This window comes from Pongo abelii, chromosome 3 (genome assembly GCF_028885655.2).
Source record: "Pongo abelii isolate AG06213 chromosome 3, NHGRI_mPonAbe1-v2.0_pri, whole genome shotgun sequence".
In the NCBI taxonomy this organism is placed as follows: domain Eukaryota; kingdom Metazoa; phylum Chordata; class Mammalia; order Primates; family Hominidae; genus Pongo; species Pongo abelii.
Window position 1 is genome coordinate 44094117 of NC_071988.2, and position 144179 is coordinate 44238295.

Below are 144179 nucleotides of genomic sequence, written 5' to 3' on the forward strand. Positions count from 1 at the left end.
TTTCCTTATTTTCCTTGGCATTGTGCACTTAGAAATGTACTCTTCGGGGTTGCTTAAGAATCCTTTAATCCTTGTAATGGACATTTATTGCTACTCAATATCCAATCCACCTTCTCATTTCCTGTCAGCCCCAGTTTTCCTTTTGGGGAACACGCTGCTGACATTGTGTAAGAGCCCCGGGGCTCACATCAGAATTTCTTCCATAGTGCTACTAGTAGATCCAGATCAACACCTCAAAAAAAGATTATTTCACTAATTGTGAAAACTGATGCTCTCTCCCCGTATTTGAATAAGAAAAAAACAGTGTTTCAATTGCTTCTGACACTCATTTTTTAAGGATGTGAGACAAAAATAAACCAAATATGGAGGAAGGCAGAACCAATGGACTATCAGAGAAACAGACCTGTGATCCTGATAAATCCAAGGCTTAAAGAGACTTGGCAGTGATATAAGCCAATAGAACTTCTTGTTTAGACCAAGTTAAGCTGTATAATTGTAACTTAAAGTTTATAATACACCTTCCTGTAAAAACATAGCTGACAACCAAAGCATCTCCCCCCACCAAGAGATAGAGTGACTCACTCCATTGCCTAGGCTAGAGTGCAGTGGCACAATCAGAGCCCACTGCAGCTCTGAACTCCTGGTCTCAAGTGATCCTCTTGCCTCTGCCTTCCAAATCACTGGGATTACAGGCATGAGCCACTGCACCCCCCAGCCTCCAATGTGTCTTCAATTGATGCCTTTTATTTAGCTATTGTTGTATATGTTGGGTCAGGATATTTTTCAATTTAAACACTTCTAATCTTATCCTTCCTAGTATTTTATGGGGATAAAAATCACACATTAATACTACAATATTTTATTTTTAATAGTGAAATCTATCAAAACTCTTAATGCCATGACATAGCTTTCTGAAGAAGACATACCGTTGAAAGATGTATGAGTGAATATGTGTGTTCCCAAATATACGACAGTACAAAGGCCACGGCCATTGCCTGGGCATTGCCTTGGGGTTTATGAAAGTTACCTGACTGGTGGAAAAATAGCCAAGCCTTTCCTGTGTGATATACTTTGGTGCATGAGTAGCATATCCTTTCTCCAGTTCAAAGACTTTAAGCTAAGGCATCAAACAAGTTTCTGTACATGCCAAAGAGCAAAAGGAAGGACGCCAGAGACAAGTCATTTTCAGTTATTACTAACTTCCTGAATCAATAAGATTCACTGAAGAATTAGAGAACAATAAACTTTGCTTTGAGATTTTTGTTTTAGAATAATATAACAACAATCTTAGAAAGTAGCTGAATTGGTCTTCATCTGACAAGAATGACACAAGTCTCCACAGTGCAAAACTAAACAAAATATTCCCTCTCCTCTGCCCTGTTTAATTTTTTTAACCAATAGATGATGATGGAGGCATAATGGAAACCAGGAATCAGCTGATACATTTCAAGTGTGAAATGCTAAAATTTTCTTTACTCTGGGTTTGTAATATGCAATTGCTTCTTTCATATTCTATATTAAGGCAGGATAAATTTACCGTCCAGTCAAATTCATTTCTTCTGCAGACACAGTATCACTGTCCCCATGTAAGTTGCCATCATTGAAACTAATTTATTCCCTGCCTCCAAACAGCTGTCAAAATGATCCAAATGAGACACAAAATTGCCACACTACTCCCCTGTGTAAAATCTTTCTAACCTTGCAGTGGCTACAATTACCAGGAACATGAAATCCAAGCTCCTCCTTCCCTGGTCTGGTTCCTAATTTCTTTTTCAATTTCACTTCTTGCCAAACTCTAAATTCCTGCAACCTAAAAGTGCTGGCTGTTTGCTGCATATATCATGCCTCTGTTCACGTAAGATCTTCCATCTAGAACGTCACACCTTACTTTCACCTCAGCCTGGTTGAATCTGACTTATCCTTTGGCCCCCAAGTTAGGGGCACAACTCTGGGCTCAAGGGAATAGTTTCCAAATATGCCAGAGTGGTGTTTAAATGCTCCTTCACTACGTACGACCTGCATGAACTCAGTCAAGTTATTCAACCAGCCCAAGCTCAACTGCCCTATCTGTAAAACAGGGGCAATAATACCTATTTATAACGTTGTTTTGAGGATTAATTGAGATATTTACAAAGTGCTTAGAAGAGCACCTGGCACATAGCAAGTTCTTTATTACTGTGTATAACTATTATTGTCACCTGCCATGCAAAGACTTTCCTGATACCTCCACTCTCTGGCTGTAGAAGAGGCCTCTTCTCTGTTCCTTTATAATACTTTATTGAAAATTCTACCATAAAAATTATAACATTGTAATATTATTATCTTTTATAAAATGGCTTTTTAAATTTATCATAAATTCTCTCAGTACTACAACCATACCTATTTCATTTTTGCATTCCCATGGCTTAATACAGTGTCTGACATGTAGTAAACATCCAGCTAATATTTACTGAATGACTAATAAATGATATTCTGTCCCCAGGCAAATCTCATCTTGACGTATAATCACCATAATCCCCATCTGTAAAGGGAGAGACCAGGTGGCGGTGATTGAATCATGGAGGCAGTTTCCCCCGTGCCATTCTCTTGAGAGTGAGTGAGATCTTACGGTTTTATAAGGGGCTCTTCCCTTTTCACTCTTTCACTCAGTACTTCTCCTTCTTGACGCCTTGTGAAGAAGGTGCCTTGCTTTCCCTTTGCCTTCTTCCATGACTGTAAGTTGTCTGAGGTCTCTTCAGCCATGCTGAACTGTGAGTCAATTAAATTTCTTTCCTTTATAAATTACCTAATCTCAGCAGTTCTTTATAACAGTATGAAAATGGACTCATACACTAATCAATGAATGCAGATTTCTCAGAATAAAATAAATACGTGTACATAAGTTGTTACAGTAGTCATTGCTACACACATACACAAAAACACATCAAAATTTACTGAATTTAAACAAGGAGACATTTATCTTTTTCAGAAATCTGCAATTTGGGCTGTGCTGATGGGGAGAGCTCTTCCCTGCTCTGCTTGGCAAAATCTGTGGTAGCTCAGAAACTAAATGCTGGAATCATGTGAAGGCTTGCTGAGTCCATATGTCTGGTGGTTGCTGCTGGGTGTCACCTTAGCAAAAGGCATATAATTAAGGTCACTTGTTAGTTGACTTTAAAATAGGGAGATGATCTGAGTGCCTTAATCTAATCACACGAATCTTTTTAAAACAGAACATTTTCTCTGGCTGGTGGCTGGCAGCAGCAGCAGAAGTGAGATATTTGAAGCTCAGTGGGGATTTGATGTACCATGGCTAGTTTTAAGATGGAGAGGGCCACATGCCAAAGAATGTGAGTAGTGCTAGGAGATGAGAGCTGCCCCCTGATGACAGTCAACCAGGAAATGTGTATCTCAGTGCTACATGGAATTGAGTTCTGCCAGCAGCCTGAATGAACTCAGAAGTAGATACTACCCTAGAGGTTCCACGTAAAAGTCCAGCCTGACTAGATCCCAGATTTCAGCCTTGTGAAATACTAAGCAGAGAATCCAAATGAACCATGCTGTACTTATGCCCTACATAACTGTGAACTAATAAATCTGTATTGTTTGAGGTGCTACATTTGTGGCAATTAGTTACATAGCAATAGAAAACTAAAACAACGGAGTTTCTGGGGACAGCATTCAGACAAGAAATATTGCTATGACCATTTAAGAACTACCAATAAGTATCTATTCAGAGTATTTGGGTTTGTGATGTTTTTGCTTGAACATAAATACTTTAAAAGTGATTATCATTAAAAGAGTCTTCGGATTTAAGGCTAATTTTAAGGTAATTTTTACAAATTACCATAAATTATGATACAAAGTGTCAGTCTGATTCATTTCTGAGGCTCTGAAAGAGGAGGTTCATCCAGATTCTTAACCAGGATCAAGATTTAGACAGAAGGCTACTGACCTTGGGCCTGCCTGGAGGTCAACTCTTAGATGCTGCTGTGGTTAAACTCTGTCCCCACCAGAAAGATATGTTGAAGTCTTAATGCCCAGTACCTCAGAATGTGACCTTATATGAAAATGGGGTCTTTACAGAGATAACCATGTTAAAATGAGGTCATTAGGTTGGGCCCTAATTTAATATTACTGGTATTTTATAAAAACGGAAATTTTGAACACAGAGAGAGACATGCACAGACAGAAGACTATGTTAAGAGACACAGGGAGAACACCATATGGCAGAGACTGGATTGATGCAGCTACAAGCCAAGAAATGCCATAGACTGCCAGGAAACAAGCAGAAGCTAGTAGGGGGCAATGGAACAGATTCTCTATCCTGGTTCCCAGTAAAAACCAACCTTGCCAAATGAACTTCTAGCCTCCAGAACTATAAAATAATGATTTCCGTTGTTTAAGCCACTCAGTTTGTGGAAGCCCTAGAAAACTAATACAGATGGCAAAAGGAAGTGGGCTGCTTCAGCAAGATATATCTTAAAAAGTATAAATTGTTTTGAACTTAAGAAATGGGCAAAGACTCAGTTTTGAGGAAAATGGCAGAAAAAGCCTAAATTGCCTTGAAGAGATTGTTGGTAAAAAATATGGATATTAAAGGAGAGTCTGTGGAGAGCTCATAAAGAGGAAAGCTGGAGAGAAAGCTTCTATCATCTTAGATCATACATCATCACGAACAATGTTGCTAGAAATATAAATGTTAAAGGTGGTGGGGTATCAGACAAAAATGAGGATCATTTTATTGGAAACTGGAGAATAGGTGATCCATGTTAACGGAAACTGAAGAAAAGGTGACAGAGAATTTGGTTGAGTTGTGTTCTATAGAGTGGAAAGAACTTACTCATGATGAATTTGAATATTTAGCTGAGGAGAATTTTAAGCAAAGTATTGAAGGTGCAGCCTGGTTTCTCCTTGTTGTTTACAGTAAAACAAGAGAGGTAAAAGATAAACTGAAGAAGGAATCCTGCCTGAGTTTTCCTGTAGATTTTGAATTCCCTGCAGATTTTGGACTCAAGAGTGCAACATCAACTGTTATCTGAATTTTTAGGCTGCCATCCTGGTCTACAAATTTCTTGCTTGCTAGCTTCCAGAATCGTGTGAGTCAATTATTTAAAATCTCAAATGTGATCCCTTTCTCTCTGTCTCCATGTACATGTCGTGCATGGCTATATATATATGTGTGTGTGTGTGTGTGTGTGTAAATATTTATATACACACACATTTTATATATATATATATATACATATTTTGTGTGTATGTCTGTGTGAACAGCCAGTATATATACCTAGCATGTCAGACAGTGTGTGAAGCACCTTGAATAAGTAATGTGAGAAGCCATTGTAACCAGTATTTCTAGCTTAGGTAGATTGGAGAATAACATTGCTGTTAGGATGTTTTTAATATTCAATATCTCATAGGTAGTTATAAATCGAGTTTAGGGAAAATAATTCAGGGTTAGAGTTCTGGAAACCATCTGTAAACAATTTTTTTAAAAACTGTGGTACGAGATAACTTTTTGAAATCAGAGGGTAGGAAATAAAGTTGTTGAGAAAAGAAGAGAGAAGAACTCAACACACTTGAGGGTACCCTTTTGTGAAACATGCCTTGAGGAAACAGAATAGCCTATATGGATTTGTACTTGCATTTTTCAAAAATTATCTCTAAGCATCTATATTAGTCCATGTTCTCCAGGAAAACAGATGATGACTCCAGCCTCCTTGAGTTTCAGTCTGGGAAAGCTCAAAGCTGCCAAAAGAATCTGTTTGTTCCAGCCAAAACCTTATTTTAGTGCTAATATTTTACGATTCTTCTCCAATGTTGACTAATCTCCCTTTTTAATCAAAAGAAATCAAACTCTAAATGAATCACATTTTTTATTCATTACGCTGATACTGTTAAACAGGTCATTATGCTGTTTCGATTTATATTAATCATATAAAGTTTTCTATTTAAAAATTCATTTACATACAAAAGGTAAGTTAATTTAAAAAATATTAAGTATATAAGAGAAATAGGAAGATTGACAAAATACTTTTCCTGACTGACTATAGCCAGGTTCCTCTGAGCCCGTTTACCGGCAAAGCCTCCACCTTTGCCTATAAAAACTATGGACTCTCAGCACAACTGATTTCATCCACATCCTCCCCCCTCCCACCCCTATACACATATCAAAAGACTTGAACAAACACTAATATAGTTTCTAACAGCTCAAGGTTGCATTCTTAAGATGAAATTTGGAGTTATCCTGGACTTCTCCCTCTCTCTACATCAAATTAGTCTTGTTAATTTTGTCTCCAAAATGCCACTAAGCATCTCTTCATTCTCTGCCACTGATTCACCCAGGACTCTACTGTGTCTTACCTAGATGATTATTATTATTATTACTATTATTTGAGACGGAGTCTAGCTCTGTTGCCCGGGCTGGAGTGCAGTGGCGCAATCTCGGCTCCCTGCAAGCTCCGCCTCCTGGGTTCACGCCATTCTCCTGCCTCAGCCTCCCGAGTAGCTGGGACTACAGGCGCCCGCCACGACGCCTGGCTAATTTTTTGTATTTCTAGTAGAGACGGAGTTTCACCGTGTTAGCCAGGAAGGTCTCGATCTCCTGACCTCGTGATCCACCCGCCTCGACCTCCCAAAGTGCTGGGATTACAGGTGTGAGCCACCGCGCCCAGCCTGTCTTACCTAGATTATTAAAATAAAAAACTCTCTTTTCCTTTTCATTCTCATCACCTCATTTGATTTCTTTTCATTTTAGACATTATTGTTAGAGAAAACCTCCTAGAGCAAAAAATTCTGTTATTTCCTTCCTTACGATGGTTTCTGCATAGATTAATGGTGAAATGCTAACTAGTAAGTCCCTGTTCAAAGCCCTTCACAAAGTGATACAAACTCTTCTTTCTATGATGCCTCCTCTACCCCATACACTTTCTATTTTGTGATATGAAAATATTTCTAAAGATCAAATTTTTATGCTCAAAATTTGAAAAAATATAAAAGTCTAAAAAACTTAGAATAATTTAAAAATGGGCCTCAAAAGTGAATTGAAAGACGTATTTTATACTGTAGACACACGGTGGCACCATTTTAGCAGCCTAACAGCAATACTAGAGAACCTTTGTTAATATTGCGTGATTATGCTCTAAAATTGTGCAAGTGCTTTAAATGGCTAATGTGATACTACTTTAATCATTTATTAGTGGTATTTTTAGTGCTAAAAATGCTCCACAATATCAATAACTTTGAAACAGAATTTAGAGGTGATAGTTATTTATAGATTGTTTTTATTACTCTTTTGTTATGGGCTAAATTGTGTCAACACTTCCATGTTCATATGTTGATGTTCAAACCCCCAATATCTCAGAATGTGACTGTATTTAGAGATAGGGTCTTTAATGAAATAATTAATTTAAAATTATTAGGATTGCCCCAAATCGAATATGACTAGAGTCTTGATAAGAAAATTAGGACACAGACATGTATAGAGAGAAGACCCTGTAAGAACACAGAAGGTACTGATCTGCAAGCCAAACAGAGAGGTCTCAGAAGAAACTAGCTGTGCTGATAGATTGATCTCAAACTCTTAGCCTCCAGAATTGTGAGAATATAAATATCTGTTGTTTAAGCCACCAAGTCAGTCTGTGGTATTTTGTTATGGAAGCCCTAGCAAACTCATATTCCCTTCAGTGTATTTACAAATATAGAAACCATACAATAGTTGTGGATTAATGTACTATATGAGTGCAATCTCCATATTATATATTTATTCTTACAGAAAAACTGAGTCTTGATTTATGAGTTTGTAAATTATTTGAGCTCTTCAGAAGTCCTCGCCTCAAATAAAATGCTACTGTCCTGAATGTTGGCCCTGTTCTCTACTGACTATTAACCCAATTTATTGTGTGTTTTTCCTCATTTGTATCCTTGCTCAGCTGAGCTGAGTTTCCTGGAGTGGTTAAAGGCGCAGGCTCTACAGCCAGACTGTGTGGACTCACAGCCCTAGTTCATCAAAGTTCCATTTATTTCCTTGGGTAAAAACAAAGAACTGCCTATCCTTCGAAGCACATGAAAGATACCTCCTCTTTGAAGTTCAGTCACTATACCTCCTGCTTCTTCTCAAGTTGAATAAGAAACTTGTGCCGTCAAAGATATTGCAAGAGATGAGCTTTAGTTTCCAAAAATTTGGATTCAAATAATTTTTTGCATTTATCTATCATGTAATTTTAGACATTTTGCTTAATTTGTTTGAGTTTCCACAGCTAGTATATAACCTGACACAGTGGAGCTCAGTATTTTTCTAACAAATATGTTTTTCCATTTGTAGGTTGGGTAATATAATGTCAGCCTTATAAGATACTGCGGTTTTCTAAAGTGTGGGACAAATACCTGTGGAGGCACCAAGATAGATACAGACATGGTATCAAGGACACTGTGTCATTCAGATAAAGTTTTTCTTTCAACCCTATTTAAATGCTTCTTGTTAGGTCAAAGAGAAAAATCTCAGTTTGAGGCTAATGTTTTTAAATTCTTTTCTAATATTTGCTAATCTCTCTTTTGTAATCCAGACAGACCAAACCTACAATTGAATCACATTTTTTATTCACTACAGTTATATTTACTGTTACTCTTATGACAGCTCATCATGCTTTCTCCATTAATGGTAATCTACTACGTTTTCTTTTAAAACGAATTCATTTACATATAAAGGTAAGATAAAGAAAAATATAAAGTACATAATATCGGTATGAGGATTGACAAAGATTCTTGACCAAACTCTAGCCAGACTCCTCTAAGCCCTCTTATCAGCAAAGCCTCAAACTTGCCTATGAAAACTACAGACCCTCAGCACAAATGATTTCATCCACATCCTTCCCCTACCGGCTTGCCCACACACATTAAAAGACTTAAACAAACTCATATAGTTTCTAACGGCTCAAGGCTGCATCTCTAAGATGAAGCCCCCTTAAATTTCTGTCTGAGAAAGCTCAAGACTGACAAAATAATTTATTTGTTCCAGCCAACATGTGAAGGTAGAACTCATTTCCTAGTGTGTGCGGGAAGGGTAGAAGCCTTATTTCCATAAGCAACAGTTAACAACCCAGATGGATTTCAAATGGACCATTCTTCTGCCCTTGCTTTTTGTAAATTTCCATTTCCCTGACTTTGATCAAGCCCAGTTGTTCTCTTTCCCTACTCCCGCATTCTCCTTTTCTTAACCACTTTAACTGGTGTCTGCCTTTGTTTATCTTTGACAGGGTATGGTGAAAATTAATGAGGGTAATGTGCAAATTATGGAAGTCTGGGCAACATTGAATATAAATTATTGTGTTTACTTCAAGATAGTTAAATTCATTCTCTTACAAGTGTGACAGAATTAGTCGTGTATCAAGTACTGTTTTAATTCATAAAAGTTCCAAGAAAGGGCCAGGTGCGGTGGCTCATGCCTGTAATCGCAACACTTTGGGAGGCCGAGGTGGGCGGATCACGAGGTCAGGAGTTCGAGATCAGCGTGACCAACATGATGAAACCCTGTCTCTACTAAAAATACAAAAATTAGCCGTGATTGCTGGCGCGCGCCTGTAAACCCAGCTACTCAGGAGGCTGAGGCAGGAGAATCGCTTGAGCCCAGGAGGCGGAGGTTGCAGTGAGCCGAGACAGTGCTACTGTACTCTAGCCTGGGCGACAGAGCGAGACACCATCTCAGGGGGGGGAAAAATCCAAGAAAGAACTGAGTCTGGTACAGAATTCTTGATCCTAAGAAATCCTCCAAATAAAGAAACTTTCAAAGGCTGTGGAAACAATACGAATGATTCTGTCTTCAGTCACAATGATGAACTGAACACAGCTGTCATCTCCCTCCTTCGACCCAAACTCTGGATATTCCAGAAAAACGCAAGAGAAATAGTAGGAGACAAACACTGGATGCAATCCACGTATCATCATCTCTGTTTTATCCCCCATTCTTACTTCGTCAGAGCTCATTCGATGAAGTGGTAACTTGATGACGATGGAAGCATTGGGGGTCCAGCATGGAACTTTTTCCCACCTTTACTTCTTGCCAAAACCTTCCTGGATTCAGTATTGCAATCAATGTTATGGCCCGTTTCCTTTCAGATGCACTTCAAGATTAGCTCAGTCACTGACATGGGGAATACATTTCGACCTCTAGATTTTAAAAGTGCCATTATTATTTTGCCATTAGGTAGAAGGCTAAGTCTCAACGTTGTGCTAATAATAGCATCTTTAAGTCCCTGGACTAAGACCTCGGCTCCTGGTTATCAGACTGCCTGGGTGGCACTCCAGGCTCCACAGCTCCCCACCTGTGAGCTCCTGGGTAAGTCACTCGGTCCGGATTTCCAGAGGTAGTTTGGGGGAACTGACAGTACACACACCACAGGGCAGTAGTGAGAAAGGAAGAGACAATGCAAAGGAATTGGCACAGCACTCAGCAGACAATATAAGCTAATATGTACTCTGTCTACACCCTGCGTTTTACGGAGTTAATCGAAAGCCTGCACTCACGTGACCACTCCACTACCCGTCGCCAAGACGCGCTGATGTCACGACGGCGTGCGGCGTGCGGCGTGCCGACGTCGGCAAGCTGCGCCGCGCCTTCGGGGTGCTTCCGGATCTGGTACTTGGGCAGAGCTCCCCGGGGTTCATTGTCTTCGCTTCACAGGGTCTGTTTGAGTCCTGTCCACCGGACCCTAGTGGGGGTACCTTCGAAAAAAAACGGGCTATGCTCCTGTTGCGTGTCGGTACCCTCTCCTGACGCCTCCGCTGCCCGGGTCATGTGGACCCTCGTGGGTCGGGGCTGGGGGTGCGCACGCGCTCTCGCGCCACGAGCCACTGGGGCCGCGCTTCTGGGGGCCCCAAACGCGGCCCAGGGGCCCCGGCCCGCGCCGAGTTTGGGGGCTGCTCCAGAGTCCTGGGCTACCGACAGGCTCTACAGCTCCGCAGAATTCAAGGTGACTGCCCCCTGGAATCTGATTTAGCCACGTTTTAAAACGTTGGAGTGCCCCATGCGATCTTGGAAATGTATAGGGCTTTCTGGGACTAGCTCTGAACCCTGCTTGCGACTTGGTACAGGGAGGCAGAGCAGAGAGTGTGAGCACTGCTCAGGTTCCCAACCCTCCACCCCTCACTAGTGTGACCTTGGGCAAGTCACTAACTTCGTGGGTTTTCTCATTTCCAATGTCAAGTGTTGATTTGTTTACGCGAGCCACTGGTCGAAGTGCTCTGCGTGTATTCATCTATTTAATTCTCCTAAAAAGACTACTGAAAAAGTTGCTAGTAAATATTAATATAACGTCCATTTTCCTACAAATTAACTAGGTATGTGGCCTGGGCAAGTTACTTCTTTGTCACTGTCTTGCTTCATTTGTTGAATGCAGAACTAATCAAACATCCAGTGGCTAATTTGTGAGATTTGTGTGATGTGAGAAGTGGACTTTTTTAGACTAATACCTAGAATGCTGGAAGTGCTTGGTCTGTCTTTGTAGTTTTATTTCATTCTACCTCAGCCAGAGGCAAACCTGTGTAATTTTGACTCTGATGGGAGAGGGTGGGAGGGTCAACAACTCTGATAATTGTGAATGGATAGAGTTTAGGCAGAAAAGTGAAGTGACTGAAGGCAAGCTGTAAGTAGGCAGAAAGACAAAACCTTGTCTTTAATCAGCTTTGGCTCTAATATGCCTGTGGTTTTAAAAATGGATTTATATTGCAATTCGAAGTTTTAAGTTTTAAGACGGTGCAATTCTCTACCTTTTGAACTGAAGGGACAGAAAATCTACAGGGCAAACATCAGAATTAGTTTTGTGGTTTTTTTTAAATTTTTTTGGCAGACTTTCAGCTATAATTGCTTTTATCTGTCTTGTATGGGGCTATTAACAAACTTAAAAGGTCACGTGAATTTTATATTTCATTGTAATTTCATGGTTTTGCTGATTGTGAAATATACAGTTGATTGGAAAAAAATGTTTGGAGTACAAAAAACTGGTATATTTTGCTTGATAACAATTTCTAGCAGTTTGTGATGTGTTTCAGTAAAACGTTAAAGATGTGTACACGAAAAACCAGGAGTTCCATTTTAAAATATTTTTAAGTTTTAAGTGATAAGTCTTTTGTTGGATGTCATCTTTTTTTCTTTCTCACCAGAGAAGCTGCAAAGTAGCAGCATTGTATCTAAAATAAAATTTTGAGACTCAGAGACACAGATTTTTAAATAAATCTGATTCCTGATTAAATGTGTGATAGGAGCAGAAAATTTCTCTTCTTTCAGCTTTTCTGTAGCTCCATTGCCTCAAAAGTTTTACTGGACAGGGTATTCTCAGGCCTTTAGAAGTACTAGGTGTCTTATATTCTCCATTCACGATAATAAATTCAGTTCCTGATTGGCCCTAAAAATGGTGTAGAAATGTTAAGGGATTATTATTTAGCTGTATAGTTACGTTTGACTATTAAACTGATATTCCTTGTAATATGAACTTAGCCATACATGTCTTTATTCTTAGAAGAATAATATAAACAATACAAATGCTAGAAATGATTCAACGATTAAAAGAATATTCTTTGAATTGGTGTACTTGTTTGATAGTATGCAAAATTTATACACTTAAATGTGGTATTTCCCCTTTCTAGGAAAAACCTGACATGTCTAGGTTTCCTGTTGAAAATATTAGAAATTTCAGTATCGTTGCACACGTGGATCATGGCAAAAGTACTTTAGCTGACAGGCTCCTAGAACTTACAGGTATTTCATTTATATTACATAATTAACTGATGGCTGCGAGTTATTGGGAATTACTTTTACTCTTAAATTTTAATTTTATAAGTAATATTCTCTTTTTTTAAAGCCCAGAGAAATATCAATAAGTGTTTCTGTTTATAGGGACAATTGATAAAACAAAGAATAATAAGCAGGTTCTTGATAAATTGCAAGTGGAACGAGAAAGAGGAATCACTGTTAAAGCACAGACAGCATCTCTCTTTTACAATTGTGAAGGAAAGCAGTACCTTTTAAATCTCATTGATACACCCGTAAGTTTAATATTAATTTTGCACGTATTGTTAATAAAGTCAACATTGTGTCAGTAGTGCAAACAGATCCTTGTTTAATTTTTGAACTGAATATTAAACGTCTGCCTTTGCTTTTTATTTTCTGTGTTCTTGTGTTAGTGTCAGTTTCAAAAGTGCAGGCTACAGAAAAGAAACGAGTATTTAACAACTTTTATCAAGTAAAGTCAATAAATTTGCCATAATGCCCTTTCCTAAAAAATTAACTCATATTTACAGGTATCAATATTTTTGTTTCTCAGGGCCATGTTGATTTTAGTTATGAAGTATCCAGGTCACTTTCTGCTTGCCAGGGTGTTTTACTTGTGGTTGATGCAAATGAGGTAGGTACTTTTCATTTTGTATGATGTGACATGTGATATGACATGACTATTTGGTTGTTTCAAGAGTTTTTCTTTAAAATGTGTTTTGGAACTAGAATTTTTGTGTTTGAAAAATAGATTTAATCTATTACTTATTGAAAATCATATGGTTTCGTCCTGTTAACTTGAAATATTATTACACTGAAGCATTCTCTGGAATTGACTAGTTTTTAAATTGGAATTGTTCAAAAGATTGTTGTATTTTTTTGAAGTATGACATCATATTATCAATGCATCTTACCAAAACCCACCAACTTTAGCAGTTCTTAATCTGAGGTTTCTATATCCATTTTTAGCAGATCTTGAGAATAAATCATTAGTTTTCAGATCATTTTAGGTGATTTAAAGGCAATAATTTGGGAAGTATTAGGTTTTTAAAAAATCAGTAACATTACTAAGCTCTTTTGTGTGTAAACCATAAAGACATTAAGCAGATGACCATATAAGAGCTGTGAATATAAGCTTTTGATACATGTTTCTCACAAACTCTTCATTCAAAACCCAACTTTTTTTTAGTGGTTGTGGTGACGGTGTTGTGTTAAGCCTTTCCTGATCCCATCAAGGAAAGTCAATCTCTACCTCATATAGGCAGTATTGGGCTTTATAAACAGCCTTGATGACTGTGTTCAAGCTTTGAGATCCTTGAGAGTCCATGTTACATCTTTTGTTTCTCCAGTGCCTGATGTAGTTCCTGGCACAGAAAAGGCCCTCCAATAAATGCTTTCTGAACTGAAAGGAATTATTACAGAGAATGATTCAGATGCATGGAAAAATAGGTATCATAGTTGAGCTGCCGTGTACCTTTCCTTAAAGGCTTCCTATCTCAAACTTAGTAGACTGTCTGTTGGCTCACTCTACTTGATGTGATTATTGCTTTACCATCAGCGATTTTCATTTTGACCCCAAAGACGTAAGTTGGAGAGAAAAGTATGAAGGGTAGCTACATGGCATTTTGTTTAATTTTATTATTAGCATGATGCAAAATCTCTTGATGAAGATGTGTGGAATGGTCTTAAATTACAAGTTTTGTGATAGATAATAGAATGGTCATCTCAGTATCTTGTGTCTTGATATTTTCAGGGAATTCAAGCCCAAACTGTAGCAAACTTCTTTCTTGCCTTCGAAGCACAGCTATCGGTAATTCCAGTTATAAATAAGGTAATTACAGTGAGACAACAGTGTTGTTATTTCACTTCCTAAGAATACAATTAGTGTTTAAATGTCAGTTGTACTATTTATTATATGAGGGATCTCCAGCTGTTTATTAAATATATTGGTGGGATTTATCTCTTTGAATTGTATATAACAGAAGGTGCAACTGAAAGTCACCCTTGCACAGAGTTGAGAAGATAGTTCCCCTGAATTATCTTGCGGTAACTGAGGGCCATTTCTGTAGGGAAGGGATGCAGGGCAGATGAAACATGTTTGTCAGATCAAACCATACATAGGAAAAGAAGAGAAGTTTATAATCTAGGAAGAAACAATACAACATAGGAAGCATGACAGTTTAGTGCTAAACTGAGCTCTGTCTATAAACTTGCATTTCATATTTTAAAATTAATTTAGCATCTTATTTTTAAAATCTGCGTTGCTTTAAATTATATTTCTTGATAATGGAGTTAAGTTTAAAAGAAGGCCATAGGTAAGACAGCTTGTTGTCAGACTTAATGTTGTATTTAACTTAACTTTTAAAATCAGTTCACATGCTGCTTAATTGATAAATTACTACTGATCTCTTCTGCTGCCCTGGGTAGCTAACTGCTTAAGTTTTTTTTGCATGCTCTGCTACCTAACTTCTCTTTTTCAATCATGGTTCTTAAATTGTACTGCTAATATATAGATTATTTTACTGCTTTTGAAAAAATATCATAGAGGGGTCAGTTAGGTTAAAGTGGGTAACCGTTTAACTACCTCCGAATACTGGTAATACATAATACATCTTATCTTTATTATACTAACACATAACGGATTTTTTTTAAAGATAGATCTGAAGAATGCTGATCCTGAAAGAGTTGAAAACCAAATTGAGAAAGTGTTTGATATTCCAAGTGATGAATGTATTAAGGTAAAATACTTTCCTAAAAAGACTATACTTTGAAAAAAGTCTCAAGTAATTGGGCTAAGTGAAATTTCATGGTATTTGATAACCTGGCATTATATGCTGTTTTTTTATAGTTTTACAAACTTATTTTACTATTATTTCCTTTGATCCTTACCAAAAGCCCTTTTTATATTTTTAGGACATACAGAAATTATTGCGATGCTGTAGTTAAAGGAACTGAGGCTCAAAGGTTTTATCACTTTCCAAAGATCACACGTTTAGTTAGCCAGTGTTCCAGGACTAAAACACAGGCCTTCTGAAACTCCCTGCAGTATTTCTTGTGTGTCATTTTGCCCAGTGGAAATACTGTCTTTGAAGAGCAGGTTCAAACTAATGTCAAGGGATTTGTATGTATCATTCTTGGAACTGACAAAAACCTATTTTATAAAAAGCTAGTTACAGTAGTGCTAGGAAACAATAGATTTTATTTATATCAAAGTTGCTACCATTTTAAATTTGAATTTTTATTTACCTTTCAAATGATGATCTGCTTGTTAAACAGCCACAGCCAAACTGCTATACTACATGGTAGTGTAAAGTATGTCAGCGCAGCAATGTAATGTTTTTCTTTCAATCTCATTTAATTTTTGAAAGAGCAAGTTATACATGGTTTTATATTTTGGATTGTGTTATATTAAAATACAGTTAACTATTCTGATTTTAATCTTAATAAAATTCATTCAGATTCTTATTTGGTATATGCCAGCTAAGAGTATGGCAGTGAACAAGACAGACAAGACCCCTTCCTCTCTGCAGACAGTCAATAAATAAGTAAACAAAGAAGTAAGCATAGGAATTATTGACTAGGATAGAGATTGTTGAGGAAATTCATTCAACAAATTGTATTATTCTGGGTGAAATACCATCATTAAAGTGAAAAGTCTTTTTTCTTAGAGAGATGTTATGACATGGAATAACTTAGCAAAAGCGTCTCATAAACTGAAATGTGGAGGAATGAATAATTTTCAGAAAAGCATTCCAGGAAGAGAAAAGAGCATGTGTAAAGGACTTAAATTAGGAAAAGATTTGGCATGTTTACTGATCAGAAAGGTAGATTGGATGAGAAGGCTTTGTAGGGGTATGCAGGAATCAAGTCATGCTGGGACTCTTGCTGTGCTGAAGAGCTTGAAAATTATTCTAAGACGACAATGGAAGGATTTTAAAGCAAGAGAAACAAATTAACCAGTCATTCAGGTAGCCTTACAGAGAATGGATCAAAGAGGTGTAAGAAGAGATACAGCGAATCCAGCTATTAGTAGTAACCCAGATGTGAAATTATTATGGCTCAGTATTAACTATCCATATGAAAAGAAAAGGAGATTATGATCCAGGAGGAAACAACATAACACATAAAACATAACGGTTCATTGCTAAACTGAGCACTGTCTGCAAACCTCCATTTCATACTTTAAAATTAATAACCTTAATTTTTAAATCTGCATTGCATTAAATGATGTTTCTTGATTTGGAGTTAAGTATGTAAGAAGCACGGCTGCCCATAGGCAAGATAGCTTGTTGTCAGATACAAGAAATGAACCAGACCATTTATTTGATTTCTTTTTTCCAGTAATGTTAAGCTGCTCTGTATATGGGCATAGAAAAAACACATAATTGGATTCAGTCAAGGTTTAGGTTTTGCCAGCTGCCTCTAATAAGAAGAAAACAGAAAGTGGTTGAACCAGAGTGATTGTTAATGATGGATCTTGGAGTCCCATCTGGGGAAGGATAGAAACAGAGTGGAGGGTGGAGCTGATGGACAGCATCAAGTAGTATATTCAATAGTTACAAGTTAAGGACTGTTGTAAAGAAAGTCCTACAGTCTAGAGCAATAGTTGTCAGTGGTGGGTGGTTTTGCCTCTGGGCAAATATTTGGAGATATTTTTGGTTTTCACATCTTGGGAGGGATGCTACCGGCATCGTGTGGGTAAATGGGGTGCCCTGGTTGCTGCTGAACATCCTATAATGCACAGGACAGCCTCCCAAAACAAAGAATTATCTGGCCCAAAATGTCAGTAGCGCTGAAACTGAAAAATCTTGGTCTAGAGTGAATGTGAAGAGTAAGAAGTTTGAAGTCAGGATTTCAGAGATAGTCCATTTATTACTAGTGATAAAGGTCAGTCATACCGTGTGGTTTGAGTGTTGGCTTACTTTTCTGGTGTGAGAACACTAAAGTAGTAGTAAGATGCCTTATGGTTTTATGCCATTCACATACATTGTTTATCCACACAACAACCTTGAGATTTAGGCAGAATATGAATAATCACTTCATCTTTTAGATGATGAAATTTATGCTCAAAGAGATAGATACTGGTGAAATACATGCATTCAATGCAGAGACATGATTGTTACCCAGATTTTGAACTCTTAGTCTATTCCTCTTTCAATACCATGATCAGGACTCTCGTAATTCCATTCTAGAACCGTAGAACTACCTAACTATAATAGAAAAAGAGGTATTTGTCAATATACTGTTTGCTTTGTTCTTTTCCTTTTGCTGTATTTCTCAAATTGGTAACTATTGGATTTTTTTTTCCTTCTGATCATAAGTCACAGGTCATCAAGATAGAAAAGTATAGTCTTAACTTTAAATGCTTATATTTTTCACATATATCTTTTTAGATTTCTGCTAAACTTGGGACAAATGTTGAGAGTGTTCTTCAGGCAATTATTGAAAGAATCCCCCCGTGAGTATTTGGTGATTTTTGTACCAGTTGTCTCTATTTAATAGTTCAAAAACTGTCCGTGTTTAATAGTTCAAAGACTGTCAGCTTCAACTGTTATTTTAGCTTAATGGATGTGGCAAATATTCTTGCAGGGAGCGAGAATAAATTTATTTGCTTTTAGTAATACATAGAAGGCAAGTACAGTAAAGTAAAAGAAAAAGTAAAGATGATTGATAGAGGTCTTTTCATGACAATCATTATAAAATATACCTCAGTACATTGGCAGTTATTTTCCTTTGCTTTAAGCTGAACAAATATATTCATAAATAATTTGTTAAAACTAGAGGTTATTAAATCTAATATATTTTATAAAAAGGTCTTTATTTAGACTGTTGTGTATCAAACTTTCTCAAGAACTCAAATTAAGTACAATATCTAAGTTGAAAATAGGAATTTTATTAAGATTTTAATTTAGTATATATATATTTACTTTTTACTTATATTTACTAGTCCCAAAGTGCATCGCAAAAATCCCCTGAGAGCTTTGGTATTTGACTCCACCTTTGACCAGTATAGAGGTGTGATAGCCAATGTAGCATTATTTGATGGAGTGGTTTCCAAAGGAGATAAAATTGTATCTGCACATACTCAAAAGACATACGAAGTTAATGAAGTAGGAGTTTTGAATCCTAATGAGCAGCCAACTCATAAATTGTAAGTAATCTGCATTAGTAATTAAAATGCATTTATTTGTATGTGGTTCTATTTCTGCATTTTTCTCAACTTGGTATGCTTAGAATGATCCTCATTGGGTAACTTAAAAAAAAAAACTAATGCAACTATACAGTAAATGCTCTGTCAAAAGGAATCTCATGTGTGAAGGACAATAGAAATGTCAGTTGATACTTTTTTTATTCTAAATGACTAGTTATAACTAGATTTATGATTAAGGGTAGATTGGATCCTATATTGATGTATTTGATGAGACAATGAAAGAGTTAGTTCCCTCCACCCATATCCATATTGGGTATCATTTTTGACATTTCTTCATAACTAGATTTTCCAATGTAAAGGTGGTATAATAGAAACCTTAATACATCTTTAGCGTGGAATTCATGGTAAAACCTTGATTAAAATTCTTGGGGAGTAGGATTAGCAAGGGTAGTGTGCATTAGAAAAACATCTGAATTGACTTGTAAAAGAACTATTTATTGAGTGCCTACTCCATATCAGGTACTGATGAGACATGACCTTGGGTACATAATTTGAGCTTTGTAAGGTCCTGTTCCTCATCTGTAGAAATTATTGAACCAGATGACTGTCAGATCACATTTGAGTGTTTAGTGTTGTATGTCTAAAAACAGCACTATATTGAGTCAGAAAGTCTATTTTTATTTTACTGAAATATTTTAATATCTATTTATATTCTGCCATATATACTGAATATTATCACATCTTCATTTAAGGTTCTTAAAGCTCATTCTAAGTGTAAATCATTTTAATTTTGTAGGGATTTTTTTTTTTAACTAAACTTAAACCGAACTCATAGGATTTGCTCTTTTGCTACAGGAGGAACATCAAATGTCCAGTTTGTTGAGAGTTAACATTTTTCTTGGATAAAAATTTACCTTTTTTTCCTTTGTTAAAGAACATTTTCAACACAACTCATTAATAAAAGACATCACAAGTGTACTTACAATGCTTTTTTACTTACTAGTTTCACTGTATTTACATATATTTTAGAAACTGCTGTTTAAATTGCAAAGGTTGGCAGAATCATGAAAAAGGCATTAGGTTTATAAGTAGAGAGGTCTAATGGATTGTAAGACCTGGTGTGTTCATTTGCTGACAAGCTTCAGAGTTTGATAATTGATATATAGCACTTATTTTCAAAATGTATGTTAAGTTTGGAAAGTGTATGATAGTTTCCTGGGAAGGTAGAACTAGTTGTGAGTTATGTGCTTGAAACATTAAAGCAGTAAATATTTGCATATAATAATTTTATTTAGATATGCAGGACAGGTGGGCTATCTGATTGCTGGGATGAAAGATGTCACTGAAGCGCAAATAGGAGATACGTTATATTTACATAAGCAACCAGTGGAGCCCTTGCCTGGGTTTAAATCAGCGAAACCAATGGTATTTGCAGGTGAGGAGTTCACAAATTCAAAGGTTGAGGGCCATGATATTTTTAAACTAAAAGTCTGTCTCAGTGGTTAAGGAAAAAATACACATTCTGGTTATTTTAAATAACCACTAATTCCAGCATATTGTTTCACTTAATTCTTTGTGCTGTTTATCAGTTTATAATTTCATATGTATGATGAAATTATATGTGGGAGATCATTTAGGATGTGTTAAGAAATAAGCTCTTAAGGAAGAAGCTGTGATATATAGGATACAGTAATATAAATTTCTTATTTTTCTAGGGAGTTCATTATTATATTTGAAACATTTTTCTAATTAGGATGTTCTTATTAGTAATTATCAGTAGACACTGACTGAGTGCCTTCATCTTCGATAGACTTTCTTTAATATTGTATTGTACTAATGTAGACATGACAGAGAATGGTGTTGCCTCAAGTACGCATAATTTCAGAATCTTTTACTTCGTTTACTTTGGAAAAAGGAAGACCTGATTGAAGGTCATCAAGTTACTCTGTGCTGAGTATCTAGCCCTTAATTTTTGCCCTACAGTCTCTCTCACTGGGAATTAGGAACTTTGTTTACCCCTACCTTTAGGCAAAGTCAGTCATCTGGATTTTAGAGGACTTCAGAGGTGTCAGATGAAAGAGAATCAGTAGTGATTCCCATAGTTTTTGTCAGTAAATACCAAAAAGCAAAATTTAACTATGGTTTTAAGTAGATAATCTGCCTTAGAGAATTGAGAGTGCAGTATAGTTTTCATTTCTACTCCTATTTTTACCCAATAATAAAGTTTCATTTGGGTTGTGGAATGTCTTGTGCTTTTGTTTTTGAAATTACACTGTGTTTCTTAATAGGCCTAATTCCCATATTTTTTTTTTCTTTTCCCTGTATTTTTTCAAAAACATTAAAAACATTATTTGGAGTGCAAGTCTGGTTGTATATTCTTTCAGACTAATGACTTGTAAGATAGTTTGAAACCAAATAATCATACATTTTTAGCAAACCAATATTTTGGTCAATAAAATACAAGAAAGTAATTTAAAAGGTAAATGACTAATTTGGAACTTGGCAGCACTACACATGTGGTTTGACAGGTCTGTAGGCAGCTTATCACGTGATAATTAGAAATCATTGTATCCCCAGGAATGTATCCTCTAGACCAATCTGAATATAACAATCTGAAGAGTGCTATAGAAAAACTGACTTTAAATGATTCCAGTGTGACAGTTCATCGGGATAGCAGCCTTGCTCTGGGTGCTGGCTGGAGGTAAGATTCATTCACATTTGTTTTATAGGAAAGGGAGGTGTAAATGATGTATTTTTAAAATATTTTTATAGGAAAGGGAGGTTTTTTCAAAATATCTTTATAAGTAAGGGAGGTATAAAATGGTGCATTGTTCTGGAACATTTACTGAAAATAAGTTTATATTAGTGTAAAGTGAACGAAAACAATTTTTATCTGCCTGTTTCACGTTGTGGATTGACATTTTATGGGTAAGTTTTATGGTGATTTAAAATAGATTCCCAATGGAAGATTTTAATCTTATTTAATGAAATTATGCTAGCATTTAATTATATTGTGAATTGTTTGAATGACTCTTAATTCCATCCCTCCCTTAAAGTAACAATATGTTCATTAAAAAAAAAAAAAAAAAAAATGAGGCCCATGGGGACATAAACATTTTGGAATTTGTCTTTTCCTCCCCCAGGCTAGGATTTCTTGGACTTTTGCACATGGAAGTTTTCAACCAGCGACTGGAGCAAGAATATAATGCTTCTGTTATTTTAACAACTCCTACTGTTCCATATAAAGCTGTACTGTCATCATCAAAATTGATAAAGGTACTTGGTATTTAGTACTGTTTTGCATTAGTCTCTTGGAAAAAATAAATGTGTGTATATACAATGCAGGATAAGCTTTTTACTATACCAGTAGCTGATTAAGTATTAAACGAAATATTTATTGATTAGTAGTAATAAACATTGAATTACCCTATGGCTAATGATGAAGAACTTTTTTGAAAACTAATTTATGCAATATTTTTCTTAACCTGATATAATCTCCACATTATCAAAACTAGTTTTGAAGTTTTACTTTAATTTTAAAGTAAAAGGTAAAATTAGTAGTGAAAATAATGTTCTGATTCTAGCACAAAGATGAAAAATGTAATTTTGGTCATAAGTAATTTATCTCGTAAAAAGTGAAGCATTCATTCTGGTGACTGGGAAATTTTAAATTTCAAATCAGTGATGAAAACAACATTGTATTCCATGTAAGTGGCAATCTGTTCATTTTAAACAAATACTGATTTTGGCAATCTAAATATTTTCCAACAAAATTAACTTATTAAACTATAATGTTTTATAAGTGTCAGGTTAAAGTGTATTCTTTTGTCATACTTTTTCTAAATGGTCCATGAAATATGTTTAGTAAATATCAATAATTGGAATATATTGTTTACTAATACTTGTTATTATTAAATGATTGCAGCTGGAGGGATTTTAAAATATAAGGCAAACAAGAAAAATGATAATCATTATATTAAGATTTTAAGTATTGCTGCTTTTTCTAATTTTTAGGAACATAGAGAAAAAGAAATTACAATTATCAATCCTGCACAATTCCCCGATAAATCAAAAGTAACAGAATATTTGGAGCCAGTTGTTTTGGGCACTATTATCACACCAGATGAATACACTGGAAAAATAATGATGCTTTGCGAGGTATAACTATAATACAATTTAATACAAAATTAGGTAACTATAGTACAATTTAATACAAAATTAGGTTTTAGTCCTCTGAAATTATGATTTCCAACTCAGGTTTTAAAAGATTTCTTTCTGCTGAGCATACTGAATTTAATGAGATTTTCATATATATATCTGTCTATATCTATACACATAGATATGTATACTTTTTAAATTATTTTGATTTTAAATAAAAATATTTCTGATAATTTGTGTAATTTACTGATTTGATATTTTAGCCCAAAGGAAAGAAATTTGATAATTAGCTAAATGTATAATTTCTTTTCACCTTTTTGAGTAGTTTGAAAGATAATTATAGCACTTCAGGGACCATAAATTTGAAGGTACTCCCATTTTGCTTTAGTTCTCACCACATTGTAATAAATGATTTAATCCACAAATGGTATGTAATTATATTCCTTAAAAATATCTATGTGAAATACTCTGACACATATTGGAAAGTGTGTCAAATGGTGACTTGAGTTTTGATTAGGTTAAAAACTAGATTGTAATCTTGGTCTTACACTTTTAATTTCTCTGGACCTAATTATTTGTAAAACAAGAAATTAGGACTTTTGACTTTTTATGTAGTTACATTTGATTTACTGTTAAATGAAATAGTGTTTATTTTAAAAGATAAAATTGTTAGGTAAAGATTAAAAGCTTTGGTAGCAAGCCTAATGTAATTGAAATATAAAATGTTTCTCTCTGGATTATAAATACTGCCTATAGTTTTTACTAGACCTTTAGAGAAATACATTATTCCTCAGTATTTGAGTAGGTTATCATTAAACCCATTTTCTTCCTTCCCTTTTTAGGCTCGAAGAGCAGTTCAGAAGAATATGATATTTATTGATCAAAATAGAGTTATGCTTAAATATCTCTTTCCTTTGAATGAAATTGTGGTAGATTTTTATGACTCTTTGAAATCCCTATCTTCTGGATATGCTAGGTAAAAAAATAATGAGAACCTAAGATGTCTGACCAACTTTTTTGAAATATTGATGAGCAAGGGTATACTAATTCTTCATTTATTTAGTAATTTCAGCTTTCTTGAAGATAGTTGAGAATCATACTCTAAGGTTAGAATGACTTGAAACAACTTTATAGGTGTTACAGACTACTTGTGATTTGCTTATAGGAGAAAAGTTTCCTTAGATTATGTAACTTTTATTTCTCTTTTAACAAAAAAAATTAGTCCCCTTTTCATGAAGAGTTGTATTCCTTGTCTGTTAAGAATTAGACCTAATTTCAAAAATTTACCATAACCTCAGTGGCGCTTTTAAAATGTATTTGTATGTTATGCAATCTCAAGAGCATCTATTTACATTTGAAAAATAAAAGTGCATATTCAGTCTGTAAAAAATGTTAAATGTGCCTCTCCATTAGTGAACACTTTAATAACTTAGTCTTTCCAGGAACAGGTTGTCCTCGTCATGAAAACCATTGTGTATCTCATAGGAGTACATGGAGAAAAGCCAGATAAAAGTGAAAGGAGAGTTACTATTAAATAACAAGGAACTCAGGACATAGCATTCTGAGAGGCTGTTTTGTTGTTGTTGTTGTTGTTGTTGTTGTTGGGGCATATAATTCTAGATACCCTCACTATGCCCTAAAATCTTAAGTTACAGGATAGTATATAGTAGAACACAGATGTGAAACATGAGGAAGCAGAAGGGGAAAAATGAACATTGACATCTATAAAACTCCCACACAGTGCATGAATGTTAATGTTAACATGCAGAGACAAATTCCAGTGTTTAACGAATATGCTACAGTGACTTGGAAGTTTAACTTTATTTAATCATCTTGTCAGTGAAGAGAGTTAGCATATATAATTCTTCTTACCAAGGAATCTTCATGTTCCTTTGTATTGAGGATTTTCTTCTACTTTGTCACCCAGTTTTTTCTTCTTCTATGTCTTCTTTCAGACAAGACCTTGAGCAAGTAAGTGGCAATGAAATTTAAAGTAAAATGAATTGAGGGGGCATATTAAAATTACTAGAGTTGAAAGGAAGATTACTAGGTTTAATGTTTATAAATATTTTTAACAGAAGTCTGTCAATTTTAGTTTGCATTTAAAAAGCCTTTTCGTTTGGAAACTTACATTTTGAATTTAATGAGAGAACATGATTTATTTTTGAACTACATAAAAATAAAATACTCCAGCTTCCAGCATTAAGGTAATTGTTATGTTCAAGATGGATGTTTTACATAGGCAGTCAGTTCCACACTTAACAACAGAAAGTCATCATAGGCTATGAATTAAGATCAGGAAAAAATTTATTTCATACCAAGAGGCAAGAATCAACAGCAACTAGTAGCTTTTTGGAATTACAAATGTGTTTCCTGCATTCTAAGGAAACACTAGCATACCTATGTTTTCAATAGAGGTTAGGTATCGATTGGGCTGCTTGGAAACAGAAACACAATTTTTATAATGATTTCTTTTGAAAAAATGAGTTAAGAAATTTTTAAGATTTTTAATATTTTGGACCACAACATAGCTGGAGCTGTAACAACTTCAAAGTTAAGGACCATGTCTGTTTTATTCTCTATTTGCTTTGTATTCTGTATGATACTTAACATGGTATCTTTCATACAGTAAATGTATAATAAGTGATGCTTCCTGAAGAAAGGATTTTAACAGTACTTCTGAAAATAATCTGTTAATAGAGTGTATTATTGTCATTTTATGACCTTCCTGCTGAAAATCTTTAGAAACCAAACATAATTTTGCAAGTCCAGGCACCAGTTTTTTAAAATTAAGACAATAGGAGTATACATATTCTTGTCTGTGATTGGGACAACTTGTAAGCCTAATTGAAATTTTCTTGTTAGACTTCAGTTTTATAAGTTAAACATTTAAATGTCTGTTTTGACTAACATTGCAAGCTTTGACCACATTGTTAAAAGTAATAGCTGAAACTAAGTGCTTGTGTGTGCTAAGCTAGGCTCTGTTTAAACGCTTATTATGTACTAGGCATTGCTCTAAGTGGTTTACATGTATTAACTCATTTAATCCTCACAAAAGCCCTGTGAAGGGAGGTGCAAGCTGAAGAGCCAAATAGGAAATCCAAAGGTCTCATTTATTAATGGTATTTTATGAGTGTCATAGCATTTATTTAAACATAGAGTTGTCATTGGTAATATAAAGTTAAACAGAAACCCAACTCATGAATCTGAAAATGATCCATTTATATAGTATTGTCTGAAGCCTCCCAGCTGCTGGGAACATTGGGAAGGCATGATATTTGTCTTCAATAAACCATTTTCTTTGTCAGGTTCACCAACTTACTTTCCTTTCCCTTATAAACATATTCCCCTTGCTTTTGCCCTTGATTTAATAAACATAAAAAGATAACATTTAGATCTATTCACAAGAAACTGTTTATGTAATATTTTGATGGAAACTTATATCTCTTTGGGGAGTGTAATGCGGTAGAAAGTAGACATTTAGTAAAGAGTAAAGAGTAATAAAGGTAATCTCTCGGGAAGTGTAATATTTATCACTTGGACTTTTTTCCTTTTAGTTTTGATTACGAAGATGCAGGCTACCAGACTGCAGAACTTGTAAAAATGGATATTCTACTGAATGGAAATACTGTAGAGGAGCTAGTAACTGTTGTACACAAGTAAGTTGAATAGAAACTAATCATGGGATGTGAAAATACTTTTGATATGTTTTTCATTTATTTTTGTTTGAGCAGCTGCATTTAAAAAACTTTTAAAGGTAATTAAAATAGAGTTCACCCTACTAACTTTGCTTTCTCTTTTTTTTCCACACTTCTCTCTAGACTGCTAAAAATAGAACAGAGCTATAATAGTCAAAAAGAATAGTGTCATAGAAATGTTTCCCTTTACCTTACCATGTTAAAAAAAAAAAAGTTTTAAACATTTTATAATGATGGATTTAGAATTGGGAACAAGTTTTTTTGTTTTGTTTTGTTTGTTTTTTTTGTTTTTGTTTTTGTTTTCAGATGGGAGTCTCATTCTGTCGCCAGGCTGGAGTGCAGTGGCGCAATTTCTGCTCACTGCAACGTCCGCCTCCCGGATTCAAGCAATTCTCCTGCCTCAGCCTCCTGAGTAGCTGGGACTACAAGCACGTGCCACCATGCTCGGCTAATTTTTGTATTTTTAGTATAGACAGGGTTTCACCTAATTGGCCAGGATGGTCTCGATCTCTTGACCTCTGATCTGCCCGCCTCGGCCTCCCAAAGTGCTGGATTTACAGGCGTAAGCCACCACGCCCTTTTATATTTGTAAAAAAATTATAAAAAGGAAAAAGCCCACGTGTTCAAGAAACAGCAGATTGGTTAAAATGAATTACAAAGCACCCATATTTTTACTTTCAGCCATTAAAACTTGTGGAGTAATATTTAGTGACATAAAAATGTCTGTTAAATAAGAGGGTAGAATATATCATAAACACTGATCATACAAAAAAATGCAAAAAAAATGACTAGAAAGATATCTGTTTAAAATAATCATTCCAAAATGTTTAACCGTTTTCAGCGGGTAAGGAAAGAGAATCAAGAATGGTTTCTATTCTCTAATGTATTTCTAAATTTTCTGTAATCATACATTACTTTTTTAAATCAGAGTTGATGATGATTCAGACAGTAAGAGATATTTATAAGTAAGTTCCATTTGAACCTTCTTAAGAGATCACCTTTACATTGATTATGCAACTGACCTAGAAAAATACTTGAAATATTCTTATTTAGGATATATAAACAGTTGTATTTTTCTGTCTCAGAGACAAAGCGCATTCAATTGGCAAAGCCATATGTGAACGGCTGAAGGATTCTCTTCCTAGGCAACTGTTTGAGATAGCAATTCAAGCTGCTATTGGAAGTAAAGTCATTGCAAGAGAAACGTGAGTTGAAATTCATTTTTGTTCTTGAGCCAGTTTCAGAAATGATATACCTAAAAAGTGAAAGAATATTGAACATTTTAATTTAACATTGGCCTATGCTTTATTCTTACTTGTAGAAACAGTATGATAGTGCTCTCCAGTTTTCTGATTTAAGTAATGACTGTTACTTTGAATTACTTATATAACACCATTGGGTGGTGTGATTTGCAGTTAGTATAATGTATACGGGTTTGAGGAACTGTTTTAATTTCCACTCATATCAATGTCTATACTGAATTTCCTGGGTAAGGAATTTCTTTTATGGTTTTATCCCTTTAGGTAGATTATAAATTAATAGAAACTGAAACTAAAAGGTTTTGTCTTCCAAATGACAAAATTACAATTTTTTTTTAACCCAAAGCATTTAATATTGCTTCCCCACTTCCGCAGAGCTAGGGAGGTTATAAATCAAGGAATGCCAATACCATGTTAGGATTTGCATTCTAGATTAGGGACCTCACATGAATTATAGTAGATATGGAAGACAGGCTAATTTCTGTAGGACACTAGTCTTTCATGAAATATAATACATAAATCAGAACACTGGCTGGGTGTGGTGGCTCACAGTCTGTGATCCCAACTACTTGGGAGGCTGGGGCAGGAGGACTGCTGTGAGACTAGTCTGGGAAACATAGTGAGACCCAGTTTCTTAACAAAAACCCAAAAATAACAATGAAGAACACTGAATAAGCTGCTCTGCTTGTAACAGCAGGGGCAGGATGTATCTTGTAGCACTTCCCATTTCCTTTCCTTAATGATCCTAAGACTTCTGGGAAACAGGAAGTGTTTTGAAAAGCTGGAAATTGCTATTAAATTCTACCTTAACCCAAACCTAATGAGGAAATACAACCATCATGTTAATATAGACTTGACGTTAATTTTAGGCCCACTGTTTGAAATACATTTCATTTCCTAACACTGTTTTGCTTCGGTTAGTTATTCTGTGTTTCGTAAATACTGAGATCAGGCAGAGTAGAGATGATAACCAGGGAACATCCTGGAAAGTGCAATTTAAGACAGTTAGTAATTGCTTATTCTAACATAAGTGTGTTGAGAGAATACCTTAAAAAAATAGGTTTTTCTGTCTTAAGGAATACATAAAGATGGAGCTATTTTCAAAATTAGAGTGATCTAGAAATTTCTCAAACATTATAGAAATAGATTAGTTTATAACTGCTGGGGTGGATATATCAATCTTCCTAGACTCCATCCACATTCAGTAGAGGCAGTAATAAGATAATAAACATACTTTGTTTTTCTGAAGTAGTAGTGTTAATTTTTAGATTGAGTGGTAATTTTTAGATTGAGTAAAAAATAACCTAATATATTTCTTGTAATCAAGGTCACATCGTGCTTGAATTTGGCCTAATCAAGCCTACCACAAGGCCTTGACCTTTTTTTCTTAATGTGTGTTGATAAACATGTTGAATTTATTTGTTCTTTTATGCCAAGTACATGAAAATAAATACAAGAGCATTTGAAGTATCTAATTAATACGCTTATGGCAATTTTACATAGGCAATGATACTATCATTAAAATTTTCTAGTAAAGGGGAGATTGTTTTTGGTAAGAAAGTGCTTTTAAGCAGTATAATGGAATTATGTACTTAAACGAATTTTTCTCTTTTACAGTGTGAAAGCCTATAGGAAAAACGTTTTGGCAAAATGTGTATGTATCTGGTTGTATTTATTCTACTTTATAATATAACTCTTATGGGTTTTAAATCAAAGGGGGCATAAACTTATTGATTTCCATTGTTGGTTTTTACACATTCTTTGTTTCCAAGTTCTCTTTTTGAATAGGTAAATTTCAGCTTGACCATGGCAACCTGTTCATTTTGCCCATATCTTTAAATATTTTTTCATCTTACTTATAAAATAAAAATTTACAAAAATATTATTTATGAAAATTGTTCTTATATGTAATACTAAGGAAGATTTTTACAACAGTTATTTCTATGATCTGGGTAACATGTTTTCTTGATCTAACATATAATGAAAGATTTTGAAAACAATGGCTTTATCTTACAGATGAAGTCTACTTCTCTTGACATTGTTTTGCCAGTTTGCTGTTATTCAGCTGTTAAAAAATTATTCTTGCCTGGGCTCGGTGGCTCACACCTGTAATCCCAGCACTTTGGGAGGCCAAGATGGGCAGATCATTTGAGGCTAGGAGTTCCGAGACCAGCCTGGCCAACATGGCGAAACCCCATCTTTACTAAAAATACAAAAATTAGCCAGGCATGGTGGTGCATGCCTGTGATCTCAGTTACTCGGGAGGGTGCAGCATGAGAATTGCTTGAGCTCAGGAGGCGGAGGTTGCAGTGAGCAGAGATCCTGCCATTGTACTCCAGCCTGTGTGAGAGGGAAACTCTATCTCAAAAAAAGAAAAATTATTCTTAAATATCGTGAGACTTGAATGATCAATTCTTTCTCCAAAGGCACATTTATTCCTATGTGATTAAGAGTTACCTATATTAGACTGTGGCTTTATAGTCAAAATTCCAAGCCTAGAATCAGTAAGGAGATTGATAATTCTTCCTTGACATGCATATTATTATACTAGGTTTCCTTGGGAATCTTCACCTCCATCCAGATTAAAGCCTTTATCATTCTTTGAGAAGACAGTAAAATTAGATCTGCTAGGAAAATTAGAGAGATGTCTGCCTTATGGATAATTGGTATGGTTGTTAAGGTTGTACTGATGCCTCTGTAATCATATGATTGTTTCTCTTTAGAGTGACTTAGACTTCCAATGTTTTAAAATATTTTTCAGTATGGTGGTGATATTACCCGAAAAATGAAGCTTTTGAAGAGACAAGCAGAAGGGAAAAAAAAGCTGAGGAAAATTGGCAACGTTGAAGTTCCAAAAGATGCTTTTATAAAAGTTCTGAAAACACAATCTTCTAAGTAATTGGTGGGAAAACAAAGAATTTTCATTGCAATTTGTAATATGCTGACAACAGAAAGAAAATTATAAAATTTGCTTGTTACTTTCAGGGTATTCAGGTTCAAATAACCTACTAGTCTTTCGTTGAAAGGGAGTAATGAGCGGGTAGGCAAGAGCTTAGATTTTGAAGCCATGTTGCCTGTTCTCAAATATCTGTTCCAACCACTCACTAGTAAGGTGACCTTGGCCAAATTAACCTTGGTTTTCTCTTCAGTAAAATCGAGATTATACTACTACCTACGTAAGTTGTTGTTGTGAAGATTAAATGAGGTATTACGTTAAATATTCAGAGGTGCAAGACACGTAGTAAGCACTCAATTGTAACTACAGTTAAGTCCTTAAATGCCATCGAAAGGTTCTTAGAAACTGACTTTAAGTAAAATGACACGTAGCACAATGTCCTTGAATGATGTCATTTCCTTAAGTGGTTTGTAACATTGATGAGGAAAAAAAATTGGTTTATGCGTCATTTCATTTTTATTTATTTTTTGAGATGGAGTCTTGCCCTGTTGCCCAGGCTGGAGTGCAATGGCGCAATCTCGACTCACTGCAACCTCCGCCTCCCGGGTTTAAGAGATTCTCCTGCCTCAGCCTCCATTACAGGCGTGCGCCACCATGCTCGGCTAATTTTTTGTATCTTTAGTAGAGTCGGGGTTTCACCACGTTGGCCAGGCTGATCTTGAACTCCTGACCTCGTGATCCACCTGCCGTGGCCTCCCAAAGTGCTGAGATTACAGGCGTGAGCCACCATGCCCGGCCGTATCATTTCATTTAAAGTCACAATTTCCATGAATCTCAACAAGTGAGGACCTGCTATATTTTGTTGCATGCAGTTTTTCTTTACTGACACTAAAAGGCCCCATACTTAAGATTCCATCTACTTTAAGTTTAAAGGATTTTCAGAATCACCTTAAGTGTCAAATTTGTTAGCAGGATTAATTGATATGAATTCATTTATTAAACAGTAAACTCAAATAACATAGACATCAGATAACATAGACATCTGCTCTAGTTCATGATAAAATGTTTATAGATTTTATCAGGTGGTTAGTTTGAAACTAAATGGTTTACATCTAAATTAAGGGCAGGAGCTGTCTTTCAGACATTCAGAACGCATTTGTGTAAAATGACAGGTGTTTGGTATTACCAGGAACTCATAATGACATTTTAATAATTATTGTCTAAATTTCATAATCGAACAGATTTTAGAGTAGTTAACTTGAGATTTCACAGCCAGTAAATGGCTATATTTCTCCGAAGCTCTCAGCTGCCATGTTTATTCAGCCAACAAACAAACCAGACTGCAGACTGTATTACAGCAAGATAACATCATTTAGCCATTGATTTTTATCTTCTACCTTGAATGAATTGAATGAAGAAAATGTCTTTTAGGGATAAACACTATCAAGGATGAATACTAAGGTTATATGAAAGAAAAAGAAATCTCAAAACCACTAAGCCAAAGGGAAGTCAAGCTGGGAACTGATTGAGGCAAACCTGCCTCCCGTTTTATTCCTAAATAAGACAGCCACAAAGATAAAATTTGCTCACAAGGAAATTCCTTATGGACAAAGAACTCAAAGTCTTCCTTCTGCTCACATGAAACAAATGCATAAATGATTGCTTTCTCTGCTTCATGTCACTAAGCCAGATTAAGGTATAACTGACCATTCCTCTACCCTCCTCTCACATGTAAATTGTATATTCAGTGAAAGGCTAATCAGAAACTCAAAAAATGCAATCCTTTCTCTCTTACCTGCCTATGCTTGAAGTCCCCGCCCCTCTTCTAAGTTGTCCTGCCTTTCAAGACCAATGTACACCTTACACATACTGATGTCTCATGTCTCTCTAAAATGTGTAAAACCAAGCTGTGCCCCAACCACCTTGGGCATATGTGGTGAGGACCTCCTGAGGCTGTGTCATGGGCACATCCTTAACCCTGGGAAAATAAACTTTCTAAACTGACTTGAGAGCTGCCTCAGATATTTTGAGCTCACAGTTATTGTGAAATCATTTTAATTATAAATTAAGTGGAGATTTACTTAAAATCATGTATAGAAGTAGCCTGTGATGTAGTCCTAGATACATACATTATCATCTTATGTATCTTCCCTCCCCCTTCCAGGTTCTGATAAAACAGATGAAATCTGAAAGACCACGACGGTAGTATTTTGAAAATGACAGTATTTGAAATTAAAAAATTGTAAAACAAAGTGTTCTGTTCTATCACTGCCAAAGGATAAGTTACAAATTGGTTCTTGAAACGTAATATGTACTATGTGCTTGCTATTTAATAATTTACCAGTATTAGTCTTTTTTATTCAGACTAATTTCACCTTTTTTTAACCTATGACTCTTCAGTTATAATAGTATAAAAAAGTAGTTTTAGTTATAGTAGTTTTAGTTGTAGTACAAAAAAGCATTTTCTGTAAGCTTAATTTCTTTCCCCTTCCCACTTTCCCAGTCAGATGACTTTAGTGATTTGGAGTTGTGTGCTTTATAAGTGTATTCCTCAGAGGACTTAATATTACTAAGATTTTAGCAAACACTGAAATATGTTTAAACACTGTCAATATTAAAATAGCACCGTTTATTGAACTTCATATGTGACAACCACTGTGCTGAGCTATGTATGCTTCCCTCATTCTATGTAAAAATTTTGGGGAAGAAGCTGAGACTTTATTTCCCAAAGTCACCATTGTTGACAGAGCTGGGATTCAATGGTTGGTTTCTTCAAAAAGCTAAGTTTTTTTGCCTAACAAACAGCAGCTTAGCTCCTCAGTTTAGGGAATGAAAGCAGGAACGAAAATGGCCAGAGTTTTTGCTCCTCAGCTTGTGGAGGAGCTTGAGTACATGAACCTCAACTAAGCCCCTAACATCAAGGGCAGGAAAATGGAAAGGAGAATTTTTAGACCTTTAAAGCACGGAAATAACTGGTGAATCATGTAGCACAACAGGTACCTTTAGCTTTTTCACTGTGATGCTGTATGACTTTCTAAGGTAGTCAGCATAGTTTGTAGTAAATGATTCTTATTACTGGAAGTGTAAGTGGAATGTTACCCCCTAGTTATTTAAAAAACATTTATAAGGCTATTAAAATATCTGGAATTAAAATAAAGCAGCATAATTTACCCCATCCCCCACTTTTAACCATAAAACCCTATTACCAATTTATTTCATTAATTTATTTGCTATTTTAATATTTTAAGAAACTACATTTTAATCACATAGACAAGCAGATAAGGCTTCTTCTACCAGGTGGGCTTATGAAATGCAAAATAAGCAAAAGGAGCATTTTTTTGCTCCCCACAGAGGCAGAGACATCTTTTAACCTAACTCTCCTAATGCATGATGGTAACAAACCCAAAATAAATGCAGGTTCACATGTACTATAATTGTTGGGAGTCGAATGCATGTATTCTTCAGGTTCACTTCTGGAAATAAAATTTAGATAACTTATTTATTACACGCTTTATTTGAGTTAAAGATAGAAAACAATATACTTTTATGTAAATTGCTATGGCAATGTAGTTTACAGTAATTCCTTTTATATATACTTCGTATTATTCTTTTAGACATTTTATAAGGAATAAAGCTAATCGTATATTAAGTTTAACAATAATCAGAAAATATTCTCCAAAAGAATTTCCTGAAGTGGATTGCTAGGTATAAAGCTCATAATTGTCAAGATACTTATATTAGGGACATGAACCCAAGTCGTTAAATAAAAATAAGATATTTGTAAAAAAGTGCTATAGAAGAAGGTGCACAAAAAACATGCACTTACACATACTTTCCAAAAGGATGTAAACTGTACTTTTAGGCACTGTCATCTCTTCAAATTTCCTTTACCAACGATATATAGCACAATTTTTGATGTCTAGATGGTGCTGTAGGAAGATGACTAAGGCAACCACGTGCAGAAAAGCATGTGTGTGATGCACAGAAAATATAAAGATTGCATTCCAAAAGTGAAGGTCTGCAATGATAGTTTGTTATCTGAAAGGTTTGGAGTGTCTTGTCATTAAAAAATGAAATATATGCCACTGGAGTCGTATCACAAATGGTGCCTGATGTGTACACTCTACCTTTAAAATGACTTTTTAAACAGGCAGACATTTCTATGCTGTTTTATAGGTGGCTATGTGACTTCAGTACTTTATAATAAATAGCCAGTCAATCTTGAGAGCCAGCTACTTCTCTTAAACCCAAGTACAAGATACAAATATTCAAAATATGGAATGTTGAACATAGAGACTCGAATGAAAAAATGACAGTCTTCAAAATTCCCCATGTTTTGTCATATTGCATAGCTGAAAATTCATCTACTACTTAGTAAAAAGTGCTCTGTTCATTCAAGCAGAATTTTGCTCCAGTCTCCTTCAATTTCCATCTTTCATACTGAATAGTGGATCCACAAGTTTATTGTGCACATGCATTAGACCTTAAAGAAAAAAAGCACAGTTCTAGTTGTTTTTGTTAATTTCGAACTATCTCATTTACTTTAGACAACAAAGTATTTTTTATAAGACACAGTAAGCCTGTTTAGTTCCCATCTTGATATAGTCAAGTTTATTGAAAAAGTACAAATAGAAATGTTTCAGAATGTCTTAAGTTTTATCTACCTAGCAAATACCAATTTATAATTATGTAACAGTGCAGATCTAGAATGTGTACAGGTACTTTGGGAGTAACCAGAAGAGCATTTCTTGTCTTCAAAGAGATTCAGCATGACAAATTTGAACACTGACTTAGATAATATGTTTTAATTATATCTAAAAGTCTATGTTGATCTTGAGCCTCTGGCAGTTCCTCTACTAGACTCCAGCCAGGGGCTCAGAACTGCTGTCTCACTCTTAATACATTACCCTATCCATTCATCTGGCAAATTATTTTCCAATAGTTTGGCATGTGTATTTATGACAAAGGTTGATTACAAATTCTACACTGAGGGAGGGTTACTAAAACAATACAGAAAACAACCTGTATTAAATCATTTAATTCAGAATAGAAATTTAGATTTTTAAATCAGGTAGATTATAACTTTCATTTTGTAATTGGTACATATACTTGCAGACTGTTGTTAGCTATGGAAGCTGCTTGGGAAATAGCTGATCTTCCAGTTACTCCTGTTTTAATGCCTCAGTACTATATTTCTTTGGGGAGAAAAAAGTTCTAAAAAGACTGTCTTTGACCCAGTTAATGAACCAGAGATTTTATATTTTGGAGGGTAAAGAAATGAGTTAAATTTTCCCGGTATTGAGAACATGGGAGGGTGGGGAAAGGCACTTAATGCGGTTTTGCAGGAAATGGGATTACTGGATTGGAGAGAGAGGTTGCTTGTTAGTAAACAGATGTTCCTTGTCAGAAAGGCTGCAAAAAGGACTCTAAAATCCCAACTTTGAGAAAGACCCACTTTTAAGGGACAAGCAAAGAGTACTGGGAAGTGTTTGTGTAGCAGGAGAAATTCTAACCATAAGAATCGGACTCTAAAGGAGGGAAGGGGGAAGCATTCCATTCACTAGTGCTGCAACTGAAAGTAAGAGAATGCTTCTCAACAGCCTACTTGAAGGTCACCTGAAACTTCACGTCCAGTAGGAGAGGGGACAACAAAGATACGGGTAATATCAGCTGTATGATTTAGAAGATGCAACATTTTCCAGAGTATCACTTTGTAGAGGATCATTTTTCTACTTAAATAGTATTCATCTGTCATTTGCTAACAACTTTAAGGAAAGAATACACAGAGCTTTAAAATACATGCAACTTAAAATACCAGTAAAAATATTAAAAATTCAACTCCTTTATAAAATTTTTTTCCTTACTATACATTGGATATATCTTTTATACATCAAATAGGACTGCTTCCAAACTAGAAATAATTGTTTTGAAAATTCTACTAATTGCTTTTTAGATATTAAGTCAAATATTTACTGTGACTTTAGGTAAAAACTGACAACTTTCTACATATGAATTTTATATAAATAAATAATTGCTACTTAAGTCAAACAAATAATTCTGATAAAAATGCACCAGACTTCCTGAAACGTTACCAGAAGGGTAAATGTCACAGATTCTAACCCATGTCTATACAAAGTAACTTTTATGGTTTTGACTCAAAATGAACTCATTCTACCTTTGTCAAACTACTGAGGTGAAGCCTAAATACAAAGTAAGAGAAAATTTACTCATGATGATGATGTCATGAAAATATACTAAAAATCAAAGATAAAGCTGTTCTATTTAAAAAGCAAAAATGAAAAGCGAGAATGAATAAAACAAATCCCCAGGTAGTAAACTTGTTGTCTTGTGATTAACTTCTATCTTTCAAAAGGTACATACTGTTATATAGGTATATATTGAAATAAACTTGCATTTACTGACAATTTTTATTGTTTTGGTTCTAGTTAACCTAGATCTTATCTAGGCACTAAATAAAACCCTTTAAGATTCTGGTCGGCACTTTTTAGTGATGACAGAAGAAAGGGTAGTGATGTGAATGGAATTTGAAGAGTTATGGATGACAATTATAGGAATTTACATCCTCCAGTATTTTGATATACTAGTAACTCAATGGAGGTATGAAAAGTATACAAACTACATTTGAAATATGTTTATTTAAGAATATTCAATTTCTCTACCCTTTACTAAAATACTGTAAAATGAGGCCCATATGTAGCCTAGAATATCTAAATTCTGTCTTCATATTGAAGGAGGTATCCTAACAGAGGCTGATACCCTGAAACCTCTTCAGAAATACAGCTCCAAAGTGGAAAATACTGTGTCCTCTTGATGCAGTGCAGCTATCCTCTCATGAATGGTCTGTTTCAAAATTTTTCGGAAGAGCTTACAATTAGATAGATGAACTAAAAGAACTAAATACATATAAACATCTACCACCCTTCTATTTTAAATTATCTAACATATGTCTATATACCTTTTATGGAAGCAGTGATTATGATATGGGAAAAAGGCAGATGGAAATATGGTTTTGATGTAGATGGTATCATACCTAGAGTTTATTCTGGGAGGCAGTATAACAGAATAGACAAAAGCCTACATACTCCAGAGATCAGCCTGATTTTGATTTCTATTACCCAGCTCTGCCCAAATATGTGCTGTATGACTTTGGGTAAGTAGCTTAATGTCTCTGTTAAGCCTATTAATTTAAAAATGGGACTATGAATACCCATTTCATAACATTTTTGTGATAAGTAAATCAATAAGTAAAATGCATTTAGAATAGTGCCTGGTCATAGAGATATTGGCTATTATTAAATATCTTATTAAATATTCACCAATATATAAAAATCTGATAAAAACCAAATTGTGACAAAATTAGATTAATACAGGGATTTATCTGGGACTTAATGAGGACTAGAAAATGGCCATGTTAAATGAATCTCCTTAAAACTGGAATTAAAATTTGTGGATCGTGACGATTCCTTGTAGTCAAGGAATCTATTATTTGGGATGAAATCTGAAGGATTACATGGGAAAATAGAGTTAAAACTCCATCAAATGCTCTGTTTTATTCACAAATCAGAAGTTTTTCAGTTTTTCAATTTTTCAGTTTAATCTGATATATTTGTGGCTTGGTAAATTAGTAATTTAAATGGTAAAAATATAAATGACTAGAAATAATCTTTAAGTGTTAAACAATAAGGAAATGTTTAAATAAATTACCATTTATGTGCTTAACTGTCCATTAAAATGCTTCCAAATATTTACTAAAACAGGAAAATGCTCATGAAACCTAAGTACAAATACAAAACTACATACAAAGCATGATCAGCATTTTGTTTAAAAATAGACTATTTTCAATGCTTGCCAAATGTCAGTTATTTGTATAACACCTTTAAGATATTTGCCATATTCACACATATACATGAAATATGAGTTGGTTTTCTTAGCATTGAATTAAAAATTTCAGATTATATACTTTATTTCTGAATATGAGATGCTATAGATTGTAAGACACATCATTTTATATACCACTGAGAAAAAAATGCTACCCAGTAAACTATGATCTGACACCAGTTTTAAGACACAGTCCAACATCAGCAAGATCAATGTGTATTAGAGCCAAATATGGTAGCTTTTTTGGACCTTGTCTTAAGCAATAATATCCAAAAAATATAGCTTTGATTTATTCAATGTATTTTCCAATAGGCATTAAAATAAATACCTAGTTACTAGAGTAAAAAAGATTAAAAGGTATAATCATGTAGCAAAAGTAGCATACATACTACATACTTAGTCACTGACCTATCTATATGATCAACTATGTAACTTTTAATATCAGCTATGTAAATACAGGTGCTTTATGAAAATCACCTGTTTGTACAGTTTGCTTACATATGTGTAATATGTGGAGCTGACTCTTAAATCAGAGAATGGGTTCTACATTGGGTATAGGCAAAATGTCCCTTGAAATCTCTTAAAACCATTACATCAAGCATATGTGTTTTGTATTACACAGCCTGGTACAGTAAGGTTTCTGACTTACTGAACTAGACTACAGGAAAAAGCAAAAAGGAAAATCAACATGAAGTCTGGGCAATCAAACTCCTGCTTACTTGCAGAGTTTATTCCATACTATTTTAACATTTAGACATTATAACTTTAATATACGGGAATAAATTGGCTTAAAATTGTAAAGATTAAATTAGATAGTGGGAGATCTCTATTATCCACTGATTAGGTTCTGAATTTAGGTTAGAGGGGAGTGAGGAAGAGGGATTGAGGTGGGACTAGTAAACATGAAAAGAAATCCAGAATGGACAAAGATACATTTTCTTTTGGGTTATTTGGTCTTGTATATTCAATATGAAAGCAAATTATTAAACCTTGGATTTCAAGAAAAATTGTTTACTGAAAATAGAGACTGAAGAGATTCTCTTCATGAAAGAAAAAATAGGTACTACTTTGAAGATACTATTATCTGAGATGAGAACTTTCCATTCCTTGAAAGAACCAGCTGTGTGTTGCCACTTTTCAGTAGGTCACCGTGTGGGATTTAACTCCACAGTCACAGTAAGTTTTAATTGTCATCCACAACAGATTATCTCAGTGGACCTTTGAAATTCAGTGCTCACCTTTAAAGTATTTCACAGTTTTAACTCTTAATTCTAAAGTAGCATCTTCATCGCATACAAAAATAGTCCGGGGATGCTGCTGGAAAGCGGAAACAGTCCACATGTGATTGACTCCTTCTTCTATTGCTTTGTACAGGGCAAATGCCTTGTGTGCCCCTGTTATAAGGATCATTACCTGAAAAATTATGAACATCAATTGTTAAAACTTGTTCCAAATGAGTAAGAAGCTCTATTTTTTTTAAACGAGAACTTCAGCACCAATATTTTTTCTGAGAGTAAGAAAAATACATAGCTCCACATAATAGTTCAAGGTATTTATTTCTACTTTTTAAGGTTAACAAGCACAAAATGTTGCTTCTAGTTTAACAAAGCAACACAATATCTTGTTACGGGGTATTAATACAAACACTATGATACCTGTAATTTTTAACAGAGTAAATGATGATGTGTAAAAGAAACGTGGGACAATGAAGAAAAAGAAACAAAAGGACTGTCTTGCAAAAGCAGAGTTACAAATCTATAAATAATTTATACAATCTAGAATGATACACCAAGTTGCTGTAGTCTAGATAAGCAAAAGATATTATGTCAGAAAAGCAAAGACTCTAAAACAACAGGTAATTTGAAGAGTTATCAACAAAAGCCTGAAGAGCATTTCACTGAACATGTGCTATTCAAAGTTGACTCAGAATAAAAACTGGATTTAAAGAAGGATTAGGGATCTACTTAAACATAGGAACTGTCTTATAAGCACATAGGAACTGTCTTATAATCACATATGACTGATATTACCCTTATAAGCTACAGAAAATCCAAGCTCTTGGTCCCCAGTCCCTAAATGCCAATGAAATAATGCAATGACATGTTGCAAATGTGAATGTATATGTGTCAGAATCTTTTCTTTATCATGTTTAAGCTGGAAATTGATCCCATTTAACACCTCATCTACACACATATTTTTGCAATATAATCTTTAAACATTTTTTCCTCATTACAATTGTTTTAAAAAACAATGTTAAAATTGCTGTAGTTCTAAAATATTTATAACAAATTTTGTATTACATATTTTATAACTAGACCTAAAATGGGAGGAAATACTCTGCACTCTCCTTGAATTACATCAACTTCTCAAAACACCATCATGAGAGAAATACTATTCTTACTCATATTTTAAAGATAAGGAAACTGAGGCATATTCTGTAACTTGCCCAATGTTTTGGTAAGATACAAACAAGTAGTTTTTTTCTACAGTGCATATTCTTAGCGATTAACAATTACATTACATTGCCTCTTGTAAAAGTTCTAACAATTAGACAATATGAGCTAAGACTCTTTTCATTATTGATGCACACTCTATAAAAAGGTAATGGGACAGGTGGCAAGAAATCTCAACATCAAGTATATATACTGAGAAAAAAAAGGCAACCAAACTTTTATTGGTGAGAAAAGGTAAGTACATACCTGGCATTAACATTATGAAGGGAATGGAGAGAAAGGAGGCTGCTGGAAGCTTAGTATAGGATGAAGAATTCATTATTGGTGTTTATCTATGGCTAAGGCATAGATAAAACAAATTGGTCTTTAAATAGACTTGATCTGATATGTGATTAGTTATATCATACCTGTTCTACTCTCAAGGAGATTATTTCTCATATCATGGGAAAGGACAAACTATATGGAATAATTTGTTGTTTGTTCAAACTGCAGAATCCCTAAATTTAAAGAAGCAAGCTAGATGTGGATACCAGGTGATTCTTATGTACACTAATGTTTGAGAACCAGTGCTCAGGCAGATGTTGCACTGATACAGCTTTTTGCTACTTAAGTGTAGCAATAACACTATTTTAAAAGGTTATGAAAGCTCATTTTAAAGAATAATCAACATTTAATCATCTCATAGACTGATACAAATGATTTATGAAAATCTATAAGCTCATATTAAATCCTCCACATCCCTTCTTGGTTGGAATTTTTAAGTCGAATGTAATTTTTAATAAATGAGGAAATTAGCCTGGGCAACACAGTGAGACCTTGTCACTTCCAAAAAAAACAAAACAAAACAAAAAAAACTGAAAAACTGAAAAATCAGCCAGGTATGGTGGTGTGTGCCTGAAGTCCCAGCTACTTAGGAGGCTGGGGTGGGAAGATCTCTTGAGCCCAGGAGGTTGAGGCTGCAGTAAGCTGTAATCACACACTGCACTCCTGTCTGGGCAAAAAAAGACCCAAAGAAAAAACTCAATATTTGAGTAATTGTTTGTTCTAAAAATCAGCATAAAAACTGTATTAAAACTTACATCTTGTTAAATGTAATAAATCTATTACATAACTCAGTTTCACATTTTAGAAATAAGATTGCTCTAAAATCCTTTTTTCAACTTATTGACTATGAAATTTCAGTCCTTGAAAGGTCTTTTTTCATATACATATGATTTCTAGGTTTCTCATATATTTTGATGGGCAGTTCTATTAGTATGTTCAAGTTTAAATATAATTATATCAAGATAAGTTACTTTTTCATCATACCTTGTCTATATTTTTTTCCTCTGAACCTGTCCCATCTGGCTACCAGAAAGGAACAGAGTTCTGGGTTTCCATGTAATTTAACCACATATAACCATGAACTGACTACAATTTGTTCTGTATTCTCAAGGAAGAAAATGACAGTCCAATTTAAAAAAACTTAAAAATTACACAGAGTCTGCTGTTCAGAGCTCTTCCATGCTTAAATATACCAAATGTAAAACAGTTGCAGCCCTAGCTGAGTTCCTTTTCTGCTGGAAACCAACAGGGCTCTATCATCCTACATAACATACAGTCAAAAAGCATTTAAATCATCCTGTGAGCTCCAAAAAAGATGTAGTGTAACTAGCATTGCATCACTGTCCCAACGGTCCTGTCATGAGACACTTTCAATAAAAAACAAATCATGTGATCAGTAAGATTTTAGGACCTCAAACTGGAGCAGGAATAAGCAAGTGAAGTAGTACCTCAAAAGTGGTGGTGCTTAATTCTTAGTTTACAGCTCCAAAAGACTTAATTGATCCCTAAACATGTCAATGAGACTGACAAAAGTTGGTTACTGAAAACTAGAAAACAATTTATACTGCAAATAGAATGCAATCAAAATATCACTTATTCAGCATCATAACCCCTCCAAAATATTAATATATTAACATCAAAAGAAAAACAGCAAAGAACATTTAATGCTTACTTCTCTAGCATCCATCACTGTCCCCACACCAACAGTTAGAGCCATAGTTGGCACTTTTGTTAAATCTCCATCAAAATATTTGGCATTTGCCAAGATAGTATCCATTGCTAGAGTCTTTAATCTTGTCCTTGATACTAAACTGGATCCAGGCTCATTGAAAGCGATATGACCATCTGGACCAATTCCTTTCAAAAGAAATATACATACATATACACATGAAGTAAATAGGTTTCACAAAGTTCAATGTGCGTTAAAGAACAAAAAAAAATCACTTACCTTGTTTTATTTTATACTTGAATTCCTATTACTGCATTAAAATATTTGTTTCTTTATTGATTCAACAAACGTTTCCATGTTTTCTACATGTTTAGCAATGAGCTGGCATGATTCTAATAGTAAAATTAAGTATCACCTTATATTAATATAACATTTGATAATTTATAAAGCCCTTTCACATGCATCATCACAACAGATTATCAAATATTATTTAATAATCTTATGAGATGGTCAGATTAGCCACATCTATTTCCCTCATTTCCTCCACCTTTTTTAAACACAAAAGGAAATTTTGATGCTCAAGAAAAATAAGTGACTTGTTCAACGTCACAGCTGGGTAAATACTGAGACAGGACTCGGATCCGTCTTCTGATTCCTAACTTGGACATCTTTATAGTCACACTTTAATTTACTTGGTTGTAGTCCAGATAGGGCAATTAACTAGTAGACCTTTCTGTAGGAGAGTTTCCTCACTTATAAAAATGTGTGGATTGGACAAGATAATGTCTAGGGCAACAGTTTTTTTTTTTCAAACTTCTGACTGTAACCCTTGTAAGAAATAACATTTGATATTGCAATCTAGTATATATAGATATACACATATACAACACAAACATAAAATATAATTAAGATTTCCATGAAATCATACTTACCCTTACTAGGAACCATACAAGCTGTTTTCTATGACATTGCATTTCATTAACAAACGGAAAATGTTGCATGTGACTGGCTATATTGATTTTATGATATAATAATGGGTGACAACCAGTTTTAAAAACACTACTTTAAAGAGACCTAGTGCCAACTCTAATATTCTAGGATTACCTCTAAAATATAGACAGGAATATGACATTCTTATTTGAAGGAAATGGAAGGTAATGCTTTTCACAAACTTAAGAATCTTTCCATGACATAAATAAATCGAGTTTTATTTATAAGTACCCTAGTAGCTAGTCACATTTCTGGTAACCTCAGCCAAAAAATAAATCCACCAATTCCTTGAGTCGTTAAAATATCTTTTACATTTACATTCTGCATATTTACTTTAATGATATCTCTATTTTACTGACACTTAGCACACAAGTTTAACAAAATTTTCCCAAGCCACAACAAGATAAAATATGACAAAGAGTAACCCAATTTTGAAAAATGAAGAAATGAATACTCTATTGAAGCAAGTACAGAATGCCAAAGTACAACAATTTATGAATTTTAATATGGAGACATGAGGCCAGACCTACATATGGTTAATATGCATTGACTATTTCTACTATTAAGTATGTATCTGCTTATAAATATATATTAATTATAGACATTAAATTCTCTAGATTTGTAAAAGTGTTCTGTTTCTCCTCTTAGGTATGCATGTCCCTAACATTTATATTTCTCTATATGTGTGTAAAGAGGGAAGGATGGGATCAGGAAAATACAAGCTTCAGGAAAAAATATGAAGTCTGCTAAGATCTACTACTAGTGACCTCACTGATGATTTGGGCCTCATAGAAGTGTACAGCTCAGCTGAAATTATGAGCAAAGGTTAATAACAGAGATGGGTCAAGATATTTGCTTGTTGGCTATGAATAACTGAGGTTCCTGATATAAAATTATTTTTTTAAATGTGGCTAATTCTTATTCAGCCTTTAAGTCTAAATTAAGATATCAGCACCTCTATGAAACATCTCTAAAACTCATTGTCTGGAGTAAATGTCACTCCTGTGTTCCTACAGTTCTAAGGGTAGAATGTACATGTACTCTTCATGAAAGTAAGGGCTTTATCTTCATTACTATATTCTTAGCATTTAGAACAACAAGTGACACACAGGACGCACTTATTAAATAATGGCTGGATAAGTGAATGTATGGTTGCTATTCTTTGGTCAGCTCGGTATAGTTTATTCCACCTCCCACCTTGTTCTCTTCTGCCTTGCTCCCCTCACCAGAGGGGCTGGAACAATTTTAATTTCCTATATCCCTCTTAGGTAAAGTGACTGTGGTCTAGACATAAGCACTTGTCTCAGGCTGAGCCAATCAGAATCTCTGTCTGAATCTGAATCTTGACCAGGGATACAGTAAGGAAGACGACATGGTGAACTGAAGCACTGGATGACAGCACTGCAGGGAGAAGATTGATGAGTTTCTACTTCTGAGATCTGAGGTTCTCTGGTTGTTTTTCCAAAGATTTGGTTGTTTTAACTTTTCCTTCAGTTTGTGAGTTACCCTAGAATCATTCCAGTTAATTTACTTTTGATCCCATTAGTTATTTCCTTTTTCTACCAAAGCAAAGAATCCAAGCATGCAACCAAATCAGAAGGTTAACATTTTCCCCACTGTCTTCTTTTATTTTTACTTTTTAAAAACACTATTAGGCCAGGCACAGTGGCTCACACCTGTAATCCTAGCACTTTGGGAGGCCAAGGCAGGTGGATCACCAGAGGTCAGGAGTTCGAGACCAGCCTGGCCAACGTGGCAAAACCCCATCTCCACTAAAGATACAAGAATTAGCCGGGCATGGCGGCAAGTACCTGTAGTCCCAGCTACTCGGGAGGCTGAGGCAGGAGGATCGCTTGAACCTGGGAGATGGAGGTTGCAGTGAGCCAAGATCAAGCCACTGTACTCCAGCCCGGGCAACAGAGCGAGACTCTGTCTCAACAACAACAACAAAAAACTCAAGACACTACTGCCTTAAGATATTTTAAAAGTTTATATATTTAGATTTTATTGTAAAACTAGATTTTTAAAATTATTTATTTATTCATTTTGAGACGGAGTTTCACTCTTGTTGCCCAGGCTGGAGTGCAATGGCACGCTATCAGCTCATCACAACCTCCGCCTCCCAGGTTCAAGTGATTCTCCCGCCTCAGCCTCCCGAGTAGCTGGGATTACAGGCATGCGCCACCACGCCCAGCTAATTTTGTATTTTTTTTAGTAAAGACGGGGTTTCTCCATGTTGGTCAGGCTGGTGTCGAACTCCCAACCTCAGGTGATCTGCCCACCTCAGCCTCCCAAAGTGCTGGGATTATAGGTGTGAGCCACCGGATCCCAGCCCTAGATTTTATTTTTAAAAATCCGTGTTTGTGTATCTTATTGCTGGGGTTAAGTCAGGAATTGCATGATACACCTTTTACCCTTTCTCTCAACACGTTTTCCATCAGAGGAAGAATTAGAAATTTGAGTATGTATCTCCTCCTTTTTCTTTCCCTCTTCCCTCTAGGAAAGGGACCTCTGCTCTAATTCCCTGGAATGAGCAATAGCAGATTAACATTTCTGAGCTCTTCTCATTCTACTGTTTCCAATTCAAAGAGCAGGAGTGAAAAACCCCATTCTGGCTTCAAGCCCAAACTGCAATCTCTATTTCAACTTTACCTTTAATAAAGCTGATATTTTGATCCCATTTGGCACAGTTCTTAGAGTTTTTATTAACCAAACCCTGGAACAAAAGAAGGGTAGTTGTAAGACCCAGATGCCAATCCTCATCTAAAAATCCAATGATGATAAACCTAGATCAACAAATGAGATTCTTTCATGAATACATATCCAATAATAGGGCATCCCAAATAAGGAAAAGTTCAAAGAAAATGCAATAATCCTTCTCTCTCTGTGCACAGTTATGTCCTTTAGATGGTACATATAAAATGTCAGGCATTGGATCATCCATGACTACACTGAAGATGTTAATGTAAGAGGCACAGGAACTCTCTTAAAATATATTTGGGAGCGAGGAAGAGCAGGGAAACAACTACAGGAAGCTTAAGACAAATTGGTTAAAAAATCAAGTCAAATTCTTTTTAGTGGTGTCAGTGATAAACATAAATAATTATAACTTATGCAACATCTATTTCAAAAGGAGAACTGAGGTGGTTCATACTGAAGAAACATAACCCCCTCCCAAAAAAAATTAGCTAAAAAGAAGTACGAAATGATTTAAAGTTATAAGGAAAGAGGAAAGTTCTACCAGACATCTTGGATAAGAGTTACAGGCTTAAACATTATTTTATGCTATGAATGCTTTCTGGAAGGCAGGCAAAGGAATAAAATCAAGTGTTCTTATCAGTGTTATTCCCCATAGTAAAATCTATTTCCTATCTTTGAGTCTACAAGAGATTTGTCACATGCATACTTATGTATGGTCAATAAATTAACGGGGGAAAGAAAGTCTACAAATGAAGATACTTTCAAGCAGCCACTTTTAATAATGAACCTCAAACAACTAAGAGCCTTTTTTTGCATTATAGTAAATGAGTGAAAACATTTTTTGATATAAGCAGTTGAAGTATGTTGTACTCCAGTAATTCTACTAGATTTTGGTGTGGAGCTTAGAAAATCTAAAGATTAGATGGTCTATGCACCCCTCAGACACTCTCAAATATCTACTGTCTAGCCTGAATATTGGAAGGTATAAATGGTTAATTATCTCAAAATTGAGTCATACGTACAAAGCAGGAGTATGCAAATGTTCTCTAGGATTACTGAAGTAATATTAGTCAATTTTATTGAAAACAGATAACCTTCTAATTTGAAAAGCAATAGTCTAACTTGGTTTCTTGGTCCAATAAACAACCATTCTATCAAGAAAGTAAATGTTATTGACTCTGCTAGGTAGAAGTAAAAACTGTCTTAAAGAGAAAATTTCAGTCTCGCTGGATGTCCCTAGAGGGAATTCGGTAAAAATCCCAAGGAATTCAGTAATTCTAAGGGACAATTATTTCAGCATTTACAGTTGAGAGAGAAAGAGAAGACTGAAGTAGCACTTACGGAGTACCAACTATATACCAAGCACTGTGTAAGGCATTTTATACATGTTACAACATGATTAATTCTCATAAATTTTGGAATGTTTAATATTAATCCTCTTTTACAAATGATGTACTTATACTGAACTTCAATAAACTTTCCAAGGTCATACAGATACTAAGTGGCTAAAACAGGATACAATTTTACATCTGACTTTAAAACCAAACTTCCCCCAGCGATAATCAACTATCTCAACCATACTTGGCCACTTCAAGTATAAATTAACCTCAGGACAGCTCTATTGAAGATCAAATTCATGTAATTTTGATCAGTGTTCTATTAAGTTAATAATAAGTTATATACAGATAATTTACAGCATTAGTATTTTTAGTTGAATATTAAAGAATCTGGCAAAAAAATCTGATTTTAGTTTAGTTGATGTACTATTATAGCAATTAGCTAGCTGTCTGCGATAGTTTATACTGATAATAGAAAACCATGTTGTCATTACAAAGGAAAAAACTTCCTATTTTTAACTGTAGATTATGTATACACACACACATATATAAATTACAAGTGGAATTTGATAAATTAGACATTAATTTTGGAATTTATTATGACAATTATACAGCTTAACTCATATTAACTTAAGGCTGGTAAGTAAAAAGTTTTACATCATTCTTAACTGATTACTCAGTAAGATGAAACAATTAAAGTAATCTACTAAAATCCACCTGTTCCTCATGCAAACGTTTAAACTCTGTAATTTGATAAGTAGGCTGGCTAGAGTTTTAAAGAAATAGTAAAGAGAAGCTATCATTTAGGTAAAGAAACATATTACTCATTTTGAAAGATGTAGTAAACTGTCAACTTTAAAGAGGTAATTATCAGAGTTTAACGGGGATTGGGATCTACCTCTCAAGGCATAAGGTAAACGATTCCAGCTGTCAATTTGAAGATTAAGACAGGAATTTTAAGATTATTTTCTGAAGAAAATGAAAACAGGAATCAGTAGCAGAATAAATGGGTATTACGGACAGCCACAGGTGCTCTTTACATTACACAATGGGAAGATTTCTTTCTTAAATTTAAAAATCCCTAATTCAAACACTAACAGTTAATGACAAAAGGTTTTTACATACCTCCAACAAAAAGATCTATTCCTCCAGCTTCCTTTATTTTCTTTTCAAAAGCATCACATTCTGCTTGTAAATCTGCAGCATTCCCGTCAAGGATATGTGCATTATTAGGATCTATATCGATATGCTTAAAAAAGTTATTCCACATATAAGAATGGTAGCTTTCAGGATGATTTCTCGGAAGTCCTAAAGATGAAGTTAATAAAAATATAAGTATTCCTGAAATAAATCTAAAGTTTATTTTTCTTTTTAAATCATAAGTGCTATTTAATATATCTAACTTCTCTATACCATATTCAATTTAAAAGCATTTTTATGTGGAATATATGATTATATTCCCAGTATTAATCACCTTAAATGTATGCATTAATTGATAAAACATCTATGGAACACTATTGTCTCATTTTGTAGGTGAACAATTGAAACATAAGAATCTTTCCCAAAGGTCCCATAGTTCACAAAGGAGTTAGGATTCAAACACAGACAGTCTAGCTCATGTGCACTTAGTAACTATACTCTTCTCAAACACAAAATTTTAACCAATGAAACTGACTTACATGTTAAGCTCAAAATAAATTAATTAGCCATTCAAGTGAAATGATAGCCATGTTCCTCCTCTATTCATCCTGTATGTATGCAGATTATGTGGGATCACAACACTTCTTTGGCTATTATTTATGCTACCATTAAATACACATTTCTATATTTAAATTTTAACACAGAGTTTCTATGCATCATAGATTTCAGGTCGGCAAGTTAACAATAAATTATAAAAGCTCCAGGGCTACCAATATAGCTTTTTATTTGAAAAAATACTTAATTAATTACTTTTACATAAACATTACTTAGTTTATCCTGACAACACTGGTTTTAACTCTGCCTTAAGAAAAAAAGAGAATGAGAAATATGAGTAGACTGGCTTAAAGTTACATCACTGTTGAGTGGCAGAGCCCAGGATGAATGCAGAGCTTCTGATTTCTAGTCCTTCATGCCTTCCACTATTCTGTGCTACTATCACAAAAATACAGGTTTTTAAATAAACTCCCAATCTCATCTCAAAGCAGTACATTTTGGAAATATATTCATACATTAATATTATATTCAAAACATAAATTCAAATATACTAGTATTCTAAAACTACATTCATTTTATTCCAAATATAACATATCCAAATAATAGTCAATATATTTAAGTATAGCTTACCTACATATTCATCCATATTAAAGGTCTTCACATATTTAAAAGAAAGGTGTCCATTCTTATGATATTCTATTAGTTTTTTATAGCATCCTAAAGGTGTACTCCCTAAAAGACATAAAAATTCCATTTTCTAACATGACTTAATAATCTATTAAATAAACTTTTTATTAACTTTACCTGTTTTTCTTACTTAATAATATTCTGTAGTTCTGATTTATTAGGCAATTATTAACTTAAATACATAATCAACTAACAAGTACTTTGAAATTTTGGTAAACTAGAATTTGCTGAATAAAGCTGGAAATCTGTCAATAAAAATTAAAGTTTGGAAAATTATCCTTGAGTTGTTGGGTACTAGGATATACTATTACAAATTCTAAGATTAGAAGCTTCTAGAGTATATAACTGAATTTTTAAAAATCTCCCCTTCTGAAAAAAAAAACCTTGAGTTCTTGCACAAACGATACATAAATAGGTCAAGTGTTGACCATTTACTGAAATCAAAAGGGAAAACAGGGCTAAATTTAAATATTGCCCCTATTTTCAAAATAGAATCTCAAACTGGCAAACATTGAGTAGGAACTTTAGCCTTACAGCTTTCTAAATGGAGACCCTGTTTCTCATCTTTTGATAACTTCAGCATGCATCAGCTAAAATGTGTAAGGTGAGAAAAAGAAGTTATTTTTGCTTAAGATAGAACTTATAGGAAAGAGGATATTTCATCTGAGTTCTTGATTCTATTGTTTTATAAAATTATAGTTTGATATGTGAAAAGATGGTGCTTCATGATATGACAAAATAAAAATAAATATATTTAGCCACTCGAGGATGGCCTTCATCTTTGTTCTAAATTTGTTACTTTTTTTTCATTTTAACTTCAAACTGAAAGGCCAGATTGATTGCATTCTTATAACAAGTTATCTGGCCATCCCAATCCTAGTTGGAGTACTGATTCCTAGTTAACCCACCATCACAAAACAGAACAGTGCAACACAAAAGGCTGCACAAAAAATTCCAACCCAAGTATTATATAGAAATCTGATAAAACTAAACAGTCTCTGACAAAAACAAATACAAAGGAAATTCAAGAATAGTAAAGACTGCCTCTTGTTTGAGATGACAGAATAGACAAGGCTATAAATAAATACCACACAGCAGAAGAAAAAAAGATTTTCTAAAAGCTAAGCACATATGTTGTTTTAAACTACAATTATTAATTTAAAAATTATATAGTTAAATTTTACGTTTCTCAACAACTATAGCCCACTAACATGAAACCTGTCTAAAAGATGGATAAATACGCTTTCCCTCTTCCTTTCCGGAAGGATAAGTGAATCTCTTCTCTCTTTTAGTGTCAAGAGACGAGTTACAGGATTCTCTCAATTTAAGGATATATGAATAAAAAGGTGAGCTGTCACAACAGAGGTGACAAATTCATTTTCTATTTTGTAATCAATGTGGCCAAAAAAAAAGACTGAAGAAAAAAAAGAACTGGTTAAAGAAACTTAATTTTTATATTTGCTTTGCAATAGTCATTACTAACACAATTTAGCAAGTACCTACTATGATTTATATAAAACAAATATTAAGACATTTTCTTTAAGAACTCACAATATAGGGATAAGCAAGTACAAAATAACCATAACACATGAAAAACATTATAAATAATCTAAAAGAAGTCTGAGTATTGCAGAACATCAAATAAAAAAGACTACAATCTTGTGAGTTGGAAGAACAATAAAAGAAAATGGCATTTAAATTCAGTCTTGATTAAGGGATACACTTTCAACAAAGAGGAAACTAACTCAGAGCAGAGAAAAGATGGAGCGGGAGGTTCAACGATGACATCTGTCTACCATGTGACTAGATGCTGTGCTAATGTTTTTATATATTACCTCACATAAAGCTTACAACCTTGAGAAACTGGCATTATCTTTCCCATTTTGAAGACAGAATAACTGGGTCAAAATATTAAAGAATTTGCCAAATGTCATATGGCTGTGAAACCAGGGATTCCAATCTAGGTCTGGTGCCAGAGTTCATATAGATTCCATTAAATAACATGCTAGGAATATGAGTGAAAGCAAAGCAAAGCAGCCAGCAAGTTCAAGCCTATTCTTGAACTGCAAGCAGTCAAATCTGCCTAGCCCAGTTCTGTGTAAGGAAATGGTGGGAATAAGTTTTGGGAAGCAGATGAGGTTCACAGCATGCAGGCCTTTAAATGTCAAGCTCATTATATTTACGTGAGTAAATATAAAATTGAACAGATATTGCCCAGAAATTGCGCTTGATAGGGAGATAATTACAATGCAGCCTGGTACTAACAATTACCGACATGTATGTTCAAGTCTCAGAAGCAGTGGGGGAAGAGGACATAATTAACTTTGTCAATGGTCAATGAAGGAGAGTAATGGAAAATTTCAACAAGGTTTTCCAGAGATACTCCCTTGGCAGGTATATTACTAGCAGTTATACTACCCCAAATAAAGCAAAAGTTGTAGATCTAAATACACAAAAAGATGTTTAGCACTGCTGACATTTAAGACTAAGTCTTTCTGTCTCCACTCAAATTACTGTTTTTTCTGCATCATAATTAACACAACATCATTAACAGAGGTAGGCTGAGTGTAATGACGGGTAACAGTATAGAAACTATACAGAAACCACGTTTAACCCCAAGGGCTCACATATCAGAACTGAGGGTGCTGGGGGTGTAGTACTGGTGTGTCCAGTGAAAAAAAACCCCTTTTGCCATTCTTACCAAGATCTACTGCCCTGGACCAAAAGAGAAAAAGCAAAACAAAACAATCAACCTGAAGAGTACCATTCACGGAAATTATTCAAGTGGGAAAAAATTACAATTGTAGTTTTTATGTAATTAGCATGTATGAGGGGAGGAGCTGAAGAAAACAGTCTGTTTAAATAAAACACACAGGAACTATAAATTTATAGACTATTTACAGTATACAAGGGACTTATACATACACTATCTTAGCTGAATCTCAAAACAGCATCTTATTATCCTTATCTTTTTTATAGGTAAGGAAACCAAGGCTCAGGGGTATAGAACAAATGCCTTGTAGTCAATAAGGAGCAACTTTAGTTCCAGGTCTAATACTCTGTGAAAATCATGGGTCAAATAAAGTGCCATAAGATCAAATGACACCACCTGGTCGTTTTTTAAGAGAATGCTTAATGGAAAACTGAATTCAATAAAATATGTAATTACTGTGATGAATATATATTTTCCACTTGTAATACATCTATAATAGAAGAAACAAATAGTAAAAGGCTAATAAACATTACATAATATATAATTTATAACTTCTATATTAATAAGGATTTATAAGGCAGGTGAAGTTAAATTAAGAGGCAACAGTATATATCTTAGGTACCTCTTAATGATTAATAAGAAAGCCAATCAACTAAAAACTGGCATGAATGGTAAAAAGCAACACTCCAGAAAACAAAGGACTACTAGAAAAATGTACAAAAAATATGAACAACACTTAAGTTACAATATTTCCTATTGCATTTTGGAGTGACAGGTGAGACTAAATTTTGGCACAAGAACTAGTAACACATTGTAGATAGTAGATTTTATATATATGTATTTTTCTGGCCTTTTATACTATGATGTTCAATTAGTGACATGTCAATAAATGAATGGGGAAAGTATCTTAACAGAAACGCTTCAATTCCATCAGAATTAAATTTAGATAATATCAGAATATAAAATGGAAAAAGTAGTTAATTACCTGTTGGTAAACCCAGTGTAAAATATCTGTCCTGTCCAGGTTTGAACTGAATGATGCGATTACAGATGTATTTGGCTGCCCATTCACTAGCCAAGTCGTAGTTATCAAGAATTACAAGCCTCATTACGGTGACGCACAGCTTCCAGAACAAGAAGTTCAAACCTGAGAAAAGTCCATTGTAGAACACTTTACATAATAAACAGATAATTTAAATTCAGTAATTTTTTAAAAGATGTAAATAATAAATAGAGCACTGAAACAGAAGAATATACTGATGATTTTAAAAAGTACATTACTGAAGAAGGACATGCACATATACAATCTGAATTTTAAAAATAGTAATAGCTGTTCTCTTTTGAGCAGACACTGAGTTTAAGGCAGTGGGCTAGGTCATTTAGTATAGTTAGCCTTCTGTGGATTCCATATTCGAGGATTCAACCAACCAAGAAGTGAAAATATTCAGGGGAAAAAGATGTTTGCATCTGTATTAAACAGGTACAGACTATTTTTCTTTGTCATTATTCCCTAAACAATACAGTATAACAACTATTTACACAGTATTTACATTGTATTAGGTATTATAAGTAATCTAGAGATAAAGTATATGTGAGTATGTGTGCAGGTGATATGCAAGTACCATGTCATATAATATGAGGGACTTAAGCATCTGCGGATTTTGGTGTCTGAAGGGGGATCCTAGAATCAATCCCCAACAGATACCAACAGATACCAGGGACAAGTGTACATATTTTAATCCTTACAACCATCTTGTGAAGTAAAAAAAATGCCGAGTTATAGATGAGGAAATGGACTCACATAATTTGACTAAGGTCACACAGGTAGTAAGCAACAAGGTCAGAATTCAAATTATAACAATGGGATCACACTAGACATGTTATTTTTAATAAGAGAATTCAACAGAAGAAAAAGAAAACAAAGTGAACTAAATAAACTGCTGATCTCTGGAGGAGAAATTTCTTGACAAAAAGCAATTTTAGTTCCTCAAAAATTATTCTAAAATTAAGACAAATTATTATACGTATATTAAGAGATCAGTCACTTAAAAGCTACATAATTCCATTTTACACAACGTAGGTTGACTTATACCATGAAAGATGTGGAAATTAGCATTCTTACAGTAACTCACAGCTTCTGATATCTGTAAGACATATTGTTTTCCTTTTTTTAAAAAAAATGGTATAAATTTAAGGGGTACAAATGCAATTTTGTTACATGGATATATTATTTAGTGACTAGGTCTGGGGTTTTGGTGTATCTATCACCTGAATAATGTACTATGATCACTATGATCCCAGCAATTTCTCATCATCTACCCACTCCTACTCCCCAACCCTTCTGAGACTCTCAGTCTACTTTCCATCACCACGTGTACACATTATTTAACTCCCACTTATAAGTGAGAACATGTGGTATTTTTCTTTCTATTTGGGAGTTGTTTCACTTAAGATGATGGCCTTCAGTTACTGCAAAGGACATGATTTCATTTTCAATGGCTGAATTTCGCGGTGTATATATACCACATTTTCTTTATCCAATCATTCATGGATGGACACTCAGGTTGATTTCTTATCTTTGCTACTGTTGTTATCGGAAGGAAGGTCATGAGTGTGAGGTGTCCAGTTCCTTGGCATTTTGAACAAAGAATTGCACAAAAGGAACGAAACACAGGAATGAAGCAGCGAAAGCAGGGATACTGAAGCAAGAAAGCACTCCATGGGGTGGGAGTGGGCCCAAGCAAGCGGCTCAAGGGTCCGGTTACAAAGTTTTCTGGGTTTTAAGTACTCCTTTGGAGGTCCCTTATTGGTTACCCCTTATCTGCATGAAGGATTTGGTCCGTGGCTAATTAAAGGCTGAGGTGAATTGGCTCCCTATGCAGATGAAGGGATGGCCCATGCTTAGTCCACGGACAATCCAAGGCACTTTCCCCTCCCATCGGAGAGGTGGTGGAAGGCAGTCGATTGTAAAGAGAGTAGCCTTTGGTCCTTTGCTACTTGGGCATGGGGAGATGGGTTTTTTCCTTTTGGTTTAGCTTTAGGAAGTTTGCGTAAATTGGTTAACTGGCTTTAGGTTGCCTGCCCCCAGACGCAGGTGTTTTCTCTTTTAGGAAGTCAGCACAAATTGGCCTTAGATTTACTGCCCCCAGACCTTGGTGTTTTCCTTTGATTCAGCTGTAGGAAGTCAGCACGAATTGGCCTTAAGTTCCCTGCCTCCAGACCCTATTCTACTGCCTCACTGTGAATAGTGCTGAGATAAAAATGAGTGCAGGTATCTTTTTGATATAATGAATTATTTTCCTTTGGGTAGATATCCAGTAGTGAGATTGCCTGATCAAATGGTAGTTCTACTTTTAGTTCTTTGAGAAATCTTCATACTTTTTTCTATAGAAGTTGAACTGACATTACCACCAATAGTTTATAAACGTCCCCTTATAACATTTACTCAACATTTTGTAACAATTCCCATAATTCTTAGATTTTTAATTCTTAGTTTTATATTTAAATGGATCAGTCACCACTACCAAGCTTTTTATAACATGGTTTCAGCATTCCTGAGTTTTGTACCCACACACTTTACATAGAGTAATAAGTCAAATTTTCTAAATTAATGAGATTAAAAGGTCTTATTAAAATAAATGTATGGAATCTAAATGTCTTTAAGAAGGTAACAGTTTCGAAATCTGACACAACAACAAAAAATTATGGTCACCATGATCTAGAATTCTGGCCCGATAACAATTATTTATTTACAGAAAATAAATTACATAGTAAGTCATAAATTCAGTCCAACAAATGGACTCAGCCTCCACTTAAATATAATCCATAATCTAATGTCAAAAACAATTTTAGAGTTAAACCAAAGAATCAGAAACAATTATTGGCTGTAATGACCATCAAAAGATATATTTACTTCTAACAAGAATATATGGCCAACTGATTGTTAATAAAACGGAAAAAAAATAAGGTAAGGAGGACGAGAAGCATTAGAGCTTTCCAATGTCTTCTGCATCCTGGGCATGTTATTTTTCTCAGCTCAACACACGTTTGAAGACCTATTATATACTAAGCACTATGCTAGGTTCTGTAGACACAAAAATGATTAAGAACTCTATTGTCAAAGGGCTTAGAATCACTTGTCTCTGAGGTTGAAAGCATTATTCTCACTCTTCAGATACAGAAAACTGCAACTACGAGAAGTTTATTGCTGACGTTAAAAAGTGGCCCGGGGAGCTGGCTTTAAAACTAAGTGTAACTGACTCAAAGAGACATTAGCCAAAGATGTCTTACCGGCTGAGAATCACTTAGGATTCTAGCAAAAATATAGATTCTCAGGTCCCTCTCCCTAGACACAGTGTTTCAAAAGATCTGAAATGAAGTCCAAGGAATCTCTGCTTTTGCAGATTATCACAGGGGATATTCATAATCAGGTGAAATTTGTTAAGAACACCACACACCTCACTGAAACGAAGTTTAAGCAAGTCTTTCAGACCAAGGTACAGGCAACTTTTCTCTTAAACTCTCTGGAGGGCGCAGTCACCTCCAAAAGTCCCAAATGAATCCCTTCACCCAGAGGAAAGAAGAACTTCTTCACCACATTTATTTTTTTAAGATTTGACTTTTCCAGTTTTTGCCAATCCTCAGAGATCCAAACTACTGTGGCCTTATGCAATTCTCTGGCATCACGACAAGACAGCATCAAAAAACAACAGAGCACCACCCTTTCCCTCGTCTTCCTTCAGGTGCTGATTCATTTTGGATGTGCATCGCTAGGAAAAAGGGCTGCTGAATATAAATCGCAAAACTTCAATGCTGGATGACAACTTCTACACCCGTGAAGTTACACAGCTAGTTAATGGCGGGGCCAGGACCAGAATCTACACTTGCAGAACCTGTGCTCCGAGCTTTTCCCTACTCAACCTAACCTGACCTGAAAGCGTAAGGGTGGCCTGGCCGCGCGCGTGGGACCGACCCGAGGAGGGACGAGAGACAGCAGAGAAGGCTGTGGTTCCTGCCTGGGAGGCGGGGGCTGCAGATTCCCCTCAGCTGGGCGTTTGCCTGGCCCTCACTCAGCAAAGGACAGCGAATGCAAATGAGGATGACTGTTAGGAATTTTTAACGAGTGTAGAGAGGTGTCAGGAGGAAGCCGCGAGAGAGGAGAGGACAGGGACGCCTTCTCCCGTAGGCACAAATCCGGAGAGGACAACCAGGTTCGCGAGGGGCAGGACGGGAGACCCCACGCGCCCCCAGCCTCGAGGTTCCTGAGACCCCATTCCGCCCCGGCCCGGCGTCCCCGTCTCAGCACAAAGACAGCACAGGGCGAAGTCGCCGTCGGGTCCCCCGGCCCGAGTCCCCTTCTTGGCGCCCCACCCCCCCCACCGCCGCACCCCCCGCTAAACTTACCGGCAGACCCAATGGTTCTTCCGACGCTGGAACAGCGGGAACAAGCAACACCCAACCACCCGCGAGCGACCCCAGCTGACCAGTGGAGCGCGAATCCCACGGACCCGGATGCAGATAAAGGCGCAGGAAGGAACCGCGGCGCGGCTGGCGGGAGCTGCGCATGCGCACCGCCTTTAGGACTCCTGAGGTGAGACGCGAGGAGGTCGGTCCGAGTGCGGTGCGGCGGGGCGCTCTTCCTGCTTGGAAGATCGCAGTTTCTGGGGCATCACTTTACGCTACTTTCCTCTCCCCCCCATCTTTCAGAGAGGGATTTGCAGTAGATTCTTTAGGCTTATGAGATATCGTATGTAGGACCGTAGTGCTCACACATATTTTGTTGCTTATGTTGCTGTTTGACAACATGAATATGTTTGCCATTTATGAATACATTTCTCTCTCTCCTCCAAGCTATTGAATGCATATTTGCAAACGCAATGACAGATAAGCGTCTTGTGTCAAAAAATTCATCAAAGTCAAGTTTGCAAAAGGGCAAACAGTACCATGGGAAATCGGGAGCGTCTCAGTAAGAGAAAACAGACTATATAGTAGGGTACTGGCTTTTGCTGAATGAGTCTAAGAGAGGGATAGGGGAAGCTGGAATCAGCTTTGAGCTGGGTATCACAGATGTCTATACAGGAGTGGGAAGGAATTGGGCTGTGGAAATTATTGTAAAGAAAGCAGCAATCATTCAAAAGGAGAAAAGTGTGTTGTGTCTTCACCATGTTCCATCAGGAACACTGTTCCATTAATAACACTGTTTAGGGTTCTGTTAGGAACAATACAATCTTGACTCCTAGCCAACTTAAGGTTCTGTTTTCGTGGAAACTACAAGTTAAAAAAATGTAAAACGCTGTGTCCTCAAACTCGTTATATGAAGTTTTTCACCTGGGTTGTAAATCCAGCCTGCTTCTTTGGATGAAATGACTCCTCTTGCATCCTTTAGTGAAGAGTAGGATGTTACCTTCTCGTTGATTTAGCTTCAAACAGCAACATTGCTTACATACTGATAATAGACAGATTTGTTAGTACTATAGCCTTGAGTAAGTTTGCAAAAGTGATTTTTGGCCTGGTTCGGTGACTCACACCTGTAATCCCAGCACTTTCGGAGGCCATGGCGCGTGGATGGCTTGAGCCCAGGAGTTGGAGACCAGCCTGGGCAACATAGCGAGACCCTGTCTCTCCAAAAAAGATTGAGGTAAAATGATGAAGTAGTTTGTAGGCTATGCATAGAATTTAGGCTTTGTATTGTAGGCAATAGGGAGTCACTTAAGCTTTATGAATTGAATATAAGAGACTAGAACACACGTGTTTTAGAAAGAATGCTGTAGAAAGGTGGAGATTAAATTACAGTCTTGAATTACAGATATGTACCACATAAGGAAGTTTAAGTAAAGAATGGACTGGATATTTGGCAATGGTCCCATAAGATTATAACAGAACTGAAAAATTCCTATCACCTAGCGACATTGTAGTAAACGTAAAGTTGTAGAGCAACACCACTCGTGTTTGTGGCTACATAGGTGTAAACCTACTGTGATTCCAGTCTTATAAAAGTCTAGCACATACAATTATGTACAGGATATAATACTTGATAATAAATGACTATGTTACTAGTATATGTATTTGCTATATTATACTCTTTATCATTATTTTAGAGTGTATTCATTCTATTTCTATTTTTATTTTTATTTATTTATTTGTTTATTTTTTTGAGACAGAGTCTCACACTGTCACCCAGGCTGGAGTGCAATGGCACAATCTCGGCTCACTGCAACCTCTGCCTCCTGAGTTCAAGCAATTCTCCTGCCTCAGCCTCCTGAGTCGCTGGGATTACAGGCAGCTGCCACCACGCCCGTCTAATTTTTTTTATTTTTAGTAGAGACGGGGGTTTCACTTGATAGCCACGCTGGTCTCGAACTCCTGGCCTCGTGATCTGCCTGCCTCGGCCTCCCAAAGTGCTGGGATTATAGGCATGAGCCACCGTGCTTGGCCCTATTTATATTTTTAAAAGTTAACTGTAAAACAGCCTCAGGGAGGTCTTTCAGGAGGTATTCCAGAAGAAGGCATTGTTGTTATAGATGAGAGCTCCATGTACATTATTGCCCTGATGAACTTCCAGTGGGATAAGATGTGAAAGTGAAAGACAGGGAGATTGATAATCCTGACCTTGTGTAGGCCTAGGCTAATGTGTGTGTTTGTGTGTTCATTTTAACAAAAAAATTTGAACAGGAAAAAAAATTAAAAATAGATTTTAAAATAAAAAAACTTACAGAATAAGGATATAAAGAAACGAAATATTTTTGGACAGCTCTCCAATGTGTGTTTTAACCTTAATGTTATTACTAGAGTCAAAAAGTTTGTTTTTCTGAGATGGAGTCTCACTCTGCTGTCCAGGCTGGAGTGCAGTGTCACAATCTTTGCTCACTGCAAACTTTACCTCCCAGATTCAAGCAATTCTCCTGCCTCGGCCTCCCGAGTAGCTGGGACTACAGGCGCATGCCACCACACCTGGCTAATTTTTTGTATTTTTAGTAGAGACGGGGTTTCACCGTGTTAGCCAGGATGGTCTCGATCTCTTGACCCCGTGGTCCCCCCTCCTCAGCCTCCTATAGTGCTGGGATTACAGGCGTGAGCCACCACTCCTGGCCAAAAAGTTTTTTAAAAATTTAAATATAAAGTAAGAAAGCTACAGGAAACTAAGGTAAATTTACTATTGAAGACAAAAACATTGTTTTATAAATTTAGTGTAGCCTAACTCTACATTGTTTATAAAATCTACAGTAGTATACAGTAATGTCCTAGGTCTTCACATTCACTCACCACTCATTCACTGACTTACCGAGAGCACCCTCCAGTCCTGCAAGCTCCTTTCATGGTAAATGTCCTATACAAGTGTACTGTTAATATTTTTTAATTTTTATACTTTTTTTTACTATACCTTTTCTTTGTTTAGATATGCAAATATACACCTTGCATATCTTTGTTTAGATATCATTTTCTTTGTTTAGATATGCAAACATATTGCTTACCATATTCAGTAATATGCTGTACAGGTTTGTAGTCTAGGAGCAATAGGCTATACCATATATGTGTAGTTTGTGTATATATACTAGGTTTGTGTTCATGTACTATATAATATTCACACTATAATGAAGTCACCTGAAGATGCATTTCTCAGAATGTATCCCCATCATTAAGTGATGCATGACTGTATGTTAGGAAGACTCTAACACAGAACGACTCTGAGTGTACCTTGTATTTTTCCTACCCAGCCTTGGTATCAGGCATTTCACTAATAGCTGATGGTTGTTTTATTAATTAACAATGGATGTTGAATTTTGTCAAACACTTTCTATGTATCTATTGAAATGGTTGTATGGTTTTCCACTCTAATATGTTGGTGAACTAAATGTTGAGTGCACTTTTATTGCTGGGGAAAATTCGATTTGGTCATTGTTTTTCTTGGTCAGGGTCTTTCTTATACATTTATTGTTGGGTTCAATTTTCTAAAATTTTGTTTAAAAATTTTACACCTATGTGTATGAGGGATGTCAGTCCATAGTTTTTTTGTTTATTAGTTTTTTTTGTGTGTGTGTGAAGTCTTTGTCTAGTTTTAGTATCATAGTAATAACAAACTTATAAATTAAGTGGGAAAATTTCCCTCTTCAATGTTTTGGAATAATTTGTGTTGAATTGTAGTAACATAATTTATTCTTTAAATACTTGATAGAATTCACTAGAGAAGCTGTATGTACATAGAGTTTTCTTTTTTGAAAAAATTTAACTATAAATCCAATCTCCTGAATAAATACAGGATTATTCAGGTTATCTATCACATAATTTTCATCGAGATGTAATTCACATACTATAAACTCAGGCTTTTAAAGTATACAATTCAGTGACTTTCAGTATATTCACAATGATGTGTAACCATCACCACTATCTAATTCTATTTCTGTCCCCTACCCCACATCAAAAGAGACCTCATCATCTGTTAGCAGTCACTTCCAATTCTCCCTCCCCTACCTCATTTCCTGGAAACCACTGGAATACTTCCTTTCTCTATGGATTTGCCTATTCTAGATATTTCATATAAATGGAATCAATATGTGGCCTTTTGTGTCTTGTTTCTTTCACTTTGCACTATATTTTCAAGCTCCATCCATGTTGTACTTCATTACATTTTATTGCAGAGTAATATTCCATTGTGTTGATATACCACATTTTGTTTATCTACTTGCTAGTTAATAGACATTTGGATTGTTTCCTGCTGCTATGAGCATTTAAACAAAAGTTTTTGTGTGAACATTTATTTTCAATTCTGTTAGATATATACCTGGAAGTGGAATTCCTCGGCCATATGGTAACTGCATGATTAACTTTTTGAAGAGCTGCCAAACTGTTTTCACAGCAACTGTACCATTTCATATTCCACCAAAAATGCATGGGGGTTAAAAATTTCTCACGCCCTTGCCAACACTTGTTATTTTCCATCTTTTTTATTATAGTGATTCTAGTGCGTATGAAATGATTTGAATATGGGTTTCTCTAAAGACTTACGGTGTTGAGCATCTTTTCATGTGATAATTGCACTTTTGATATCTTATTTGAAGAACTGTCTATTCAAATCATTTCTTGATTTTTAAATTGGGCTATTTGGTTTTTTATTGTTGAATTATAAGAGGTTTTCATATATTCTCAATAGTAGAGCCTTATCAGATATATGATTTGGAAATATTTCCCCATTTTATGATTTATCTTCTCAGTTTCTTGATACTGTCCTTGGAAGGAAAAACATTTTTTTAATTTGATGAAGTCCAGTTTATCTACTTTTTCTTCAGATGTCATAATTTTGATGTGCTAGCTATGTAACTAGAAAAATATGTTGTATTTTTGTGTCTTTTGTGTTTTGTGTCTTTTTTCCTTTTATTTTTCCAGTTATTCATTTTTATCATATTTTACAAAAGCACTGGTTTGTGACAAATTGAAAATTAAAAAAAAATGTATCCTTCGCCACAGATAGCTTGATAAGCATTGTTTTTGAGAACTATCCTGTTTACACTGGGTAACATTTAGGGTATGTTTGTGGCCCTACACAGTGGCCAAAACAGGGTGCCAAGGGAATGGGGGTGGAAAGGATCAGTCAGGGCACAGGTCATGAGCAGCTGTTGTGGGAGCTGTTCCCTTAACCAGGGAGGAAGCGGAAGGGGTGACTTCAAATCTTAAAATTCTCAAGGTCAAGAAGAGTCACACCTATGATCTGTTATAAAAGTTTTATAGTTTTATCTTTTACATTTAAGTCTTTGAGTTAATTTTTATATATCGTATGTGGTAGAGGTCCAACTTCATTCATTTACAGGTAGACATTCAATTGTTAAAGCATCATAGATAATAAAGACTGTTCTTTCCCTGCTTGAATGGTCTTGGCAAACTTAATGAAAATCAGTTGACCACAGAAACATGGGCTCTCCGTTCTATTCCATTGAGCTACATGTCTATCTTTATGCCAGAACCACACTATTTTAATTAAGATCAATTTGTAATGAAGCTCAAAATCAGAAAATGTGAGTCATCCATGTCTTTCTTTTAGGCCGTTTTGGCTATCCTGGATACCTTGCATTTCCATGTGAATTTTAGGATCAGCTTGACCATTTCTGGAAAAAAAAAAGGCCATTGGAATTTTATAGTAATTATGCTGAATATATTGATCAATTGGTGAGTATTACCGTCTGAACTATATTAAGTCAATCAGTCCATGAACACAGGATGTCTTTCCACTTATTTAGCTCTTAATTTCTTTCAGCAATGTTTTGCAGTTTTCAGCATATAAGTCTTGAACCTTTTTGGTTAAATTTATTCCTAAGTATCTTTTTGATGCTATTGTAAAGGGAATTGTTTTCTTCATTTCATATTTGCATTGTTCTTTGCTAATGTACAAGAACACAACAGATTTTGCAAAACCACAATGAGGTACCATCTCACACCAGTCAGAATGGCTATTATTAAAAGTTTAAAAAATAACAGATGCTGGTAAGGCTCTGGAGAAAAGAGAACATTGATACACTGTTGGTGGAAATTTAAATTAGTTCAGCCAGTATGGAAAGCAGTTTGAAGATTTCTCAAAGAACTTAAAACAGAACTACTGTTCAACCCAGCATTCCCATTACTTGCATATATACTGAAAGGAAATTAAATTTTTCTACCAAAAAAGACACATGCAGTTGTATTTTCACCACAGCACTATTCACAATGGCAAAGACATGGAATCAACCTAGGTGCTCATCAATGGTGTATTGGATAAATAAAATGTAGTACATACACACCATGGAATACTAGGCATCCATAATAAAGAATGAAATCACATTCTTTGTGGCAACGTAGATGCAGCTGGAGGCCATTATCCTAAGCAAATTAATGCAGGAACAGAAAACCAAATACCATATGTTCTCATTTATCAGTGGGAGCTAAACATCTGAGTGCACATGGACAGAAAGATGGGAAAAATAGACACTAGGTTCTATTAGTCAGGAGAGGGAGGGGTGAAAAACTACCTATTGGGTTCTATGCTTACTGGGTGATGGGGTCACTCATACCCCAAACTTCAGTGTCACTCAATATACCCAAATAACAAACCTGCACATGTACCCCTTAATCTAATAAAAAAGTTGAAATTATTTTAAAAACAACAAAATGCCAAACGAAAAGCAAAGCAAAACAAAATGAAAATACTCATATGTCAAAGATCATGGTGCCCAAAACAATCCATAAAGCCAGTACTTCTAGACTTGCAAATAATTCCTTGCTCAATTAAACTGTGTTTAAAAAATAAAAATAAAGCCAGGACTGGGTTAATAAGCAAAACAAACAAAGACAAAAAACAACTGAGTTTTAAATTCAGTCTTGTATTCTGCAACTTTGCTGAACTAGCTTATTAGCTATAAGAGTTGTGTGTGTGTGTGTGTGTGTGTGTAAGGATTTTCTATATGTAAGATTATATATAGTTACAGTTTTACTTCGTTTCCAATTTGAGTGACATTTATTCCTTTTTCATGCTATTTGCTCTGGCTAGAACCTCCACAACAATATTTAATACAAGACATCCTTATCTTCTTCCTAATTTTGGAGAAGAGCTTTCAGTCTTTCACCATTAAGCATGAGGTTTGTGTGTTTTTCATGGATGCCATTTATCAGATTAAGGGAGTTCCCTTCTATTTTTAGTTTGCTGAGTGCTTTTTAAAATAAAAGCGTATTAGATTCTGTTACTTTTCTGTGTTTGTTGAGATAACCATTGGGTTTTTTGCTTTAGTCTATTAAATGGTGTTTACACTGATTTTCCTATATTGAACTAACTTTACATACGTGGGCTAAATCTCATTTGGTAATGTACAATTCTTTTTAGATGTTGCTGGATTTGGTTAGTTAGTGTTTTGTTGAGGATTTTAACATCTATCTTTATAATGCCACTAATCTGTAGTTTTCTTTTCTTTTGATGTCTTTGTCTGGCTTTGGTATCAGAGTAATATGGGCCTCATAGAATGAGTTAGAAAGTTTACTCTTCTCTTCTTGTTGAGAAAAACTGGTGTTAATTCCTAGAATTTACCAGTGAAATGGTCTGTTCCAGGGCTTTTTATCTGTTAGAAGTTGTTCGATGGCTAATTCAGTCTCTTTACTTACTATTTATCTATTTGGATTTTCTTTCTTGAGTCAGTTTTGGTAGTTTGTGCATTTCTAGGAATTTGTTTCATCTAGATTACCTAGTTTGTTGGCGTATAATCATTCAGTGTACTTCTTTCTAATCCTTTTAGTTTTTGTGAGGTTGGTAGAAATATCCTCTCTTTCATTCTTGATTTTAGTTATTGGCATCATTTTCTTTTTTTTTTTCCTAAAAGTTCATCAGTTTTGTTGATCTTTTCAAAAAACCAACTTTGGTTTTGTTGATTCTTCTACATTATTTTTCTATTTCCTATTTCTTTTATTTCCACTCTCCTCTTTGTTATTCCCTTCCTTCTGCTTGCTTTGGCTTTAGGTTTCTCTTCTTTCACTAGTTTCCAGAGTTTTTGTTGCTGTTTGTAGTAATTGTTTGTTTGTTTAGTGACTTTTCTGCACAAAAGTCACAAGTAAATTCTTTCATGTGTGTGACCACTGAAATCTCTGTTCTGTTAGCCTAATGATCAGATAATGATTACGCAGAGATTCCCTTAAATGTCTGAATAATTCCAGTCCTTGCTGAGTGATTGTGTGTGTGTGTGTGTGTGTGTGTCTGTGTGTTGGGACACACCTGCAACACAGGCAGTTTACAACTCTGCTTTAGCCTTTACTTCCTCCTTGCACAGAGCCTATAGGTTAGCCATGGGTGAGAGCTTCGGGTCTCTCGGGTCTTTCTTGAGTGTGTACATCAACCTATGCATGTGTTTGACATTCTAGATTCCAAAGAACATGTTGGAGTTTTCAAGTCTCCAATGATATCTTATTCCCCAGCATTTCCATGTTTTTTGGTTGATCTATCGTTTACCCCAAGTATTAATCATCAACTCAGCCAGCAGCAACTAAGCAGTTTGCCTGTTAAGAATTTTTGACAAATGCCTCCTTCCTGTTGGTAGTGACTTTATCACTAGATGAGTTCTGAGTTAGGCAAAATAAAGACAAGTCTTTCAGTGGATTATTCCAGAGTTCTTCTGTCTTAAACAAACAGGCTAAGTATGGCTGTTCTTTCGAAATGAGGCTTTGAAAGTGCTGCAGCCTTGTTTCTGCCACTGATCTGGGGAGTGAGGATGTGCCTAGGGTATGCTAAAACACCACAAAACTCACTATTCTTACTAATGTTTAGCCACTTTCATTGAATAAGTCATCCCCATGTTTCTGCAAGTCTTTTGTTAATATCTAGAGTTTTGAAACAATTGATTTTGATAGAGTTTGCTAGGTTTTCCTTTGGAAAATTTTCTCTTTAACTTATTGAAAATATGGAATAGAGTTATGATAAATGTTTTTATATTCTTATCTATTAATTCTATCATTTGTGTTATTTCTGATTGTCTTTAAATTGATCAACTTTTATTCCTCTTATTGTACATACTTTTCTGCTTTTTTGCCTGCCTGGTAATTTTCCATTTGATGGTCACATTGTGAATTTTACCTTTTTGAGTGCTGGATATTATTGTTTTCCTAAAAATATCCTTGAGATTTGTTTTGGGACATGGCTAAGTTACTTAGAACTGTTAGGAAATAGTTTGGTCCATTTCAGTTTTGTTTTTATGCATCTTTAGGTAGGATTAGAGCAGGGCTTTTTTCTAAGGTCAACTTTCCCTATTACAGAAGTACGAACTTTCTTAGTATTCTAAACTTTACTTCATGAATTATGGTGTTTTCTCTTCTAGTTGTGGGTACAGACAATATGTCTTTCCCTACATGTGCCTCAGACACTGTTCTCTAACCTTTCAGGTATCTGTCTCCCTAGGCTCACATAATTTCCTCACATACTTGTGCTGATCAATACTCAGCTGAATCCTCCAGGGGAACACTCTTCCAGAGTTCTGTTTCTGTTCAGAGATCTCCAGAGTTCTCTTTCTGTGTAGCTCTCTCCTCTTGGTTCTTTGCCTCGCAAACTTAGCCACCTTGGCTTTCCCGGACTCCCAGTTCTGTCCTCTCAACAGAGAGACAGTGGGTCTCTGAGTTCCCTCACCCTATATTACAACATGGAAACTTTCTGTAGATATTAATCTAAGACAATTGTAGGGCTCGTTTTTTTGTTCCTCATCACTTAGGAATCTCTGTCCTTCACTGCCGAATGTCCAGTGTTTTCAAAGATGTTGTTTCATACGTTTTGTCCCATTCCTTAGTTAAGTCAAGAGGGTAAATTAAATCCCTATGCGTGATCTCAGCTGGATTTAAAGAATGGTTGGCCCCTTCCAATACAATTCAATAAAATCTCATTACCCAAATTCTGTCTAATGCTGAAAAATGAGTTACTGTGGTTGGTGAAAAAGCAATACATTTTCTTCTGCCAGTTGTTACAACTTGTTTGCTCTCTATAAAGGGTGAGTATTAAATTTTCAGAGAGATCTTTATTAAAAAGTCATTATCAACAATTATTTATAACTGTGTTAAGCATAAAACCTGATTGAAAAATACTGTGTTCATGGAATCAAGTTCAAATTTCTCAGGAAATAAAAATAAAAAGATGTTATTTGGAAGTTTCATATAAATTGAAGGTTAATGTCTTTCTTAATACTTTGTATTTCATTTTTCTTGTCTGCATTATGTAAAAGGAAATTGAAAACATTTGTAAGCCCCTAGATGAGAAGTCAGTCAAAATCTTGGAGGATCTTGGTGCTAGAAGTAGAAACTGAAGAAACGTAGATTGGCATGAGTGAGCGTGTGTATATTAGTAAAGGGTACCCAGAAAGTTTGTATGTGCATGTGTTTGTGTATAAATTCTTTTGCTCAGATTATGTAATAAAAGCAAAAATAAGATCAGATTTGATTCAGAAAGAAGATAATTTTATAGAAATAATTACTTGCCATCTTGTGGCATACTGACTGCAAAAATAACCTTAATTCTCTACCTCCTTATTCTACTTCCTTTCTAATCTGATTGAGCTTTGCGTTCACTTATTGCACATCACGGTAGCTATTGCTAACTGATACATATCTGCTGTAATGTATCGGAGAAAGGATGTGGCCTTGTTTTGTTCCCTGCATCCTCAGGAATGATGACAAGGCTCTCAGAGATGTTGGATATATCTTCCAAGATGGGTTTCATGCTCCTGAGCAAAGGTGTTGCCACACATTTTGCCTCACGCAGGAGCAAATGTGTGTCAGATCAGGTTTCTTGGCTCATGAATTGGGCCTCCATTGACAAGGCAAGCAATACAGGGTGTCTAAGGTTTAATAAGCTTTCATTCATAATTTTAGCCAGATAGTTGAAAATATAATCAGATAGAATAAAAGCCTTCCTACAGGAAAGTGGAATATGCTCACATCACCCATTTCTTACAGAAAATGTACAGTCTAAGAAGGTGAAAGGGGCATTTAGATTGTTAATGTGATTTGGGTTTTTAGTCAGCCATCTGGTTATAAAAAGAGATGGGGAAACTGACTTGAAGATACATTTGCATAGCAGGCTAATTATTTTCAATTAGATTTTAGGTTTATTTCAGTCATTTTAGGCTTGATGAAGTTGGGGGAAATGCTAAAGTCACCACTTGCAAGACTAACCTTAACCAGATTGTCCCCCTCCACACAAACACTGAAGTAGAATAAAGGCTTATCACAGAAAGAGTAAGAGGACAATTGATTAAATGAGCAAGGTGCAGTGTTCACAAGTAGGAATGAAGGAACAAGCTCCCGTTGCAGAGATAAGATGATTTAACTGCTAAGGGTGAAGCAATACTCTTTGTGTAATCAAAAGCTAGCATGAATGATTATTGATTTAAGTATTTTATTAAAATCTAATTTTACCAAACCTGTCCACAGTGGTTTACATCTTATCATATTTGCGTTTATTATAAGAAGGTTCATTCTGAGCAACATAAAACATCATTTATATACTACCATTTCAACTTAGTCACTATTCTTTTAAATTAAAACAAGAATTTTTGATTTTGAAAGACAAAAAAGCCAGACAGTAAAGTCTGAAAAATTTATATCAGAACTGAGATGTTCATAAGATTTCTTTAGACAAGAATCATAAAAATGCAGATGGTAAGAATGTATAATGAGATTTAGGGAATTTCAATTTTAATAACAGAGTAAAGCACTGTCTCTTGACTGTAATTTAATAAAGGAAGTTTTCCTGGGATCATAAACTGTGAAATTATAGCCTCAGAGGCTTTCCAATGACAACTAACACTAAGATTAAATAAGGGCTTTAGAATTAAATATCACAAGGTATTGTATTGAAGAATATATCATTGTAAAAAAAATAGCTGTAAAACTTAGTCAGTGTATTGTAAAATTTACCAATGGAAGCTAAAGAGAAAAGTTTAGAGGCATACTGAATAAATAATTTAAGATTATATGCCAAACAAATTATTGACAATACTTCTCTTTTATTGATAAAACTATTTGTACCATACAGTGAAATGCTTCATATTCATAGAGGTTTTGGAATAGAATTTAAACTTCCAGAGTTATTAAAATGAGTCCTAAATAACTTTCATGAATATGAGGACTTTGTAGGTCTTGTCCTCAGCTATATTCTTGGCATTAAGCATAAAGCCTGAACATGGTAGGTGCTTGGTATTCAATGTTACTTCTATTTAAAATGAAAGCTGCTGCTATGCTACACTTTTACACAAGAGGGCATGATTGAAACTGATATAAGACAGGCCATGCTGATAGTACTACTGCATTTTCATATAAACTGTGGGTTTTGATTTTTCTAGTCCATCTTTATGGATAGCAGGTCACTCTGGATGCCCTTCTATAGAATAGCAGCAACAGACAGCAAAAACTATTTAAAAATCCATTAAACTGAAATTTTCTACAATATAAAACATAGTGTCCATTTTCATTTGTTAGATTTAAACAGATTTACCAGATAACTCAAAAAGAAAACACAAAATAGAGTGACCAAAAATTTTAGGAGATTTTCTTGAATAGCAACTTTTCCATATGAACTGGGGCTCTGTCTCAGATTATTACCATGGGAATTGTGCTTATCTTTGGATAGTTTGACCCTTAAATTTCATTTTTTTCCATTTTTGTGAGTAGTGAACCAACTAGTATCAACAAAGTTAACCTTGAAAAACAAAATATGTTCTTTAGAGAATAAAATGGCAATAAAAGGCAAAAGGTAAAATTGGAGAAGTGGCTGCTAATATTTTATATGTTAGGGAGAGGGAGATAGACATAATAGGTGACTGTGCTGGTTCTACAAAGATCCAAGGCACAGACACTTCCTGACAATTGTACATTACAATTGTATAGCTATTATAGTTTGCCTTTGCTCCCTTGTCTTCCAGCTCTCTCCTCATGAGCTCACAATGGTCTTATTCAAAAATAAACAGCATAACAACCCAATACCAACAACAAAAAAACCTCTAAAATTAACTTCCTAGATATTTGTCTTGCTTGGCAACAGTCACCATGACATATTCACTGCTAAAATTGATGGGCACTCTTTATCTTCCTATTTGATCTCTGGGAAGCATTTAGTCTCATTGACCTCTCTTCCATTTAAAAACATTGTTCTCTTCCTGCTTTCCTTCTTACCTTTGTGGACTTTCCTTTTTAATCTCTCAAATGGGCTTTTCTTTCCCAGATTTCTTCTTTGGCTCTCTTCTCACTTTATACATTATCTCTGAACAAACACTTCCATCCTATGACTTCAGTTATATTGTCTGAAATTTTAAATTCTAGACTTCCTCTCAAGCTTGAGCTCTAGGTTCCTATGAAACTGAGCTCTAGGCTTTACAGCTGGAAATTCAGATGTGTTCAAAGAGATCTCAGCACTCTTTACCCCATATCCATTCCTACTTCATTGTTTATTTCAGTGAATGGCAATACCATCTGGCCAATGGCCCAAGCCAGGTGTCTTGGCAGTAATTTGAATTTCACTTTCTTTCTCAGCATCCACATCTAATCAACGACTCTCGGAGACATTATTGCTTATCTCTACACCAGCCAGTTTCAACCCTCTCTTCTTATTGCTGGAAACTGCCACCTATTTTAGAAGCTGAAGGGCCAGATTTTGCTTTCTCAATTTTCCTTGCATTTAAGGAATGGACATTTTACCTAATCCTCATTAATGGGACATTGAGGAAGATGAGCTTAAAGTCTTCTGAGAAAGACCTTTCTCTCTGATTAAGAAACAGAGATGCCTGTGCAGAGGGCTTATCCTTTTACTTCCTGTTATGAACATTGCTGTGTGAAGATAAGATGCTCAAGGCTACTGCTTGAAAAAGAGAGAGAGCTGCATAGAGACGTCAACACAGAGTTCTGACAAGAGTTTAGCAACTGTGTTGTGAAGGTTATTTTATGTATCAACTTGACTAGACTTAAGGATGCCCAGATAGCTGGTAAAATATTATTTCTGGGTTTGATTGTGAGGATATTTCTGTAAGAGTTTTGAATTTGGATTAGTGAGACGGCCCTCACCGATGAGTGGACATCATTGGAGACCACCGAGGGCCTGAATAGAACAAAAAGCCGGAGGAAGGGCAAATTCTCTTCAGGAGCTGAGCCATCCATCTTCTTCCACCTTTGGATATCGGTACTCCTGATTTCAGGCCTTCAGACTTGGATTGGGTTTAGATCACTGGCTTCTCTAGTTCTCAGGACTTCAGATTTGGGCTGGAACTATGCCACAGCATTCCCAGGCCTCTAATTTGCAGAGGGAAGATTTGGGGACTTCTCAGCCTTCATAATCAAATGAACCAATTCCTCATGATAAATCTTTCTCTACTTATCTATATATGTCCTTTTGGTTCCATTTCTTTGGAGGACCCTGACTAATACATGTGCCCATCACTTTTCTTATTACACAAGAAAATGACCCCAAATTATTCTCTTACTTACAGTTGGAATTAGTCTATTGAAATTTAAGGCTAATTGATTTTAACTGCTAAATGTATTTTGAATTTGACTCCTTCTTTTAACCCCCTTTGCTAATATCTTTGTACTGAACTGTATTATTTCTGGCATGGATTACTGCAACAACAGCCTCACCGGTTTATCTGCATCTATCACAATTCTTCTTCTCCAGTTCAACTTTCTCTCTAGTATCTGAGTGATTTTGTGTGTAAACTTCAAATCAGAGAATGTCTTTGCCCTTGTTACAAAATTTTCAATGATTCTCATTAAACCTCAAGACGAAGTTTAACTTCCTTCAAAGCAGAGCATGAAAGACCCTTCCTGAATCTATACTGGCTCTCCATACCCACCTCCTTCAGTTTTGTACTCCCACTATATGCTATTTGTACTGAGCTATTGTGCTTAGTTTTATTGAGATACAATTTTTATTACTTTTAAGGCTGAGATTTGTAAGCTTCTTTCCTGACCCAATTTACCTGCAATGCACTTGTACCTCAATGGGATTATTTATTCTCAGACAGTTTAACATACACAATAATGATATGGAAAGAAAAGTTTGGTTTTAGCCTCAGAAAGATAGAAGTTTATGGTATAATGTGCGGGTCAAAAGATCTCTGGATGAAGGCTTTAGTAGGCTTAGTTTTGGTTTCCCTTAATGGTTACACTCTTCTTCACCTCAAGACCTTTATTATGCTGTTCCTTCTGTCTGGAATGTTTGTTTTTCCATTCTGTCTCTGTCCTTTCCCACCTCATTTCTAGTCCCTCAATATTAAGTTCCATTTTTCCCAGACAGCCAAAAATATTAGTAGGTTTTGTTAAGTGGTCGAGTAGTCCCTAAGCAGCCACTACTATTTAAGCTGCTAGATTGACTCACTTCCCACACTTCTGTAAATTTGGTTGGTAAGGAAATAATGAACCTGAATAGATTTAGTCAGTTTCTTACTCATGGGGCGTTAGGCAATATGGGTTTCAGGATTGCATTGTTTCCCTTGCCTTTTCTTCAGCTCATGGGGGTGATGCATAGTGGGCCCTAGTGGACGCTGCACACACAGTGGGTTTGTGTTGCAGCTGAGAAACACTGAGCTTAGGAAGCCAATCTTTTAAGGAGCTGCATGTTTTAAGTCAACATATCCAATTTTTGTTCCTGAGAGAGACAATGTCTTTATTATCTTGATCAGGAGACAAATCTGTTCTCTGACCTAGAGGGAGAAAGTCTTTCTTGTTTCCAAAAATATTTGCTAAACGAAAATTGAAGAAATGCAATGGAAAATAGCTCTCAACAGTTAGGAGCTAGGAATCAAACAGATCTGGGATTTAAATTTATATGTCGATGGGTTCCAAATTTATTTCTCCTGTGCAGACTCTTGCCTCAAACTCCAATCTGAAATATCCAGTTTCCTTCTTGACAAATATACTTGAATGTCTAATAAGAATATCAATCTTACTATGTCCAAGTCTAAGCTCCTGATATTTCCAATCTAATCCTTTCCTCCCAAAAGCTAATGGCAACTGATCTTTCTGGTTGTTCAGGCTGCAAATGTTGCTGTCATTTTTGACTCCTTTCTTTCTCTTATACCCCACATTAAATTATCTGCAAATCTTGTAGGTTCAACTTTCAAATATATTGAGAATCTTACAATTTGTCACTCTTCTACCGTTATCTTACTTGTACAAGTTGGTACCTTCTGTTTTCTGGATATTGAAGATGTGTTCTAACCAGTCTTTGTTACCTCTCTTGATTGTTTTCAGTGTAATAAGCCAAAGTGATCCATTAAAACATGGCCTCCTAGAAATAAAATCTCATTTTCGTATCATGAACAAGGTTAAAGACCTGACTATGATCTACAAGGTCGTGTATGATATTCCCCTCTCCACCCTTTGTCATTCTGATTTCATCTTCTGGTGCTTTTCTGTTTTCCCACTTAGCCTTAGCCATACCAGTCTTTCATCCGAGAGACTTTCTACTTGTTGTTTATTCTCCCTTAAGTGCTTTCCACTCAGATGTCTGCATGCCAAACTCTCTGGCTACCTTTAGGCAATTACCCAAATGTTGCCTTCTCTCATATATTCACTGCCTGCTTGACAATTACACTTAGGTGTCTAACAACATGTCAGATTTAACATCTTTGACATAAGACTTCACTGATCATCTTTGGGACACTGTCTCACACACCATAGATGCTTAGTAATTATTTGTTAAATGAATAAGTAAGTAAATAGACTTGGATTTAAAACTTATTGTTGCCAGACCTTGGAAAAGTTAGTAAATCTTCTAAGCCTTTCTCATTAATAAAAAGAAAAAAACAATAGCATGATTGGAGGGTTAAATGATATAACATGCATAAAACACTTAGAATGCCTAGTGCCTGGCACATAGTAGGCACTCTGATATCCTAAGTACAGAGATACCTCATCACTTCCCTACCAATTTGTGTTATTCATGGGTCATCATAGAATTCTCTTATATATATTATATATAATATTATATGTTAATTATTAATATATTGCCTAATTATGTGTTAATGTGTTAATGTGTTAACAATTCTGTGCCCTTTTTGGTGTTTGGCTAATAGTAGGAACTGGGAAAATGAGTGATTTGGAGCCAGACATAGTGGGGTGCACCTGTAGTCCCAGCTCCTCAGGAAGCTGAGGCAAGAGGATCCCTTGAGCCCAGGAGTTTGAGGCTGCAGTGAGCTATTATTGTATTACTGCACTCCAGCCTGTGTGATAGAGTGAGACTCCCTATCTCTATTAAAAAAAAAAAAAAAAATTATTTAGCAGGTTACAAGTTGCCTTAAATATATCATCTCGTTTTATCCTCAGAACCAATCTAGGTAAAATCAGCTGTTTTAAATATGAAAAAAACCTGAGATTTAGAGAGATTCACTGTCGAAAGTCAGTATATTGGCAAATCTTGACTGGTGATTTTTTTTTTCTTATTACACTTTAAGTTCTAGGATACATGTGCACAACATGCAGGTTTGTTACATATGCCATGTGCCATGTTGGTGTGCTGCACCCATTAACTCGTCATTTACATTAGGTATATGTCCTAATGCTATCCCTCCCCCCTCTCCCCACCCCACAACAGGCCCTGGTGTGTGGTGTTCCCCACCCTGTGTCTAAGTGTTCTTATTGTTCAATTCCCAACTATGAGTGAGAACATGCAGTGTTTGGTTTTCTGTCCTTGGGATAGTTTGCTGAGAATGATGGTTTCCAGCTTCATCCATGTCCGTACAAAGGACATGAACTCATCCTTTTTTATGGCTGCATAGTATTCCATGGTGTATATGTGCCACATTTTCTTAATCCAGTCTATTGTTGATGGACATTTGGGTTGGTTCCAAGTCTTTGCTATTGTGAATAGTGCCACAATAAACACACATGTGCAAGTGTCTTTATAGCAGTATAATTTATAATCCTTTGGGTATATACCCAGTAATGGGATGGCTGGGTCAAATGGTATTTCTAGTTCTAGATCCTTGAGGAATCGCCACACTGTCTTCCACAATGGTTGAACTAGTTTACAGTCCCACCAACAGTGTAAAAGTGTTCCTATTTCTCCACATCCTCTCCAGCACCTGTTGTTTTCTGACTTTTTGATGATCGCCATTCTAACTGGTGTGAGATGGTATCTCATTGTGGTTTTGATTTGCATTTCTCTGATGGCCAGTGATGATGAGCATTATTTCATGTGTCTGTTGGCTGCATAAATGTCTTCTTTTGAGAAGCATCTTTTCATGTCCTTTACCCACTTTTTGATGAGGTTGTATGTTTTTTTCTTGTAAATTTGTTTAAATTCTTTGTAGATTCTGGATATTAGCCCGTTGTCAGATGGGTAGATTGCAAAAATTTTCTCCCATTCTGTAGGTTGCCTGTTCACTCTGATGGTAGTTTCTTTTGCTGTGCAGAGCTCTTTAGTTTAATTAGATCCCATTTGTCAATTTTGGCTTTTGTTGCCACTGCTTTTGGTGTTTTAGACATGAAGTCCTTGCCCATGCCTATGTCCTGAATGGTATTGCCTAGGTTTTCTTCTAGGGTTTTTATGGTTTTAGGTCTGACATTTAAGTCTTTAATCCATCTTGAATTAATTTTTGTATAAGGTGTATGGAAGGGATCCAGTTTCAGCTTTCTACATATGGCTAGCCAGTTTTCTCAGCACCATTTATTAAATAGGGAATCCTTTCCTCATTTCTTGTTTTGGTCAGGTTTGTGAAAGATCAGATGATTGTAGATGTGTGGCATTATTTCTGAGGGCTGTGGTCTGTTCCATTGGTCTATATCTCTGTTTTGGTACCAGTACCATGCTGTTTTGGTTACTGTAGACTTGTAGTATAGTTTGAAGTCAGGTAGCATGATGCCTCCAGCTTGGTTCTTTTGGCTTAGGATTGTATTGGCAATATGGGCTCTTTTTGGGTTCCATATGAACTTTAAAGTAGTTTTTTCCAATTCTGTGAAGAAAGTCATTGGTAGCTTGATGGAGAAGGCGTTGAATCTATAAATTACCTTGGGCAGTATGGCCCTTTTCACGATATTGATTCTTCCTATCCATGAGCATGGAATGTTCTTCCATTTGTTTGTGTCCTCTTTTATTTCGTTGAGCAGTGGTTTGTAGTTCTCCTTGAAGAGGTCATTCACCTCCCTTGTAAGTTGGATTTCTAGGTATTTTATTCTCTTTGAAGCAATTGTAAAGGGGAGTTCACTCATGATTTGGCTCTCTGTTCGTCTGTTATTGGTGTATAGGAATGCTTGTGATTTTTGCACATTGATTTTGTATCCTGAGACTTTGCTGAAGTTGCTTATCAGTTTAAGGAGATTTTGGGCTGAGATGATAGGGTTTTCTAAAAATACAATCATGTCATCTGCAAACAGGGACAATTTGACTTCCTCTTTTCCTAATTGAATACCCTTTATTTCTTTCTCCTGCCTGATTGCCCTGACCAGAATTTCCAACACTATGTTGAATAGGAGTGGTGAGAGAGGGCATCCCTGTCTTGTGCCAGTTTTCAAAGGGAGTACTTCCAGTTTTTGCCCATTCAGTATGATATTGGCTGTGGGTTTGTCATAAATAGCTCTTATTATTTTCAGATATGTCCCATCAATACCTAATTTATTGAGAGTTTTTAGCATGAAGCGTTGTTGAATTTTGTCAAAGGTCTTTTCTGCATCTATTGAGATAATCATGTGGTTTTTGTCTTTGGTTATGTTTATATGATGGATTACGTTTATTGATTTGAATATGTTGAACCAGGCTTTCATCCCAGGGATGAAGCCCACTTGATCATAGTGTATAAGCTTTTTGATGTGCTGCTGGATTCAGTTTGTCAGTATTTTATTGAGGATTTTTGCATCGATGTTCATCAGGGATATTGGTCTAAAGTTCTCTTTTTTTGTTGTGCCTCTGTCAGGCTTTGGAATCAGGATGATGCTGGCCTCATAAAATGAGTTAGGGAGGATTCCTTCTTTTTCTAGTGATTGAAATAGTTTCAGAAGGAATGGTACCAGTTTGTCTTTGTACCTCTGGTAGAATTCAGCTATGAATCTGTCTGGTCCTGGACTTCTTTTGGTTGGTAGGCTGTTAATTATTGCCTGAATTTCAGAGCCTGTTATTGGTCTATTCAGAGATTCAATTTCTTCCTGGTTTAGTCTTGGGAGGTTGTATGTGTCCAGGAATTTGTCCATTTCTTCTAGATTTTCTAGTTTATTTGTGTAAAGGTGTTTATAGTATTCTCTGATGGTAGTTTGTATCTCTGTGGGATCGGTGGTGATATCCCCTTTATCATTTTTTATTGCGTCTATTTGATTCTTCTCTCTTTTCTTGTTTGTTAGTCTTGCTAGCAGTCTATCAATTTTGTTATCTTTTCAAAAAACCACCTCCTGGATTCATTGATTTTTTGAAGGGTCTTTTGTGTCTCTATCTCCTTCAGTTCTGCTCTGATCTTAGTTATTTCTTGCCTTCTGCTAGCTTTTGAATGTGTTTGCTCTTGCTTCTCTGGTTATTTTAATTGTGATGTTAGGGTGTCAATTTTAGATCTTTCCTGCTTTCTCTTGTGGGCATTTAATGCTGTCAATTTCCCCCTACACACTGCTTTAAATGTGTCCCAGAGATTCTGGTATGTTGTGTCTTTGTTCTCATTGGTTTCAAAGAACATCTTTATTTCTGCCTTCATTTTGTTATGCACTCAGTAGTCATTCAGGAGCAGGTTGTTCAGTTTCAATGTAGTTGAGCGATTTTGAGTGAGTTTCTTTATCCTGAGTTCTAGTTTGATTGCACTGTGATCTGAGAGACAGTTTGTTATAATTTCTGTTCTTTTACATTTGCTGAGGAGTGCTTTACTTCCAACTATGTGGTCAATTTTCGAATAAGTGTGATGTGGTGCTGAGAAGAATGTATATTCTGTTGATTTGGGGTGGAGAGTTCTGTAGATTTCTATTAGGTCCTCTTGGTGCAGAGTTGAGTTCAATTCCTGTATATTGTTGTTAACTTTCTGTTTCATTGATCTGTCTAATATTGACAGTGGGGTGTTAAAGTCTCCCATTATTACTGTGTGGGAGTCTAAGTCTCTTTGTAGGTCTCTAAGGAGTTGCTTTATGAATCTGGGTGCTCCTGTATTGGGTGCATATATATTTGGAATAGTTAGCTCTTCTTGTTGAATTGATCCCTTTACCATTATGTAATGGCCCTCTTTGTCTCTTCTGATCTTTGTTGCTTTAAAATCCGTTTTATCAGAGACTAGGATTGCAACCCCTGCTTTTTTTGTTTTCCACTTGCTTAGTAGATCTTCCTCCATCCCTTTATTTTGAGCCTATGTGTGTCTCTGCACGTGAGATGGGTCTCCTGAATACAGCACACTGATGGGTCTTGACTCTTTATCCAACTTGCCAGTCTGTGTCTTTTAATTGGAGCATTTAGCCCATTTACATTTAAGGTTAATATTGTTATGTGTGAATTTGATCCCGTCATTATGATGTTAGCTGGTTATTTTGCTTATTGGTTGATGCAGTTTCTTCCTAGCATCAATGGTCTTTAGAATTTGGCATGTTTTTGCAGTGGCTGTTACTGGTTCTTCCTTTCCATGTTTAGTGCTTCCTTCAGGAGCTCTTGTAAGGCAGGCCTGGTGGTGACAAAATCTCTCAGCATTTGCTTGTCTGTAAAGGATTTTATTTCTCCTTCACTTATGAAGCTTAGTTTGGCTGGATATGAAATTCTGGGTTGAAAATTCTTTTCTTTAAGAATGTTGAATATTGGCCCCCACTCTCTTCTGGCTTGTAGAGTTTCTGCCGAGAGATCCACTGTTACTGTGATGGGCTTCCCTTTGTGGGTAACCGAACCTTTCTCTCTGGCTGCCCTTAACATTTTTCCTTCATTTCAACTTTGGTGAATCTGTCAATTATGTGACTTGGGGTTGCTCTTCTCCAGGAGTATCTTTGTGGCATTCTCTGTATTTCCTGAATTTGAATGTTGGCCTGCCTTGCTAGATTGGGGAAGTTCTCCTGGATAATATCCTGAAGAGTGTTTTCCAACTTTGTTCCATTTTCCCCGTCACTTTCAGGTACACCAATCAGACATAGATTTGGTGTTTTCACATAGTCCCATATTTCTTGGAGACTTTGCTCATTTCTTTTTACTCTCTTTTCTCTAAACTTCTCTTCTTGCTTGATTTCATTCATTTGATCTTCAATCACTGATACCCTTTCTTCTAGTTGATTGAGTTGGCTACTGAAGCTTTTTCATGCATCATGTAGTTCTTGTGCCATGGTTTTCAGCTCCATCAGGTCATTTACGGTCTTCTCTGTGTTACTTATTCTAGTTAGCCATTCATCCAATCTTTTTACAAGGTTTTTAGCTTCTTTGCAATGGGTTTGAACATCCTCCTTTAGCTCAGAGAAGTCTGTTATTACTGATCTTCTGAAGCCTTCTTCTCTCAACTCATCAAAGTCATTCTCTGTCCAGCTTTGTTCCATTGCTGGTGAGGAGCTTCTTTCCTTTGGAGGAGAAGACGTGCTGTGATTTTTAGAATTTTCAGCTTTTCTGCTCTGGTTTCTCACCATCTTTGTGGTTTTATCTACCTTTGGTCTTTGATGATGGTGACGTACAGATGGGTTTTTGGTGTGGATGATGTCCTTTCTGTTTGTTAGTTTTCCTTCTAACAGTCAGGACCTTCAGCTGCAAGTCTGTTGGAGTTTGCTGGAGGTCCACTCCAGACCCTGTTTGCCTCGGTATCACCAGCGGAGGCTGCAGAACAGCAAATATTGCAGAATGGCAAATGTTGCTGCCTGATCATTCCTCTGGAAGCTTCGTCTCAGAGGGGCACCCAGCTGTATGAGGTGTTAGTCGGCCTCTACTGGGAGGTGCCTCCCAGTTAGGCTACTCGGGGGTCAGGTACCCACTTGAGGAGGCAGTCTGTCTGTTCTCAGATCTCAAACTCCATGCTGGGAGAACCACTACCCTCTTCAAAGCTGTCAGACAGGGATGTTTAGGTCTGTAGAAGTTTCTGCTGCCTTTTGCTCAGTTATGCCCTGCCCCCACAGGTGGAGTCTACAGAGGCAGGTAGGCCTCCTTTAGCTGTGGTGGGCTCCACCCAGTTCGAGCTTCCTGGCTGCTTTGTTTACTGACTCAAGCCTCAGCAATGGCGAGCGCCCCTCCCCCAGCCTCGCTGCCGCCTTGCAGTTTGATCTCAGACTGCTGTGCCAGGAGTAAGCAAGGCTCTATGGGCATGGGATCCTCTGAGCCAGGCACGGGATATAATCTCCTGGTGTGCCATTTGCTAAGACCATTGGAAAAGTGCAGTATTAGGTTGGGAATGACCTGATTTTCCAGGTGCCATCTGTCACGGCTTCCCTTAGCTAGGAAAGGGAATTCCCCGACCCTTGTGCTTTCCAGGCGAGGCGATGCCTTGCTTGCTTCAGCTCATGGTCCGTGGGCTGCACCCACTCTCTTGCATCCACTGTCCAACAAGCCTCAGTGAGATGAACCCAGTACCTCAGCTGGAAATGCAGAAATCACCCATCTTCTGCGTTGCTCACGCTGGGAGCTGTAGACTGGAGCTGTTCCTATTCGGCCATCTTGGAACCTCTCTGGTGATTTTTTTTAATGTTTACATTAAAAGAGTCACATTTTCTAAAAGGTACTCCATAAATGTATTTTTTAAACGGAAGCAATCTATGTATCCATAAACACTAATACGATTTCTTCTTCAATTCTTAATTGTATCTGACCCTGACAATCTTTTAAATATATTTGAAATATCTTGAAATTGTGTTAGAAATGAGATCACCATAATTCTTCTCATTCACTTATGCTCCACCTACATACCTATTATAGGAAGATGAAACAATGCCTAATTTTCTTCTTTTTCCTTTTCATCCGTGTGTGTGTGTGTGTGTGTGTGTGTGTGTGTGTGTATTTATTTATTTATTTATTTGATACATGTGCAGGATGTGCAGGTTTGTTACATAGGTTAATGTGTGCCATGGTGGTTTGCTGCACCTGTGAACCCATCACCTAGGTATTAAGCCCCGTGTGTATTAGCTATTTATCCTGATACTCTCCCTCCCCCAACCCCTTCCAACAGGCCCCAGTGTGTGTTGTTCTCCTCCTAGTGTCCATGTGTTCTCATTGTTCAGCTCTCGCTTATAAGTGAGAACATGTGGTGTTTGGAGGATAATGGCTTCCAGCTCCATCCATGTGCCTGGAAAGAACATGATCTCTTTCTTCTTATGGCTGCATAGTATTCTATGGTGTATATGTACCACATTTTCTTTATCTGGTCTATCATTGATGGGCATTTGGGTTAATTCCATGTCTTTGCTATTGTGAATAAGAATAGCAATGAATACATGTGTGCACGTAGCTTTATAATGGAGTGATTTATATTCCTTTGGGTATATACCCAGTAATGTGATTGCTGGGTCAAATGATATTTCTGGATGTAGATCCTTGAGGAATCACCATACTGTTTTCCACAATGGTTGAACTAATTTACGTTCCCGTCAACAGTGTGAAAGCATTCTTATTTCTCCACAGCCTTGCCAGCATCTAATGTTTTCTGACTTTTTAATAATCGCCATTCTGACTGGCATGAGATCGTATCTCATTGTGGTTTTGATTTGCATTTCTCTGATGATCAGTGATGTTGAGCCTTTTTTCATATGTTTTTTGGTCACGTAAATATCTTCTTTTGAGAAGTGTCTATTCACATCCTTTTCCCAGTTTTTGATGGGCTTGTCTTTTTCTTGTAAATATGTTTAAGTTCCTTGTAAATTCTGGATATTAGACATTTGTCAGATGGGTAAATTGCAAAAATTTTCTCCCATTCTGTAGGATGCCTGTTTACTCTAATGACAGTTTCTTTTGCTGTGCAGAAGCTCCTTAGTTTAATTGGATCCCATTTGTCCATTTTGGCTTTTTTTGCAATTGATTTTGCCATTTTTGTCATGAAGTCTTCACCCATGCCTATGTCCTGAATGGTATTGCCTAGGTTTTCTTCTAGGGTTTTTATGGTTTTGGGTTTTACATTTAAGTCTTTAGTCCATCTTGAATTAATTTTTGTATAAAGTGTAAGGAAGGGGTCCAGTTTCAGTTTTCTATATACAGCTATTGGTTTCCCAGCACGATTTACTGAATAGGAGATCCTTTCTCCATTGCTTGTATTTGTCAGGTTTGTTGAATATCAGATGGTTATAAATATGTGGTCTTATTTCTAAGATCTCTATTCTGTTCCATTGGTCTGGTGTCTGTTTTTGTACCTGTACCATGTTGTTTTGGTTACTTAGCCTTGTAGTATAGTTCAAAGTCAGCGTGATGCCTCTACTTTTGTTCTTTTTTTGCTTAAGATTGTCTTGGCTATATGGGCTCTTTTTTGCTTCCACATGAATTTTAAAGTAGTTTTTTTTTTTTTTAATTCTGTGAAGAATATCAATGGTAGTTTAATGGGAATAGCATAGAATCTGTAAATTACTTTGTGCAGTATGGCCATTTTCACGATATTGGTTCTTTCTATCAATGAGCATGGAATGTTTTTCCATTTATTTTTGTCCTCTCTGATTTTCTTGAGCAATGGTTTGTAGTTCTCCTGAAAGAGGGCTTTCACTTCTGTTGTTAGCTATATTCCTGGGCATTTTATTCTTTGTAGCAACAATATCCAATTTTCTAAAAATAGGTTTTATAGGAGAGATCAACTCATAACACAAACAGCAAGTTTATCTCCTTAAAATTAAAAATAACAACTTAATAAAGTTAGTGTGTACTATTTGAGGAGTTAAGAATATATTTTGCTTCTAGATTGGTGTCTGAAATGACATTAATTAAAATAGCTGAATAATCATGGCTTAAATATTCATTAAGCCTGGTAATACCTCTCCTGGTAATTTTTCTGACAAAGAAATTCATAGAAAATATCACTATCTTATCAAATTATAATGATCATCTTACAAATAAATATAGTTTGGGAGTAATGACAGGTGACTGAAATAGGAAAGATATTTAGTAAGGAAGGAGCAGTTTCTGGGCATCTGGGGGATGGTTTAAATAACTTGGGAAGTGTATTAGCTCCCTATTGCTGCTGTGTAAAATTACCACAACTTAATGGCTTCAAACAAGACAAATTTATCTTATGGTTTTAAGGGTCAAAATATAAAATGGGTCTTATTGGACTAAAATAAAGGTGTTGACAGGGCTGTATTCCCTCCTGGAGGCTCCAAGAAAGAATCCATTTTCTTGCCTTTTACAACTCCTGGAAGATTCCTGGATTTCTTGATTCATGTTTCTTTTGAAATCTTCAAAGCCAGCAAAACCATTCTCATAATGCCATCTCTCTGGTTCAGACTGTCCTGTTTCTTTCTTCTACATTTAAGAAAACCTTGTGTCCTCGCCAACATGGTACAACCTCGTCTCTACTAAAAATACAAAAATAATCCGGGCCTGGTGGCTTGTGCCTGTAGTCCCAGCTACTCGGTAGGCTGAGGCAGGAGAATTGCTTGAACCCGGGAGGCAGACGTTGCAGTGAGCCAAGATCACACCACTACACTCCAGCCTGGTGACGGAGATAGACTCCGTTTCAAAAAAAAAAAAAAAAAACCCTGTGGTTACATTGAACCCACCTGGATAATCCAGGATAATTTCCTTATCATAACTTCAGCCCCTAAGCAACCTTAATTCCGTCTGCAACCTTAACTCTCCCTTGCTATCTAATGTAACATATTCACAGGTCTGGGTGATTAGGATGTGATCATATGTTGATGGGCATTATTTTGCCCACCAGAGTGGATAGAGCAAAGATGGAGGCTTAAGATGGTATGAAATACTATATTTATGATTGAATACTTATGTCAGGAATGCAGGAGTGAATACACACTAAAATTTAGTACTTGCTCCTATCTTAGTTCACTACTTATTTTAAGAAGTTCTGATGATATAGGAAGTTGTGATTTTGCTTCTTTTCATGGCCATTTGATCCCAATTGAATGCATCACTGACAATTGCCTTATGAAATAGTGCTTAAAAGTGCTTATTTTTCTGCTGGATTGCCACTTTCATTTTTTAGCAAATGATTTGCAATTATCAGTAATATATGCCAACTGACTTAATATGTGATTTCTCATACTTGATACTCCTTTATTGTTCCTTCTGGCAGTAAGAGAGAACAATTTTATACATCATAACAATTTTAGCTTACATATACTGCTGCCCACAACCATGGGAAAAAGATTATGTCTAGAACAGCAGAGGATGCAAAAATAAGTAAACAGTAGTTTTAAAACTTTTAAACATCTACAGAACTCTTTTTTTTCTAGTGACATATTACGTGGAATTCTATAGACCAGTATATGAAGCAGATAACAATGGAACCATTTTGTTGGCGGGGTTGGGGGCTTCAGATCTCAATTCTCACATCCCACTCCTGGCAACTTCACCCTGAAAGTGGATTCATGTCTCATCAGGAAATATACAAGAATGTAGGGGATAAACAAAAATGCAGTAGAAGCCAGACTGAAATAAGTGACAAGGATGATTCACAAAGTAGAGTGGAAGTTCAAGAAACAGAAATTCTAATAAGCTCCTGGAATTGGTTGGAGTCCTAAGTCGAAAGACAAATACAATTTTTGAAGAGTTGAAATCATGAGGAAGCATCAGGTAGAGAATAAAGAGGTAAGTAAAGGCAAAGAAACAAAGGACAAGTTATGTTTGTGGGACAGCACACTTGGACAATCGCTTTGGCTAAATGTAAGAGAGGATTGAGAAATATGGGTCAAGAGATAAATTGGGGAAGTCTAGGGAAAGCCTTGACTACCAAGATAGAAAGCTAAAGTTTTTACTTCATTTGGTCATGGGAAACTTGCACTGAGCATGGGAGTCAATAGTTAGAAGCAAGTTAAATTCAAAAAGTCGAACCTCATTCATAAAACCAGCTGATGGTCTGAAAATATGCTTTGAGCTAAGCAAAGAATACATGTTGACAAATCGTAACTATTTTAACTTCCTTTCTCTTGTACAATGGTGCATCCTAGCTTGTGACAATGCATACCTTCAGTCGTGTCCCCTCACCTGAAAGATGCCTTCTCAGTTACAAACCCACTCTGCTCTTTTCTGTAATAGTACATATGGGATTTTCCTATTCCTAGGAGGACCTTGAACTTGATTTAAACATAGCAAAGCACATTAAATATAAAGTCTGTGTATATAGCATCCTTGAAAATTGTTGCATTTTGTGAATTCCCACAAGAAGCTTGATGTGACACATGTGAGATTGGACTGTATATGGCTTCACATGTCAAAGGAAATCATGACTTATTTCTACACATTCTGGCAGTGTTTGCTATGAGAGTTTAGTAGATTCTACTCTTGCCCCCAATGCCATATTGTTTTCAATAATAACTGTTTTCTTAAATTGGGTCTTACATTGATTATTCTACCACAGTTCTTACAGTTATTATTGCTGTGCCATTTGTATAGATTTACTTTTTAGAATACTGGAAACATGCATGGAACATTTATTCATTTTCTGGGGGAAAACCAGTATAGGGCCTTACTGGCCCCATCTCTGTAAATGGCACCATCATTTGCCCAGTTTCTTAGGCAAGAAACCAGGGATTCATTATTGACGCTCCCCCCACCATTCTCTTCAGTTAGACTGAAAAATAAGGTGACAATTTTCTATTCTCCCCATCTCCACACCCTTAGGAATGTGACTTTGCAGTTCTTTTCATCAACAGGCATATCTGTGTCCCCTCCCCTTCAATTTGGGTGGGCCTTATGACATTTTATATATATGTAATAAATATATAAATTTAAAAATATACGTTTGTTCTAAATATTTACACATGAAATTTACAGGGTTTATTCTAGTGTCAGTATAGTAGCTCTATTTGTAAATCTATAATTTCAAGGTTGTCCCAGCTATTATCTTTATCCCAACAAATCCTTTTTAAACATAACTTTATTAAGATATAATTCATATACCATAAAAGTTAACCATTTAAGGTATGCACAGAGTATATTTTTAGTATATTCACAGAGCTGTGCAACCATCATCACAACGATTTTAGAACATTTGTTTTTATTTGCCTCAAAAGAAACCCTTTACTTACTAGTAATCACTCCCAACAGCCCTCCACCCCTTTGACCTAGGTAAGCCCTGATCTATTTCCTGCCTCTATAGATTTGACTATTATGGACATTTCATATAAATGGAGTCATGTGATATTTGGCCTTTTATGACTGGTGTCTTATCCTTAGCATAATGTTTTATAGGTTCATCCATGTGGTAACATGTATCAGTATTTCATTTTTTTTATAGCCAAGTAATATTCCATTGTATGCATATACCACATTTTACCTTTTCATTTATCAGTCAATGGACATTAGGTTATTTCCATTTTTGGTTATTATGATGAATGTTTCTATGAACATTCATGTTCAAGCTTTTGTGTAGACATACGCATTCAATCCTTTGGTATGTACCTGGGAATGGAATTTCTGGGTCATATAGTAACTCTATGTCTAGGATTTTGAAAAACTGCCAAACTGTTTTCCAAGGCAGCCTCACCATTTTCTTTTTCTACCAGCAGAGCATAAGTGTTCTGATTTCTCCACATCCTCAATGATGCTCGTTATGGTTTACCAACATGTATATTTCATATTTCCATGAAACTGATGTCTATTTGTCTTCAATTCTCATCAATTCAGTTCATTTCCCACAAAGCTTTCATAGTGATATTTCTAAAACATTTCAGCACGCAACTCTCTTGAAAATATGTAGTTTATTCTTATTTCCTATGGTGTCAAACACAAATTCTAAACTTACATTTCAAAGTCTTCAATAATTTAGCACCATCTTTCCTTTTCTGTCTTCATTTTTGTTCTAGTCAGGCCCAGATTTCCACCTCCTTACTTCTGACCTGGAAATGTCCCACTATTTTTATTAACTTTGTTCATTCCAGTTTCTTCACACTTTTGAAACAGTCTTTGTGCTGCCAATCAAAATTAAAATTGAGATGCTTTTGTTCTGGAAATTTTTCTCTAATTCTCTTTAGCATGTATTGAATTATTCTTTCGATGAATGTGTTTCATATTTGTATTTAACATCAAATATATTAGTTTCCTCTCCCTAACTAGATTGGAAACTTCTGTAAAGTTAGAATTGTGTTTTACACATTTTTGTGAGCCACCCTCCCACCCGTGATTCGTAGGGTGCTTAATGGATATTTTGAAACACTTATGAATGGAACAAGATGGAGCTGCTAGTATTAGCTAATTTGCAACATGTCTGAGACTTGCCCCCATCTTTCCAAAATTGGAATAATTTCCACAGGACTGTTTAAAAAAAATCAAACATATTTTTTATAATTTAAATTATCCAACATACTGTTTACTGCAAGCTGCTTTTCTGATGAAGAATGCATTGGTTTATTTTCACAGTTTTCACCTCTTTTATATTCATTAAAACTAAAGGTGATTGGTATTATGGAAAGAAAATCTCTTTCAGTTTAATCGTGGATTCTGAGCATAAAGTTGTTCAAATGCTGGAAAATTGATCTGGCACAATTTCTTATCTGTAGCAAAATACCATGATCTCTTTATTGTGGGTTTTACTTAACATTTTAGTATGGATTAAAGTCTAAGGAAATATAATAGGGGGTGTTGAAGTTATAATCAGTGATGCCATGATATAAAGAAAGGCAAAGGATTAGAATCCAGAGAACTAAACATCAGACATGATATATATTATAAAACATCTTATGGAAAGGAGTCAGTGCTAGGGATTCTAGCTTTATCAAATGATTTATTGCTTTATACATTTTAAAATTTATGACCATAACATTACCAACTTTTCATTTATTTAAAACTTTAGCATTTTAGAATTCAAGGCACCTGCAAGTTAGTTAAGGGAAGGCTCAGCTGATATAACAAATAAAACAAGTTCAGTGGCTTAGAGAAAATAAACATGTTTTGTATGTTACAGTCTGAGGTGAGCGTTCTAGGTTGGCATACAGGTATGCTCCAGCCAATCCTTTAAAGAATTGGCTTATTTCTACTTTGTTTTGGGGTGAAACCCTAGGCCATTGTCCTCAACTGCTTCACTGAAGATGGGTTCAGGTACTTTCTTACAGCTTGTGAAGTGAGCCTGGATACAGGGTCTCAGTGCAAGGTTTTACAGGCTAGGCCAGAAGTGATTATATGTCACTTCTACTGACATTTCATTAGTAAGAACTCATCACTAAGCTGCACCTGTCTACAAGGGGCACTGGGAAATAAAGTCCTCGTTAGGCAGTCATGTCAGCTATAGCTGCCTTACTGTGTGAGAATAAAAGACAGATTTGGGACAACTAGCGGCGTCTTCCACAGTCAGCCAGACCAAAACTGCAGATTACTAATGAGAACTGAGACTAGAGAGACTATTACTTGCCACCTATATAGCCTCAGATATGTAAATCCTACCACATACTACTTTTGTGATTTTGAACATATAACTCTGTCACTTTCCACCTGTTCCACAGTAGAGGAAATAACCTCTACCTTTATTTCAACTTGAATAACTAACTTCTTAGTGTCTATGTGACCTTGGGCACAAAACCTCTACCAGTTAATACCTTTGTGACCTTGGACATGTAATTGCTACCACTTGCCATCTGTCCGACCTTGAACACTTAACTTTCACCACTTATTACTTATGTCACCTTGAACACCTACCTTATACCACTTACCACCTATTTTTCTTATCTCTACTTCATAGGGTTGTATTAGTCAACATAATTGATATAAAGACTAGGACAATGATGAACACATCTTTCTCAATAAATATAAGCTACTGTTGCTATTACTACTATTACTCCTTATGTTACTGTTACTTTTGCTACCTAGTTAACAGAAAACTACATAAACATTATAACTAATTTTTTATTAATCACGGAGAGGAATGTTTTAGGGCCTCCAGATTACTAATATGAATCTTAGTTATTGCTAAGCTTTTAGACAGGCTCTTGAATAAAAGGTTGTAATCAATATAATGTCACCCAAATCAACATTTAATATACACACTTCAATATTATGTAGTAGCTATAGCTTCAGACTAAAAGGAATAGTAACGTATTTATGTATTCTGGTGCTGTTTGTCAGTTATGTAATCCTGTGACTTGTTTATTGAATGTTGCTCCTGTGGGGGAAATTAAAACATCAAAAGAGGGATAATTTATTGTGAATATATTCTCAGAGTTAAATCAACTGTTAGTGTATTTTAGCCACTGTTTTGTTATGTTAACATCCCAGAGAACCTACGTGATCTTAATGATTATTTACTCAATAAATTATTTAGTTGGAAACAGAAGTCTAGAAACTAAAAACTCCAAGTAGTAGACTTCCACAGTTTTCTAAAATGAAATTACATCAATTTGTAAATAGGTATTTACATGCAAATTTCCTGTCCCTTTCTTCATGCAGCAAAATAACTTGGACAGATGGAGTTCTTATGAACTAAACAGAGTAAACAGATTACTGTCAAAGTCAGAATTCGTTTTTCTATATCTTACAGACATCACGCAGAAAATTTTAAACAGCTTCCATTTATGCTCTAGCTTGCTTGCTGTTTTCTCTAAATCAGTCACAAGTTCACATTTATGTTATTAATATTTTCCTTTAGAAGCATGTTGACACTTGTTACCTTAAATGAGAGCTCATCTTATTGGCCCTATATACAGTATGATTTTCAAATAGAGCATCTAGCTGTAAATGTCCATGTTTTGATGTATATTTTAAACCCTAGCAATAATTCAAAGTAATTTCCACCAGATACGGAAGATGATTGATATTTGTAAATTATGCACTTACATGCATGCATGCACACACACATGCACAAGGATTTAGTGCTTTTGATTCATCACATATGTGATAAATAACTCTATTTATTCTGTTGAAAATGGACCTGAAAAGAAAATGAACTGGAAATAATGAGAAAGTAAAGAAGTCTCACAAAATGACTGCTTATGAAATAGAAGCATGGGCTACGTTAAAACCAAGCAGTTAAATTCACCTATGGCATGACTGTATGTCATATGCAAGATCACTATGTATTTTACCTAAAAATGTGAAAATAGAGGTCATGAAATTATTTCAGTGAGTACTCTAGGGAGAATTAATTTTTATAGCTCTATAAGTGCAAAAATTTAGAGCTGTTTTATGAAATCGATAAGGGTGTGAAGAACTTTTTTTTTCCATTTAGTTATGGCATTTTATGAAGGAAATTATATGCTATAATAATGTTTAAGAATTTGGAGAATCTTCACAGCTTCAGCATATGCCTCCTGGAATGGCAATATTTATTTAGCAAAGAGATAATCATTGCCTACTGGTCTCTCACTCACTTAATATATATGAGTCAATCTGCAAGCCTGGATATACGGATTGTGTTCCGGATTTTACCGGAGTAGCACCAACATAAAAATGTAGCTTAAGGTCAGTTATTTCTGAATATGTTAGTTTATATTCATGGTTATAGCTTTTTAAATCAATTTCCAAATTAATTTTTGAATGTAGTAAAAGAAAAAATGGCACTACAATTAAAAGTAAACAATAGTATTCAATTACACAATAAGAAATAACTTTCCATCTTTCTTTTAGAGATATTCCATAGGAATACATGAGAGTCACTTTCTTTTTTTTAATGTTAGTTAGGGTATGTTTATTGGACACTAATATCCTACCATCAGTCAAAACTCTCCTGATCAGCATCTCATTTTATTTCAATTCTTTACAGTGTGCAGATACTAACAAGTTTTGCCACTGGGGGTCACTATTTACCTATATTTCTTAAAAAAACCAATCAAAAGTGAAGTGATGTAACTGGATAATTCGTGGTGCGTGGTGTACAGTTTAAAGAAATATTGCTGCAGGAAAAGTCTAAATTTAGATAGACATTCCTAGAGACTAAAATACCATCCTTGGTAAATTAAGTGATTCCGTAGAGCTACTGATTTTTCTCAAGATTTTATTCAGAGATAACTAAATCGTGATTATGTCCAAAATAACCGTGTATGTATTTTAGGATGCTTTGCCAATTTGAGGAAGTTTATAGGCTGGATGCTTTCCAGGGCCCCAGGGAATAATGGAGGAGACAGGATGCAGTGAAATAGATGGAACAGGGTCGATGACTCAGGAAGGAGAGCTAGGTTCCGATTTGGCTCTATCATTCACTGTCTGGGGACATGATCTAGTCCCTTACTCTCCAGTTTTCCCCTTTGTAAAATGAAGGTGGCAGGTTTCATGATTTCAGTAGTCCCTTGTCATCCTATCTCTCTAAGAGTACCTTTCATTAACTATTAGATTGTAAAGTTTTTGGATGAAAGGGAAAGAAAATGTTTTTATTCTTTTATCACCATAATAGACAAATATTAAGACAGCAACAAGAAAAGTATTTTTTTTGGTTGCATAAAATATTTTATGACAGCATAATCAAATGACTGTTACTACAGGGTGTTCTTTTGTAGTGAGTGACGTAAGACACAAGGGGGAATCAATACCCTGGAAAGTTCTTACAACATTTTAGAACAAGTTAATGTGTTTTTGATCACTTCTGCTTAATAAGTTATTATTGGACTGGTGCTTTTCCCTGACTTATCTGGTTCTGATTGATCCGTAGGAATAATGATTCCCAGCCTAGGAGCTGCTGGATTCTCTTCCTTTAACTTTTGGCCAAGAAAGATTCACTCCCAGATGAATGCTTACCCTCCATTTTCTAGCCTGGTGTTATTTCATTCTCTAGCACTAGTTCTTAGCCAGGTGTCCCTGATCTTGTGCCCTAGATCTGCCAGTGATAAACAATATTGTCTGTGGTGCCAGGGAGTAAAACTCAAGCAAAAAGCCACAGTTTTCATAGCTTAAGTGGTTAGAGTTAGAGTTCAGGACTGCCAGCCAGCTGGAAATTGAATAGGAAAATACTTGAAAAAGAGGAACGACCCAAAATCTGCATATAAACTTCTCTCACATTGTTGGATAAACCAGAACTGTGCATGCACAGTGGAGATTCCAAGGAATATAGAAAGGAAACCTGCCTGTAGGCTGAAAATGCTAAGCAAAGATTTGAATTTCTGCCCAGCACAAGGATCATGGGAATTGACACTTAAATATTTCCAAATGAGATTTGCTTTTAATTGAAACCCCAGAAGGGCTATGACTTAGGAATAATGATTATTTCCTCAGGACTAGGCATTCTTCCTAAGACTAAGGCTAAACTGAAACAAATCCTCCCCAAGAAATTATAAAATCAAGCCCACACAAGTTGAAGATACATAGTAATTTAGTTATTTACTAACCACAAATCAGCACTCTTTAGAGGAAGATTCCAGAATCCAGAGTCTAGTTTTTACAATCCATAATGCATAGCATAAAACCAAAAGTTACTACACATGGGAAAAACAAAACCAGGAAAATGTGGCTGATTTTTAAAAGTAAAAGTACACAATTGAAACATTCTTGGAGATGATAGCATTGGAAGACAAAGATTTAAAATTCAGCTATTATAGGCATGTTCAAGGATGTAAAGGAAATGATGTGGAAGAGATGAAGAATCTGAGCAGAGAAATGGATGTTATAAGAAAGAAAAAAATAAGAATTCTACTTAAAAGTATATTACTTGAAATGTAATATTACTTGAAAATTTACTAGTGAGGTTTAATAGCAGATAGAAAATGGCAGAAGAAAAGATTGGTCAGTGAATTTGAGGACAAATTAATAGAAATCATATAATCTGAAGAATAGAGAGAAAAATAATTTAAAAAATGAATGGAACCTCAGTGCATTGTAGGACAATATCATACTAATATGTGTGTAACTGGAATATACAAAGAAAAAGCACAAGATATGAATAAGAACATTGTTCAAAGAAATGATAGCTAGACTGGGCATGGTGGCTCATGCCTGTAATCCCAAAGCTTTGGGAGGCCAAGGTGGTAGGACTGCTTGAGACCAGGAGTTCTAGACTGGCCCAGGCAACAAAATGATACCTAATCTCTTAAAGAAAAAAAAAAGAAAGAAAGAAAATTAGCCAAATGTTGTGTCATGAACCTGTAGTTCTAGCTACCCAGGAGTCTAAGGTGGGAGAATCCCTTGCGCCTGGCAAGAAGTTTGAGGCTGCAATGATCACACCATTGCTCTCCAGCCTGGGCAACAGAGTGAGACCCTGTCTTGAAAAAAGGTTAAAATAAATTTTTTAAAAACAGAAATGATGGCTAAATTTCTCCAGATGTGGTGAATAAACACCAACCTAGAGAAACATATACCTTAAGCATCATAAAGATAATATATACACATAACACTAGGAACATCATAGTCAAATGACTGAAACCAAAAGTAAAGAAAGAAACCTTGGAAGCAGTTGGGAGTAGGGGTTAGATAAAGTTTGTAAGTGTGAAAAATAATACAAACGCACCATCTTCTCATGAGAAACAAAGGTGGGTAGACAATGACATTGTAACTTTGGTACTCAGAGAGAATAAAAGGGTCAATCTAATATTTTATATGTAGCATTCTATATAAAAAATAAAAGCCAGATAGACATTCACAGATATGTAACAGCTGAAATAATTCAAGATGATCTGCAGTACAAGGAAGCTAGAATAAATTATTCAGGATGAAAGGAAATAACATTAAATATAAACTTGGATTTACAGGCAACAATAAAGAGCTCCAAAAATGGTAAAATGAGAGTAAATATAAAAGACTATTTTTTTCCCTAAATTTCTTAAAAGTTATTTGCTATATTATATGTTTGGATTTTGGGGCTTGTAATATGTAGATGTAAAGTATAAAATATAAGACAACAATAGCAAAAAGAACATGAGGGGAGGGTAAATGGAAGGATATTCTGGCAAAGTTCTTAACATTTTATGTAACATGGTATAAGATTAAATGTAAGTAGACTGTTATAAGAATTAATTTTGTAATCTCTGGTGTATAAAATATTAGATCCAAACATTTAAAAATGTTAGCTCTAACCTCCACTGTATTATTACATTTAACAAAGATAAACTAGACACTCAGTAAAAAGCAGAGATTATACTACTAGATTTTAAAAGTTCTGAAAATATGCTATTTATAACAAACACCTAAATATGCTATTTCTAACAAACACCTAAAATATGCTATTGAGAACAAACAACTCGGTTGCTGAAACCCAGACAAATTGAAAGAAAATCAATAGAAAAATATATGTCATGCAAATAGTAACCATCAAAGAGCTAATGTGATTATACTAATATCAGATAAGATGTATTTCAAGACAAATAGGATTATCTGAGAGAAAGAGGGCATTTTATCATTTTATAATGATAAAAGGGTCAATTAATCAAGAAGACATAACAATTCTAACTATATATGCCCCTAATAGTTGAGCTTGAAACACATACATAAAAAAAATAAACAGAGCTAATGGGAGAAACTGACATATGAACATAGCTGGAGAATTTGACACTGCTCTATGAGTAAGTCATAGAACAATTAGATATAAATCAGTAAAAATATACACAATTTTAGCCTTGACCTAATTAATAATATTTAGAGCACTTCATCTATCGCTTCTCAGACTTTTGGCTAAGATCAATTGTAGAGCACTTCATCAAATATGGAATATTGGATGAATATTGGATGAAGTGCTCTACAATTGGATATATATTCCAAGTTGTGGAATACATATTCTTTTCAAGTATATGTGGTACATTCCCAAAAATAGACCATCTACAGGTCATAAATGTGTCTCAATGTATTTCAAAAGATTGATATCATACAGAGTATGTTCTATACCATAGAAAATAAATTAAAGATCAATGATTATCTATAAAAACCTCAACTGGAAATTAAACAATATACTTATAAATGACTAATGTCTCAAGAAATCATGGGAGAAATTACAAAATATTTTGAATTAAATAAAAATAAAGGTTAAAGGTACAACACATCAAAATTTGTGAGACAGTGCTTAGAGGGAAATTTTTAACGTTATATGTCTATATTCACTGTCAGTGATATGTTTTCATTGTAAGAATTTCAAAAAATATAAACATATTAAAACTAAAGTAAGCCAAATAAAGGAGGTAATACAGAGCAGACATTTTTAAAAATGGAAAAAATGAATGGAATATTAACTAAGTCAAACTCAGTTCTGCAAAAAATGACTGTAAAATATATACCACTTTAGTAAAATTGGTAAAGAAAATGTCAAGCAAAAATGAACATTCAGGAAGGGAAAGATTGTCACTATAGATTCTACAGACATTAAGAGAATGATAACAGAATATTATAAACAAATACAATTCTAGTTGAAGTGGAAAGATTTCTTGAAAAATGAACCAAACATAGGAAAAATTAAAATATTATTTCAGTGATACTGAAGAGTAGAGAGAATATTCAGTATTAGTGTTACCTCATTTGGATACCTATATGAAAAAAAATGAAATTTGATCCCTTCTTTCCACTATGCATAAAATTTAATGCTAGGTATATTACAGTTTAAGTGTGAATGGCAAAACAATAAAACTTGTAGAAGAAATAAAGCTCACCTGGAAGAATTCTGAGCACCTTTGAGACTACACTTCAGGATGTTGACCTATTTGTCAGCTTGTGTGACTGTGCATTGAGCAGTGGCAGGCATGGTGACAAGACATGCTGCACAGAAATGCCTGAGCACATTAAGGGGAACAAAGTTCTCAAAGTTATAGCTTCAAATTTTACATGTTCTGTTGCTGAGTTGCAGCTCCACCTGCGAGAACCTGTTCTTGGTCTGGAAGCATAGCTGTAGCTTAATTAGAGTGGTTAAGACAGCAGGAGTTAGGTTTTTTTAAATGTGGTTACTCAAAAAATAGTGCTTGTAGTCTTTCTTCGGAAAAATCGTTTATTTGAAGAGAAACTGGAGATTTTTTTTACACTGTTGTAGAGCACACAGTGTCTTAGGTGTCCCAGTCTTTAATAGGTGATTTATGAACTGCTGCTGTTAACATTTATAACATTCACTTAACACATTTCCTCACCTCACATGGAGCCTAGCATCTTTGTGATATAAATGGGGTATAGGGAGGAGGGCAATGCTAGTATATCCAGAAGCTGTGTTTGTGCCTTAGATTGTGCCTGGTAAACTGTATCCATTATGAATATTTGAAGATGAAATCCACTTTGGGAGGCTGAGGCAGGAGAATTGCTTGAGGACAGAAGTTCAAGACCAGATGGGCTAAGATAGTGAGACTTCCTCTCTGTAAAATATTTAAAAAAAAATTAGCTGGGGCTTGGTGGCACATGCCTGTAGTCCCAGCTAGTCAGAAGGCTGAGGCGGGAGGCTTACTTGAGCCCAGGAATTGGAGGCAACAGTGAACTATGATCACGCCACTGCACTCCAGCCTGGGTGATAGAGTGAGATCATGTCTCTATAAATAAATAAGTAAATAAATAAATAAATAAAAAGAAAGAAAATGAAGACATCTATATCAAAGTTTTATTTCTAGAGACGTTCTCCAGTTAAAAGTTTATACCTATAGTCTAAAGAATGCTTTGAAAAAATCTTTTAATACTGCTACTGTCATCCCTAAATGGGATAGAGGTAGCTGGACCATGAGAACACTATTGGTAACTGGATAGGCCTCACCTGTTGCCTTCCATTGTTTTTCTTTTCCCATGCTGTTTGAGTTTGTCTTCCATTCAGTTGCTTATCCCTCTCATTTAAATTATCTTTCAAACCGAGTTTTTTTTTTCTGGAAAATATTAAACAGTGCTCTATCAACCTAAAGGAAGTCTGGATTCAAAATACTGCAGTAAGATCTCTGTTAGCACCACAAATTGCCTGGATTTAAGGATATTTTATGTGACTTGCTCTGCATATAAATGAAATAATTTATATCCTCCTTCCTTTCCTTCTTCCTTCTCTCTTTCTTCAAACAACAAATATTGATTGAGAGCCAGTTACATCCTATGTAAAGAAAATATAGAAGTGAACAAAATCAAGACCCTCATTTTTTAATGGAAGGATATGGATAACTAACACAAACATATAATATATTACATAATGAAATGTACGGTAAAGATGAATAAAGCAAAGTGAAGACTGGGTGACTGATAGAGATGGGGGGATATGTGGTGTTATTTTATAGAGGGTTGTCAGGAATGTGACATTTGATTGATACCTGAAGGAACTAAGAAATGAGCCATATGAATACCAGGAAGGACAGGATTTCAAATAGGAGATAGCAAGTGAAAATGTCCTGATGTGGGAGTTTGCTTGGTGTGTTAGAGCAACAGCCACAGGGTCCTGTAAACCTGGAGGAGAGTGAATGAGGTGGGAGTTGTGGCCATGAGGTCTGACAGATGTCATCAGTTTTAGGAAATAGGTTTGAGATTTTACTTTAAGTAAAATAGGAAGCCAAAGGAAGACTTTATCTGTAGAAAAATCTCTTAGATGAGTTTTTGCTAAACTTTCTGAAATTCCTAAAATTGATTAAATGTTCTAGTTTCAATTCTGCTGGGCTTTATATGCAAAAGTGGAAAGAAACTTTCATATATTCAATAAATACTATTTATTGATATATACTATTCTGAGATACATACTATTCTGAGGAGGTATGTGATTTCCCAGAAGTAAATAATAACAGCATTCTAAATTGATAAATAATAGCAATATAATCCTATTCCAGCTGTTTCAAACTATGTGTAGAAGCAATTGGAACACTGTTAATGGCTGCCAAGAGTTAGGATGAAACTTGAAAATTAGGATGAAACTTGAAAATTATTTCTTAATATTTCCTCTCATAAAAACTCCTGTGTGTTTAACCATTACCAAACACTGTCAAAATAAATGAGACAATTAGGATTCTGAACTTGAATCTGACCAGGATGAGTTGGTGTGAGTAAACTCTACCATATATTAATGATGTGACCTTGGACAAATTTCTCCAGTGTCTTTAAGTCTCAGTTTCTTTATTCCTAGCATGAACATAATAGTTCCTAATTCATGGATAATGTATGTAAAGCACTTAACCAAGTTTTTACCACCTAGTAAGCATTTAAAAATAATAGTGGTTATAATAATTATCTTGTTCTTGCCTGTTCTTGTATTACTAAATATTGGGCAGACTAAAATAAGTTACAATATTTGCATTGAGTTGACTGTAGCCAACATGAATATTTATTAATGTACTCATTTTTTGATATTGCTAGGATCTAAAAATAATATGCACAGGAATAAAGCAAAGAAAATACTCTATTAATGCAAATAACTTAAACTGATAAGCAATACATACTTTTATATAAATCAATGAACATCAGATTTTAATTTTGAACTACCCAAACTCTTATCAGGACTTTTTTTTCAGTTCAAAGAACACAAGTTTAACAGTGCCTCATTTGTCCTTGACTCACTCTGACATCTTGTTGGTTATACATGTTCAATAAATGCTTGACACACACAGAGGGAGAGGTGGGATTTAAAAAGTAAAATATCTTCCTGAATTTGGGATCCCTGTGCACTGCTGGTAGAAATGTAAATAGTACAGCCACTATGGAAGACAACATGGAGAGTCCTCAAAAAGTTAAACCTAAAATTACCACATGATCATGCAATTACACTTCTAAGATTTACGCAAAACAACTGGAAGCAGAGACCCAGACAGATACTTGTACATCAGTGTTCATAGCAACATTATTTACAATAGCTAAAAGGTGGAACAACCCAAATATACGTCAGCAGACGAGACAAACAAATTGTGGTGTATATATTAATATACAATAATATTCGATGGAATATTATTCAGCCTTAAAAGGGAATGAGATTCTGATAATGCCCTAATAAGGGCAAACCTGGAAAGCATATGCAGTTTAAAATAAGCCAGCCACAAAAAGACAAATATTATATTATTCACATACATGAGGTACCTGGAATAGACAAATCCATAAAGACAGAAACAGAGGTTACCAGGGGTGGGGAGAGGGCTGAATGGGGAGTTATTGTTTAATAGGTACAGAATACAAAGTTCTGGAAGTGGATAGTGGTGACGGTTGCACATCATTGTGAATGTAATTAATACCACTGGATTTTACACTTAAAATGGGGGGAAATGTTAATTATGTTATGTGTATTTTACCTCCATAAAAATGTCTGTTCAGAATTTTAAAAAGGTAAGGTGTCTCCACAAGTACATTTATTAAATATTTCTCAGATATAACTACTTCTATAATGTTACATACTGGGTTATCCATTCATTCACTGAGAATTTATTACATGTTATGGTGGTTTTCTCAGCTCATTTCCCAGAGAATTGTGTATCAGCCACACAGTTTGGGGATGGGGAGCAGGGTGTTGGTGTTTCCACGCTCTCTGGGGTTGTTTTAGCCTATCATTGTAATTTGGTGCCTCTTGCTATGGAGATTTTTCCATAGATGGGTTGTTGCCTAGATCTAACACAATATATTAAGGGCCACAGAATGTCTACAAAAGGAGAATGACTGTAGAATAACTACCCCAACTATGGCAGGATTCCGTTCTCCAAAAAAATGGAAAAATTGGCTGGGCCATAGACATTTTTATAGCCTAGCAACACAAATCACAGACAACTTATACCAAAAACAATGTCCCAACTAAATTCACTGGCATGTTATGAAAGATTAAAGGCTCGTCTGTCCTCAGAAAAGGTGTCAGTGCTTTGTTATGTTTTTTAGTGTTTAAAAATAGCTTGAGAGCTACTGGGAAAACCACTGGCAAAGAAGAGAGCATGTGAAGCTGTAAAAAATTATCTGCTTTTTATTTCTGGTTGTTGTTTAATACGCTAAATGCAGAATGGTGCTGTGTGCATTCTTAGGTTCATTTAACCTAAACTGTTATTCTGCCCAAGAACATTTGGAACAGATCGTGTCCACTCCCCCTACCCACAATGTTAGATAAAGCAAGAGAGTCATCTGAAGCAGAAGGAGACAAATTGTTCCCAGTCTGAAACTATACCACCTTTGCTGGAGGTGGAAAAGAATACAATAGTGGAAGTTATTTTGGTTTTGCTTCTCTGCTCAGTAAATGCAGGCTTGTGCTCCTTTCTCCTTCCCTCCTCCTTCCCTCTCATTTTCCATTATCTGTCAAAAGAAAAACTTCAAAGGTACATTAAGATAAAGTACAATTTAAAAGATGAGGACAAATAATTGAGGCACATATCTTAAAGAAACAATGTTTACATTCTGGTTTTGACTTTTTAGGAATACCAGGGTACACAAGGTTCATTTTAGTTTAACTTTTGAGAAGGGGAATGATTTCATATCCAAGGAGAAGTATGAAGTGGAGTTTAGGAAGTAAAATTGCTCTCAACAAATACATGGAAGGGAGGCAATGTTAGAAAAGCTACAAAACAGAAATCATAATGTTCCAAATCTTAAGACCTCCAAAGCATTCAAGCTCTATTATCAGTGCAGATGGCCTAATTATGAAGAATAAATTGACAAAAATTGTCATGTGCTTTTCTAAGAGTGCTTTGGTAAATCAGAAACATTTCTGATTTCTCCTGCATCCAAAAGGAGACAAATGATTGAAGGTTTTCCAAAACAAACAAATATAAGAGGAATGACTGGGAAAAAAACCCAAGAAGGATGCTGAGGAGATGTGGGACCTGCCATACAATAGGAATTTTGGAGAAATACGGTTTCTTGCTGCTCTTCATGGGAATTTTGAGCCATTGCTGTGTGCACGTGACTTTAAGCTTTCTGCAGACAAGGGAATCTGGAGGTCTATGTTTAGAAACCTAATGGCGGTCGGGCGTGGTGGCTCACGCCTGTAATCCCAGCACTTAGGGAGGCCGAGGCGGGCGGATCACGAGGTCAGGAGATCAAGACCATCCTGGCTAACACAGTGAAACCCCGTGTTACTAAAAATATAAAAAAATTAGCCGGGCGTGGTGGTGGTGGGCGCCTGTAGTCCCAGCTACTCGGGAGGCTGAGGCAGGAGAATGGCATGGAGGCAGAAGGATGGCATGAACGCAGGAGGCGGAGCTTGCAGTGAGCCAAGATTGCACCACTGAGCCACTGCACTTCAGCCTGGGCACAGACGGAGACTCCGTCTCAAAAAAAAAAAAAAAAACAAAACAAAAAACAAAAAAACATAATGGCACGGCTAATGAATTATTCCTCTAAAGAGATAGAAACGGAAGAATGTGTGGGCAGTGAGTAAGAAAGTTTATGTTCTTCTGATTTAAAATTATTATTAAAAATTATCCTTTGCAGCACTGCAGCTAATTTGAGTGTGTAGTGGGAGGGGTCAGAGTAGGAGAGCTGAGATTTCGCTGAGAATCTCCAAATCAAAACTGTCCATGGAGGCTCAAGGCATAACACTGTATCTTGTTTGTAACTCCTTTTTCACTATGTTTTATATGTGTTTATTATGCAAATAAAATTATAATCATAGCAAAGATTCTGAAAGAAATATATTCACTCAAAAGTCTATATATTAAACCACTGGTGATACATTTTATTTGCTCTTTTTCCTTGTTCCTTTAAGGTGTCATTTATATATATCCATCTCATTTTTTAGTGGTTATATTCACTTCATGGATTAAATTTTGAATTCAGTCTTTTTACCCTAGCATTTGTTTATGGCAATTATTCCATGTTCTTGTTAGTTTTAAGATAATCGCATTAATGGCTATAACTGCCTGTTTCTGTAGTGTTTAACTGTTATGTTTTACCAATTTGTCATAGTCATAAATAATTTTAAGAATGGGTACTAACATTTCTTTCAGAGAGGTGCTGTCCTGATAAAAATATATTGCAAATGCCTAAGGTGCAAGGTGCGATATTAAGGCTTCAGTTAAGACAACGACTTTTGAGAAGAGTGGAGAATAAAAATAGAAATAGAGGAGACACCATTGAGGTTACGAGAGAGAGAGAGGAAAGTGAACGCGGGAAAAGTTGCTAATAATACTGATATGCTCACCGTTGTTAAGCTTTATTTCAATTTTTTTCTTTAGAAATATGTAAAGAGAAAACATATTCTTGGTTCCTGATAACGATTGCCAAATTATTTCTCAAAGAGCTTCTCATTGACATTGCTATCAACATGAAATAAGAACAATGGATTCCTGAAAATATTAGCAGCTTTTGTATGTTACACAGCATTTTCATTAATTTAATAGAATCAGTAATGGTGTTACAGTAGGTAGTTGGTCAGACATGATCAGGGCAAGAGAGGGCTCCCTGCATCCCACCAGGAATGTCAGCTGAACATCAGATGACGGTCAGGCAGTTGTTAGCGGTCTCTCTAAAATAATAGTTGGGCACATCCAGCGCCAAGGAATAGTAGTCTCCCAATAGATAGAAAAACCTGAAACTGGTGATCAGTTTCCTGATAAGGTCACAGGAGTTGGGTGAGTGGGCTCGAGCATGAACACTAAGAGGAAAAATGGCAAAGTTTAACTGGTGTATGAATTCCTCTAGGAACACTCAACTGGTATGAGAAAAATGCCTGAAGTGAACACATGCGCAATTCCAGTAAACACACTGAGCATGCAGCCACTCCCAAGAGCTGGCAGGCCACTGCACATACAAATAGCCCACCCCAAGGGAAGAATTGGGAGAAGGGATGCAAGACCTTAGAAGTATGCCAACATGTAAAACTCCAAGTCAAAGATCAAACAGGGCACTTGATCTCTCAAGTCGCCTGCTTGGCCCTCTTCCAGGTACAATTTATTTCCTTTTGTTCCTGCTCTAAACTTTTTAATAAACTTTCATGGCTGCTCTAAAATGTGCCTCAGTCTCTCACTCTGCTTTATGCCCTTCAGTCAAATTCTTTCTTCTGAGGGAGCAAGAATTGAGGTTGCTTCAGACCCATACAGATTCACTGCTGCTGACATACTTTGGTGCCACATGACTTGGATACATTCCCTAGTGGTAACACACCTCTATGCCTTGCCTTCTTTGGCTGAAGGTGTTCAATCCTTGTACACAGTTTCCTTCTCCCCTTTCACTCTCTTGCTTACTAACCAACCCCCTCTCAGCCACAGTGGCTCTGCTCCCCGTGGCTGATCCCTCAGCTCACTCTGATGGGTGGCTTGCAGGGTTGGGAAGGACCTTGGAGTCTGCATGGAGTAGAACTGAGACACTAATGACCCTCCTGGACGAGAGGCTTGTGAGAGTGGTAAGTCTAAAGTGTAAGACCATTCAATGTCTGCAGTTACCTCTGCTTTTCCAACTAAAATTGTCTCTTTCCCCAAAACCCCCATGATCTGTTCTCCATGCGTATTCTGAAATGGCCGTGTGCACCACAAGACCATCCATCTCTGCCTCTTCTTTACTTTCACCTCACATGCCACGTGACTTCTTAAATACATACTCCCTGTTATTCATGTACCTGTGGCCCTTGTATTAGCATGGAAGCAAATACACAGGCTCTCTTGCAAATATCCCCTGAGATTTATTCTTGTTTTTACCCTACCAGCTCAGATTACTTCCAACTCTTCCCATCTGCTGGCACATTGGTGGGACCAACAGTCATTGGAACCTGGACTCTGCCAGCAATTTATGACTTACCATACACTTTTTGTCCCTGTTATGCTCCAGGGCTAAGTTTTTTGGTGGCTTTTGAAGCAGTTTGTCTGCCTGCATGGGGCCTCACTCCGTGGTTTTTTAAGGATCCCACCTACTTTCTTTTTTTGAGTTAGCACCCCTTTAGGAGGAAGAACAGTTATTCTCTTGCCATTTGCAAGTTCTTTCCCCAAGGCCCAAGTCCTCTGGAGGTTACTACTTTATGTCAAGAGGGCAAATAAACATTTCCCTCTCAAATCTAAGGGCTGCTGTTTCTGCAAGTATATGAAGGCTTTTTATGAGTATCCCTCTTGTTTCCTCCCACTTAACTCCTGTTCCCTCAAATTCTCTGACACTTACATACCCTTTTCAACATGCATCAAGACCTTCAAGATCATATTCAAAGGGAGAGAAGTCCAGTCCCTTGCAGTAGTTAGCTAAAAAACAGGCTTCTCATCTACTCAAAGACCATGGGAAATAGGAAGCTGAGAAAAGAGATAATCATTTTGTTGGTAGAATACTCTGAGTGAGAGTCACTGTAAGGTCATGGAGACAAGGATATAGGCTAGCCCAAGACCACAGGTTCAAGGGACCCATTAGAAAGAGACGAAGGTTGGTTCCAGGCTTACAGATTACCACTAGAACAGAGATAAAGACAAGGTTAAGACTGGTTATTTCAGAATCCCAAGGATGAACAGTTGGCTCTCTTTCACTCTGGTATCTCCTGTGTTCTCAAGTGGGTAATTGTGACAAGATGAGACCAAGGTTAAGGGTACACAATAAGACAGATTTATTCCAGAATGCTAAGGACAAATAGGGGATGCCCTATTCAGGATAATAGGAAAGTAAGAGGGACACCTTCTTTTTCCCTTTTTCTCCTGTCTTGTCTCTTCACAGATGAGTAATTGCATCTCCATACCAGAGGATTTGCCCCTTGGATTATTCCAAAAAACTGGAAAAAGTTTGATTCTCCTAAACGCTTAAAAAAAAAAAAAACTAGTTTTACTTTGTAATACTGTTTGACCTAAAAATGAACTGGGAGAAAATACAAACATCAGCCTTAGACCCCAGGAACCTTATGCAGGAAATCCTCAGATTAGCCTCCTCAGTCTTCTACAACTGAGAGCAGAATAAAGAGGACAGAGGGAAAAAGAAGAAAACACACAAAAATAAGAGGCAGGCTCAACTATTGACTGCTTTACAAGCTCTCCAGTCCCCTCCAGGTTGTCCTAAGGACACTCCTCCAGGTAACTGCCATTGGTATGGAAAGCCAGGCTCACTGGAAGGAAAACTGCCCCAATGGGTTCAATGGGAAAAATCCCTGCATGGCTTGCCCCCTCTGCCACAAGCTCAACCACTACAACTGGACTGCCCTGAAGGCCAAAGGGCCCCCAGGTTAGAATCCCAACCTTTGATGAGCTTGAGCTGAAGGGGCTGTCTGCTCTGGCCAACTCCCAGATTAGACATCGTCAACAACAGGGCAAAAGCAACTTTGGAGGTGGCAAGTAAAATTATAAATTCACCTTTTAGTTTCAAGAGCTTCCTACTCTGTGCTAATATCCTTTGAGCAGCTGTTCTCCAAATCCTGTCAGGTAATGGGGTAAATGACAGCTCCTTCTCCCAAAGAAAAGCATCATGACCCTTTGGGGTAAAAATATACTTTTCAAATGGGTGCCAGCTTAATATTTACTCAACCTCTAAATTTGTCTTTTGCTCTAATATCCCTATTTCTTCTGGGAAAGATACCTAAGTCTTTAACCAATAACTGACTGGGACAAGCTCTCCTCAGGGGTTTAGAAATAGCCCACACTTATTTGGATAGACCCTAGAAAAAAATCTAACTGAGCAATCTCTTGAAGGGGGATGACTCCTACAGTATATAGATAAACTCCTTATCTGCTCCCCCTTCACAGGACTGTCATGGCAACACATAGTATAAACCATGACTTCCTAACAGAAAGGGAAATGACTTATGTCTAATTCAAAGAATATTAAGGTAAAGAAGTATTTTTGGTAAGAAAGTTTATAAAGAAAGTAGATTTTATATGAGAAAGGATCTTGTATGGTAAATTATTGTCCTGAAGTAAAATGACTGTTTAAAAAGAGTTGTTTAAAATGTTGTTTAAAAAGAGGGATGTTTAGGACAAGTCAGAAAGTCCAAGCACATCATAGATGTTCTGTGTAGGTCATAAAAAGATTCATGAAAGGGAATTTACATAAAGAAATAATATATAATTTTAAAGGTTATTAGGCATACTAAATGCTTCATAAACTACTACTATGACTCTTAAATGTACAGCTTGCCTGCTTTAAAGCCATTAAATTCTCCCCCAAGTAAGGCCTGGGGACATACAGAGTTAGCCATGGCTAACTCCCTTCTGATTTCGAGTTAGCCATGCCCCCTAGCTATGCTTGTAAGAGTCAAACCTTATCTGCACTTCCATCTGATGTACTAGGCTCCACACCTAGTACATAACTAAAATCGTCTACTTACCAGGTTGTACACTAAAAGTAAAAGTTGCTAAGTGCTAACAGTGTAACATATATTTGAGGCTACTGGAAAAACAGTTTTCAATGCAAGGCATGTAAGGAAAGTAGAACGTACTTTTAGTAAAAGATTATAAGAAGGCATAGGAATGTAATTTTTTTTTTTTTGCCTAGCTTAGAGGGTTAAAGGATTGTTATAAGGTGGATAGGATAAAGCTGAAGGTTAAAGCAAGTTGTGGGAGGTTTGTCAAATAATTTTGTCAAAGAAATTCTGTGTGTGATCATATTGGCTAAAGTTAAAGGGGTATTTTTCAGTTTTTCCATAAATTTAACATTGGAATAAAAGCACAGAATGTTTTTTAGAGCATTGTTCTGTTCTTTAACAGAAAATTATAAAGGGTGATTAGAATCTTACCTTATAGGCAAACTGATTAAGATTGAATAGATTTGTCTATAAGGTTTTATTAGGAACTGGATTTAACATTAATAGTACACTAAAGCAGAGGTAATATTTGGCCATAATCATGTGAAACTCCTATAATTCTGATTAACTTAGTATATATTATCAGCAATAGTTATAAGTATCAAATTATTTTGTGCCACAGAGGTAACAAATTTCCTTGTCAATTGTGCCTTTGACTGTGGCTTCCCTAAGACTTTTTTCATCTACATACAATTGTTGTCTTGTTTTGATCCTCTTTAAAATGTGTTTTTATAATCAGCTATCAGACTCTAACTGGTGTTCTTAAATGCAGGTTTCTGATTTGGAGATTGTGACATGAGAAAAGAGGAAAAACTTTCAGGACACTTAAGGAGAGCTGAAATGTTCACGAATATTAAGCAGAGCATGAGTCAACTATATGGACTGACCTAATAGAAGACTGAAATAATTCTTCTATTTATAGCTTTTAACAATTGAGTAAAGTATACTCCTGTAAACAAAATTTGGAGCATATTTGTTTCTCTCTACCTGATTTCTCTAGAATTAGGAAACTACGAATATTCTTAACTTATGTGAATATAGTTATTTGCATAAGTGCAGTAAGAATCTGTTTTCTTTTGCAACAGGACACAATTGGAAACTTGTTGTTTTACCAAGACTTTGTAAAGCCTTGCTAACTGGAATTTGTGCTTTCCTTTAAGGAATCATATTTGACTTATAGATCCAATAAAAGCCCTTTGGGAAAACTGGCCTCATACCTACTCTACACAGTTCCTGTACAGGATTCCTGACCTGTGGTAAGTAAAGAATATCACTTTCTGACAGGTCCAGGAGCCCCAAGTTATCTTGGGACCTCAAGCAGAAAGGAATTTATTCAACTCATACAGTTATTTGATGGCACAGGTATTTGAAGACTTAAACCCATGGCTAGGCTTAAGGTTTTAAAACGTCTTATCTGAGATTTCTCATGGAACAAAGTTCCATCAAAGCCAATTTAAAAAGTAACTCATACGGCACATAGTTATTCTTGCTGTGCTTTATACAAATAGCCAGGCCAAGTATAATAAGACTAAAGCTTATTTCGCAAATAAATCAGTTCTATCATGATTTGTTTTTAATAGAAATGAGAACTGGTGAGAGAAAAATTAATGTACCATGGTACTTGTTATTAGATTCTAGTCTCATCAATTGTTTTTGAGATTTGTCTGCAATTTAGACTAACCCTGCTTATTTCTGTGAACCAACTAGTGATCTCTAGCTTCAGCTCAAAAGAAATAGGAGGGATGAGTAATGCAAAAATCTGGATCAATATTCTAATGCTGGGCACATATTGGAATTGGCTAGCAACTCCATCCCCCTAAGTCTTAGCAGACATGACTATAGCTTTCAGCTACGTGGGCATGGCAGCAGCTTCAGGATATTGTTTTGGAGCTGTCCTCACCCTGTTATTTCATTTTGACAACTTCTAAATCTAATAACCTGATTTGTCTTCTCTTGCCTTCAGGCCATCAAGCACCAGATAATCCTCGGTGAGTGATACATCCCCTTAATATTCAAGAGCCACCCTTCTGTAGGGGACCGATAGAATGCCGCATCAGTGGGACAAGACAGAGGTGAAATCCTGCCCCTCTCTCCCTTGGACCTGGCTGGATACTGCTTTTACCATCCCATGGAGTCACACTGCCCTGACAAGTAACAAGAGCCCAAGGCCCACAGAACAACCACCATGGTCCCTCTGTCAGCAAGAGGCAGTTACAGAAGACTGACCTTCATCCATTTTCCCCAAAGAATTGGGGTCTTGGACTCTTGATGTGTGAAATGTTATAGTAGGCAGCTAGTCAGACATGAGCAGGGAAGGAGAGGGCCCCTCTCCCCAACCAGGAATGTCAGATGACCATCACGTGATGGTCAAGTGGTTGTTAACTGTTTCTCTAAAATAAAAGTAATGGCAAAACAGCAATTACTTATGCACAAACCTAATAATTGGTTGCTTCAAGTGCCAGGGAAAGACAGTCTCCCAATAGATAGAAAAACCTGAAACTGGTGATCAGCTCTCTGATAAGATTTTAGGAGTCAGGTGAGTTGTTTCAAGCATGTGCACTAAGAGGCAAAATGGCAGAGTTTAACTGGTATATAATCTTCCTCTAGGAACATGCAGCTGGTAAGGGAAAAATGCCTCAAGTGACCATGTGCACAACTTCATAAACACACTGCAAATATGACCCCTCTCAAGTGCGGGCAGGCCACTGTGCATGCGGACAGCAACCCTAAGAAAACAGTGAGGGGAGAAGGAATGCAAGACCCTGGAAATATGCCAGTGTATAAAACCACAAGTCAAAGGTCAGGTCAAACAGGGCACTTGATCTGTCAAGTCGCCCACTTGTCCCTCTTTCTTTCATTCCTGCTCTAAACTTTTACTCAACTTGTACTCCTGCCTCAGTCTCTCACTCTGCCTTATGCCCCTCAAATTCTTTCTTCTGAGGAGGCAAGGATAGAGGTTGCTGCATACCAGTATGGATTCACTGCCCTAACAATGTTGAGCATAGAGAGAGGAAAGAGACTACCTAAACTGAATAGAATAGGGTGGGCATATGCTGATTATAATTATATTTGCTATTTGTATTATATTATCTAATACCTACCTATTGTGTTATTGGTTAAAAATTTCTTCAGAAATCATCTCCCCATTCATTCATATAGTCGCAGTGAGAATTGAACTATTATTGTTATGTAATTTTATTCATTTCCATGATTGATAGGGCTAGAGATGAGACCATTTGAGTGACTGAGGCCATTCCCTGGAAATACAGGTGAAAATGGAAGTCATTTTTTTCTTGGTTCCTAGATTGTAATACAGGAGACCCATGCATTATCAGTTGGTTGTTTTATTGCTTGGACAGTGAAGGAAATGAAGCTTGTCTGTGGAGAGGTCATAAAACAGGAAGATCTATAGAGAGGCACATGAAAGAGATGGACAAACAAACTGATCAGTGGAGCTCACTGTTCCAATTCTTTCCTGATGTTTAAAGCTGAAATTCTTTCATCTTTCCTTATCTACTCTTAAGGGCTCCTGGATAGATGTTCTTGTGCATTTTTCTGTCTTGAAGGTGATCTGCTATGTAATCTCACTCTAGCATCTCACTTTTCTCAGAGATGAACCTTGCTTTTGATTAAACCTCTGTTACCTATCCATTAATTCTATCAGTTGCTTGCTCTTCGAAAATTGATCTGACAAACTTATTCATAGTGAGTTGTTAATAGACCAATGTATTTTCATATATCTGGTAAATCAGAATTTTCCAGAAAGATATTACAATTTTCTATTACTTTGTTATACCAGTTATTTCAGAGAACTTGAGGCTGACTGAGAAAAATGTGAACCCTTGATAGAGTCTGGACTGGCTTCTTCCTAATTTGTCATTTTTCATCTCTACCATCTCTCTCTCTGGACTTGCTGCCTCTTTCTCTGTGCCTCCTGTGTGTCACTGCTTTCCTCAGCGACGTATATGTGGCCCATTTGAGGTGATGGGGCCTATACACAAAGCTGACAAGTAACTTCCATATTTTGTCCAAAATTTAAAAATCAGCTCCACTTGAACTCTATGGAGGTTCCTACTTACCATGATAAAAATAAATCAGAAAAACAAAAATATTCCCTGGCTACAGGTACTTGGCGTTATAACAGACATATCAAATTCACATGCCTAATCTCTGGCCACATCTCCTACCATCCATTTCTCCCCTACTCAGAGCCAATCTGCTAAGCAGGTTCTTCCCTCAGAAATGTGTATGGCTTACCCACTGCCTTTGTTTTCTAGGGATGCTATAATAAAGTACCACAAAATAGGTGGCTGAGAACAGCAGAAATTTATTTTCTCGCAGTTTCAGAGGTCAGAAGTCCAAAGTCAAGTGTTGGCAGTGTGGCTGTTTTTTGGAGACCCATTCCAAGCATCTCTCCAAGTTTCTGGTGTCTGCCAGCAAGACTTGGCTTGTAGATGTGTCACTCTAATCTCTGCCTCCACCTTCATATCACCTTCTTCTGTGTCTCTGTGTCTCCCCATCTCCTTCTCTATTCTCTTATAAGAATATCAGTCATAGGGTAGAGAGCCCACCCTAATCCAGGATAATCTCATCTTGAGAATTTTAACTTAATTATGTCTACAAAGACCTTATTTCTAAATAAAGTCATATTCTTAGGTAGCAGGGTAGGACTTGGATGTAACTTTTTTTTGTGGGGAGGCACTGTCAACCCACTATACCTCTCCTCCTCACTCTTATCATATCTTCATTTAAATCTCATCACAAAAAGAGCTTCCCTGACCACGCTATCAAAAATAAACTCTCATGCCCTACTTAATAACAAACCTCCTCACTCTGCGTCTACTTATAGCTTGCTATGGCCTAACACAACTGCATGATACAATTCCATTATAGCTCCACTGCTAACCAACATAATCTTTCAGTATCCCACCTTCAATTTGTTGAGGGAGAAAAAAAATCTAATTCGTAAATGTATGTGTTTTTTTCCTGGCCATGACTCATGTACAAACAGGTGGATTGGCTACCCTGATATCAGGTACTCACCGTTGGTCCAATTCCAGCGACTGGAAGTATGGATTTATATGAGGAAACCAGGGTCATGTAGGTATATAACAGAGAAATTCTCTTAGCAAAAGAACTAGGCATGTATAATATTATAATTATTTAACTTTTTTTTCCTTGAGATAGGGTCTTGCTCTGTCACCCAGGCTGGAGTGCATTGGCATGAACACCGCCCACTGCAGCCTTAACCTTCTGGGCTTAAGTGATCTTCCCACCTCAGTGCCCCCACCCCCACCCCCCTGCTAGTTGCTGGGACTATAGGCACATGCCACCACCACACCTGGCTAAGTTTCTAATTGTTGGAGAGGGGTCTTGCCATGTTGCTCAGGCTGGTCTTGAACTCCTGGGCTCAAGCAACCCTCCCACCTTGGCCTCCCAAAATGTTGGGGTTACAGGTGTGAGCCACCATACCCAGCCTTGTTTTGACTTCCTGTTTTGACCCAGCCTTGTTTTGACTTCCCCTCTCTGTTCCCCCATCCCTCCTTTCTTTCCTTCTTTCCCTTATAGATATGTATACACACACACACACACACACACACACACACACACACACAGTCTGTAAAGTTGCAGTTAGTGAATTTTAGTTTTTCAGAGTTAACCATGCAATAAACCAATGTTGTGGTCTCTAGTGTTTACTCGGCTGTTTGGAGGCTGGTTTCATCTTATGTTTTTTTTTGTATTTGCCTTATCTTTCTTCATCAGAAAATATTTGGGGATAGCACAATAGAAAGAATATTTGGAGATCAGAAACTTAGATTTTCTGACTACCACCAATTAGCTGTGTCTGATTTATATTTATATCTGATAAATATTTACATTTAATATCAAGAGGAGGGAAATTTGATGAGTCTAATATGCAAAATGTATGTTTATAAAATTGGTCAATTGCTCCAATATGAGCCACTGTGGGTCCAAAGTTTTGAGTAGCAATCCAAAAATGAATAAATTTTTAGTCACATAATTTATAATTTCTAGAAAATTAAGGAGAAATTTTGGCTTCAAAGAAGAATAACTTTTTTTGTCTTTCTACTGATATGAAGAAACTATTCCTTCCATGAGTCCTCATGGAGAGGGCACTATATAAATGCAATAAAACGTTCCTTAGTTACATCCTGAAATTAACTACAGTAGTGGTTTCTGTAATGATTAAGGGAATGGCATCTTAAATTGGGTTCAAATTTTCCTACCACCATTTATAAGATGAATGGGCTTGAGAAAATTAATCTTTGTTGGTTTAGTTTCCTCATTGTTAAAATATTGAAAACAGTAGGGTATAACTCAAGTTTTTTTTTTTTTTGTGAAGAGTAAATGAAATCTTATGCACATGATTCTTTTTGTTGTTGTTGTTGTTGTTGTTGTTGAGATGGAGTCTCGCTCTGTTGCCAGGCTGGAGTGGTGCAGTGGTTGCAATCTCGGCTCACTGCAGCCTCTGCCTTCTGGGTTCAAGTGATTCTTCCACCTCAGCCTCCTGAGTAGATTGGACTCTAGGTATGTGCCACTATGCCAAGCTAATTTTTGTATTTTTAGTAGAGATGGGGTTTCACCCATGTTGGCCAGGAAGGTCTTGATCTCCTGACCTCGTGATCCACCTGCCTTGGCCTCTCAAAGGGCTGGAATTACAGGTGTGAGCCACCGCTCCCGGCTGCATATGATTCTTAGAATGGTGCTGGGCACATAGTCAACACAAAATATTAAGCTATCACTGTTACTGAAATGCAATTTATTATTTTAAAAAATTGTCAAAAAATAATGATAGCCTAATGTCAAGTTGAATTTCTTTCACAGTAAGTTTTCGGTCAAGCCAAAAGTTTCAGAGTTCTTTGATGATCATACTTAACCCAATGAGATATTTCATAGTAGATGAATGAGTTTATCTATTCTTCAGATAAGAATTTACCTGTTCAGATAATCGTCTATAAATAGTTTCATTCAACATAGTTTATGAGAAGTATTGATCAGTATTGATTTTGTGGTTATACTCTGACAAGTACTTGGAGTACAGCCATTCTGAGTTGTTGATTAAGTGTAAAACTCGTGTTTGATATTTGAAAGGAGTAAAAAAAGATTTAAAAGCGAGAAACTTGATAAAGACACATCTTAATAGAAACCCTCTTTTTCTGCATGGAGATGGGCTGAGGCTACCTGTGGGAAATATTAATGTTATTGTTAAAATGTAATCTGAGGCTTGACCCAGTATCTAATTGAATGTGCAATTGAAACTCACAAATTTTAAATCAGAGAGCAGAGGTGCAATAATTTTACCTTGGAAAGTTTTGAAAGCAGGTGTAAACAAATGCTCACCTCAGCCATAAATAAAAGCTCAGTGAAATATTTATAGAATGTTTAACCTTGAGCAATATTCCTTTCTTGTAGGTGCTCCAAATGTATGCCAAACTAACTAAATGGATTTAATGAATTGTGCAGATGTATTCATTAAGGGCCATTTAAGAGTTAGAGAATATATATCCAAAACAATCATTTTAGTTACAGAATATTTTATGGTACAATTTATGTTTGAAATTACTTTGGTGGCTATCTGTAGAAGATTGTTGGAAGGCAATAGTGAAATCAAGATGTGGCGGTTAATTTTATATGTTAAGTTGACAGGGCTAAGGAATGCCCAGACAGCTGGTAAAACATTATTTCTTGGTGTTAATATGAAGGAATTTTTGGAAGATATTAGCATTTGAATAAGTAGACTAAGAAAGTGGCCCTCACCAGTGTAGATGGGCATAATCCAATCCATTGAAAGTCCAAACAAAATTAAAGAATAGAGAAAAGACAAATTTGCTCTCTCTACTTGAACAGGGTCATCCATCTTCTCCTGTCTACAAACATTGGTTCTCCTCATTCTTGGGCCTTAGATTTGAACCATAACTTACACCATCAGATCCCTGGTTCTCAGGTCTTCAGGCTTGGTCTGAAACTATACCACTGGCTTTCATGGCCTACCAGCTTGCAGACGGCAGATAGTGGGACATCTCAGCCTCCGTAATTGTGCAACCCAATTCCTAATAAATGAATATATTCCTCTATATCTATAGGTATCCTATATGGTCTGTTTCTCTGGAGAACCCTGACTAATATACAGAGACAAATTAGGCTGCTATAGCAGGAGTATAGGTGAGATGCTTATGGCTGAAGGTGAATCAGTTCAAGGATTTGTGAAAGCTCCTAGTAGGACACCCACATGATTCATACCCAATCTTAATATTCATATCTGCAGGTTTAGTTAATTCTGCCAAGGCATACAGGAAATAAAAGTTTAATACAGTTAAAAAGATATTTTATATTTTAGCAGTGGATATATGCCTTGACAGAAGAAATGTACATTTTAAAACAAACCATACATACCTTTCCAGGGAACTGAACAGGAATCAGAAAGAAAAATTTTCAGTGATATGAGCTAGGTGACAGTTCCTCTGTAGTTGACACAGATAAGAACGGCCAAACTAGCCCTCTTTTTTGCTAATTCTATCTCTGAATGCTGAAGATATAAAAGTCCACAAGACTCTGAAAGTGAATAGATGATTCCACTGAAGTCCAAGTCTCTTTCTGGAAAATAATATAAGTTAAAAAAAACATATTCTTTGAAGGTCACATTTTAGGGAATCTATTATACTAAAATTAGGAAACTTCTGAATCCATATATTTATAGTGACAACCTGGCAATATTAAGAGGTATTGCGAATACAGATCACTCTCTCAAAGCAGATGAGGTCATGTGTGCAAAAATATTAATTTTAAATTTAGAAGTTTATCAAGAACTATGAAGGATCTGAGATTTTTATTCTACCGGTAAATTAACAAGTTAGCTTGCCACTGTTTCATGGATGTCACCAGCCGACATGGGATTTTATTTTTGTTCAAAGACAAAGGATTGTATTACCCTTGGCACAGCAGATAGCATGAATTTCAAGTTTCATTTGATCCCCTTGCTCTTACCCACACTAAGCCCCACAGGAGCAATGTATACATGGGTCAAGGTGGATGCTGTGCCCACTGTGTTAGTATCACAGCTGAGAAACCTCATGCTTAGGAAACCCCAATGTATTATAAGATGGCTGAAAGCAAATTTGACCAATCTTTGCTCTGAAAGGAGACATTATTTTTATTATATTGCACAGAAAATAGAACTGCCCTCTGCCTCAGAGGTAGATAATATCTCCATCTTCCATGGGTCCTTGCTATCCAAACATCCTTCAAAAGATAGTCCAGAAAAATATCTGCTAGTAACACTGTTTACAAGACATAGGGAAATATGAGAAACTCATGGAGAATTTTATTCCAACAGTGTTCAGAAAGAAAGCCACACAAATTCAAACATAATTTTAACTATGGTAAACTTGTCTGCATTGCAAAACATTTATCATTGTAAAAAAATGTATAGTCACCAATAGCTTGCAGCACACATATATCCTATTTAAGTACCTGAGTGGAAAAACTATTTTATATATGATGTAGCTAGTCTAAATTGGGCTCTCCCAAATTGCTCAACCAAAAACAGACAAAGTGTTCTTATTTGCACCTTCAGCAAGGGAACAAGCTCTCTTCATCCATTGGGATTGTAATAGTAAAATACCTGAGACTAGGTAATTTATATAAAATATAAATTTATGCTGGAGTTCTGGAGGTTTGGAAGTCTACGATCAAGACGCCAGCAAGTTTGGTGTCTGGTACAAGATGGTGTACTGTTGTTGCTGTATCTTCTGAAGGGAAGGAATGGCGCATCATCACGTAAGAAACAGTGGAAGAGCAGGAGAGGCTAACTCTCCCTGAAGCCTGTTTTAGGAGGCCATTAATCAGTTTATGAGGTCTCTGCCCTTTTGACTTAATTACTACTCAAAAGGTCCCTCCTCTTAAAACTGCTGCATTGGGAATTACATTTTGACATGAATTTGGAGGAGACACCATCATTCAAACCATAATGCAATCCCAGCCAACCTTTTTGTGAGAATTCCATTCTGTCCCTTCTAACCATGTCCATCTCTTCTACTTGGAGTCTTACTATATATAGCTAGATTAAAGGTCCTGTTACCTGTGGGGAATAGTGAGGAGGCTACAAATGGAGGCAACACATGTTTTAAAATTCCTACCATATATCGTATTGAGACAATTTACAAGGTTATTGGAAATGATATACAGAGAACCAAAACAATAGAAATTTTCCAGAATTATAACTCATAGTCTTTTCACTGAGCTCAGAAAAGACACTTCAGCTGTTTATAACATATGGTAAATACTGTTAGCAAAAGAATAAGTAGCTATAGATTTCTTAATGTGAATCTCTGTATTGTAGCTAATAGCAGATTTTTCAGAATTAATCATGCATTAAAGTTAAGTTCCATGATGACTTTTGGTGTTTACTCAGGTATTTGGAGTGATGTTTAGTCTTGCTATTCTTTTTCTCCACTTTTTAGCACTGCATTACATAAATTGTAATTATTGCTTCCTCATTTCATCTTCCTCTCTATCTGACTTGACCACTAAGCTAATGTCACACAGTTTAGACTTTTTGGTATGAAGTAACTCAAATTAAAATTTAAATTTTTGGACAGGCACTGTGGGTAATGCCTGTAATTCCAGGATTTGGAGAGGCAAAGGCAGGAGAATCGTTTGAGGCCAGGAGTTCAAGACATGCTTGGGCAATATAGCAAGACCTTGTCTCAAGTAAAAATACAAAAAATTACCCAGACTACAGGCATGTGCCTGTAGTCCCAGCTACTATGGAGGCTGAGGAGGGAGAGTTACTTGAGCCCAGGAGTTCAAGCTTGTGGTGAGCTATGATTGTGCCATGGCACTCCAGCCTGGGCAACAGAGTGAGACCTTATCTCAAGAAAACATTAAATTTCTGTAAATTAATGAAATATGACTGGATAAAGAAATGGAACTACTATATTTTTGAAGGCTAACATGAAAGCTGTGGAAAGACACAATAATGGAAGTCACTAAAAAGAAATTGCTCTCAAATTAGGATTAGGTGAGCCAAATGTATATAATTATAAATAAAAGAATGGAAAACTTTTAAAAAAGAGTTTACACTTATATTACTTACAACTAACTTTAAGTTGTGTTCTAGGTTTAAAGAAGTATATACAGAAAACTACAGATTTTTAAAAGTTTGTATATGTTTATCAATAATAAGGCACTAAACTATAGTCAGCAGATCTATATATGAGATCTAAGCCTTAGTCAAATATCACAAGGTTGGCAAAAGAATAACTCTATCTATTGATTCATCAATCTGTTGCCTATCATCTGTTTTTATGTCATCATATTTCTATCTGTGTTTTTTAATTGCCCATTTTAGCCAACATTTTCAAGTAAGTGACAAATCTTGGTGATATAATGTATGGGGGCTTCCTCTCCAGAGGTGGTAGTTGCTTGCATGGATGCTCTCCTGCTCCTTCAAAGGTTTTTGCATATGCCTATTCTAAGTCAGTCTGTGCTGATTATAAAACTTAATCCATTAAAGATAATTTAATTTCCCCTGAATTTTTCAGGAGAGAGAGAAAGCCCCTTCACATACAGGTGGTCAAACTGGGTAGGTGTATAGTTGTTTGTTTTTATTAGTTTGCTTTTGTTTTTTCACTTATGATTGAGTTATGAGCATTTATTCCTAGCATTAAGTCTTAGAAAAATATGATTTTGAGAGGCATTGTATGACATTTCATCAAATATAGGCTCTTTTAAATTTACTTTAGTGCCCAAACTTTGTACATTTAGTTTACTGATATGGTTTCATTCTATGTCCCCACCCGAATCTCATCGTGTAGCTTCCATAATTCTCACATGTTGTAGAAGGGACACAGGTGGAGATGATTGAATCATGAGGGTGAGTCTTTCCCGTATTGTTCTCGTGACAGTGAAGGGGTCTCACGAGGTCATAGTCTTAAAAATGAGAGTTTCCCTGCACAAGCTCTCTTTGCCTGCTGCCATCCATATAAGATGTGACTTGGTGCTCCTTGCCTTCCACAATGATTATGAGGCCTACCCAGCCATATGGAACTGTAAGTACAATAAACCTCTTTCTTTTGTAAATTGCCCAGTCCAGAAAGAAAGTCCACTGTCTTTATTAGCAGTGTGAAAATGGACTAATACAGTTATCAAACATTTTTAATTCTAATAATTTAAACTTGGCAGAGATCTGCTATGATAATACTTTGTGCTTATTGTGCAATTTGTCCTTTGGATAAATTACTAGAAGTGGAACTTCTATGTAAAAAAGTATGAACAATTCCAAGGCTTTGCTATCTGTAGCTAAAGTACTTTACAGAGCTTATTCCAATTTACATTCCCTTCAGCTAACTTATTGCATCCTATTTAACAATAAATATTGACATTTTAAGTTTTATCAAATTGCTAGGAAAAAATAGTGTTGTGCTACTTTAACGCATATTTGGTTCCAAGGGGTACATATCCCCCATATGTTTATTGATCGGGTTTTTGTTTCTTTTTTGTGAGTTGACTGAACTCAGTACATCCTTCCAGGAGATATTAATTGTGGTTGATCTTATTTACTACAAATACTTTACCCAGCTTGTTTACTTTTTAATTTTGCCTGTGGTGTCTTCAGGTGCACAATACACCAACAAAACTAGAATTATAAAAATTTTATTGCTACCATTAAGTAAATAAATTGTTACCATTTATTTATTTTTTTAAAGAGAAAACATTTAAATGATTAAAGGGCATCCTTGTAACTAACAGTAAATACATCAAAAAATTACTTGATTAGAATTTATGAGTTTTAAATCCTGTCATTAAAAAGTTGAAAAAAAGAATGACATTATGGCTTTGCTATAACAAGATGCTGCTTTTATAATGTAAAATATGGTTACTTGCTTGAAAAATAAACTCAAGAGAATAAATTTATTTGTTTATTTTGTCATTTACTCATCCAGGCAAATCCCAAATGGTGAAGTTGCAGTAATATTATTGGTATGGGTTGGAATACATCTTTTAGCTGTCTGTGTGATTTTTCTGAAAGATAATGTTTCTTTAGAAAAGGACATATTAAAAACATTTTTCCAAAGAAGAAAAAAAAGAAAAAAAATTGTAGCATTTCATATACATCGAAATGAAGTGTGATATATATTTGCCAATTATCTAAAAGTAAATCTCAGCAAAAATGCAATAACTTTCATTACAAGAACAAAATGTGAAATATAACTTGTGTGTGTGTGTGTGTGTGTGTGTGTGTAGTGTTATACAGAGCAAAGCATATATATTTTAATATGCTTTAAAGGCTGAAGACATTTTTAAAGCATCAACCATGGAAATGAAATTAATTGAAAAAAGAGATAGAGACTGAAACCTAGAAGAAGAATTAAAATAATCACTGAAAGCTACTAAAATTTTAATACAGCAGGTTTTTTTAAAAAAATTGTTAATTTTTGTGTGTACATAATAGGTGTATATATTTGTGGGGTATATAAGATATTTTAATAAAGGCATGCAATGTGAAATAATCACATCATGGAGAATGGGGTATTCATCCCCTCAATTCTTTGTGTTACAAACAATCCAACTACACTCCTTCAGTTATTTTTAAATGTACAAGTAAGTTATTATTGACTGTAGTCACCATGTTGTGCAAACAGTATGCCTCGTTCATTCTATTTTTTTGTACCCATTTACTACACCCACCTCCTCTCCCTCCCCCAACTACTCTTCCCAGCCTCTAGTAATCATCCTTCTACTTTCTATGTCCATGAGTTCAATTGTTTTGATTTTTAGATCCTACCAATAAGTGACAACATGTGACATTTGTCTTTCTGTGGTTGCCTGATTTCACTTAACATAATGATCTCCAGTTCCATCGATGTTGTTGCAAATGACTGGATGTCATTCTTTTTATGGCTGAATAGTACTCAATTGTGTGTAAGTACCACATTTTCAACATCCATTCATCTGTTGATGGACACTTAGGTTGCTTCTAAATCTTAGCTATTGTGAACAGTGCTACAACAAACAAAGGAGTGCAGATATCTCTTCAATATACTGATTTCCTTTCTTTTGGGTATGTATCCAGCAGTGGGATTGCTGGATCATATGGTATCTATTTTTACTTTTTTGTGAGAAAGCTTCAAGCTGTTCTCCACAGTAGTTGTACTAATTTATGTTTCCACCAACAGTGTATAAGGATTCCCTTTTCTTCACATCCTCACCAGCATTTGTTATTGCCTGTAGTTTGGATATAAGCCACTTTAACCCGGAGTGAGATGATATCTCATTGCAGTTTTGATTTGCATTTCTCTGATGATCAATGATATTGAGCACGTTTTCATATATTTGTTTGTCATTTGTAAGTCTTCTTTTGAGAAATGTCTATTCAAATCTTTTGCCTATGTTCTGATCAGATTACAAGATTTTTTTCTCCTGTAGAGTTGTTTGTGCTCCTTATATATTCTGGTTGTTAATCCCTTGTCCAGATGGGTAGTTTGCAAATACTCTCTACCATTCTGTAGGTTGTCTCTTCACTTTCATGATTGTTTCCTTTGCTGTGCAGAAGCTTTTTAACTTGGTATGAGCCCATTTGTCCATGTTTACTTTGGTTGCCTGTGTTTGTGGGGTATTATTCAAGAATTTTTTGCCCAGACCAATGTCCTGGAGCTTCTCCCCAATTTTTTCTTGTAGTGGTTTCATAGTTTTATGTCTCAGATTTAGGTCCTTAATCCATTTTGATTTTGTTTTTATGCACTGGGAGAGAGAGGGGTCTAGTTTCTTTCTTTTGCATATGGACATCCAGTTTTCCCAGAACCATTTATTGAAGAGACTGTCTTTTCCACAGAGTATGTTCTTGACACCTTTGTTGAAAATGAATTCATTGTGTGGATTTGTTTCTGGGTTCTCTATTCTGTTCCATTGGTCCATGTGTTTGTTTTTAATGCCATAGCAGAAGATTTTAAAAAGCATATTTTAAAACTTTTATTTTTAAATTTTATGGATACATAGTTCTGCATGTTTATAGGATACATGTGATGTTTTGAAACAAATATGCAATGTGTAATTACCGAGTCTGGGTAATTGGAATATCCATAATCTCAAAAATTTATCATTTATTTTGTGTTGGGAATATTCTAAATTTTCTTGTCTAGCTATTTTGGAATATACAATAAATGATTGTTAACAATAGTTACTCTATTGTACTACCAAACCCTAGAACTTATTTTTGCTATTTAGCTCTATTTTCGTACCCATGAAAACCAACCCCTCTTCATCTCCCCTGCGCACTACTCCTCCCAGCCTCTGGTAACCACGATGCTGTTCACTATTACCATGAGATCAATTTTTAAAAGAGGATTTTTTAAAAATAAGATATTTTTCCTATATTCAAATGGAAGCTGACAAGAAGTTACTGTGAGCCATATTTTTATTTCAAATGAGGAAGTATTTTAAAAATTCTTTTCTAACAACTTTTTGAATGTTTAGTTTCTTCTTAAGAGCCTGACCCCATTCTTTGCTTTTGCACTGTTCTTGAATTTTCTTTCCCTAACAAGATGTTTTACATGCAAATGCATTATATTTTACTTAAATTGGAGTCTGCTATCATCTCTTATCTTGTGGCATCATATCTTGCTCTGCCTTACTCCTGTTTTAATAGTTTGGCATGAAACAACTGCTACAAACTGACAATTGATTTGTTTTGGGAGCTTCTGGGGCAGGTGCAGAAAGACGTAAGTTTGAAAATATAAAAAAGAGATGCCTGTTGGAAGTTCATTCACTTGCAAGTGAAATAGAAAAATTGGATTCGGGGAAGAGGCAGAGAAAAAGGTCAACCTAAAAATAAATAATTGGCTTTCAGAAAATTGATAATTGGGTGAATTTGACTTGTGCTTCTTAAAAAAATGAGGTATAATTTACAGAAGGAGAAATGCACTGATCTTATGTATACAGATTGATAAATGTTCACAGACAGGTATCCTACACCCTAGTTGAAATATAAAATATTGTAATAAGCCTGGAAGGTTATCTCACATCCACTTCTACTCCATCTCCACCTTTCCAGTAATTTCTATTCTTATTTTTATAGCCCTAGATTAGTTTTGCCTATTCTTGAATTTTACATAAATAAATTATCCAGTATAACTTATTTTGCATCTATTTCTTTTCTATAACAACATTTTACCATTTATTAATGTTATTGTATGTAGGGGTTCAGTCAGGATGGTGGGAGAAACTGTAAAATAAATCAAAACTTTCTTGGAAGGCCTGAGGTTTTTGCAAATGCCTTAAGATTAAATTATGGCTGAAGGCAACCTAATCCTCTTTGAGCTATAGCAAGGATAATTAACACAGGAATGTAGAGGAGTCTATCTAAATAGCTTGTTTAATCATGTCATCCTAAGATTAACCTTTGGCCATCCACGGGTGCATGATTGCTCTCTACTCTGGGGGGATCGGCAAAGGTAATTACCTTCTAGTGGTGGTCACTTGAGAGCTTTTGTCATTTAATGAGTACTGAAAAAATGCCAGGAAGGCCAGTGAGTCGGGGCCCCAGCTGCTACTCTTTACAGCACTCTCCTTGGAGTCTGTAAGTGGCCTGGACGCTCAGCTGGACTGACAAGCATAATGTCTGTGTCAGTGTACGTTATTCATCTGTCCTTGGGTCAGGGTCTGCGGGACGGACCCTCCCCACCGAGCTGGTGCCCTGTGTGAGGAACACTGCGAAGGGAACATGATGGACCCCCCAAAAAGGAAGGTGAAAAGGACTGCGTGGGTCAGTGAGTCAGTAAGTCATTGGTGCCCAGTCGGGATTTCCAAGTTTGGCGGGGGATTGTTCAGGCTGAGATTTCATCGTGGGACAACAGTCATCAGCTCAACAAAAACAGTATATAAAAATATTGAAACAGCTACTTAAGGCTAGTGGAGCCTCAGTTTTGCAGGCTTAATTAAGGGACCTAATGCAAACTGTTGTAAACCATAGTCCATATGTAGAGCTCTGAGAACAAGTTAGGGAGAAATCTTTCTTTTTTTTTTTTGAGATGGAGTCTTGCTCTGTGCCCAGTGGCACAATCTCAGCTCATTGCAAGCTCTGCCTCCCGGGTTCACACCATTCTCCTGTCTCAGCCTACCGAGTAGCTGGGACTACAGGTGTCTGCCACCATGCCCAGCTAATTTTTTGTATTTTTAGTAGAGACGGGGTTTCACTGTGTTAGCCAGGATGATCTTGATCTCCTGACCTCGTGATCCACCCACCCTGGCCTCCAACACAGGCATGAGCCACTGCGCACAGCCAGGAGAAATCTTAAACAGCGTTATGCACAAGGGCAACGGGTCCCAGTAACAGCCCTAACACTATGGGCTTTAGTTAGAGCTGCTCTGCTTCCATTACACACAGAAGAGCCTAAAAAGTGGAAGGAGGAGGAACTGTCACCTGCCTTACTGCCTCCTCTTCCCTCAGGCCCAATATCACGGGCCAAAATAACAAAGAGGAAACGGAGATTTTACCTGAGCCCTCTCCTCCAATAAATAGGGAAAAGGACAAGAGACATGCTCCAGCTATGGGACCTTGTCTTAAGGATGCAGCATTAAAAGGGGAGCTCTTAGCTTGCCCAGTAATGCAAGATTGGCAAAGCAGTCAGGCATGCTATCTATGTCCGTGTGTGTCTTTGGTTCAGGGTCTGAAAGACGGACCCAGGCAATTGTGTGTGTGTATATATGTATATTTTATAACTGAGTAGTACTCCATTGTATAGATATCACCAAATTGTTTAGCGGTTGGTTTGGTTGCCACCAAATGAATTTGATGATCAACTTTCCCTTTTCTGACCCTCAAAAAAGTCATTGGAGTTTTGATAAAGATGGTATTGAATCTATAAATTAATTTGGGGAGTATTGCGAGCTTAACAATATTGATCCATGATCATGGAATGTTTGTTTATTTATTTGGCTATTCTTTTATTTCTTTCAATAATATTTCATACTTGTTAATGTACAAATCTTGCCCTACTTTTATTAAATATACACCTATTTTATTGTTTTTGATGCTATTGTAAATAGTATTGCTTTATTAATTTTGTCTTTTTTTCTAGTATATAGATATACAATTGATCTTACTATATTGAACTTGTATCTTGCAATGTGCTGAACTCATTTATTAGTTCTAATAGTTTTTTGGTGGAGTTGTTAAGATTTTTTGTATACAAGAATGTGTCATCTATGAAACAAGATAGTTTTACTACTTTCTTTCAAATCTGGTTAACTTTTATTTCTTTTTATTGTTTAATTTACCTGGGAAGATCCTTAGGCACTATGTTTAATAAAATTGTTGAGAGTTGACATGCTTGTTCCTGATTTTATGAAGAAATATTCCAGAGTTTCATATGATATTAGCTGAGCATGTTTAATAGCCATGCTTTATCAAATTTAGGAAGTTTCTTTCTCTTCCTACTTTGGTTGAGATTTTTTATCATAAAGAGTTGTTGAATTTGTCCAATTCTCTATTGAAATGGTCATGTGCTTTTTTTCTTTCTTTTATTAATATGGCATATGACATGGATTTATTTTCTCATGTATCTTAGTCCATTTTGTGCTGATAAACCACAACTGGGTAATTTACAAAACCCAGAAATTTATATTTTCACAGTTCAGGAGTTTGGGAAGTCCAAAATCCAAGAGCTGACATTTGGTAAAGTCCTTTTTGCTGGGTCCTCTGGAAGAAAGGAATACTGGGTCCCCACATGACAGAAAGTGGGAGGTAAGGAGACAATAAGGGGCCAGACTTGCCCTTTTACAATGATATTAATCCCACTTAAGAGAAGAAAGAGCTCATGGCCCTATTACCACCCAAAGATACCATTTTTCAACACTGCCACAAGGCAAACAACTTTCAACATGAGTTTTGGAGGGGACAAACATTCAAACCATAGCAACATGTTTTACATTAACATTGCATTCCTGGGATACATCCTAATTGTTCATGGTGCATGATCCTTTCTAGGTTACTGAATTGTTGCTACTATTTTGTTGAGAACTTTTGTGTACATATTCCTCCAAAAATACTGGTTTGTAGTTTCCTTTTTGTAATATTTTCATCTGGTTTGAACACTGCCTTCTTAAAATGACTTGAGAAATGTTCATTCATCTTCTGCTCTTTGAGAGAGTTTAATATTGGTGTTAATTTAAAAATATTTGGTAGGATATACCAGTGAAGTTGTGTGTTCCTGTGCTTTTCTATTTGAGATATTTAAAAATTAGTAATTCAACCTATTTGGTCATTATAGGTTTATTTGGATTTCTTATACCTTTTGAGGTTAGTTTTTATAGTTTGTGAATTTACAGAAATCTGTTCATTTCATCTAGGTATCTAATTTTTTCATATACATTTATTTAATAATCCATTTTAATATTTTTTATTTTCATAAGCTTGGTAGAAATTATTCCTCTTTTAATACTGATTTTAATAATGTAACTCTTTTTCTTGTTCAGTCTGGTTACACATTTGTCTTTTTTGTTGTTTTTCTTTTAACATAACACATTATTGGTTTTGTCTATTTTCTATATTGTTTTTATATTCTATATTCCATTAATTTCCACTATAATTCATACTATTTTCTCCCATTGTATTGCATTGATTTAGTTTGCTCTTGTTTCTAGTTTCTTAAAGTGGAACATTAGGTTGTTTATTTGAAATTTTTCTTCTTTTATTACATAGGTGTTTACAGCTATAACTGATCAACTGAGCACTACTTTAGCTGCATTCCATAAATTTTACTATGTTGTTTTGTTTTCATTTATCTCAAAATATTTTCAATTTTCCTTGTGATTTTTTGGCCCATTGGTTAGGAATGTGTTGTTTGCCACATATTTGTGAATTTTCCAAATGGTCTTCTATAACTGATTTTTAATTTCATTTCATTATGATAGGAGAAACCACTTTCTCCACTTACAATAATTTTAAATTTATTGAGTCTTGTTTCATAGCCTAGCATATAGTTTATCCTGAGGAATGTTTCAAATGCACATGAGAAGTATGAGTATTCTGCAATTGTCAGGTGGAGTGCTTTATAGATGTCCGTTAGGTCTTATTAGCTTATGATAATTTTCAAATCTTATCTTTGTTATTTGAATAGTTGTTCTATCCTATACTGAAAATGTGGGATTGAATGCTCCAACTACCATTGTTGAACTGACTATTTCTCCCTTCAATTCTGTCAGTTTTTGCTTCATGTATTTTGGGACTCTGTTATATATATAATATATACATATATATATTATATATATGTAGTTATAATTTTTTGCTGATGTGTTGGCCATTTTATAATTGTAAAATGTCCTCTGCTTTTCAACATTTTTTGTCTTGAAGTCTGTGTTGTCTGATATTATTATAGCCACATTAACTCTCTTTTGGTCACTGTTTGCATAGTATACCTTTTCCTGTCATTTAACTTTCAGTCTATTTTTGTCTTCAACTGAAGTGTATCTCTCTTAGAAAGTATACTGTTGACTCTTTTTTTTTTCCTATTCATTCTGCCAGTCTCTACCTTTTGATTGGAATGTTTATCCATTTACATTTAACATGATTACTAATTATATGTTTTATTTTTTCTTTGTTGTTTCTCTATTCCTCCATTATTGCTCCCTTTTGTGTTAAGTAGATACTTTTAATAATACTACTTTCATTCTTGTATTGTCTCTTTGATTATATTTCAGGAAATATTGTTTATACGTTGCCTTGGAATTTGTAGTTGACTTGACTTGTAACAATATTTTTCAGATTAATACCAACTTAATTTCAATAATATATAAAACCACATATATGTATGTATGCCTGTATGCCTATATTTCTATTTCTTTCTCTTCTTTTGTGCTATTATTTATACAAATTATATTCTTATACATTATAAGCCAATGCCAATTAGCATCATTTTACAATTATTGCTTGTTGAAGTTGTGTTTTAAGTCATATAGCAGAGAAAAAGAGTTTCAAACAGAAATACATTTATACCATCTTTTATATTTACCAATGTAGTTACCTTTACTGGTGCTATTTATTTATTTGTGAGGATTCAAGTTATAGCCTAGTGTCCTTTTCCATTCTCTCCTATTTTATTTTTCTGGAATACTTAAATTTATTTTTAAAGGATAAGTTTGCTGAATGTAGAATTTTTGGTTAACACTCATTTTCTTTCAGTACTTTGAATAAGTCATCTCACTATTTTCTGGCCTTTACAGTTTTTAATAAATCTATTGTTAACTGATTGAGGATTTCTTCCACATGATAATTCACTCCTTTTGACGTTTTGATTATGATGTGTCAATGTGTGAGTCTCTGGGTTTATTCTACTTGTAGTTTATTAAATTAAACTTCTAGGATGTGTAGATTACACTTTTTCATGAAATTTGGGATGCTTTTAGACACTGTTTCTTCAAATATTCTTTGTCTTTTTCTTTCTCCCTCTTCTCCTTCTGATACTTCCATAATACATTTGTTGATAGCCTTGTTCATGTCTCACATGTCTCTGTAACTATGCTTACTTTTCCATATTCATTTTCTTTCTGTTTCATATGGTTTGAATCCGTGTCGCCACCCAAATCCCATATTCAACTGTAATCCCCAAAGTTGGAGGTAGGGTCTGGTTGGAGGTGATTGGATCATGGGGGTGGTTTCTCATAGTTTAACACCATCCCCCCTTGGTGCTGTCATCACTATAGTGAGTTATTATGAGATCTGATTGTTTAGAAGTGTGTGGCACTGGCCAGGCATGGTGGTTTATGCCTGTATTCCCAGCACTTTGGAAGGCCAAGGCTGGCAGATCACAAGGTCAAGAGATCGAGACCATCCTGGCCAACATGGTGGAACCCCATCTCTACTAAAAAAAAAATAAAAAAATTAGCTGGGTGTGGTGATGTGTGCCTGTAATCCCAGCTACTTGGGCAGCTGAGGGAGGAGAATGGCGTGAACCCGGGAGGTGGAGATTGCAGTGAGCCGAGATTGCACCACTGTACTCCAGCCTGGTGACAGAGTGAGACTCTGTCTCAAAACAAAACAAAACAAAACAAAAAAGTGGCACCTCCTACCTCTCTCTGTTGGTCCTACTCCTGCCATGTAAAACATCTGCTCCCTCTTTGCCTTCCACCATGAGTAAAAGTACTTTGAGGATTCCCCAGAAGCAGATGCTGTCATGGTTCCTGTACAGCCTGTAGAACTTTGAGCCAATCGAACCTCTTTTCTTTATAAATTACCCAATCTCAGGCATTTCTTTATAGTTGCATGAGAACAGACTAATACAGAAAATTGGTACTGAAGAGTAGGGTATTGCTATAAAGATATCTGAAAATGTAGAAGTGACTTTGGAACTGGGTCACAGGCAGAAATTGGAAAAGTGTGGAGGGCCCAGAAGACAAGAAGATGAGGGAAAATTTAGAACTTCTTAGAGACTTGTTAAATTGTTGTGATCAAAATGCTGGTATTGACATGGACAATGAAGTTCAGGCTGAGGAGATTTCAGATGGAGATGAGATACTTATTGGGAAGTGGAACAAACATCACTTTTGTTATGCTATAGCAAAGAACTTGGAGGAATTGTGCCCTTGCTCTAGGGATATGTGGAAATTTGACCATGACAGCAATGAGTTAGGGTATCTGGTAGAAGAAATTTATAAGCAGAAAAGTGTTCAAGATGTTGCCTGACTGCTTCTAATAGTCTATTCCCATATGTGTGAGCAAATCAATGATGTAAAACTGCAAGTTATATTTAAAGGGGAAGTACAGCATAAAAGTTGGAAAAATTTTCTGCCTGGCCATGCAGTATAGAAGGAAAACCCATTTTCTGGGGAAGAATTCAAGCAGGCTGCAGAAATTTGCATAAGTTAAGAGGAGCCAAATGTTAATAACCAAGGGGATGAAGGAAAGGCCTCAAAGGCATTTCAGAGACCTTTGCAGCAGCCCCCCTCATCACAGGCCTGGAGGCCTAGGAGGACTGAATGGTTTTCTGGGTCAGGCCCAGAGCCCTACTTTCCAGTGCAGCCTCAGGACACTGATCCCTGCATTCCAGCCACTCCAGTTCTAGTCATGGCTATAAGGGATCCAGTTACTGCTTGGACTGCTGCTTCAGAGAGTGCAAGCCATAAGCCTTGGCAGCTTTCATGTGTTGTTAAGCCTGTGGGTGCACAGCATGGAAGAGTTGAGGCTTGGGAGCCTCCACCTACATTTCAGAGGATGTATGAAAAAGCCTGGATGTCCAGTCAGCAGTCTGCTGCAGGGGCAGAGCCCTTATGGAAAACCTCTACTAGGGTAGTGCAGAGGGGAAATGTGGGATTGAAGCCCCCACACTGAGTCCCCACTGGGGCACTGCTTCATGGAGCTGTGAGATGTAGAGCACTATCCTCCAGTCCCTGTAATGGTAGGGCCACCAACAGCTTGCATTGCATGCCTGGAAAAGCTGCAGGCTCTCAATGACAGCCCACGAGAGCAACTATGGGGGCTGAACCCTGGAAAGCCACAGGCCTAGTACTGGTTAAGAACGTGGGAGCCCACCCTTTGCATCAGCATGGACGGGATGTGAGAAATGAAGTCAAATGACATTATTTTGGATATTTGGGATTTAATGACTGCCCTGCTGGGTTTCAGACTTGCATGGGGCCTGTAGCCCCTTGCTTTTGGCACATTTCTCCCTTTTGCAAAGGGAATATTTATCCAATGCCTGTATCCCAATCATATCTTGAGGTAACTAACTTGTTTTTTATTTTACAGGCTCATAGATAAGAAGGGACTTGCCTTGTTTCGCATGAGACTTTGGACTTTTGAGTTAAGACTTTAGGGGACTGCTGGGAAGGCATGACTGTGTTTTGCAATTTGAGAAGGACATGATATTTGGGAGGGGCTGTGGTGGAATGATATGGTTTGGATCTGTGTCCCCATCCAAATTTCATGTTCAGTTGTAATCTCCAGTGTTGGAGGTGGGGCCTGGTGGGAGGTAATTGGATCATGGGGGCAGTTTCTTATGGTTTAACACCATTCCCCCTTGGTGATGTCATTGTGACATTGAGTTCTCATAAGATCTTGTTGTTTAAAAGTGTGTGGCACTCCCCCCTCTCTCTCAATCCTGCTCTTTCCATGTAAGACACCTGCTCTCACTTTGCCTTCCACCATGAGTAAAAGCTCCCTGAGGCCTCCCCAGAAGCAGATGCCACCATGTTTCCTGTACAGCCTGTGGAGCCATGAGCCCATTAAACTTCTTTTTATATAAATTACCCAGTCTTAGGTATTTCTTTATAGCAGTGTGAGAACGGACTAATACAACTAGATAATCTCAACTAACCTATCTTTCTATTTTTAGTAAAATAGATACTAGTTTGCTATTTCTTTCTTCCACCAGCTCAACTCTTCTGTCGAGCCCCACTAGTAAATTTTCATTTCAAAATAAAATTTCAAAATTTTATTTTGCTTTTCAACTCCAGAATTTTTGTTTGTTTTTTAAATAATTTCTATTTTTTATTGATTTTCCTTATTATGACATTGTTCTCATAAATATCTTTAATTCTTTAGACATGGTTTTTATTAGTACTTGAAAAATATGTTTATGTATGTGTACACACACACAGATGTATATCTAACTCATTAAAAGTCTCTGTCTAGTAAACCAACATCTGAGCTTCTTCAGGCATAGCTTCTAGTGAATGTATTTTTGCTTATACATAAGCCATACTTTTCTCTTTCTTTGTATGCCACAATATTTTTGTGGAAAACTAGATATTTTAAATTGCATAATATGAAAAATGTTGACATCAGAATTCCTCACTTTCATATTTGTTGTTGTTGCTGTGTTGTAACACAGTGTGTGTCAGTGTATGCCTTCAAGATTTCATTGATTAACAACTCTACCTTAGTCTTCACATCCTGCTTTGTAGGGTCTCATCATCAGCCAGAGGTGAGAGATTATGGCCTTTCATACTGTTCCTGGGCAAGCACATTGCCCTGCACATGTGCATAGCCTTCTAGATCTCTAGATGTATGTCTTCCTAAGAACATTTTATTGCCCATATTCCTTAAAGATTTAGAACTTTAAGACCTAAAGTTTTTGGTTAGTTTCTGTTTGTTTGTTCCAACTGGTATTGCTGCCCTAATCGGTTGTGAAAACAGTTACCACTGATTGTTTCTGACAAATGTCTTGGGTATAGAGCTTATACCACTGAGTGAATGCTGAATTACATAAAACAAAGACAAGCTCTGTGAATGAGAATTCTCTAGGGAGCTGCCAAACATGCCAAACAGTAACAATATTTGTATGTGAGTCTTAGGAGGATGATCTAGTGCCCTCTCCAGTAGCTGCTAGATTGTTGAATTTTACAGCTACTGTTATTGCAAGACTGATTATTTTGAAGGATATTGCGGAGCTGTGGCAAAGGTGATGGAAATAGAGAAAAATTAACATGCCACAAAACTGGCTGTCATTATGAAGACTCAGCTATTTTTCTTCAAAAAAAAAAATGCTCCTTGTAATGTTGCAAGCCTTTGGTAATTTCTAAAATTTAAAAAAAGTTGATTTTGACCATTTTTGGGCATTTTTTATGCTTATGGTGGAGTTGACTTATTTTGTTATTCCAGAACTCTTGCGTGATGGTCTTTTAACTGGAATTCCTACTATTACTCTTTTCCCCTCACAATACAGTCTTGATAGAGAAGCCTAAGAGAGCTAGTAAATGTGTAAATCAGATCATATCACTACTCTGACAAAAAACTTTTGAATTGGTGTTTCTTAATGTTTAGAATTAAATTTAAGCTTCTGATTATGGTCTACAAACCATTTTGGCTGAAGAGACTTTATAAGTGAGGTTCAAAAGCAGCAAAAAGGTAGCAAAAAGAGCATGGGGAATTACTTTGAAGCTGATACCTATACAAAGCACATTTCATTTTAGGGGGAGGTGGAGTGTTGCTTTTGTTTGCTGCTGACAATTGTAGTGATACAACTCTCTTACCTGTTGGATTATCTTGGCTCCTAACTGGACTTTTATTGTATCATCTCTTTTCCCTTAGAAACTCCAAATTTCTGATTTCTGAAAGCCTATTCTTCCCTATTACATTATTCTCCTCTCATTAGTTGTCTGTTTACTTTTACATCTGAATTTTAATCTATTGTTGTAGACAAGGAGCTGTGCAACTCCATTCCCTCTTCAAGGAAGGAATTATTGCCCAACCCTGAAGATGGTAGCCAACCAAGAATTTCCTACATTCAGTTCCTTTGGGCCAGGCTCAGTTGCAGGGAGGAAACGTCACTGAGGTTGTACATTCACAACCCATGGTAATCATTTACCCTGAATTATATACTAATTTATCCTGACTATATAATTGGGATTTAGATGCTTGTAAGATGGCACTATTGCATTTTTGGTCCTTGGTGTGCAGGGCAATGGCCTAATGAAAGCTTCTGAATATGCCCTCTCTGCCGTCAGCCAAGATAATAAATTTTAAAAAATAGTGCACAATGAAAAACTGGGCATAGATGGAGAGTATAGAGTTACTATTAAGAATCTAAAAAATGAAGGGATGGTGATATTTATCACATATAATATGAACTTACCAGTTTGGCCACTGCAGAAACTAGATGTATCCTGTAGAATGACTGTGCATTACAGCAAGCTCAAGTAAATAGTAGCTCTAACTACAACTACCATGCCAAAGATAGTATCTTTGCTAGAATGATTAATATGGCCTCAGGTATATAGTTATTCTGCAGGACTATGTTGATTCTCTTTTCACTATGTAGTCTAAAGAGATATGGACCATTTTTTATATCCTGAAGAATATTACATTGATTCATTGCATCAATAATATGTAGATCTGGCTGGATGAGCAAGAGATGGCTAGTCTTGCTGCAGGCTCAGTAAGACAAATTTGCTCCAGAGAGTAGGAAATAAACCCTAAAAGATTTGGGGGCTGACCACTAGAGGAAAATTTTAGAGGTTCAGTGGCCAGAGCCTGCCAGTACATCCTTGTCCAAAGTCAAAGTTAAATTATTACATATTGCTTCTTATTCTGCCATGACTAAGAAAGCACAGTGCTTTGTGGGCTACTTTGTGCTCTGGAGACAGCATATTTAACACCTAGGGATACTGCTTTGCCTGGATACTGACTGACAAAACAAATTTAAAAAGTTGCTATCTTTGAGTATGGGTGGAGCAGGAAAGAGCTCTGAGCAGACTGAGGCTGTGATATAAGCAGTATTTCTTTTTGAACTATGCAATCTGTTGGAACCTACATGTTAGAAGTATCAGTGATAGGAAATGGGACCATGTTGATTTTGTGTGAAGCACAAGAGAGGTTCCCGGGATAATGGAGAAATGCCATAAAACCAGGGAATATTATGTCTTTTGAAAAATAACTCTTGACAAGCTACCAGGCCTGACCATAGGACTGCAAGTGACCATATGGGCAGAACTATCATGAGCTAGGTCCTGTAAGTGTTACTAAGCCATAGTCAGATAATACCAACAGTAACCCCATTATAAGATGAAAGTGTGATATCCAGGATTGAGCACAAACAGGTTTGGAGGACACAGAAATTTGCATAAACAGGTAGTTGAGGTCCCTATGGCTCCCACCAGTAATAGTACAAGCATTTCTTTCTCAGCTCCTTTCTATGGCTGTATGACATACTGTAGGACTAAAATAAAAAAATGAAAAATTTCTGAGTCTGGCTTCCAGATGGGTCAGCTTGGTACATAAATGTAGGCCAAATATGGATACCAGCTACACTATAACCTTACTCAAGGATGCCTTGAAAAACTGTGGTACAGAAAAAATATTTCCAATGAGGAGAGTGATTGTGATGCATCCAGGCATTGACTTAGTATGAAAAGAGAAGTGACCCAAGGTTAGAATGCACACACACATTCATGGAAAAAGATTGGAAGATCATGGACAAGAAGATGTGGGATAAATGTATGTGGTTGAACATATGGGAGTGAATGAAGTTTGAGGATCTTTGTATTTCACATAACAACCACCAGTGAATATCAACCATTGAGGAGTCACGAAACAACCAAGTACACAAAATGGCCTAGCCAATTGTCATTAGCCAGACTCTTTCAATAACTACTCCAATGTTGGCAAAATAGGTTCATGGATGAAGTGGCCACAGTGTCCATTTCATAGGGATATAGGAACTGTGCCTAGGCCCGAAATTGTGAACTCCCACTTATGACACCTGATCAAGCTTAGCCTATGAATTTCCTACCTACTAGCAACAGACTAATTCTGAAACCCCAATAAGAACCATTTCCTCAGGAGACCAACCTGCCGCGTGATAGAAAGTTGATTATATCAGGATCCTCTGTTCCAGAATAGCCAGTGTTTTTTTATACAGACATGTTGATTATTGGTTTTCTTTTTTTATCAATAGAATTTTGATCAGCACATTATCCAGAGACTTAGAGAGTATTTAATTCATTGGCTTGTGGTACCACATAAAATTATGTCAGTCCAGATAAACTATTTTACAGCAAAGGGGGTGTGGAAATGGGCCCATTACTGTGAGAGCTATTGCTATTATTACATGCCATGTCACTCCAAGTTGCTGGCCTGAGAGAGCATTGAAACAGCCTGTTGAAGGTATAGCTGGTGTGCTAACTTGGCAGCAATGTTCTGCAAGAAAAGGCAGTATAGTTTAGGTTGCATTGTACACATTTACATAAAGACCTGTATGTAGTGCATGCCTTCTATGGAAGGAATGCATGAGTTCAGAAACCAAGGTACAGAAAGAGGATGGTACCTCATACCATTAATTTCAGGGACTGATGAAGAATTTGCATATCTTCTCCTTACAACTCTGAGTTCTTCATAGCTACAAGTCCTGATTACCAAAGGGGGAACATTTTCACCAGTGGTACAAAAATAGTACCATTGAATCATAAGCTATCACTGCTGCCTGGGCAGTTTGAGCTCTGTTTCTCTGGGAATCAGCAGGCAAAAATAAGGTTATCATCTGTTCAGGTTGCTGTTTCATAATACAAAGAGGAATATAAATAAAATCAGGTAATCTACTTGAGTTCCTCCTATGATCTACTTACGTCAATCCAAATTCATATATTGAAACCCTAATACTCAATGTGAGGACATTTGAACTTGGGGCCTTTGGGAGGTAATTAGGTCATCAGGACAGAACCCTCATGGCTGGGATAAGTACACTTATAAGAACAGGCAGAAGAGAGCTTACATCCTTTCTCTCTGCTCTCAGCCATGTGAGAATATAATAAAAAGATGGCTGTCTGTGAACTAATAATTGGGCCCTCACCAGACACAAGGTTTTCTGGCACTTTTATCTTGGACTTCCCAGCCACCAGAACTGTGAGAAATGAGTGTGTTGCTTATGCTGCAGAATCTGTGCTATTTTTGTTATAGTAGACTGGACTAAGACAATGTCTCTTGGTTCTTTCTTGCTTTATTGTGACTATAAATGGACAGCGATAGAAATCTCAGCTGGAGAAGAGCACAATGATCACGGTTCAGGGATTTCAGAGATGAGTGTTTGCTTCATACCATCAGGTAAGCTTCCAAGGTCAGCAGAGTTGGTAGCTGATGGTGAGAGAATTCTAGAATGGATAGGGGAGAAGAAAGATGACGAGAATCAATTGCCTTCCTAAGGTTAACTTTCACTCCCTCCTTCTTCCATTTTCCTTCAGAAAAAGAGGCCTGCAGCAATCCTGGAGAGGATGTCACTCTAATGTTTATGGAAAAGTCAGTAGAAGAGACATCATGGTGAACTATGGTAGACATAGAAATACATCATGCAGATACTACCTCAGAGATCTTGATGCCCAGCTGTGGTCATTGCAGTCAGCAGGCAGCCTCCAGACCTCAGCTTCTTCAGGATTTGCCTTAGTTGCCCAAAGCTGTTTCACTCCAAGTCACAACATTCCTTTGGAAGCCCACAACTGATGACTGAGGGTTAGATATCTAAGGCCTGTCCATTTTAGCCTGGCATCAAATACCCTGACAGGTAGTATTCCCTTTAGAAGTGTTCACCAGGTTGGCCAAGAATTTGTTAGGTCTGCATTGCAGTTAAACTTCTTCCCCTGTTCACTTCTACTTGCTATATCTTTCACAGACTCATGGATTTTTGTAATTTATTTTTAATCAAATTATTTTTATAGAAAGGGACTCTGAAAAAAAATAAAAACTTTTGTTTGTAGCCCTGAGTACGTACCCTAGAGGCAGCCACTAGGGGACATAACCTGTGCAGTCCATTTCTTGGATAGTCATCTTACTCTATACTCAATTCTGCTGGAGAACACTGGCCTCTGATTCCTTCTGTCATACCAATGACCCCTCACTGCTCGCTTAGTGTGCCAGTAATATTCACTATTAATTTCTAGAAATGAGATGCTTTATATAAAAAAAAAACAAGCTGATCTTGACTGTAACTAGTTTTGACAATTGATATATTTCTTTTGTGTACTCAGAGAGATGCCATTCACCTCTTTTTTGTTTCCTGAGACAACTTATATTACTTTCTTGGCAAGCATTTAGAACACCTGCACATAAACCACAGGTGAAATACAGAATAGAGCCCTCTATATTAATTTTCTTGGTAGCAATTAGTTGTACTTGTGTTTATTCTCAGAAAGCTTCTGAACTACTGCTCAAAGCCAGCTCAATTTTGATGAAGGAGACTGATTTCTTAGCAATATTTTCAATCTTTGTACCCCATGCTGATAGCAGCTGGATCAGAAATACATTCAGCATTGCTTTCGTGCTTGACAGTTATAGTTGTGACCATGTTAATTACCATCCTGTCTAACAGCACAATGGGGACACTGTATAGCTCTGAGAGTGATTATAGTCTTGCCTTCTGCAGAAAGACTTTCTTGGAAATCATGAGTAATTTGTAATTAAAGAAGACATTCCAATCATCCTTGGTAAATATATCTTTTTTCTAGAATAAAATTGTTTCACTTTCATTTTGGTTAGGTATTTTGCAAGTTAGGTATATCTGGAAATGGGATCCCAAGGGTCTCTTGTTCTGTAGTCTGTGACAGTTAAGCATGAGAAAATGCCTTATTATAAAATGTGCCTTGTTTTATAATGAAAATGTAAAATTAATTTGTTTTACATTTAAATATTATTTTATATATGTGAAAGTTTTATAATAAGGCACAATGTGCATAATTATATAACATATAGTATAATTATTTATACTAAGATTTATATGCACTAAATATATAAAATAATATATATATTTAAATGTAAAATAAAGTAATTTATATTTTCATTTTTAAAATATATTCTGTTTAGGAGTATACAAAAAATTATAACCCAATGAATTATAATGGGAAAAATGAACAACCATAAAATCACCATGTAGGTCAAGAAATAAAACATGCCACCACCACAAAATTCCCCCTCATGTCCAGTACTGATCATGTCCAAACACTGATTCACCACCCCAGCCTCCAAAGTAAACATGCTTCTGACTTTTATAATATATGCTTTTTTTCTTTGCAGTTTTTTCACTGAAGCACAGATCTCTAATCGTTACACTATAGTTTCATCTGTTGTCAAACTTCATATAAATCAAATCATACAGTAAATGATTCATTTTATCTGCTTCTTTTGCTCAATGTTTATGTTTAGTGAGACTCATCCATGTTGTTGCTTGTAGCAATTTGTTCACCTTCATTGATTCATAGTATTCTATTGTTTTATTATTCCACAAATTGTTATCCATTTTATTCTTTTTTAATTGATGCATAATAGATGTACATGATTTTGGGATATATGTGATAATTTAATACATTCTTATAATTGGTAAAGATCAAATCTGTGTACTTGGGATATCGATTACCTTAAATGTTTGACTTTTCTTTATACCAGAACCATTCAAATTCTATTTCAAAATTGAATTCAAATTTAAAAAGCTACTTTGAAATGTATAATAGATGACTGCAAATTATATTAACTCTACTGATCTATCTAACGCTAGTTCTTATTTCTTCAATTGGATGGCTTGTTTGTACCCATTTAGCAACTTCTCTTGATCTTCCTCTTTTTTAATGTTGGTAGACATTTGGGCTTTCTCCAGTTTGAAATGTTTGTAAATAATATGCAGATTTGTATACATCTTTTGCTGCACGTGTCCACATCTTTCTTGGTTATATAGATGGGAGTGGAATTTCTGTTATAGTATGTGTATATTTTCAATATTAGTAGTTTACTCTAAACTCTTCTCAAAATGGTTGTCCCAGTTTATAATTGCACCAGCATTGTGTGATAGTTTCTGTTAATCTATATCCCTGTTAAAATGTTTCAGTCTCAATTTTAGTCATTAATGGGTTTCTAGTGGTATTTCTTTGGGATTTTCATTTATAGTTCTCTGATTACTTCTAAGATTAAAATATTTTCATATATTTATTTGCCATTAGGGTTGTCCTTTTTATGAAGTAACTGTTTAACTGTCTTGCTTATTTTGGCTAGCTTGTTATTTTTGATTTGTAGATGTTCTTTATATATTCATATATGTGTGTGATATTTTCTTCTGTACATTGGCTTACCTTTATCTCCCTTGATTATATCTTTTGAAGGATATAAGTTTTTAATTTTTATGTAGTCCAATTAAAAAATTTTTCTGGTTTGGTGTTTGCTGTGTTTTGTTTAAAAAGCTTTATCCTACTCCAAGGTCATAAAGATATTCTCTTATAATACATTCTGAAAATTTCTAGTTTTGTCTTTTACATTTACACCTATATTATACTTAGTTTTGATATTTATTTATGATGTGACACGAGTACCTTTAATTTTTTCCAATATTTTTTTCAGTTGTTTTAGTGATAATTCTTTTGTCTTTGTCTGTCTGAATAGTATTTTGACTATTCTGAGTCTGTTGCATTCAATTTAAATTTTAAGATAATTTGTAAAGATAGACACACACTACCACACTCCACACCCATACATCCTATTGTAACTTTAATGACCTTTCGAGAAGTTTTAGAAGAATCGAAGGATTTATTTCTTCATAATATCAAGTCTTTCCAAAAGAAACATGTCATACCCCTACATTTATATAAGTATTTATTAGTTTCTTTCAATAATGTTTTATTGTTTTCTATGTAGAAACCTTATACATCTGGTCTAGATTTACTATATTTCATAATTTTGATGCCACGGTAAATAGTATGTCCTTTAACATTTTTATTTTCTAGTCAATTGTTATGGGAACTTTCAGAAATATAATCAATTATTTTTTGTTCATCTGTATTTTATTTTATTTGTTTAATTTCCAACTTTTAAGTTCAGGGGTACATGTGCAGGATGTGCAGGTTTGATACATAGGTAAATGTGTGCTGTGGTGGTTTGCTGCACAGATCATCCCATCAGCTAGATATTAGGCCCATCATCCATTAGCTATTCTTATGATCCTGTCCCTCCTCCCACCCACCACCCTCTGACAGGCCCCAGTGTGTGTTGTTCCCCTACATGTGTCCATGTGTTTTCATCATTTAGATCCCACTTATACGTGAAAACATGCAGTATTTGGTTTTCTGTTCCTGTGTTAGTTTGCTAAGGATAACAGCCTCAACCTCTATCCATATCCCTGCAAACAGCATGATCTAGTTTCTTTTTATTGCTGCATAGTATTCCATGGTGTATATGTACCACATTTTATCCAGTCTCTCATTGATGGGCATGAGGTTTATTCCATGTTCTTGCTATTGTGAATAGTGCTGTAATGAACATACATGTACATGTGTCTTTATAATTTGGGTGTAAAATAAAAATGTTATGGGTATATAAAATGATTTATATTCCTTTGGGTATATACCCAGTAATGACATTGCTGTGTCAAATAATATTTCTGTCTCTAGATCTTTGAAGAATTGCCACACTGTCTTGCACAATGATTGAACTAATTTACCCTCCCACTAATATTGTAAAAGCATTCCCTTTTCTCCACAACCTCACCAGCATCTGTTGTTTTTTGACTTGTTAATAATAGCCATTCTGACTTATGTGAGGTATCTCATTGTGGTTTTGATTTTCATTTCTCTAATGATCGGTTATATTGAGATTTTTTTCATGTTTCTTGGTTATATATATATATATATATATATATATATGTATAAAATGTATTTGAGAAGTGTCTGTTCATGTCCTTTGCCCACTTTTTAATGTTTTTTTTCTTGTAAACTTGTTAAGTTCCTTATAGATGCTGGATATTAACTTTTGTCAGATGCATAGTTGGAAAATTTTTTCTCCAACTCTGTAAGTTCTCTGTTTACTCTGTTGATAGTTTCTTTTGCTGTGCAGAAGCCCTTTAGTTTAATCAATTTGTCAATTTTTGCTTTTGTTGCAATTGCTTTTGGTGTCTTTGTCATGAAATCTTTGCCTGTGACTATGTCCTGAATGATATTATCTAGATTTTCTTCTGGGTTTTTACAGCTTTGGGTTTTCCCTTTATGCCTTTAATCCATCTTGACCTGATTTTTGTATATGGTATAAAGAAGAGGTCCAGTTTCAATTTTCTGCATATTGCTAGAAAGTTATACCAGCATTATTTATTAAATAGAGAAACCTTTTTCCAATGCTTGTTTTTGTCAGTTTTTTTGAAGATCAGATAGTTGTAGGTGTGCACTATTATTTCTGGGTTCTCTATCCTGTTCCATTGGCCTATGTGTCTGTTCCTATACCAGTACCATGCTGTTTTGTTTACTGTAGCCCTATAGTATAGATTTAAGTCAGTTGGCATGATGCCTCCAGCTTTGTTCTTTTTGCGTAGGATTATTCTTTTTGTGCCAATTGTGAATGGGATTGTATTCCTGATTTGGCTTTTGGCTTGACTGTTGTTGGTATATTAGAATGTTAGTGATTTTTGCACATTGATGTTGTATCCTGAAAGTTTTTTGAAGTTGCTTGTCAGCTTAAGAAGCTTTTGGGCTGAAACACAATGATGGAATTTTCTAGATATAGGAACATGCCAACTGATTTGACTTCCTCTCTTTCTATTTGAATACCCTTTATTTCTTTCTCTTGCCTGATTGCCCTGGCAGGAACTTCCAATACTCTATTGAATAGGATTGGTGAAAGAAGGCAACCTTGTCTTGTGCTGGATTTCAATGGGAATGCTTCCAGCTTTTGCCTCTACAGTATGATATTGGCTTTAGGTTTGTCATATATGTCTCTCATTATTTTGAGGTATGTTCCTTCAATACTTAGTTTATTGAAAGTTTTTAACATGAAGGGATGTTGCATTTTATTGAACGCCTTTCTGCATTTATTGAGATAATCATGTGGTTTTTATCTTTATTTCTGTTTATGTGATGAATCACATTTATTGATTTGCGTATGTTGAACCAACCTTGCATCGTGGGAATGAAGCCTATTTAATTGTGGTGGATAAGCTTTTTGATGTGCTGCTGGATTCAGTTTGCCAGTATGTTGTTGAGGATTTTTGCATCAATGTTCCTCAAGGCTATTGGCCCGAAGTTTTCTTTCTTTGTTGTATCTCTGCCAGCTTTTGGTATCACGATGATGCTGGCCTCATGGAATGACTTAGGGAGGAATCCCTCCTATTCAATTGTTTGGAATAGTTTCAATAGGAATGCTACCAGCTCTTCTTTGTACCTCTGGTGGAATACAGCTGTGAATCTATCTGCTCCTGAGCTTTTTTTTTTTTTTTCTGATAGATAAGCTATTTATTACTGCCTCAATTTTCAGAACTTGTTATTGGTCTATTTAGGGATTCAATTTCTTCCTGGTTCAGCCCTGGGAGGGTGTATGTGTCTAGGAATTTATCCATTTTTTTAGATTTTCTAGTTTATGTGCAGAGATAATATTCTATGATGGTTGTTTATATTTCTGTGGGGTCAGTGGTAATATCCACCTATCATTTCTGATTGTATTTATTTGAATCTTATCTCTTTTCTTTTTATTATTCTAGCTAGTGGTCTATTTTATTAATTTTTTCAAAAAACCAGCCTTGGATTCATTAATTTTTTGGAGGGTTTTTCATGTCTCTATGTCCTTCAGTTTAGCTCTGATCTTGGTTATTTCTTGTCTTCTGCAAGCATTGGGGAGTGTTTGCTCTTGGTTGTCTAGTTTTTTGTTATGATGTTATGTTGTTAACTTGAGATCTTTCTAGCTTTTTGATGTGGCATTTAGTGCTATAAATTTCCCTCTTTTTTTTTGAGACAGAGTCTCACTCTGTTGCCTAGGCTGGAGTGCAACGGCATGATCTCAGCTCACTACAAGCTCCGCCTCCCGGATTCACACCATTCTCCTGACTCACCCTCCCGAGTAGCTGGGACTACAGGTGACCGCCACCACGCCTGGCTAATTTTTTTGT

At 36.0% G+C, this 144179-nt stretch overlaps 2 protein-coding genes and 1 long non-coding RNA gene across 11 annotated transcripts; 2 read left to right on the forward strand and 1 right to left on the reverse strand.

The window, feature by feature from the left end:
* Positions 1-10535: 10535 nt before the first annotated feature.
* Positions 10536-33156, forward strand: GUF1 (GTP binding elongation factor GUF1). 5 transcript variants are annotated; one of them, XM_009239919.4, is made up of 18 exons: positions 10536-10946; positions 12619-12730; positions 12869-13017; positions 13296-13376; positions 14496-14573; positions 15397-15480; positions 18136-18200; positions 18690-18893; positions 20189-20328; positions 21471-21594; positions 22037-22169; positions 22908-23051; positions 23894-24027; positions 26609-26710; positions 27835-27954; positions 29626-29662; positions 30770-30910; positions 33069-33156. In XM_009239919.4, exons 1-17 carry the CDS (start codon positions 10536-10538, stop codon positions 30905-30907), a joined length of 2256 nt encoding a protein of 751 aa, XP_009238194.4. In that variant the 3' UTR covers positions 30908-30910; positions 33069-33156. The 5 variants fall into 5 exon arrangements, with proteins under 5 accessions (XP_009238194.4, XP_009238196.4, XP_063579454.1 ...); XM_063723384.1 differs by having other exon boundaries at positions 10562-10658; XM_063723385.1 differs by lacking the exon at positions 18690-18893 and having other exon boundaries at positions 10562-10946.
* On the reverse strand, positions 24021-58902 carry GNPDA2 (glucosamine-6-phosphate deaminase 2). Of its 3 annotated transcripts, none has more exons than XM_054553866.2 (7): positions 58775-58902; positions 54357-54518; positions 50602-50703; positions 49402-49584; positions 43253-43437; positions 40042-40216; positions 24021-25013 (listed from the first exon to the last, which is right to left on the reverse strand). In XM_054553866.2, the coding sequence occupies exons 2-7, from the start codon at positions 54478-54480 to the stop codon at positions 25003-25005; spliced, it is 780 nt and encodes a 259-aa protein (XP_054409841.1). In that variant the 5' UTR covers positions 54481-54518; positions 58775-58902; the 3' UTR covers positions 24021-25002. The 3 variants fall into 3 exon arrangements, with proteins under 3 accessions (XP_054409841.1, XP_024101691.1, XP_024101692.1); XM_024245923.3 differs by lacking the exon at positions 24021-25013 and adding an exon at positions 34400-35387; XM_024245924.3 differs by lacking the exons at positions 24021-25013; positions 54357-54518 and adding an exon at positions 34400-35387 and having other exon boundaries at positions 58775-58870.
* Positions 58897-118220, forward strand: LOC112133050 (uncharacterized). 3 transcript variants are annotated; one of them, XR_008524472.2, is made up of 7 exons: positions 60536-61688; positions 64404-64528; positions 86288-86495; positions 103586-104521; positions 104900-104979; positions 108996-109091; positions 109799-118220. It is a non-coding gene; the product is annotated as an uncharacterized LOC112133050 (long non-coding RNA). The 3 variants fall into 3 exon arrangements; XR_008524474.2 differs by lacking the exons at positions 60536-61688; positions 103586-104521; positions 104900-104979 and adding an exon at positions 58956-58976; XR_010139670.1 differs by lacking the exons at positions 60536-61688; positions 86288-86495; positions 103586-104521; positions 104900-104979 and adding an exon at positions 58897-58961.
* The last annotated feature ends 25959 nt before the right edge of the window (positions 118221-144179 follow it).

Coding starts and splice junctions, on each gene's coding strand:
- GUF1 (XM_009239919.4), top strand. CDS start 10,536: ATGTCACGACGGCGTGCGGCGTGCGGCGTGCCGACGTCGGCAAGCTGC. Junction 12,731..12,868: donor CAGGCTCCTAGAACTTACAG/GTATTTCATTTA, acceptor TTCTGTTTATAG/GGACAATTGATAAAACAAAG. Junction 29,663..30,769: donor AAAACGTTTTGGCAAAATGT/GTATGTATCTGG, acceptor AATATTTTTCAG/TATGGTGGTGATATTACCCG.
- GNPDA2 (XM_024245923.3), bottom strand. CDS start 54,480: ATGAGGCTTGTAATTCTTGATAACTACGACTTGGCTAGTGAATGGGCA. Junction 49,585..50,601: donor TAATATGGATGAATATGTAG/GTAAGCTATACT, acceptor CTTCATCTTTAG/GACTTCCGAGAAATCATCCT. Junction 35,388..40,041: donor AACTGTGAAATACTTTAAAG/GTGAGCACTGAA, acceptor TTTTTCTTTAAG/GTCTAATGCATGTGCACAAT.